At 38.8% G+C, this 138107-nt stretch overlaps 8 protein-coding genes across 10 annotated transcripts; 5 read left to right on the top strand and 3 right to left on the bottom strand.

Moving 5' to 3' along the window:
• Positions 1-53395: 53395 nt before the first annotated feature.
• On the bottom strand, positions 53396-59549 carry chst3b (carbohydrate (chondroitin 6) sulfotransferase 3b). Of its 2 annotated transcripts, none has more exons than XM_026178655.2 (3): positions 56894-59549; positions 55726-55942; positions 53396-55581 (listed from the first exon to the last, which is right to left on the bottom strand). In XM_026178655.2, exons 2-3 carry the CDS (start codon positions 55803-55805, stop codon positions 54366-54368), a joined length of 1296 nt encoding a protein of 431 aa, XP_026034440.2. In that variant the 5' UTR covers positions 55806-55942; positions 56894-59549; the 3' UTR covers positions 53396-54365. The 2 variants fall into 2 exon arrangements, with proteins under 2 accessions (XP_026034440.2, XP_026034439.2); XM_026178654.2 differs by having other exon boundaries at positions 59039-59549.
• A 1228-nt stretch (positions 59550-60777) lies between these two features.
• Positions 60778-66399, top strand: ghitm (growth hormone inducible transmembrane protein). Its single transcript, XM_026178478.2, has 9 exons — positions 60778-60934; positions 61220-61381; positions 62530-62632; positions 63232-63343; positions 63453-63594; positions 63792-63900; positions 64119-64307; positions 65455-65626; positions 65738-66399. Exons 2-9 carry the CDS (start codon positions 61250-61252, stop codon positions 65823-65825), a joined length of 1047 nt encoding a protein of 348 aa, XP_026034263.2. The 5' UTR covers positions 60778-60934; positions 61220-61249; the 3' UTR covers positions 65826-66399.
• Positions 66400-69796: 3397 nt separating this feature from the next.
• Positions 69797-84586, top strand: LOC113028307 (cadherin-related family member 1a). Of its 2 annotated transcripts, XM_080305439.1 has the most exons (18): positions 69797-70016; positions 70460-70555; positions 70912-71057; positions 71150-71200; positions 71468-71557; positions 71700-71786; positions 73007-73123; positions 74566-74709; positions 74797-74875; positions 75004-75104; positions 76152-76355; positions 76988-77140; positions 77790-77954; positions 78623-78690; positions 80006-80234; positions 80908-81162; positions 82525-82718; positions 83165-83350. In XM_080305439.1, the coding sequence occupies exons 1-18, from the start codon at positions 69956-69958 to the stop codon at positions 83196-83198; spliced, it is 2274 nt and encodes a 757-aa protein (XP_080161565.1). In that variant the 5' UTR covers positions 69797-69955; the 3' UTR covers positions 83199-83350. The 2 variants fall into 2 exon arrangements, with proteins under 2 accessions (XP_080161565.1, XP_026034260.1); XM_026178475.2 differs by lacking the exon at positions 82525-82718 and having other exon boundaries at positions 83165-84586.
• Positions 84587-91386: 6800 nt separating this feature from the next.
• Positions 91387-94323, bottom strand: LOC113027862 (leucine-rich repeat, immunoglobulin-like domain and transmembrane domain-containing protein 2). The gene is made up of 3 exons (XM_026177686.2): positions 94156-94323; positions 93157-93938; positions 91387-92951 (listed from the first exon to the last, which is right to left on the bottom strand). The coding sequence occupies exons 1-3, from the start codon at positions 94263-94265 to the stop codon at positions 92164-92166; spliced, it is 1680 nt and encodes a 559-aa protein (XP_026033471.2). The 5' UTR covers positions 94266-94323; the 3' UTR covers positions 91387-92163.
• Positions 94324-95257: 934 nt separating this feature from the next.
• Positions 95258-98657, bottom strand: lrit1b (leucine-rich repeat, immunoglobulin-like and transmembrane domains 1b). The gene is made up of 4 exons (XM_026178639.2): positions 98378-98657; positions 97599-98059; positions 97045-97350; positions 95258-96911 (listed from the first exon to the last, which is right to left on the bottom strand). The coding sequence occupies exons 1-4, from the start codon at positions 98497-98499 to the stop codon at positions 95833-95835; spliced, it is 1968 nt and encodes a 655-aa protein (XP_026034424.1). The 5' UTR covers positions 98500-98657; the 3' UTR covers positions 95258-95832.
• A 3976-nt stretch (positions 98658-102633) lies between these two features.
• On the top strand, positions 102634-108536 carry rgrb (retinal G protein coupled receptor b). The gene is made up of 7 exons (XM_026178473.2): positions 102634-103031; positions 103350-103506; positions 105003-105124; positions 105559-105712; positions 105848-105965; positions 107685-107798; positions 108043-108536. Exons 1-7 carry the CDS (start codon positions 102956-102958, stop codon positions 108181-108183), a joined length of 882 nt encoding a protein of 293 aa, XP_026034258.2. The 5' UTR covers positions 102634-102955; the 3' UTR covers positions 108184-108536.
• A 5032-nt stretch (positions 108537-113568) lies between these two features.
• Positions 113569-116463, top strand: slc18a3b (solute carrier family 18 member 3b). The gene has a single exon (XM_026177628.2). The coding sequence runs from the start codon at positions 114145-114147 to the stop codon at positions 115711-115713; it is 1569 nt and encodes a 522-aa protein (XP_026033413.1). The 5' UTR covers positions 113569-114144; the 3' UTR covers positions 115714-116463.
• Positions 116464-117004: 541 nt separating this feature from the next.
• On the top strand, positions 117005-128750 carry chatb (choline O-acetyltransferase b). Its single transcript, XM_026178472.2, has 15 exons — positions 117005-117232; positions 117751-117871; positions 118594-118785; positions 119275-119393; positions 120722-120775; positions 120886-121066; positions 124777-124954; positions 125055-125224; positions 125301-125401; positions 125511-125639; positions 125733-125855; positions 125952-126093; positions 126330-126392; positions 126789-126926; positions 128451-128750. Exons 2-15 carry the CDS (start codon positions 117827-117829, stop codon positions 128715-128717), a joined length of 1902 nt encoding a protein of 633 aa, XP_026034257.2. The 5' UTR covers positions 117005-117232; positions 117751-117826; the 3' UTR covers positions 128718-128750.
• The last annotated feature ends 9357 nt before the right edge of the window (positions 128751-138107 follow it).

The raw sequence follows: 138107 nt of genomic DNA, 5'->3' as shown, positions 1-138107 counted from the left end.
AGATCTGCTGCTTTCACCTGAAGAATGGCCACAAAGATAATTAATGTGTTCAGCTGCAACGCTAACCTGAGGGTTCTCCTCACGTTGTGCTGTGCCTCGTGCATTCGTTCAGTCTTTATGGTCTTGCTGTGACCTTGTAAACAGCTGTGGAACGAAGTAAGTGACAGGCGTACGCCGACTTGGTGCATGGATTTCTCTGCATGTTTGTCTTTGCCTGCTGTGTTTCCTAGTGCGTCTTGCACAGCATTTATTTTGTGAATAAAAATGCTCGCTAGCTATTAAAATACAGGACAGGGAGAGCTGTGAAGCCTGGTGATTCCTGGGAGGCAGCTCATGCCCTCTGGTTGGCTCTGTAGGCACAGCACATACCAGAATTAATGCATGCAAAAATGCAAATAACTCACTCCAGTAAAAGTTGACATTGACTCCTATGATAAATTTTTCTGCTGAGGTAAGAGACAATTTAATGCAGAATTAGAAGTCACTCTCTGCCACCATTTACATCCTTAATTAGCTGTAATTTCTCTGCCTCCATTAGAGAGAGAGCAAGAGAGAAGAGAGAGTGGGAGAGAAGATGAGGGGACACGGGAGAAATGAAGAGGTTAAGATGAAAGCAGTGTTGCTTTCCACGGCGCCAGGCTGCCGCGTCTCTGTTTGTCGAAGTTTGTGTTGTGAGTTTGTGTACCAGTGTGTCCTCCCCAGCGCGGCTGCCTTTGGTGATTGATACACGTCTTGCTCAGTCACCAGCCATTGGCACTGGGGTGGATGTAAACACTGATTAGAGGGAGGAAATGAGGCCCTCACTTTGTCCTCTGTGTCAGGGAGCACTGCAGTGGCTGTCTCTGTTTGTCTAGTCCTTTCCACCTGAGCACGTTTCAGAGGACACCGTTAGCTACACTTTATAGCCATTATTTAGATAGCAACACAACGGGATGCTCCTTTTGCTCTTTGACTGACATGCCCAGCCATGTGCTCAGCAATTCAACTCCCTGCATTGGACAAAGTGCAGAGAAGTGATGATGTGTCAGTTTGTATGAAGGAGAGTTTGGACAGGGTTACACGAAATACACAAGAAGCAAGCAGTAATATTATCTTCCCACAATTTGGTATAAAAGGTGAAGTTTTTACTGCAGTTGCTTAGATATTGTTTTCCAATATCATAAAATCCACACAAGCAGGATTTTCTGCTGTATGCTCGCATCACCGGTTATATTTCCGAACATTTATCATGCTGTTTACCTGTAATGTTATAATACATGCAAATATTAAAAGCGGATACTTTCCCGTTATGAAATTATGACAAACCATTCAATTTAGACAACAAATCAGCTTCAACTACATGGTGGCGCCTTATTGGGAAAAGAACAGCACAGAAAGAGTGCTGGACAGAAAACATTTTTCTTTCTTTGCCAGGAAAAATGAACTGTCAACATTTAATGATAGATATTTGCATTGTGATACAAATCGTGTCCTTGGCCCTAAACATAAGATATAGATCCATTTATAATGAATTCAGATAAAGTGTCCTTTTTGCATTCTCGCTCTAATGGATTTACCGAGCCAGTCAGTGACCCTGGTGCAATCGACGAAAACCTGTGCCAGTGGATGATCAAGACAGACATCTATCATTCCTCTCACACCTTCTTAGACGTTGCTGATACTTAGGTGCAAATGTATTTTTCTGAACTAAGTGTATGTGTAACTTCTGCAAGCTGGCTGACTTTTTTTCATGCTGTTGTGAGAATGTGAAGAAAAAAGGGAGCAAAAAGACATTAGATTTTTTTTCCATCATTAAGCTGTGTCTGGGAGATGATGTGCTAGCCGTATGTGGTCCAGGGGAAGTATTTATAGCCCTGCTGGAATCTTGCTGTGCTGCGTTGATAGCAGAGATAATGGGAGAGAATGGGACGCAGCGAACTGTTCTAATGACACCAACAAGACAAGAGAACAGCGAGGATAAATAAATGTTAGCCATTTTCTCTCGCACATCATTTGCATTTTTTCTTGTTAAGGTCACTTATAGACTCAGACAATAACAACGAGGGGTGGGGGGGGAGAAAAAAAACCCTTGCCGAATATAAAACCAGAAATAACAAAAACAGAACTACTTAGTATGCAAGTAATTGATTTTATTTCCTAATAGTGTGACATTCAGTTAAAGATAGTGCCGGTTTTTAATTTTTAGCTGCTTTAATTCCCGTGTAGCTGCTTGAGTGGGTTTCCTTGTGAAATAGGGGGAATACAAACAAGATTTCAGTTCATTACACAGGAACAAACTGTACAGAAATTGCACTTACTTATGGAAATGACTGTTAAACATGCACAGCATTATGTGCTCTGCCTGTGCCGAAAATGCTGGAAACATTAAAGTACACACAGTGAGCCAGTAAGGAGGACCAATTACAAAGGAATGAGTTTGAGGAGCCGTCTTCCCAGGGATGATCAAAACGGACATCTGATTAATGAAATACATTGACCTTAAACGGTCCTAATTTAATCAGCTACTGTTTCTGACAGTGGAAACGCACTCTTAATGGTATACTGACCTTCCTTCTTTAGAGCTCTACTGGACCACCCAGCTCAAATACCAGTAAAACTGCTGACAGATCTTTCAGAGCGACCAGACCTGAGCGTAGAAAATAACTTAATCGTTTCATTTCATACCTCCATCTGACAACAACAGAGTAGTTGCAGTAACTTTGTGAAAGAGCGGGTCATTAGTGTAACCTCTGGGCCCCGTTTTGCTGCCGGAAGGTAATGAGAGACAAACAGCGTGGTCAGCAGTAGGCATAAGTGCTGGAGTTTATGGGCAGTGTGTTGTGTCCCAGGTTAACACTGATGCCACCACTTAGGGCTCTGTGTTTTAGCACCAGCCTGCTAATTGAGATGACAAAGGCCATAACAATGACATTGTTGGCCAAACAGCCCTCTCTAGACCTGCGTCTGGCTCCAGTCAAGGACGTCCAGCAGTCTGTAAGTGCAACCTTGGAATTTAAGATGGTGCCTGAGTCCTTCTGTGCATCTCGGAATCAATTAGCACGACTCAGGTAGGCCGGCACACATTCTCAGACCCTTTTATGTGCCAGAACTCTCGCACTTGTTTTGTTTGTTTTACTTAAAGCCGCATAAAGCACGTCCTGCACTCACAAGGATAGCACATAAACGGTTTGGGGAAAAGCAGCTGTAATGGATATTGTGTTTAGCATTTCAAAAATCAAGTTAGAGTGCCTTCTTTGTCATTTGTGCATTTCATTACACATCGAGACATTCTTGTAAATACGCTGCCGCTGCGATATGAAACGGCATTAATTGACACACCATAAAGCATATATAACGTGTTAACAAGCGATATAAACAAAGCCAGCTGTTGAATTATCTTTGACTATCCTAAAAAGAGTGTTTGTGATCAATTAAGACTCAGTCTCACAATTTCACACTGAAAACAGGATGTCTTCTGTTACCAATCTAATAATAGTAATGCATATGGCAAGTGTTTTGATTAACATAATGGAAAAATAGCCCACATAATTTATCTTCTAAGTCCGAGGGAGAGAGAGCCAGATTGGAGCCTGAGGACTCAATCCACCTCAACATATGCTGCCATTGTAAGTCTGTGAATGTGGAGTATCTCCAGCCTCATTCCCATGATATTTATTGAAAAACATTTGACTTTATGAGCTGCATACGTAATGAATGCTTATCGATGCTGCGGCTCACCAGATGAGGCTATAATTCTACATGTAAGTATCACAACCACATGTGGGCCTGTAATGTTGTTTCTAATTGTGATCCATACTAATTCCTGTTTGTCAGCACTTGACTGCCACTGGCTCAAACACCGGTCTGCTTCACCACGTGCTCTGACCGGTTTCGTTTAGTGTTTATGTGATCTGTTTTCATTTATTTTCCTCCCAAGGTTAACAGCTTCCTTTTCTCTCTGTTCAGTTCCTTCCCATGCAGCAAAAAAGTCCAAAATCCTGATCTGCAGCGCTGACAGCTGGCCTTCTTAATAACATATCTTTTTCTCCTCTGATTTGGCCACCCACTTTCTGATTTAAGCGACTGAAATTTAGCTCCTTAATCTCAGTCGGCTGTGTCAATCCACCTGCCATGTGGCATGAACAGAAATTGCTTCTGTTGGATCGGAATACATTTTTCATAAACCTCTTACACATACAGCTCTACCCTGATGACTGGCCAAAAATACAGATGAAATGCTTGTTGCTACATCGCAATGTTCATATCGGGTCCACCCCTAGTTTTAAACCTAGCAGGACGAACATAAAGTATTTCAAATGCATTGCTAGCTTATCTTGTAAGATCAAAAACTAAACCCACAGGAGTTGATCTGATTCATATATTTGTCTGAAACCAGATCTGCACTTACTACTTAACACTAGTCCATTGGTTTTGTCTGAGTGATTCACCTATCGGAGGAAAGTTAGATGTATTCCACTGATTGTCTAGCTGCAAGGAAAAATCCATCTCAGAGCATCCTGCGGCTGCTGGGCCTTTATTGACATATCAGATGGGACATTGGAGGAGAAATTGGCCTCATTTGTTTCTCACGTCACCTTAATGGCAGATCTCTTTCAAGGGGCAAAGAATTGACAGGCCCCCGGTCTCGGTGAGCAAACAGCCAAACCTAGTTTATTGGTTTCCTCTTGCAAACACTCTGCCTATGTGGCTGCCTAGATCAGCCTCCAAAGTTGAAAAGATCCCCCAGAAAATATTAATCAAGTGCTCTGACTGATTGTCTTTCCATGATAAATTATCTGGACAGGGACAGTGTTACTTTAGCCCAGGGACATTTATCACACACATAGGCTGAGTCGGGAATGCTGACAAAGTGGAAGGGGTCAATGAGACATTTTCTGTGGGCATGTACTGTACATAGCATTTCAGTAACAGTGAGAAGGTATTTCTGAATATGTTCTGTTTGAGCTAGCTATGACAGACTTGATGTGTAACACTGAGGTTAAAAATATGGCTAACGCATACATTTTTAGATGTTGGCCAGCTAGCATTCAGGTAGGGCAGGTATCCCTTCTTCAGATGGTTATCCACTAACATTCATCTCTGTCAATACTTTTACCAATCATTTCCCTCGTCAGCAGCATTAGCGTCTTGTTTTCCACCCTGATTGAAGTTTCTGTATGTCACTTGGAAGTGAACAGGTGTCAAGCTAGCACAGGCACCTCGCAGATGGCAGCATAATTAGCATTGATTCTGGCAGGCTTTCACAGGCCAGGGTCTAGATGGCCGTGACGACCAACTAACCTCCCCACCTCTTGATGGGCTACCTCTGGGACAGATCGAAGCTCATTTTACTCCAAGAATGCAGCACGCTAAAGGACTCCTTAGTAACACACAGCATCTGAGGCACGCAAATCCTGTTATAGAGCTTGTTTGCTGTCCAAACTCCAAAGGTCTGTGGACTGGATAGTGTTATTCTTAATTTATGTGCGACATTTAATTAGAATTATTGCTATTAATATTTCTGCTGTTTAACAATAGATGACTTAATTAATTTTCTTTGTCTCTACTGGTTTTCAGGTAGATCATTATATAGATTAATCTTATCCAACTGCTGTCTATCCATCTGTCATCCTTTTGGATCACCATTCATAAACATATTGGCCACACTTCTACATTATTTTCTCTAGGATTGCAGACTGAGAATGAAAACCAGTGCCCTTGTAAAGATATGAATGCATTATTATTATTACTGGATGCCAATTTCCACTTGATAGAAGGATAAATATTCTTCAAAAAGAGCCAGCAGGATCATTCTGTAAGCATGTCACTGTTTATGCCTCCTCTTGCTTGGTGTTTGTATATTGCAGATTGTATGCTGGAATTGGCAAGCCACTGCACATCCTGCGCTTTCAAATGGATCTCATCTAATCTTATTTCACCGTGTCAAATGGCAGCATGACATGCTGTTTTACTCCGTAACATTTGGTTGTAGCGAACCAGTTGACTGAGTCTGATGCGAGGAGTCCCCCTTGTTATTATGAACCACTTGTAACGGTGTGTCTGTGGGGTTGTTGTCAGAGTGGGTGGGTCATGCAGACATGTTGGTCACTAATACAGCACACGGAAAATTGCTTCTGCGACAGACATTCGCTGTTTGTTTTCCTTCTTGTATTCCAGTGCGTTCAATCCATTACAGAAACACTTTGTGAATCGCTAGACAAATTTACACAAAGACCTTTTAATAACATCCAGTGTAGCTTGGATATGGAATCACAGCAATCTAAATGTCTTTATTATAGCAACCAAATGCAGAACACAGAAAACACAGCACAGATCAGTGACTCTTTATAGATGGTAGCAATAATATAATTGATGTTCTCCAGTGGATTTTTTTCCCTTCTCAATTTGATCTTTTCCTCCGAAAACTGTCAGCAGTCAGCCCCTAACAATGAGAGCCACCCATGCTGTATACTGCACCGGTCAGGTGTCAGGATTCATTATATTTGGCTGAGATTTGCATAATGCAAGAGGCATCAAATTAAATTTGCATAATTCCTTTGATTACACTTGTTATTAAATGTGAGTGACATTGATTTACAAAATGGCCTGATATAAGGTTAATGGCTGATGTCACCTTCTTGCGCCTCTGTCTTTTCTTAATTATCACAAAGCTTTGTTCATTGTGTCATTTATGCTTCTGTATCCTTAAATAACACGGCTTTATACTGTATCTCTGTCTTCTTCTCCTCCTTACATACATTACACCGCTCCTGTGCTTGAACTTCCCTCTTATATCGTGTTTCTGTAATTATGTAAGGCAGAAAGTAATTTGAATGGGATGAACAGTCATAACATTGGTGTGCCCTGGCCCATTTAAGCACATTTACGTGGGCCATTATTGACAGCCGGCTAAGTGTCATTTGTCAAGGAAGAAGGAATTGACAGGGATAAGAAACGGGGAGAAATAACGGTCAATCAAACCTACTTTACAGTCATAAGGGAAAAGAGCAGCCATCTCCGGTGTTTCTTTTTTTTTTCTCCCCCCCTGGTGAAAGCATAAGATCATAATACCTATTTTCATAATAATACAAACAGCCTGTAGGCTACAAAATAAGAAGACAGCCATACTCAGTGTATCTGTGCATTGCCTGACAGAGACAGAAAGGTTTCAATCTCTTTTTCATTTCATCCTGATAGCTCTACCTTTTATTACCGAGGGACAGGAACATTTCCTGAGGTAAAAAGGAGTGCACATTCCCAAGATAAAGTTGGAGGTTTACAGCTATTTCCAGCCGTAATGTATTATTCCGTTAAAGCAATGATCAGGTAGTGTTGGATGAATGGGAGATGTTCAGCACCATTACTGCCTGGCACATCAGTGAGGCATTATTACATTATCGCTGCTCTTTAGTAGGAGATTGGGTGTGTGACCGGGTTCTGAATACACTCATCCCGCTCTCCACGGCGTAAATTGCAGATTGGCTCATTGACTTCAATGATAAAATGTAAAAATTGCCAGTAAAGAGAACATAGACTCAGGTTACTCCTTAGCTGTTTGTCAACGGCAGATGTGACTCAGTTGGTGCAAAGCATGTTAAAGAGTTCCATCTCCCAGAAGTCAATGTCATTTATGCCTGAAACTGCTAAAGCAATAGCTCATCTTGTCTCTGGTGTGTCATACTACACTGCCTTTGTCTGAGATTAAAATTTGCTCTGGGGGTGTGTGCTAAAATCCTAAAATGTTACTTATAGGAAGAGGCGAAGATTTACTAACAGATACATCGAGAATATGTTGAAATGAAAAAACAAAAGTACAATATATATGAATTAGTATTAAAATACTGAATGACCAAAAATGCTGTTCCTTGTTATGGTTTAAAGAATGGTTTGATTTTCTTACACAAATAATTAGCAATAAAGCAAATCAATATATGGCACTAACAGCTTTAGGATAATTTGTGATTGATAATTGACAGCTTATTAATTAAATAATGCATTATCATTCCGCTCCACAGACCGTGTGTTCACTGTGCAGTTTAGTGCTGCATCAAAGAAAAACCTGGCAGCGTTATTATTCTGCTTATTAAGCCTGGGCAGGTTATTCTTGAAATGGATACTGCTAATGTTATTTCGTACGACACTTCAGAAAAGCATTAATCCATGATAATTACCTCGGAAGGAAGCAAATAAAGACAAACTAATGGCGGGGTTGATCATCAATTTCGAACATTCGACTCAAATGCCCTACATTTTTATGCAGGAAACGTCCAGTTGCTGTGCCTCTGCTTAGAATGCCTTTTTAAGTGTATATTATCCTGTCCTTGACTGGGGAAGTGCTAGGAGAAATCATTAAAGCAAATTAGACTATTAACATCCTAAAGAGCATTTATCTTGTGGATCAATAGGCTCTCATCTTCTTTAGAGGACCCTTTGGTGTCCTAAAGTCATTATGAGCCAGATTATGAGGATAGTCAATTCATTACATGCAGATAGGCCAATAACTATTGACACCATAGGTACAAATAATAATTTCAAGTGCATATATTTTTCAGCTTCTAAATTATTTTAAAAAGAGAATTGTTTTGCAAAAGTGATAAAGACTAAACACCTTCAGCTGAATTCATTAAAGCTTTTGCACAATCTCAGGAGAATCCAGCCGTTCACTGAAGAGGATATTTAAAGCATCCTCTCGAAGAAAAAAAAAGAGTCTCTTGGCATTGATGCACTTGTCGTAGATCAAGCAACACTTCACCATATGATTTTTCCTGCTTTGCTGACTGTGTGTGAAGATGCCATACACCGGGAATGGATTGGATCTTCAGTCTACCATCACAAGATCTGCGATGCTCCAATCAACACACAAGATGTTCAGACATTTATAATTGCATCATTTTGCAGCGCCCTGCATGTGACGTCACGGCCGCCTCGTTTGTGTTTGCCCACGCTCACGTTTGTGACTGCTGGATTTGCCAGCAAGATAAATTGGCACATGCATGTGTTTTGTTACTTGGATTATTATTTGAGGTCTCTCTTGGGGGGCAAATATGCATTTAAAGAAGCAAGGGGAAAAGGAATAATCACATCACGTGGCCTGGGAGTCAACATACGCAGATCAACAGAGCAGCCGCCTACGACATGATGTCGATTTGATGAACATGATGTGGTACCATTATCTCTCCCCGAGCCTTTGTCAGCATGTTGACCAAGAAGGGTATTGTTCAAATCCCATAAATCTCACACCCTTATGTGTGCCAATAATAGTACTAAATGGGAATAAAATTGCTTTCCCTTTCTCATCAGTTGTTATGCTAAAAACTGTAACCTTAAAGTGACCGTTGCCACACATAATATGGTGCACTGTTTGTGTGCTGAAAAGGCAAGCGGGAGATCCTTCTGTTCCCCATATGGCCCTATTGTGTTGATAATACCATACAATGCCCCCCTCCCTCCCCTTCAGAGCATGCTTCAGGCCCTGCTGGTAGAGGATAGACTGTTGGTTTCACAGAGGCAAGCAGGACACCCATGGACACAGAAGTGTGTAAGATGTGGGGCTCCTACGCGCGTGGCCCGGTCGATTCCCCTTTTGGCCAGCGCCGGGCCAGCTGAAGAAATGGAAACTATTCCTTTAGCATTAGAGAAGTAATTCTGTTTCCCAGCAGGATGTTTTGGAGAAAAAAAAGAAGGAAAAAAATCAAAAAATTGAAGGTATTTTCTCGCCTTGTAATAAGAAAGAACAACTGAGCATTCTGAAACCTATTGATGCTGGTTTGGATGGATTATAATGGTCATCCCATCTACTGTCACTTTGGGGTTTTTTTTCCTAAATCATTTGATGTCTCACTTTGAGGTGCATGAATTTAAAATCCAGTTTATAATTCCAGTATGTCAATCAATCATCGTGAATTTTGTATTGACAACGATGTTAAAAATGAAACAGAGCAACATGTCAAGTCTGCATCTATTTAGATTAATTTAAAACATCATTTTTGATTTGTGTGTTCAGACACACTCCATCAACAAATAATTACAGCAGCAACCTCCATCAACAAATAATTGTAAATATTTTAATTTATTGATTCATTAGCTATTGGCACAGCAGTACAGCATTACTCGGGCTGCGTCTTTTGTGTGGGCTGTGCGAATATTTCATCCATAGTTTCCATTGTCTGGCTCATGGTAGCACTGAGGTTCAAGAAGTTGCTGAGTAGACAACACAGACCTTTAAAACATACACCAGGTTTTATTTATATGGAATATTATTTTTAGTTCTTTTAGAATTTAAAAAAGTGAAACCTTCAGATCGCCTTTTGTGAATGGGTTTGAAATATTTTATTTTCAAAACTGAAGTTGTAGCCTATAAATATTCAGCAGTTTTACTTAAAAAATATGAAATATTAACTACAATTAAGAGTTATCAAAATAGTTGAATTGTTTGTGTTTGCTCAATCATTTAGTCAATGAATCATTCCGGAAAATGATGCATGTTGGAAAATACATGTGCCCAATGCAAATACATGTATTTGTGCATTTCATGATTTCTTGTTGTTTTTATTAAATTATTCTTTACTTTCTGCCCCTTTGTGTCTTAATAAAGAACTGGCCCGGACATTAATGAGAGCACAGAGGAGATATGGGCTAGAGAGTTTGTGTGGCTGGAGCTGGAGGCTTTGGGGAATGCAAGGGTCACCTGGTCAATGAATATGAAGGCCCCGCTTATTATAACTTTGTCAATGACAAATAACAAACTGTTGGTATATGAAATGCTTCGTTGTATCATTTTGTGGAGGACAAGGGATATTTTCAGCTTGGCTGCCTGCACACTAGCCTTTGAGCTGGCCCTGGAAAAGCTGTTTGTTTGACCCTAAGGAGTGAGAATTGACAAAGCAAGCCGGGAGCATTTGTTTCATCTGCTAAGCCATAGATTGAAAATGATTTCCCAATGCCCCGTTTGAGATCCCTGTGAAGGGGGTCATCAATTATTTCCTGATACGTGACACAATATTGTACCTATTTTACTGACCACTGCTTTCTGGTTGGTCAAATAGCATCTCTTTTATCAGCCCATTATTGATGGTGAACGGAAGCTCAGTAAACAGACCTGTAGGTTTATTTCCAGTTTCTCTCTGCCACAGTGCTGCAGCACTAAAAAGCAAGGAATGAGGTCAACAACACAGAGAAGAAGCTAGATAGCGAAAAAACATATAGCAACATATATTTAGCTTGATTTACCCAATTCTACAAATATCGTACCAATACTTTGTCCCTCAATATCTTAATTTTTTTGAGGAGAAAAAAATGACCCAGTTTAGTAATAACATAATAAATACCTGTTTGTTCAACCAATTCATACACCATACATCACACAGAAGAAGAAAAAAGACAACTAGAACAATTGCAAGATATTCATATACTACAAAACTCTTTTAGGCAATGCTGTTTAATCTTCATTTTGCTAGGAGAAGTGTGAGTCTGCTGAAAGCACACTGTTTTTTGAGCAAATGGAGTTCTAAATTGCTTTTTTTAAGTACCATGCGCCAGGGTAATGTCTAGAGGTACAGACACAGCATTCCGGTGGCAATGATTTATGGTGTGGGGCAGCCACAAATTGACTTGTATGCAAGAAATGTAAATGGAAGTGGGACATTTGATGGAGAAGCTCATTTCCAGCCTTAAATGTTTTAAATTAACCACACAAACTCACAAGGCAAAATGTTAATGGGCATTTTTTTCACCTCACTTTTTTTTCCTTCATTCTTCCCCCCTTTAACTTAATCTACATTACAGGTCAATTTATTAAACAAACAACGATATTGCACTAGATTTGCAAGGATCAATGGATTTGACAAAGGGGATTCATTTTGGGAAATAAACCTTTGAAATTAGCCAGCGAATGAGGTAACTATTTGAAGTGATATATGTTTGGCACAGGACAGTGTAAATTGCACGAAGGTGCAAACAGAACAAAGGAAACTGGAAAAATAGCAAAGCGGCAGTGCAAGGCTACTCCTATTTCTCAACCAAATGCACATTATGTAGTTTTCTTCTTATAATTGGAACTGTGTCATTGCTTTACTATATCTTGAATCATATTTTAGCTGAATTTTACACACAGTACAAAGGAACCTTTTCTCATAAAATGGAGTCTGTGTTTGTTTCTTAGTACGGTGAATCAAAAGTTTCGAACTTTTCAGCATCGTTTATTGCTCGCACAGGAGACTGTAGCGAGATAACAGGATGGAGGAGTGAAACGTGAGATCTGTGCCCTCAAGCTAAAGAAAAAGTGGCCTAGAGGGAGAAATTGTTTTCTAATAACAAGAGCTTCTCGTCCCCCGAGGGACAATTACGATGTTAGCTCCCTTGTCAGAGTAAAAGCCGCTTTCAAGCTGCTCCTTTCATAATGCTATCATGTTTGCCCCAGAGATATGCCCATGGTCTTCATGTCGCTCTCTTTTTATTTCTCTCTATCACTATTGATTGAGGGGCCATTTATATTCACAGTAGGGGGTCTTAATTATGAGTGTGAGTGAGGCCAGCCAAATAGGACTAAGTGGTAACAGGGGGCCAATGCTACTGCCACGGGGCTCTTTACCTATTTAACATTCAGTGCCTCACTCCTTGATCACTGGCAGTACACTTATGAAATCAGCATTGCTCAGTGGAATAATAACCGTATTTAGAGTGGATTCAGTTGAGCCTACAAGCACAACAAGAAGTGTATTTTTTTTATACAAGTAATCAACATTTATTTTGGTTGTAAAGCAAAAAAAAAAATAAAAATATATGTATACATATATGTTTTGCATTTTTAGTTTAAAAATGTCTGTTTCTTCTTAATGACAAGAAATGCTTTTCTCAAGAGTGGTCGGTGGTGGACTATCAACTGTAATACTCACATCTATTTGCTTTCTTTCTTTTTTCTTTTTTTCCTTTGAAGTTTCCGATGAGCGAAGCAGTGTTGAGATTTTGCCTCCTATTTAAAATTAAATCCCTTTATGCCATTTGACAAACTGAGACCATCCAGCCAGTAAATGTTCTGGGTGAGTGTTAAGTCTCTACATTTCAGTCAGTCGTGGAAATGAGCTCAAGCTTCTAGTGTTGTGGTAGCTTCAGTTTGCTGATTACACATATAAAATAAGCCCTTTATTTTACCCTTTCAGGCTTCTTTCTGTACAAATTCTTCCTTAAATGACAACTGGCAAGCAGAACGGCTGAATTACTTAGCAAGTGGGTGACATTCACTTCGGTCAGTTCATTCACTGGACTATTACATGTGTGGTAATGGCTTTGATTAACAAACATCTCTGTGTTGTAGTCACAGTTTGAAATAACCCAACCCCTCCTTCCTGACATCTGATTTTACAGAAGGTAGGTTCAAGGCCTCTCTCTGTGTGGTAGAGCTCAGTGGCATGGCCACCATGGTCGAGGTGCTGGTCGAAGGGTCACGTGATGCCTGGCTCATAGGGCTCTGTGTCTGCACTTGCTGACAGGAGGGCATTGCCCCCACCATTCTTTTTTTTTGTCTTTTTTTTTTTTTAGCTTTAACCAGTCAGCCATGGCTTACATGGTTTGTTGTGGCCCCAAGATCAGAAGGAGGAAGCTGAATAATGTCTTCCTATTCTTTAAGGGGAGGGCCACGGTTGGTTGATTATAGAATAGCTTTGACAGACCAGAGGGAACTATGGCTTTTGTCCAATTCCCCCTCACAAAGAAAGGTAAGTTCAGAAAGAGCTTGGGTTGGCTTTTTTAAGCACATGGTGACTGGCCTACTCCTCATCATCCCATCATAAACTTATAATACCTTCAGGGACTCCCACCTATGCAGGCTGTCAAAGGACAAGCAGCACCACTCACACTCTTAAAATAACGCATAATTTTAATCCAGTGCAAGCATAAATTGAGTCTCCCCTACTTTGTTCTGCAAGGGGCAAATAAATCTTTATTATTTAGGCTCTCAAATGTTGCTAGAGATGCACGTGTCATCTTAGAAAAGCTCAGATTTTAAATTCAAATTCCTTCCTCCTTCTGTACTTCTATTAATCTTACTCTTCCTTCAGCCTATGTGCAAAACGTGTGACCACCACCATGCACGCGCACAAAGAACCACAATCCAGACAGTCTGTGAGAATTAGCATTTCATTCATTGTAACAAGGCCAATATGTTTCCAGAAGTGCTGCCATACTGAAACAAGTCCTTAACAAAACAGAGCCTGAGGGCTTGAGACTGACTCCTGGGACCCCAGCAGCCTCCACGGCCTATTTGTTCAGCAGAATCTGTTATTCTGTCACAGCAGGCCTGTCACTAGTGAAATCATTTAAATGTCCAATCCTGTATTTAAGCAGACTGCCTCACCACGAACAGATGAGCGGCACTCAGAATTTATAGCCAGACGCATCAAAGGGTAAGCAGAGCAGTGTGCGACCTGGTGGAGCAGTTGTCCTGTGGGAGCTGATTTAGTGGCTCTTTCCCTTATGCAACAATAGCAAGCAGTCTCTCATAATGAACATCCTGGGTATTCCTCATTGTAAATTCAAATTCAGCACTTAGACTTTACTGTATGTGTGATGAAGGGTTCATAATACCACTCATTATCACTAACTGAATAAATATTTTTGAAAAGTTGCCTGCGCTTTCAATGCACTGCAGTTATTGTTTTTTGCAATTTAATACCTAAAACAAACATGGTCACAAAATTAAACTGCTCTGTTTGTTACAGGAAAAAAAATGTTTTCTGCAATCTTTCAAGTTGCTTGTAATACTTCAAGTGGGTCATAGTGGACAAAAAGGTTGAGACAACTCAAAGCAGCTTGATGTTGGTGTGTAATGGACCTGTCAGCTCTGATGGATTTTCAACTCTGCCTTATTTTTTGTCCTACTACAGACAATAGAAAGCTAAGGAGCTAAGGCCTTGCAGTTCTGTCTCTGTGTGTGCAACACCTCTTGATCAATAGTAAATTTTTATCTGCAATCGGACTAAAATGTACAATTACATGAAGCAGATAGGGGAAATACAATGCAGACTGCTCTTAGGGTGATCGCTCATAAACATAAAAGCTGTTTGGAAGATTATAATCAATGGTGCAACACGACCCACCACGTGGATGATAGACTATCATTACAGATTGTTCTCTTTGAGTAATGGGACTGAAGCAAAAACAGATAATGTGATTCAATAATATATTTGCTGAATTTGTGAAGAAAAAGAAACAGGAAAATCTATCCTAGAGGCTAAGGCCTTAATTAAAACTTGCCAGAAGATCACCTACGACTTAGTCATAGGCGATCATGTCTAGCTACTGTATGTGTAGCTGTGTCAGATCTGAAACAGTAGCGGCTCTCAGCCCCCTAATGTTTAGAGTGGGCTAGCATTAAGATCGATGATTTGTTTATTAGATTTCCAATCAGAATATAATGGGTTTGAGGCATTAGCAGCTGTAGGGTAGATGTGGTTGAGTGTGTCTGCTGAAGAACCCCTGCCTTTTTGATTTCTTAGCGCTTCCTCTGAGTGTAAACAGACCAGAAAGAGAATTAAAAAAGATCATATCATTTTGTGCCATGCCACTGTGCAATTCCCGAGAGATAAACATTAAGCAAAAGGCAGAATAGCTGTGACTTTGTTTTTTTTCTTACAGCCATAAAAGACCCCACCCTCTGAGACTGTTATTAGCCAAGCTCACAGGGAATGTCATATTAACAATGAATGTCTGGTAGTGACGGAGATTGTCCTAAGTATGAGCCCAGCAGGGAGCTCTCTTTAACTCTAATTCACACTGAAATCAGATCACCCTGCTAAGATCTCATCAGCATTATTACTCCTGTGCTTTACCACCTCCTTCCCCACTGTCCATGTGCGTTCTTCGGTGCAAGCCCGGCCTGGGCTAACACATCCTATCATTGCCGTCTGTTTTTTTGTTTTGCGTGATCATATTTTTACACGATTGGCTTAAATTTGTGGGAATTTTTTGGTGGGAAGTGTCATCCCTTCTTTTACCTTTTTTTTTTATTATTATTTTTGACTCCCCCCCCCCCCCCCCCTCATATTTCTCTTTTTTGTTACTGTTTTGCTGCAGGAGGTCATGTGTTTAATACTTCTGGCAATTTTTTTTAGAGTAAATACTCATAATGGCAGACACAGAGTGCTTGATGTTCACACGCCACAGGACAAGATTCTGTGAACTCTTAAGTGAGTCATGTAGTTACTGAAAAAATTCCCCACAATTTTTTGACACTGTGGCTCATAGTTATTGAAAGCATAATAGCTTATAATAGATGGTGAAAGTAAGAAGTATTTTAAGCAAGAAGCCCAAATGTTTGCTTTTTCTAAGCATTTCAAGTAGCGGTGTCAAATTCATTTTAGTTCATGTAGCAAATCCATTGTAAATTACATACTTTATTACATTAATGAATGTTTTCAACTAACTTATTCACCAAACCAGTGATGTACATCCTGAGATATTTTAAGAAAATAGGTGCAGACATAACAATATGTCTCAGTTTTTTGTTCTCAGTCATTCCGCCATGACAAGGAAATGTTAGTGTGACAAATCAAAGAGATGCTCTGACATCTGATGCGGTATAACCAGTGTTGGGCAAGTTACTTTGAAAAAGTAATTAATTATAGTTACTAGTTACTTCTTCAAAAAAGTAACTGAGTTAGTAACTGAGTTGCAAGTTTCTAAAAGTAATTAATTACTTGAAAAGTAACTATTGCGTTACTTTAAAAAAAATGTTTTAACCCTCTGGGGTCCAGGGTATAATTGGCCATTTTTCACTACTTTTGATTTTCCCTCTACATTTCACCGTTAAAAACTATTTACTTTGCCTTGTTTGGTATCATTCTTTTCAGCACAACCTCACGTGTCTGAATTTATAGTTATGTTTTCATTTTGACATACTGTATTAACACAATTGATCTAAAATCAGACAAAAAACATAAAATCTGTGTAGAAAAAGTTATATGTTATACTGTAACAACCACAAACATGTTTACTGAATCATATTTCATGACTTTAAATGCAAATATAAATTGCCAATTTTATGTACAGGTTTTGCAAACAAAGTTATTCGCAGCCATTTACCTTTTACCCTTTTTTAAATAACCATTTCAAACTATTTACAGAACAATCAGGTGTTCTGCATTCAATAAGATGCCACACAAATTATTTGTACCACTCCAAAAAAAATTATTTCTGTCCACTATGAAGGAGAACATCACAAGCCTGACACCTGCAGAAAACTATCCACAACACTACACACTAACTACACAAGACAACACATTAACTACACACTCCGAAGATGCTAAACGTCACAAATCTCTCACATCTCAAAACTCGCTCTCTCTCTTTTTCTGCTCTCTCGCCATCACTCCTAAAACTTCTCCCTCTTTCTAAACAACCAAATGTCATGTTGCCATATCATTTTTTGATTGGTCGGCATGGTGCATTTTTCCACCAACACCAAAGGGGTGGGGTTTTTTTTGTTTTGTTTTGTTTTTTTGGTCATAAGCAGAGAGTGCTTGCTAGCGCTGTCCTTAGACAGTAAACGTGATTGTTTATCATGACTCTGGTTTTTACGTGCCCTATCAACACAATTTAAAAACTGGTATACATCACCTTGTTGCTTTGTCATCTTGAAGTGGTCATGTGATTGGCTTACCACGACTACTTTATTCTTCCTCAGTCAAACAGCAGCACTCATGCCATTGTTTTGCCCCCCTAGCGCCAGGTGTTGTGCTAGAAAGTGATCGTCTGGTAGAAAAGTGATTGCCGTCCGCAGAGCGCGCGCAGCTACTTAAAGCTGTAGCGCCCAGATTACTTACAGCTACTTCCGTGCAACTGATATAAGGTGCAGTAAGCTGAACACAGCTTCAACCGTCTCAGAAAATACGTAGCTGAACTTGTAATGAAAATGGTCATTAGTTGCACCTGATCCATCAAAAAAAATACTCTTGCAGAATACCGCTATAATACGGTGTGAATATCTAAGGTTGACTCTAGCGACTATACATCTCAAATGCTGTTCTTCCAAAACATTCGGTAAGCTCCTAAAACTCACTACCTAATTTATTTATTTATTTTTTAAACTGGAGATACTGTAGAAAGACTTTACTGTAGAAACCAAGACCAAGACCTGGGTGTAATGTGGGTGTTATCGGCTGTGACACCGAAGGGGTCGGAGACTTCACTTGTTTTACTCAGATGAATTGGACAGGCTACTAGAAGCTCAGAGGCTTCAGCATCTTGATAGAAAACTTGATAGAGCAATGGGCCGTGGTGGCACTGAACATAGGCTTACATCGATAAAATGCAGCGTACTGTGTATACAGTATATATCCAACGAGATGTGTATTCAGTTGAAACCATTAAAATGCTGAGAGAACCCTATAGCATAAATGAAATTGTTGTACATACTCACTGGGCCCTGACCGACAAAATGGAGTGCAAATGTTAAGTACTGCAAGATGTAAAGTACAAACACATTATGGGCAGGTATTAGCTTATAAAACACAGCAAACCAGAGAATGGGAACAGTCCTTGCAGTGGTGTAGCTTACCTACGGTTTTTAATAGCAAGGTGTTTATTATTGCATCCCCCTACCCGCAACTCCCACCCCACCCATAGGGGAGGAAAAAAAATTATATCATGTTATGAGATTTAAAAGTCACCAGAGGATTGTACCGTACTTGGCACCTTAAGATTTTTGTTCAGCATTTTAAATTTTCAGGAGTACATTTGCGCGCATTATGTATGATGAACACATAGAAACAAAACCAAACAACATAATAAAATTCAGTATCTACTCCTCATCTTTTGCCAAAAACATGTTTTTTCTTGTCATTCACTGATGCAGTTAGTTATGCAGGATCCCGGAAAAAAACACTTTAATGCGGTGTTTGTGCTTTAACAAATTAAATTATGGCCCATTTGACAGCCATGTTTGACAACTGCAGTGGCATTTAAATTCAGCCCCATGATGTCATTTAAAAATACACCTCAAACTTTGCCACACTCTTTGCTCTTTAGTCTTGAAGGGGAAATGATCACTGATTTGTCACCACTCAGCAGTACTTTTCTTCTTAATGAATTTTTAATATCCTTAATGACAGCAGAAGAATGATGTCATTAGGAGTGGATGTTTGGAAAACGCTGACTTGAACTCTTTTGGGCGACCATTTTTATAATAATTTAATATAGATTAACGCCCCATAGTAATGAGCAGTTTGACTATGAGGGGGGCAGCCATTTAAAGTAAGACCCTACTATTCATTTAGCAGTACACATTAAAAACTTTAGGTTGTTTATGGTCAAGTCTTTTATTCTCTGAAGTTTTTTTTTAGTGTGTGTGTGTAATGCTAAAACTACTGACAGGATATTATAGTATAACCAAGTCTTCCCAAACATTATGAGACAAATAAGAGATGTCATGACACATTTCCTGAATAACTGTGCAAAGTAGCTACAAGTATCTACATCCACTAATGCTGTGATCATCTACGGACACAGCAGCAATGCCATGGAGGCAAGAGAATTAAGATTGTGTCCTCCTGGTAATTTACCTACTGGACCTTGTGCGCTGGTGAAGTGTGAATCAATTTGTAAAGGATAGTTAAATTTCTATAACAACCTCCCCCTTCTTCACACTTGACTATCCCACATCAGCTATTAAAAATGGAAAGAAAAAAAAAATCACGTGGTGTCTTATGAAGATGATCAAGGGGAAGGCCACTCACTGGGAATGATAAAACGACTGGCTGCACTTTCACCTTTTTTTTTCTTTCTTTGCTGAATGGGCTGACCTCTCCTTCTGTGTACCGTATGCGTGTATGACAAGCACAGGCCGACAGATAAATAAACAAGCCTGGAAAGCCTAAAATGAATAAAACAAGAAGCAGGAAGCTGGCTGGCTAGGACACTGATATCCCTTGGCAAAATGTTTTATCATATTCAGCAAAAGAAGAGCCTTTATTTTATTGATTTAAAAAAAATCCCAGAGGCACTAAAAGGAACAGGCAATGATTAATGTCCCTCTCAGAAAAAGAAATTATATGGAATAAATTAAACTACTGCGGCAGCAAATTGAAAAATAAGGATGTAAATGAGGTTTGAATACTTAATATCTTATAAAGAAAAATAGTCAATGAGGCCCAAAAATGATGAGGGATTGCCAAAGAAACATAATATTAACTTTAATGGCTGAGGCTAGATTTTCTGTACTGTCAGAATTTACCTGTCACAACTGATTTTCTCCAGCAGACATGAAAAATGAGCAACACCATTTGAAGCAATTGAAGGCAGTCATTCTCTTCTCAACGTGAAAAATAAGAAGAGAAACAGATAAAAGTGGCATTAAGGAGCTAGAATGTCTTTTGCTTTAGATGATTATTGGCTTGTGTTATTTTATACATGACTTAAATCCTGAGTTCTGCATCTGTTTGCTTGAAAATGCCTTCTTTTAATCACACGATTGCCTTATTGCTATAGCACGCAGGTTTGTAGGTGCATCATTGGAGAGCATTATGTTCGTATAAGGAGCTCATGTTTATCACAGACTTCATCTCCAGGCTCCATCAAACCTAAGAGCCTGTCCTTATGTTAATGCAATGATCTGCGCTTGATTTATCCCGCATTATGACATTTATTTTTCTTTCACTATCATCGGAAAAGGTCAATCTGCTGAAAGTCAGCCCTGACGATATTTGTCATTTGGGCTCTTTTAGATCATCCTCATCACATTCACGTTCCCTCAATTAAGACACGACGCAATCTGGAATCAGTCACTCTTCCAGCCATCGTTTACACCGTGGTACACGTCGCACAATGCCAGCTAAATGAGAAGAAAGCCAAAAGCAAGAGCGAGATGTGCGGCACATTATCAGTCGAAGTCGTTGTAGAGTTGGCCCCCGGTCCTCCCCATCCATCAGAGTTGGGGTAAAGATGAGAGTGTGAGACGGGGCCTGGGGAGTGGCAGTCGGGTGCTTGCATTGCACCCCATTACTTCAGATGGATAGCAGAGGGGTGCTCCACATTAAACACTGTTCCCTCAGTCGGAACCTTTAATTATAATTCCTCAGTATCACTTACAGCAGCCCAGCACAGATGTTAAAAACCTTTCGTGGCTTGGTTACCCCACCTTAGTTAATCTCGAGGAGGGGTGAAGATACAGATGGCATATCAAGAGGCGGAGGATATGCTTGATCTCTGACAACATAAGCTCTTTTTCTGTAGGGGAGGATTAAAAAATGTATTTGCATGTTTGTGGAAAAACAAAATTGTCTGAATCCAAAGCTGCAAGAAAAAAATATTAAGAGTTCACACTACCACTAAAGTGTAGGAGCAGTTCAGCTTTGAGCTAGGCTTGTAGGTAAGGGAGGGAGGACTGTAAATCAGTATGCCTATGAGCAGCTTTGTTTACATATTACAGTCTTTACTTTAGTCTGAAGGGCTCAGCAGCCCTTACATCACCCTGCCTCTGTGTATGGCTCATAAAACTACAGAAGGAATATAACGCTGCTGTGGTTTGCTGCTTTAACAGTGAGCTGGGGCATCGTTGTAAGACTAGTACACATAGAAACATCAAAGAATATGTCAACATTCAAGCAACAGAAAAAGAAAGACAAGTTCTGAAAAACTATACATCTATATATATATAGATAGATAGATATAGATAAAGATATACATATATATACATATAAAAAGAGGAAAGTGTGTTGCTATAAACAGATTCAAATGTGATAAAAAGTTGTTGTTCCTCTTTAAAAGCAAGTTTTACCCTTAGTGACCCAGAAAAGAAAAACTCTTAACAATACACAGGGTTACTTTTTATTGAACTCTTGGGTGTGCTGCTGTACACTCATTAAAAAAAGGTACAACAAGAATTACTCACACTCACCTGTATTCAACCAAACAGGTAAACAACAGAGAGCAGGAGTACATCCTGCCTTTACACTCAGTTTAATGCACTTGAATTGTATTGTAGCTGAAAATACTACTAACCCTAATTTAACTGCTTCTGCTGTGGTGCAATTTAAAGCAGTGCCTTGGCAATTTACTACACTTATCCCTGATTTAGACTTCGGCAGGGAGACTTTGTAGAGACCTACGAAAATGGCCAACAACATTGCCTACATTTGTTTGTGTGGGTACATGTGAATTATTGTGCGGTCGTGTCCTAATGTTGTTTATGCTGTACCGGCAGATATTAAAAAACTGTGTTGGGACTTGTTCATTTTGGCAGTTTCAGCAGTCTCCTTCTAGGACCTCAATGACATTTGTGAGTCCTTATATTTACACTGTGATTGTTATTCTTTATACTTATCCTGTCACTGAAAAATGAAAAAACTGTGGGGAAGAATTAGCCGAAATGCACAGGAGGAACAGGACCGTCACAGAAGTTGTGGGCTCGTTGACCCATCGTGTAGTTACATTTCTCAGGAGGTGAATGTTAGGTTATAGGGTTAAGGGTATTTCTGGTTACGTTGTAAGATTTCCCACTAAAATATAATTTAGAAATTAGCTGTGATAAAACGGTGAAAAATAAATAAATAAATATGTCTTTGTTGTTTTACCACTCTGTCTGCTCATCAAGAGGTCACCGCACAACTGCCTCTTGCATTCATAATAGCCTCTGTATTTCAATACACTATAAATTACATCTCTGTAATCTTGTAAAACGTTACTTATTGCTGTCACCTTCAAGTTTGTAATCACACAAACTTTTCAGTATATTCCCACTCTTTTCACAACAGTTAAATCAAAACACTCGTAAAGGTTTTACTTAATTGCACATCCACACTTAATAGTATTTACACTACCAATGTGTAGTTATATTGGATCAGTATTGAGGTCATAAAACTTGGTTATTAACTTAGCTTCCAGACATGTTGCTCGTGGCTCTTTCGTTCAGCAGATTTTATTACTCGGGATCTAATTAATTGACCTCTCTTATACTCTTTTGTTGTAGCGGGTCATCTGTAAAGCGTTGACTGTGGAGGTGATTTTATATGGGCCAGGGAGTATTTGTGTCAACATCAAATCAGGACTGGATACAAGGTGCCACACTCTAAAGGTTTGGTAAGTGTGATATCCTGACATGGAATCCATTCCCCTGAATCTATAAGCTTTGCCTGAGTGACTATGTATTGTGTGAACAGATAAGTCCCTCACCCTCTCTCTCTCTCCCTCCCTCTCTTTCCTCTATACAAACATTCATTGCTGATGGTGCATGCATGATACCGGAACAAACACACCAACAATGTGTTACAATAACTACATTTCAGTTTTGCCACGTTGCTGCTGTGATGCAGATGAACTGTCAAAATGTTTCATGATTTGTTCTTTTACATTAAAGAACTCGTGAATATTTTCACTCAGGCAAACCCGTAGGTGCTTGTGTTAAATAGCCTGCGATTTCTGTTTAGACTTTTTTATTTGGAATAAAGAAAGACAGTACATGTAAAAAAAAAAAATTAGGTAGATGTTACAGTTTCAAAGTTTTCAAACAAAGCAGGTGACAATCATCCTACCAGTCCTTTCAATCAGTGACTGTTATAATAAAAAAATGCTCTTGCAAATTAAACTAAATTTAGTTTAACTCAAAGTTTAACATTAGCTTTGTATCGTAACAATATGCTAAATGGAGTTTTACATGCATCTATAAAAGTTAACATTGAGGACATGCCAGCAAACATAATGAAATAAAAAATAAATAAAAAAATAAGATGTACTTTTATTTGTTAATGTAGAAATTTACATGTTTTATTTAAAGTATCAGAAGTTAGTTACAAAGATGTTTTGCGAGAAATAGGATTGCAAGTAGCAACCAAATTACTCCTCTCTTTATTTCACTTTACTTCAAAATGATGCTTTCTTAGTCTAGGTTAAAGGTCAACATATCTGGAATAACCTCCAATAAAAATATATATATATTTTAGAAAATGTTTCAGAGCATTTATATTAATGAAAAAATTTCAAACATACAATTTTCTATTGTTTTCCCTGTTTAATCCTGATTGTCAGTAGTGGGAGCTTAACTATGTTTCTTTATTGTTTGTATTGTCACTATTTTGGTTTAAGTGTTGAGCTTAGTGTTCTCCAGTACTTAGTTCCAGCCAAGGCCAAAGAATGCAAATTAACTGTATCAAGAAGTCCTATATGCATTGCACTGATTGTATTTTACTCAAATTTAACAATTTGATTCTTTCCTTGTAAAATTAACTAAATAAAATAAAACTAAAATACTTAAAGTGAAAAAGACATTATAAGATTGTAAGCAAACTACTTCAAATATCAAAACTGAACATGACAAAATGATTTGACAAGCTGCAAGCAATGTACGTTGTCTGCAAGTCAAGGTAGGTGATTCAGTTTGTTTATTTGTTTATTTTTTGTGTACTTTCACTTGTCCTACAAAGGTGAGGTAGCTGCAGTATGGAAGTGTTTGCAACATCATAGATTTTACTATTTTCCAAAATTGCAAAGTATATTTTAGTCTACAGGATATTTTTTAGTAATTTACAATCATTTTTTAGTTCTAATTTATCTGTTGATAGAAAAATCAGAGTCATCTAGTTTCTTTTTTCTGTCAGTCAGCTAATCAGCTAATCCCAGTCTCATTGCAGCTATAATGAAGTACAAATTACAAATTATAGGCTTGTTGATAAGTGATAGTAAAATGGTTTGGTATATAGTGATATTGTTTCTTTTGCCATTTCTGGTATCTGTATATAGTAATGCCAGCTATCAAACAGCTACAGATTTATTTGCATAGATTGTTTTAACAGTGTATCTTTCAAACCTACCATGAGCCATCAAATACATAATCTACAAGAAAACATGCATGCAGATATTGACTGATATATTCATGTTGTGGCTCTGGTAATGTTACGTGGTATCTGGTAAACTATAGAGGTGACTCCATTGCGCTGCACTGGAATAGAAAACTTAACAGGCCTATGCATTAAACATATTGTAGAATACAGTGTAACATTCATCACTGTCAAGGAGAGAGTTTGTATAAATTTAAATGCACTGAAGCGTTCAGAGGATTTTTTTTTTCTCCTCTTCCTTTGTCTATGAGTGGGAGTATATTTATATCACTATCAAGCTGCCTTATGTTTTGTAACACTGCAGGGTTAAAAATGAAGACTTCAACGGCACAGTTGTTGTATTTAGCACGGGTCAAATTCAAATTATTTTAAATACCTTTAACTATTAGGCTTTCGGTACTTTGTCTTAATGTGACCTGAAGTCAATTCAATAAAAAGCCAAGCAAAAAGAATTGCACTGAGATTTGTGGGAATAGCTTGTTCAAAGATGTAGCCTACTTTAAAACCAATCATGGCCCCAAGTGCTGAATGTATTGGGAACCAAGACATGGCTGTGCAAGAGCCTGACAGTTTTAACATTAAAATAAATTGCCTAACCTTTCCAACATCCAGTGACAAAAACAGGAAAAATGAAAGATAATGGGTTATTATTCACTGAGGGATCCTATACATAATAATGATCTCATCAATAATGTTACACTGGGACTCATATACTAGGGCTTGTGGCTTAAAAAAATAAAATAATGGAATTATTTATTTTGAATCATCGGTGCTAGTTGATCTTTAGCTGTTTAAATGAGAAAATAGAAAGGGGTACATAAAAAGAGAGTGAGAATATTTACTGGTATAAAAGAAAGACGAGCGGGACAAAGACCAGGAAAATGTAACGCGTTATAATTCTCTTCAGCTCTGTTTCCAACCGTCAGCCATAAGTTACTTTGCCAAATAGCACAGGCCGAACCACACAAAAGAGGCACATCAGTGCCGGCTTAAAGTACATGGCAGTAAGTGGGCAATAGACTTACAAAGTATTGCTGTGTTCGCCTGACAAATGCAATAAACAGCATTATCCTTCAGAGGCAATGCTGGTCGTGGCGGCTGTGCTCCACAGCCCTGTGCCCACCTCCTCCTCACTGTGGAGGCCAGGGACAACAGAACACTTGGGGGTAGCGGGTGGTGGTGGTGGTGATGGGGGGTTGGGGGTTTGTCTCATGGGGGGAGGAATAGGAGTTGTTGGTAGACCGAGACTGGCACCGACATGTGGGGAGGTGTGTGTGAGGCAATCTACAGAACAAATGAGGGCACCATCGCCCGTCATATTTCACATTTTCTTCGTTCTAAATAAGACAAAGACCATGTGAGCAGAAAGCTCTTAGGAGGCATAAACAGCTGGAGAATGCTGCACCTCCACTGCACTGTGACCCACGCTGCAATAAATCTGTATAAAAGTGATTATGATGAGGCAAAGTGATCAAGCAAATGAAATATCTGGGCTTTAGCATATAACTCAGTGAGGTGAGGTGAGCTTTATAGCCCTTGCGCTGAGGAAGCCTTACCTTGCATGTCCTGGGCAATTTGCTTCTCTTATTGCATGTTCTATCTTTACTCTGAAAGGGTTTGTCCATGTGAGCAATTGCATGTTTGAGAAGTTGCTCATGTTGTTTGGATACTTAAAGACGGCAAAAAATTAAAAAAAATTTATAATGAATTTTGTTTTTAAAAATGTAATAATATCTTTAGCTCCTGGAGATGGATTGATTCTTTTTTTTTCCCTGTGTTTCAACTTTTTGTGTTGAGTGAGTGCAAAGTTAATTGAGCAAACTCCAGGTATTACACTCATAAGAAACCACTTATGAATAAAAAAATCCAACCAACCCAGGTAGTATTCTAGATTTCCATGCGTGACAACTCGGTTTTGTCAGAGCAATATAATATGCTGTGACTTTATTGAGTTAAATGTATCGAATATAAGAAACATTTAACTAAAATGCGAAAAAGCAAAGAAATAAAACATTTCGACTTCAAGAAATTAGAAATTATGTATCAATTTCAATGAACAAATATGTTACAATACGTTGTTCCCATTTTTTTCTTTTAAACTTTTAAAATTAGGGGTATGTTTGGACATTAGACTAATGGGTTGGGTGGAGAATTCAGATGCCACTTCTAGCCCCTAAAAAGATTTGAGCTAGCCCTGACCTAGAAGCTTTTTCTTCTTCTTCTTCTTCTTCTTCTTCTTTTTCTTCATCCACACCCCACAGCGCAGCATCTTGGCTTTTTCCCCTCCAGGCAAACAGTCAGTGAGCCTCCCATCAGCTCAGTCAGTGTCCCAGCTTTCTGTGCTGCTGAGTCTATATAGTGATGATCTAGCAATGATAACTGGATCAATACCTCCAGCCATGTGGACAGCCGGCTGGGAGCTGCATCACTACTCTCACAGGCGACCGAGTTGCAAACACCTCACCACTTGCAGCCCCCCTCCCCACTTTTCTGCCGAGCTTCACAAGCTCCACGTAAGCTTCACAAGTCCTCTGGCACACTTCATCTTATAATTTGATCAAGTGTCACATTCAACTGATCTTATGGTCATAAATGAGAAATATGTGAATTTTATGAACTGTAAATGAGTGTCCCTTCATGGGTGGTTATTTTAGTGTCAAAATATATTAAATACATAGGAAGGGAAGGGTGTAGCTAATCACTGATCCTACACAGTCAGCATTGCACTTTGCATTAGATGCCATTTCATTTGTTGTGAAAAATAATATCAAAGCCTATTCTTCCTCAGAATACTGTAGAGTAAGAGGTCAGTGATAATCCAAAAATATAGGTAAAATAACTCATAAAAGGTTTAAAAAGTGACTAACTTTAAAAGAATGCATAAAAATATAGTGTTACTTGTGTGCCGGGAATAAATGTGAGCCAGCAGCATAGGTAAAACCAATGAGATGTTACTTGTAGAGGAATGAAATTGGTTAATACAAAGGCATGTCGGTAATAACAATGTCCTTTCTCCGGTGACAAAGACAAAGTGCCTGCGTTTGGAGCGTACAAGCGCAAGAGACAAGTGATGGCTGAAGGTAGACTTTGGGAGAGCATTTGAATTTCATGTCCAAGAAGAGGCAGCCCATCATTAAAAAACCCTAATTTCTGTGTCAGGTGGAGTTACAGGTAATCGATCATCTTGTCACACCGATTTATTTTTTTCTGCCCGTTCAAAGTGAATTCTACTTCTTTCCAATTAAACTTGTTGCTGAAAAAGAAAATGTCTCTGGCTATTAAAGGCACATTTTGCCATGTTAGGTCTTTTTCCACCAAAGGTAATTTCTGAACATTTGGAAGAAAGATCCCAGGGGAGGTTGTGGCTTCCGGGCAATTCTTCATGTAGAGCTGATCTGAACAAAGCAGCCCTTTTGAGATTCGTATTGGCTGTTTATTAATGAATTTGCCCAGTCTCAGATAGTTTATTTCGATCTTTTCTACTGGAATTTTAGCCACAAAGAAAAAGGCCTGCTGGTTAATATGAATGTCACAGTTTGCCATAGTTATAGTTTTAATAATAATAATAATAAAATATATTTTCTTTGTTCATTTAGTTACACATTTATAAGAGCAGGAATCAAAGGAAATTTGGTGGCCCACACAATTAATGTGGTTTTGCCACTTAGGTATCTCTCTTAGGTCTTAGTTTGGAGAGGATTTTCCTGCACTGACAGCTTCAGTCAGCCTGACACTTGGGAACAATGGCTTTGGCTCTGACAGTATGTGCCACCAAAGCATTGGAATATGTCTGCATAAAAGCGATTTACAGGTAGACTTCTAAATGTTAAGGGTTGTCAGCTTCAATTTCTTAAAAGTCTCTTGGCCAATCCAGTTGATAAAAGGCTTGTGCCTTTCTGGGGAAATACTCCTCAGCTCCTGACAGACAGTGACAGAAAATGCCACTGCTTATGGCCATCCACCAGTAGCAGTGAGGTTTCGCATGGCAGCAAGAGCTCCTTTGTCCTGGGTCTAATTTATCTACGAGGCTAATCTTCAAAGCAGGAAGGAGGGGGGCAGCCATGCTCAGAGGTGTGTCATTTTACAGGAAAGACCTACCAGAAGGATTTGTGACTTATTTGGATTATGAAGGGGGCCCTTCTTCTCCCGAAAAAAGTCCCAAAAAGTTCATGCTGCTTTACTTTAGGTATTACACCGAGCCACTTAAATCTTCTCCTTTCCATCATTTACAGTCTCAGTTAGGAAGTTAATCATATGGCTTGCGGTACTTAATGAAAGCGAGAGATGTAATTTGTTAATTTCTTCCAGTCTCGTTTAACATGGCTTGAGAGCCGCATGGCAGGAATTTTGTAAGATTCGGTGTCAGAGCCAAGACTGCATTCATCCTTAGCTAACAGCATTTATTTGGACAGAGGTGCAATGGCAGCAGAAAAGGAGTGGATGAGATGGAGCCTTGATTAGCAGCCAGCTTCCCAGCATGCTCTGCTATGACAAATGACTGACTTCGAACAATATCTAAGGCGATCAGGATAAAGTACCAACCATTTCAAGCCTCAGCAAAATTCTAATTCTAATTAGACTTTGCACCACACACCAAATAAAAATTGTTCCCAGGGCATTTTGGCCTATCAACTGTTTCTCCATTCGCTGAAACAAAACGAATAAAGAAAATGATTAAAGTGATAACAAAGGCATAAAATTTGAATTATTGAGGCACCACATCTGGGATCTGTATGTCACTGCGCTGCCATTTTTACCCTCTCAATCAGCACTCCATTCTTTCTGCTTGAGAGAAACTGCAAAACAGGGGGAAGCAAGGAAAAGAGGAGAGAAAGAACAGGAATAAATTGTAGCATTAAAAGGTAGAAAGTGAGAACGCAAATAGGCCTTCAGCTTTAGCGTTATTAATGACTCTTCAAAAATCTCAGACTTTTCCAATCTCTCAGAGAAGCGCATGAAGGAGTCTGCAGATGAAGCTGACCTTCAAAATGTTCTTTGGTCTTTAGTTAAGAAATTCACTTGCCATTATGGCATCATTAAGGAAACAAGGATAAAATTACTCCATGGTTAATGGCCTATAGGATCCCCCACCAAAATTTGTTTCAGATCTAATAAAACTGTACTTAACACACTCGAATGAATTATGAGGACTGTTATGCAGGGTATTAAAATGTGGAAAATAGATTTTCTAGAGCTTGGAGGACTGGACTTTTCAAATCAGATAGTAGAATGGGATTTTCTGGGCAATAAATTCCACCATGTCTCAATTTAATTTCTTTCGGCTCTAAAATCTGAATGTATGATTTATCATATAGTTTTGGTCATATTTAATAAAAGAAATGCTGGGGCCAACTTTGCTGCCCCATGAAGAACAAACACAAGTATACGTTCACATGTTATGCTCTAAAATCCAAAACAGGCTTTATCTTTGTTTACTTTCAGAACTGCACCTGAATGATGTCCCATCTTTCATTAAATCGAGGTTTGTCTATTAATTTGTTTAATATTGGATTAGGAGAAATGATCCTAATTTAGGTATTTGCAAAGTGCATCAGCATTTAAAAGACGCAAGCAGCAAGCTGTTATGGAGAAAAATAAAGCTGCAGGCTGTTGAGCCTCTCCCCCACTCACTGCAGACCTGCAGAACTGTCCCATTTCTACCACTTATTACCTGCTATTGTAATCCAGACCCTGATGCCATTGTGAAATACAGACTTATTATGAAGAGGGGAAAAAGTTAGCCCAAGATGGTGCCACAGAGAGGTGGTTTCTGTGGTAATGGCATTTGCTCTCTTTAAACTTTAATCTTTCCTATTAATTCTCTGCAACTGGAGAATGTACGAGAGTTAATGTTCCATGAACGTGTTTCTCACTCCGCAATCTCTTCAAGCTAATTACCTTCAGGTGCTAAATGGTGGGAAATTGCCATCCATTTGGATGAGAAAAATTTCACCTCCTGCTCCCTAGTGAAACATTTTTTTTCTGGGCACATTAAGAAAAAAAAAAAGAAGAAGAAGAAAAGAGGCAGGCCTCCATGAAGGTAAACAGTGGTCATAAAACTACCTTCTAGTCTTTTCTGTTCTCCTGCCTGAAACTGGAAACCATAGTCCCACTCTCCCACTACTGCTTGCCTGTAGAGGTCAGGTAGAGGTCAACAGGTGCTCTTCTTGACAAGGGGAATGCGGACCAGATGTTTGATTGGCATGAATCATCTAAACTGCCCATTAGAAACTTATGATGTGAAAGGATAGGACTCTTGGTGCTAGGGCATTTTTTAATTTGATGTCTAAACAGAAAGGAGATCTTGAAGTTGCTACATTTTTTAATTAAGCCCCTTTCAGACATGCTCTCCTTACCATTAACCTGATGGCTTCTGACTGTGTCGGTTTCACATCCTAATGACCACCCTGGTCACTTTTCCATAAAAGTCACAGCAGCAATTAAGGGTCAAACCTAGTGACTCTCTTCATAACTGAGCTATGTGTTGTTGCGCCGGCAGAAAGGTCAGTGCAACAGTATTAAAACTGTGCATGTCTGACTCAGTTTTTAATTTACAATAAGATTAAATCATTTATCTATGATGCATTTTTGCGACTCCCAATCAAGAAGAGATATCACTCTGCCAGAGCTTGGGTGTGAGGGTTGAGGACAGCTGCTGCTGCAACATGCAATATATACACAAGGCTATATTGGTTTTCCAGGACAATGGAGGATATAGATGAATTTTCTATAGCATAAATACACATCCCTAGGGTACAGTCCACTCATTGCAAGTGCATTACGTCTTTTACACATACTGTATGGGAAATGTTGTGAGTTGTGAGCATAGCACAGCTCTCTGTACAGTTGTTGTGGGTTTGTCTAAATAAACCCTGATGAAATATGACAAAAAATCACCTGTGTCTAAATGTCAATTCACTTAATTCACTTTAATAGACTGATAATGCCTAAAATATTAGATACCTCATGTCTGAAAAGGAATTTCATCGTTAAACCAGTTATTACTCTTTGCCATGTTTAGTAGTTTTACTATGGAGAGACACATATAGAACTCGTGGCAAGTTTTAAAAGTGTATATGATAACGAACGTGACAGAACCTAGAATCTCAGGTCTACTGTAAATGTCTATAGAGTTTTGGACCTTTGAGCCTGCATAAATATAGTAAGGAAACAATAATCTTATTATAATACACAGCATCTGTCTGCCTGTGTATTTGCTTGTTTGTCCACTAACTCCTCCCAGACCATTAGGAGCTGAGTAACCAAACTTGGCACAGAAGCACATCATGGCCCCCTTGAAGTTCTCATCTTTATCAGACAATATGATACCATCATGCTAGCTAGCAACCACCTATTAACATGCAAAAATGGCAAATTTTCTACATTTGTGCAATAATAAGACCAAATAATTTTATAATAATAATGGATTGCATTTATGTAGCGCTTTTCGAGAACCTCAAAGTGCTGTACAATTCCACTATTCATTCACTCTCACACTGGTGGAGGCAAGCTACAGTTGTAGCCACAGCTGCCCTGGGGCAGACTGACAGAAGCGAGGCTGCCATATCGCGCAGTCGGCCCCTCTGGCCATCACCAGTAGGCAGTAGGTGAAGTGTCTTGCCCAAGGACACAACGACCGAGACTGTCCAAACTGGGGCTTGAACCGGCAACCTTCCAATTACAAGATGAACTGCCAACTCTTGAGCCACGATCGCCCATTTTATTTAATAATAAAATCTTTAATTTCACAATCCCATTGAAAAATAACATCTAATTCAGATCCAAAAAGCAAAACTATGCAATATAGCCTATATTATGACACATACAGCAAGCACCTGGCAAAATGACATTTTTAACCTTTATGCATCTACCGTCCATATAAAAGCATCTTAGGATTTTAATTTTAAAAGAATAAGATCTACTATACATCCGTAAAAGTTCCATTAAGCATCCCTGAATGCCTTGATGCTTTTACTTTGAAACAGCAGCTGTCATAATTACAATAGTAACTTTCTCTTCTAGTTTGTTAAATTTAAAAAACAACAACACCTTTATTCAGATAGATTTTATTACAGAAATCATATGTAAGTATAGTGAGCTATTGTCTTAAAAATTGTCATTAAGTCTTCATCCTGCACATAGTGAATCAAACCGTTTAGGAAGTCTTAAACACTGAATCCGTCCAACTGTACTCAGTCCCCTGTGAGCCACATATGAAACCCTTGTGGTGCAGTTCAGTGGGTTCTCAAAAAGAGTCAGGAAGATGCATCATATGAGGGGAGTAAAAAGGCCAGCTGGGATGGGTGGGCCACATTGTGATCACTCACCTTCATCCCTGATTTGTAGTCATTATCCCTACCAGCGTTTGAAGATCAAAAACAAGGACAGGGAGAGTGATGGGGGACAGAGAGAGGCAGCCAGAGAAAGAGAATAGGGGAAAATGACTGAAGGAGGGAGGGACAAAGAGACGGCTGGATGTGTGTTTGCACGTCTGTCCCAGTGACTGCCATTTGCCCCTGTTTGGATGTAGTAGTGTAGATGGCAGCGATGTTGGGAGTGGGTGGGGTTGGGAGGAGGGTGGATAAGGGTGATAGCACCTTAAAACCAACCAAGCTGCAAAAGCAATGAATATTAAATTCACGCCTAAATAGCTGGGTCTATGTGAAGCATTACTGTATTATAATTTTAGATTTGTCAGTGATGGGACGCGGGTTTGAGTTGGAACAACAAGGCACGTCAGAGCAGTCTTTACTCCTCTGATAACGGCGGGGCTTCAAATTGATAATCTTAAATTATGAGTTTCGTTTTTTGTCCTCTTGGACAAATGCAAATGAAGTGTACTTCATTTGTGCTGGGAAGTGTGATAAGGTAAGACAGTAAAAATAGGAACATATAACAATTATAGGCAAGTGTAATATTCTCTTTACCCATCCATGTTACAGTGTGTGTTACAGAGTGTAAATGTTGAAGGACTCCCATCAGGCCATTGTATAAATTAGCCAAACCCTTACTGTGCCGAAATCTATCCCCAACTGTTAGAGTGAGAAAGCAGAGATTTTTCCCTCCGTTTTTAGATTTAATTATCTTTTGTTGTTCTTTTTATCTACCTTCAAGGATTGTCCTCAGTGGGGGGTTAAAAGAATGGGAAGTGAAAAAGACGAGGGGGGTGTCTGATAGCAAGAATTGGGTGTGTAGGGCTAGTTTGTCCTCCGTTTGATCTGATTCCTTACAATGACACAGCGGGAAATTAAATATGAAACTGAATTTAAACCACTGCTTAATGAACAACGGGAAAACAAAGTTGGCTCGATTCCAACCGAAGTGAAAGTCTTTAACTTCTCCTCAGAGCATTATCGCTTTAGTTCGGCTTAATCTGGAGTCATTTTTGCTTCATTTAATCACAACATTCAGGGAAGTGTTTGATGATCTGTAATAAAATCCCAATTTCAAAATCATTTGTCTTGCATCTATATTTTAAAAAAAGAAAAAGTAAAGAAAAAAGATGAGAAGTAAACAGACTTTGTAGTGTAAAACAATAGTGTAAAATCTTCCTTTTTGTTTGACATATAAGAGCTGCGCAGTGGCAAGTCTTCCCAAATATTGATTTAGTAGACCTTCAGGAAAAGCTTACTCATTCCCCTCTGAGAGAAACAACATGTGTAGAACATTACCTGAATTGATGTTGGTAAATAATTTAGTATCAACCTTTACTGTATGTGCAGTCATTCAAGGGAAGGTGCACATACTGTACAGAAAAGTGTTATTGGTTGTTCCGCTTGTTTTTCTTTGGTTTATGCTCTGTATTTCTACTGCTCTCGACTATAGTTTCTTGGTATTTACAAAAGATTGCAAATGCTTAAAAAGTATCTTGAGATTTTTTTAATTGATCGAACAATAACATTCTAAGACGCAATAAATAACACAATTACTGAAAAACTTATACTAAAGTTAATATTGTTCATACTGAGTTTCCTAACCTTGCTATTACCAACAGTATTATTATACCTGTAAACAAATCAGCAAATCCCTTTGTTTTTTACTGGTAGATTTAAGGGGGAATCATTTCAAAGAATACCGAGTGCAACAAAAACAGTGTGGAATGATGCCTTTGGCAGGTGAAACTGCTCCCCTGCCAAACTGTCACCATTTAGGCCCTGATAACGCAGGTAATTGCATTTCCAGAAGAGCAGGAGCAGATGAAACATGCTGTGGACAGATACTGCTGGCACACTGGCCCCTTCTGTTGGAAAATTTCATTTTTCCACAAGGAAGCCATGAATGCTAAGGCTGAATCCAAATCCGTTTTTCCGCACTTTATCAGTGTGTGGCCCACCAAGTGGGGAGATGGAGGTAATTCATTCAGCTGAGACTCACCACCCTAATCCAATTTCCAGCCTCCCCCAGCAAGAGATAATTACAAGTATTAAAGCTGTTAGGACAGGGGAGAAAGGGCCCTCTCTCTGAAACTCTGCTGCAGGCCCTGGAAATATCGACTGAGCGGGGGATTTCTGCTGGGAGAACTCAAGCTAAGGTATTGTTCAAAACTAAGAAAGTGTGTTAACTAATGAGGCAAAGGGAATCTCAAGGTATAAAAGGACACCCATAGCCACATGTCATAACAGACCCCAGGACTTTTTTTTTCTTTTTTTCTCTTTTTTCCTCGTGCATCACTTAAGCCTGCATGAACAATTGGTCATTTCATCTGTAAAGACAAGTAGGGTTTTCTGCACAATCAGTATGCATTTAATAGTCCTTGGGATGCCCCATGACTCTTACCTCCATATAAACTTCACAGTCAGATGCACAGGACTTTACTGTCATGTCAGTTTTTTAAAAAAGTTAAAATCTATATGGCTTTTAAAACTTCCAAACTAGTATCCACCACCCCATATAATATACACTTTTTCATTGTTTTCCTAGCTGTGGCCACTCCAGCATCGCATCCACCTACACATAAAACACTGGTAAACTATACCTTTCATGTCTTTGAAGCCACAATAGAGGACTGGGGTTGGAGCAACACAGAGGGTTTCTTTTTTCCACTGCTTAAACTTTGACTCTTCAAGACGCCGAAGCTGCATAGAGCTCTAATTAACGGAAGCAGAGACGCTTCTGCGCTCTCCCATTCAGTGCTCCACAATAGACAAACCTATGAAGCAGAACCGGGAATGGAATATTGAAGGAATGAATGGAAATGCACCCAAATAAGAGACCCAGTATCACCCCTGTCCACTCTTAGCTCCTGCTCTTTATTGTGTATCTTTGTTGAAGAGGGTCTGCCACAGGAGTCCCATTCTCTTTTAATTACTGGAGATCAAAGAGGCATGAAGAAAATGCATGCTTAACTAAAGAAAGGACTTTTTTTGTTTTTAGATTATTTGAAAAAATATTTGGACAAAAAGTTTTTAGACCTGGATGAACATTTTTTGAAGGCTATTGCCAACACTGCCGAGTCCTATAAACAGTTTTCGACTTTGCATACGGCTTTTTATTGCTATTAAAGTACATGCAAATATGTTAATAAATAGATAAGCTATGTATGCAAGATTTTATTAATAAAAGTAGATGTTTTGAATAGTTAAAAGCATTACATTGTGTAATCTTAACAATTCTGTATCAAACTACACTAATGAATCATTCGGCCCCACCTTACACCTTAAACCCAATCCTAAATTTCTTGAGATATCTCAGTAACAGAGAGGGGCTAAGAATAACTAGGCCTACAAGGGACAGCCATTGAATTCATCACTTTAATGTCCGTCTCTGTTTTATACATAGCAGTGACTATTAAGCTCATTCCTGTTACTTGAAGCTGAAGAAAATTATCGTTTTCCGTACCTCTCATTTTAGAGATGTCCCACTGCTCCATGCATATTTATACCAGCCATTTTAGAGAAGTGCTAATGCAGTTAATGAGACAAAAACTGCTCTTAACCCATTACTATTTAGGTGTATTTCGATACCAAGATGAGCCACTTATCCCTGTTTGAATGCTGTGGTAATTCAAGAAATAGCTTAAAATGTTTCTATTACGGGTTCCATCGAAAGAGAAGGAAAAGGGAATGATCTAATTCAGTTTTGATCCAGTTTTAATGGACAAAATTAAGTTTGGGGCCTTTTTAAGTCTTCCCCAGGCAGGTATAAAGTATACAAATTAAAAACCAGAAACACACTTGACTTCAAATTATATGAAACAGAAAGACACAATATAAAGGAAAGAAAACATAACTTATACAATAGCTGCAGTTAAATGCGAGATACCAATTGATACTTAAACATGCAGCATACTGAAATCCAGTAGCAGACAAGAAAATGTTAAGCTTCACCTCAAGTAAGTAAAAAAGTTTCAATATGCTGTACTTGCAATAACTGATTGTATATTACATCCAGTGGTGATTTAGTTGAATAATGATCTTTCAGTATAAAGTCCGCTCAGTTTAAATAAAGTGGGTGTTGCTAATCGCCCCTTTCTTTTAAAGCAAGTATCAAGAATGGTGTACTGTTGCTTAATGGGCAAAAATAGCCTAGCTGCTGATATCATTTTAAACAGTGACATTCCTATTTCTTACCAAGTATGTCTACTATTGTTTGCAGGCTTTATAGCCTTGAAATATTACTAGCCTTGGTGCAGGCGGAAACTGCATAGGGTCTTGTGTGAAGTTTTTAATATGTCACAGGCATAGTGCTGTTTGGAAATGCAGTGTATTTTACTCAGCCCCCAATAATCTATTCTGTTCAGCCAGGCGCATACATTGACAAATGTTTCCAGCATTAGGTATTTACCTAGTGGAATGTAATGGATGTAAAGAGTTTGAAAATGCCTGGCGCACTAACAGCATGGGCAGTAGCAAGACTATCTAGACTGAAGGAAAAAAATATACTATTCAAAACGGGATCAATGGTTCTGAAGGATGGTGTATTTGTGTGTGTGTGTGTGTGTGTGTGTGTGTGTGTGTGTGTGTGTGTGTGTGTGTGTGTGTGTGTGTGTGTGTGTGTGTGTGTGTCCATGGTCATTTTGTGCGCATGCACGTGTTTTTGTTTAGCTCTGTCTAAATATATGTGTGTATATCTGTTTGTGCTCTGAACCGCTGACTGTAAACTTACCATAAGTCACCCTAGACACAGTAATAGTTTCAGCACAATCCATGCAGTGGAAATGTAAATATGTTTCCTTATGCAAAGACGGTGTAGAGGCATTAATTGTCACAAAGTGTTCCTGTCTGAAAGAATAAATGTGCATCACCCAAAGAGTTGAGCGAGGAGAACTTACGGAAGGACTAGCAAACTGCAGGGTTTCTAGAAAACGATGGCTTGGCCAGGCATCTCACAAAGACCCTCAAGGAAAGTAGATTTTTTTAAACACACCAAAAGCTGCCTACTTACGTTACTTACATCATTTATTTATTTTCCCACAAGAAAGTAATTAATCTTCAGTTGTGTATTCTAAAGTTTGAATCCAATAATTTTTTACATGCTAGACTTACTGATTGAGATGTTGTAAAATCTGTTTCCAGCACCAAAAACTTTTTTGTTTTCTTTCTTTTCAATATGATATAAATAATATATAGTATAGTGTAGTTAGTTAATATACAGCAACTGCATAACTTCCACTTGTAAAATGTAAATCACCTCAAATCACCAAAGCTCGCACATACCAAGGAAGAAAATCCAGGGACAAAAACAAAAGTGTTCAGTATGTCATGAATTTCTAACATAATTACCATGCAATAATGCAATAAGAACATTTTAGCAGCTGTATAAAAAAGAATTTAAGAATCTAACTCTCTATCTCTTTTTCTTTTTAGTTTAATTTAGTTTTCACGTTTAGTTTTGATGCCATGTGCTGCAAAAGTATTGAGGTTTCATATTATCTCTGCAGCCCTGGCAGGCTGAGAAATCTAAGTTTCTGGTGGGACAGAGATCTTTTTGGGACAGTTTGAAGGGGTTGATCCCCGGTTCAGCTTGAATTCTCTTCTCTTCATCTGTTAACTGATCCCTTTCTCTCTCCCTCTCTCTCTTTCTTTTACTCTCCCTGAAACTTCTTTTTCAGTCCTATAGAAGCTTACATCAACCGACTGATTCATTACATGTAACATGCATTTTGTCAGATTTACAGTGCAGGCGGCAGGACACTTTCAGGCAAAAAAAAGGGGTAAGCTCATTTTGATTTTATACGTTTTTATACTTTTCTAAATTATTGCTGTACAAGTGATTAGATTACTTAAAGGTCTGTTAACCTTTAAATAGATTTAGGAATACTTGGGTTCTAAATAGGAAGAAGAAAATCCAAGTATGGTACAGCTAAAAAAGAGGCAGGTCTTTCCCATCAAAAGTCTCATATATCTTTTAGAAATGTGATTTAAAATCCAGCCTACAACATGAGGGCTGCTATGATGTGCAGTCAATATATGGGTGGCACTCCCCATAAAGGCCTTGGCCTTCTTTCTGTGTTTTGATTTATTGTCACTGTAACTCAGCTCAGACGGACTCGTGAAACAGTCAGTCAGTCCACTGTTGACACTGTTTTTCTTATTTGTAGCACAAATTTTTTAGTCTTTTTGTTTCTTTTGTCTATTTATCATCCATTGTTTTCTGTACAACCCTGCCGCCTCTACTGCTAAATATTACAGTCCAATATCTTGAAACATAAGCCAGTAGAGAAGAGTCATAAAAGCTGTATTAATACCTTTGTTATGGATCTATTAGTTTATTATAATTCATATTACTAATGCAGTAATTCTTGGTTCTATGATTGAAAAGGAATTACCAAATAATTACTTACTAGTTTTTTATGATAGTGAACATTATAAAGATCAGTTTTAGTTGTAGTCGGGCTTTGATATATACTACTAGAAATAATTTAGTACTTAATAATAGAGAGGTGGACATGAAGTTCTTTTTATTTTAGATGTTTAATATCCTTATTTACAGTCTTTTTATAAACACTTATAGCAGATTTGTGTTCCACTTGTCAAATTTTTTAAGATTTAAGCATAGCACAGGTAACAATTGAAATTACATTTTGTTGGGAATTACCTCTGTTCAGTGTTTAGTTAACCTTGTGTTTTTTAAATTATTAGCATTTTTAATGACGGAGAAGACTGACCTTTACCAAAATCCCCCTTGTAATTTGAGCTCAGTGTTGCTCAGGATGAATTAAGTGCAAGTTAATGATTAAGCTATGAATCTATCAGATATTCAGCATGGGAAAGTTTTAGGGAGGAATGGCTTGGCTTGGCTCAACAATCATTAAAACGTGCTGACAGCGATGAGAGAACAAGTTCCCACTTTGATCCGATGACAGACCCGAGCTTAGCCTAACGTCATCCTTCTACTCTGGCTCTGCTCTCTCACTCTGAGTTTCACCTAGAAAAGCAGTCCACTTGAAAAGTGAAAACACTTCAAATATTCATGTGAAAAGAAATATGAGAAATAAGGACCGTAATCCACAAAGAGTGAAGTATCTGCATGGAAGGTGGTGTCATTTGAGTTTTCTTCTGCAAACTAGCAAAACAGAAATTACAGACAAAGAGACAGGTTTTGGTTGTATCATCAAAAAATATTCGTTTTTACATCTTATTAGGATGTTTATTGATTTTTTATTCAACTGAGACAAGCTAATTTTAACTTTTACATTTATTGAATGCATGAGGTTTGATTGATTAATTGATTTTTTTGTATAAACGCATAATACTAAATATATTGCCAGTAAATAATCCATTACTGATAATTATGACAAAGTAATATTCAAAGCTAGCTTAGCTATATGTGAACTCAAAGACAAACACCATTGATCTAAATTTGCGGCTTTTGTGTTTGCGAGAGTAAACTTTTTTTCGTTTCTTTTGAGAAGATTTATCAGCAGCCTGAATCATGTCCTTACTTGAGCCTCAGCAGTAGGTGACAGCAGTGTAAGTCAGTGCTAAGCAGCTGAACTGCTGTGGAAACCAAGGTCTTCTGCTGCCCCCCAGGGGCTTGTACAAGAGATCACAGACAGCTCTATGTTTCATAAAACACTCATTTGATGTGGTACAGCTTTAACATATGTGTCCAATCATGCCGATAGCACAGCTCTCATAAAGTGTTGTGGATATTGTGTGCTTGTAGAAATTTTGCTCAAAACGATGTAAAATGTTAATACATAAAATATAAATAAGGCATTAATTAATGCTTTCTGTTTCTATAATTTACTTTTTATTTTTTAGTTAAATAGCAGATATTTTGTTACTGGGTAATCTTATCTTCTTGAATCTTGAAAAACATTCGTAAAAGCAACCTACTGGATTGCTATATGGAACGTGCCTGAAAAAAAAATGAAATAGTGAAATGCATTAAGACACAGAAATGCTCATAACATCTGTTTCCTCTGTGTTACAAAGGATATTGCTTTGTAGCAAGCAATATGTGCCATCAGTGACTGGTGGAATAATATTTGTGTTCCACCCTCAAACAGACACACTGTCAGAGAAGCACTTGTCTACATTTTGTAGTTTCTTGAGGAAAATAATTGCCTTATCTGCAACTGTCAAAATGATGAATGCCCTGGAGAGCACAGAGAATTGACTGATGGAATTGGGGGAAAATCTAATCCCTGATCTGAACACTTTGTATAATACATTAACCCCTCTGGTACAATAGGCTGCACAAAAACAGATTTGTATAGACTTGTAGAAATAAATTCAACAGAGGCTGAAGGATCGATAAACATCAGGAGTTATGGCATTGTCGGTACTGAGTCAAAGGGAGCGTTGCGAAAACATGAAGTGAGATGTATGCAGGAGTTGCAAAAAATATAAAACCATGCCAAACATATTGGCATTATCTAAATCATATAACATTTCAAATGATATAAAGCATAGCTGTGGTGTTACAGCATCCATGTAGCATACTAGTAATACATTAGAAAGATAATATATGATACCCAAAATTAAATTAATTAAACATAGCAGGTAATATGTAGGTAAAATAAAAAGTAAGTTAATGATTAAAAATTGGGCTCTTCCCCAATATATATTAAATATACAAACAATGTATTCTAATCATTGTTACTAAATTTTAACATTTAGTTTTACACATTTTTAACTGCATTAATCTGCAATCAATATATTTTGCAGTTCTGTGCTTGCAGCATGCAGAGCACATGTGCACAATTTTATTATTTTATTGAGAACAAGACATAAAACGAAAAGCCCAATAAGATGCAATGAATGTAAGCATCACGTAAACATAGTTTAATGTTCAGTGCAATGAGTTGCGGTCCGACATAATGTATAGCAGCTGACAAATCTCCTTTTAGTTGTTTATGTTTTAATTACCATATGGTTGGAGTCAATGCAGTTTGGTAAAACAATATGTTCAAATTATTGTGATACAGTTATCACTTAGCCATTGTGTCCTGCACAATAAATACCATTTTCATTAATAAGCAATAAAAAAGCAAAATGTTCTGCTCCAAAGCAAAGAAGAGCAGATGGATTGTCATTCTATTATCGTATATTTTTATCATATATTTATTTATTTTTTAACCAAGTTGTTTGAATGCAATCTTATCAAAGTTGAATATTTAGGCTCGGCTGCAAAGAACATATTAAGTATAAGAATTCAGTGTTATAAATGAGCACACGTTGATATGCACAGGAGGATAATGAAATTATCCTGTGCTCTTCCTCTATCGGTCCACAAGCAGCAGAGTGTAAAATCTCACCCAGATATGAAGGGATTTGTCTCCTAATTAAAAACGATATTAACTTTTCATAACCTAATGTTCTGAAATGAAGTTTTCTAAAAAAACGAATGCTCAGAACCTACCTGTGAACGAGCTTTCCCTCTTTTTTGTCACACTTGGGTGGAATACATTATCCCCAATATTAGGAGAGAACATACCTGTAACAGGTTAATGACCTCACACTTTCCACACCATTTCACTTAGCGGGCCATAGCCAGGAAAAGCTAAATGCTTCACTCCCAGTTCACTGAATTATGAATCACCTAAAAGGTGAAGTGATTAAAGATTCAGCATTTTGTGGATTGGCCAATAGATGGTCTCTTTGCTGAGCTCTGGTGGGTTCCCTTCTAACATTAGCTGAAAAGTGTCTTGATATCCATTAGGGAGGACATAAATATTGGAAGAGGAGTACAAATAATCCAGAAATAACCAATCAAACTGTCAGAGAGAAATTACGATGTGAGTAATACTTAAAATCAACATCACAATCTCATCTGTAGCCATTAATAAATAAATAACACATTGGAAAACATTGAATCATGGGGATATTAGATTACCTTTTAATGAAATTATTTCCTTTTCACATTATTCAATCTGATCTTATTATTATTATAATACATTTAAAGATTATTTTCACAGAAAGAATCCTGAATTTATCAAACGTAGTCTAAAACATAGGCATTTTCAAACCAGCCGGTGCATACAGTGGCCTAGACGTGTCAGATTTCTTCAGCCTTATCCGTCCTGTAACGAGCACTGACAGGTCACATGGCACAAACTGAGATGTCTGAATAATTTGAACAAATGCTAAATCATTGCAAAGCAGCCAGAGAGATCAGCGATGTGAGAGTGAAGTGTTTGCACTTCCCCAAGGCTCAGTGGCATCTGTTCTACATGTGTGCAGTAAAAACATCCATGTTTCACTATATTAATCCCAATTAACTGCGCTAGTATTAGAGTAAATATTCAAATTTGAAGTGCTAAACTATTAATTGGCGTTGTTCTTTGCAAGAAATTAGCATTGCAGTGTAATGGGGGGATATTTAATGAGAATTCCTTTTGTTGGTGTCATCAAAACTTTCTAACATTTCAAAAACTCAGTCATTGTGTTTTGGAAAGCTCAGATTCAGTGTCTATATTGCTCAACGTGTTTGCCATGAGCAAACAAAATGAGCAAACAAATGAGCAAAATAAAGACTGGCTGAAGTCCGTTCTTAGTTGTGTAAACCGGAGAGGTTTGAGTCTAATTACTGTCCTTTGGTTCAGCTTGAGGCCACCAGGGAGAGCTGTGCCTCAGCGTCACTGGAACAAGCCACTCCAGCAGCCTCAGCCTTACTGTAACAGTAATGATCACCCACTCCTTCAGATTTTTCTTTGCACTATCCCTCCACATGTGACCCTGAACTTTAGCACTTTAGCAGGAGAGGATAGAGATTTTGGCATTGAAATTGTCCCCTAAAACAATTTTGCATGACCCTAATGTGCTTTCATAAGGTGGGACTCAGGTTGGTTTTTTTTAAACCTGGCAGGGGAATTAAGTGCAAAAAACCTCTGCAGGCTGTGAGGTTGTCGGGGTCTGTTGCCTCTACTGGCCATTAACTGGGGATTAGTGCTGGTGGGTCACACATCTCTTTGAAGAGGTAATTCCTCACACTTCCTTGCTATAGAAAATCAGGAAGCAATCATAGAAAAAAAAACATGCAGATGGTCCAGACAGGGAAGCCCGGGACCATTTTTATTCAATCACAATTAAGACTTGGAGTAGCTGCTGCCTTTGTGCAAACTTAGCACATCAGAAAATTACAGCGGACATCAGGATAAGCAGGAAATCCTCAGAGTCCAGTTAAAAACTGAAGGGGGGGAAAGGGTAGCAGTAAGATCAAATGTTTCTCTTTTTTCTTTGTTTATGGGCTTGTGGAGTCAACCTAACTCAGCATAGTTGCTTCACAGTTTCTCATATATCTGTCAACACAATATATTTGAGGGCATATAAGGCTGTAAATTGAACTATAAAAGTAGTCAGAGAGGGGATCATCATGATGTCACATTGAGAGGCTTAGAGAACTGAAAAATATGTTAGTGGGCATGAATTGGTCTTCTGCTGCCGGAAAACAGTTTTAGTTATTGTGGAATATATTTGAACATGCTGACCTCTGCAGGGACAGAAGGTTAATTTTCTCACAGGAAATAAAGGCTTTCTTTTATTATGTTTAATCCTTGTAAATTTAAAATACTTAACATGTTTTGTCTGTGGCGACCACATAAAAAAAGCAGATTTCTCTCTCTGGTTTGCTCTGGTGGTCTCTCTGGTAAACTGTTAGCATGTCGTCCAAGCCAACCTTACGGTGTTGTATATAGCACTGAGGCTTTGTTCACCTTCTCTGAGCTGTTTTCAGTATTTTTGTTTTTAAATCACTGACTTTGTAAAAACCAGGGGCAGCCTAAATTGAAGGTTGAAGATTTCACTTGTATTTAAAGTTTGCACATAAACTGAGAGTCTTGAGGCATTTTTAAGGGCTGCAGTTGTGCTGTGGTGCTTGCAACGGGTGTTTACTCATTTTAGGTTTACGTGCAGCCGAAACACAAACATATGAATTATCTCTTTTATGAGGTGCAGCCATGCCCTTGCAGCCCAGTAAGGAGTCTGTAAAGAGATTCAGTTGGGCTGTGTTATGTTTTATCTTTGTTTTGATTACTCACTTTTAAAAATTCTGCTTTATATCACATCATGTGTAAAACAGTATCATCAATACTTCAGCAGTATATCCAGCTTCTGGTGCTTTTGCAGCTGCGGGCTGGGAAAAGAAAAACTAGGAGCCAATAAACTAACTTTAAAAGAGATGTTGCTAAGGAAACGGCTGCAAAGCAAACAATAAAATAAATGTTTAAATGCTAAAGCAAAAAAGCAGATTCACACTTTTAGTGTCTATTTATTTTTATTGATGTTAGCCCATGGACCATATATTATATTATATTATATTATATTATATTATATTATATTATATTATATTATATTATATTATATTATATTATATTATATTATATTATATTATATTATATTATATTATATTATATTATATATGAACTATATTTGTAGCGTGAAGACATGTAAATTGTTATTTATAATATTTAGAAGTTTATTTTTTTATGTACATATTTATTTTATTTTTTATGTCTATTGTCTACCTTTAATGGTTTCATGAGTTAGTTCAACTTCACTGATATTGTGAGTTGTTGTATATTTGTACAACTGTATTTGTAACATCAGTGAATATAATTTAGTGTATACACTTAAATATCCTGTTAGTTTGAGTACATAAACTATGAGGTATGTTAAACTGCAAACTGACAAAACAGATTTGTTTCCTTTAGCCAGACACTAACTATGTGACTCCACTGGAGAGACCTCGTTGCCACAGTTACAGCTTCTACTGTTTAAACCTATTTCTGTCGGATTATCAGCCGTAGGGTAACATGTCAGTCTGCCAGAGATTAGCAGCATCTGTGAAAGACGAAAGTCAGGGGTGAGCATGGGTGCTGACTTATCTGCCTGTGAGAAACTGGTCATTTTCAAGCCATCTGGGAGGTCAGTGTGTCCAGAGTTAGAGCTTTGTTTAGTTTTCTTATGATGTAATTTAACCACACATCTCCTAAATTACTGTATGAGATATATTCATTATTGCCACTGCAAAAACCCAAAAAACCCCAAAACAAAAACACATTAAAATACAGTTTGTTTATAATTTATTATCGATCAGAGTCTCCTTTGTACATTTAGAAAGATTTTGTAAACCTTGGATCTAAACTAAATTGGTGTTTTACTATCAAGATCAACTGTGACAAATTACTTAGAAAGAGGAACAAGGGGTTCCATCATCTTAAGCTCAGCTTCTGCCATTGGAAAAGTAAAGAGAGATGTGTGTTTTCCCTCAGAGAGGCCTCTTTCCTGCACAAACGTACCAAGTAAATAGGGAAAAGCAACTCTTGAACTTTCTGTGGCCAAAGGACCACAGATATGAAGGTAGGAATGGCTGTTGGTCAGGTAGAAAAGAGAGTGAATTAGTGACTTGATTCCTAATCTCTAATTTAGGAACCGAGAATCAGGTTCCTAAATTGTTAAAGTGTACACAATAAATCACTTCCGAAGAGTGCTTGTTTAAAATTCCCATTTATCAATGCTCTGGTAGCTCATGAATTTAGAACCTTTAAAGTGAGCATTTTTTTTAATGGTTTACATAATGTAACAAAAAACCCTGCACTGTCTGTCATCTCAAGAGGCTAATCACACTGGTGCTTATCTGTCATCAGGCATTAATGAAGGGTCCTAGCCTTACCACCTGTTCTGCTTATTCTATTGCTGCGCAGATGTTTTTGTATTTCAAGGGGCATTGCTTTGCCCAGTATGTGTAGCACTTGTCCAGTTTGCTAATAATCAATGTAACTATAAGAGACTTATGTGTTTAAAAGTGTGCACACCTGAATCTGTCCTCGCAGGGACATTTATGTGCACCACAGCAAACACCTGCCTTTTATACTTCTCTACAACAGAGGTAGAGAGGTGCTTCCAAGTGGACTGGCAAACTGCATGTCATATAGTTTATGATGTTCAGTGCTTTTATTTTCATGACTTTGTGGGTTTATTATTTTATCCCCAAGAGAATTAACAGCATAGGACCCACGTACATATTGCATATAAAATTCTGATAATTCAGACAATGACAAATGCACTTTCTAAATTTTCTTTCAGCTCTCTATTTTACATATTATAATATAGTGTTAAACATACAGTAGTATAATCCATTACACTTTGCTATGGTATCATAACTTAAAATTATGAAATTCATTTTTAAAGAGTTTTAAGACAAAAATGAATCGAACATGTTTTAAATTACTTCAGAAAAATACATTTCAAATATGAAATGTCAGTCAAACTCAGACGATTTGAACACCAGAGGCCAATTTGGCAGCAATCGACTGCTTTAGTTAAGAGTTCTTTAGCTTGGAAAAAACTTCATGATTCAAAGTAGCAACAACCTTTTTAAGCTGCAGAATAATTAACTGAACCAAGTATGTAATTTTATCAAAAACAATGTTTTCATTAATAAATAACAGCCAAGGAATGGTCACTAACTAAATTTAGTTTTAGCTGTTGCAAGTGCTAAGTGCCTATATATAGTTAAGAAAGGGTCTTTGTTATTTTATGAGTGGTGCCACCTTACTGACTGAGAACAACCATGCAGCACTAGCAATGGTGTCACATTATTTAAAGTTAGCATAGAGTATAGCTGCTGTTGACTGGCACTGTATGAAAACATATCTTTTGTCAATTTTTTACTAACTCTTGCCCTTTGTAAAGGATACAGTGTAGCGTATACATGCAGCGCAGCAGTTCTGCTGCACTATTGTTACTGTAAACCACTTTGGCTTATGTAAGGCAAGCTTACTTCTTGCGGTGGGAATAATGTCAGTAAATCTTTCCAATGTCCTGTTCACAGAGCACTTCAATTTTTTGATAAGAATCTTTCAATAAAAGAAGGTAAATGTTGGCTCACTCAAAGCACTGGCTCTCCCTATATATAGCATGTTTTTCTCAAGTGGGTATTTTACCCAGCTTTATCGTCACCGACATACCATATAAGACCACAGTCCTTTGCACTAGAAATAGGGTGGCTTTGTGTGTGAAAAGTGGCAGAGGGAAAGGTATGAAAATGTTCTTTTCCTGCTCCTGCAATCAGTGAGTAACCACTTTGTATAAGGCTGGCTTGTTTTCTCCCGTGTTGAGTCCTCAAACAGTTTAAGAGAGGGTATATTTAGAGGGGCAGAGATAGAACAGGACAAAAGACGGCTGTCTGTCTGCAATAAAGCTTCCTTTGCAATTTTATTGTTTGGATTTTATTTGATTGGATGTCCTGAAATTACCTGTCGTGATTGCAGGTGGTTTGCTTTCTTGCCATAAATACACAAAATTTTGAATATAAAACCTTTTAGACTTCATTCTTATTCCAAAGTTTCACATTTTCTAGTAGTGAGAATGTATAGTCCCTGTCTGGCCCTTGTGGTTATTTTGGTCTGTTGGGCAAACTTCTAAGGAAACCATGCAGTAGAATCACATGGGTCTTGCACACATGACGTGTGGTTTGTCAAAACATACCTGTCTTTGCACTGCTGAAGCTGGAGATTAATCTGTACGTGGTAAATGCATCAGCACCACTTCTTATAGGAAATGAGGAGATTCGGGGATGCATAATGTTTCTCATTAGCCACCCCTGCTCCTTATAAAACCTCAACTGTAATGCCTGTTTTATTGTGACTAGTAGTGGCAGTAGAAAGGCGCTTTGTGTTTGGAGCAAAGCCAGCAGAGTGGGACAAATGGAGTGACCCATTCAGTAGCTCTAAATTCTTTTTAAAGACCTCCTCGTTCTAGCTTGGTGCAGGCACAAAAGGAGGTATTGATGTAAGGAAAGACTGAAGCTTTGTGGCATAGGAAGCCATTCTTTCGCAAACATGAATTCAAAATGCAAATGGTAGCACTTACAGTGGGTGCATTTTACTTTAGCTCTGCTGCGTTTCAAGAACAAAAAGTAGACTTGTAAGAAATGACAGTGTTTTTTGTGATTTTTGATGTTGATTGATCTAGTGAATGATTAAATTCTGCTCCTGTTGGCAGTTCTCATAATTTAACTATTATGTTATGTTAATGTCCCCCACACAGTCCTGTTCTCCAACAGTGTTTATGGCGTAAACTTATCCTCTGTGAAGCCTAAAGAAACAAAGTATATTGAAGGAAGGAAAAGTGAACACTCGGTGTTTTCCACATGTTTTCCACAAGTTAGTTTTGTGGTTTTAAATTATATTTAAAAGCCATGTTTCATAGTAAGTGCAACAAAAAAAGAATGCACAAGTATTAGCATGATACTTACTCACAGAAAAACCAAAGCATAGCTTTGTCAGCTTCTTTTCTTTGCACCACCTGCAGACCTCACCCCAAGTATTTGCTTTAAATCTCCCCTCACCCACAAACCCATTGTTTGTGTTGCAGGGGCCCAACTGAAAGTAAATGCCACACTAGTTTGACATATCCATGAAATGTTTAAGCTATTCTAAACTAGAATGGATATCTAAATTTGAAATGAGAGCCATGTTTTATGTTTTCCTATGGGAACGGGTAAGGGTTGGCAGTACGGTGCATAAATACTGAGGTCACAATTAAATGATAAAGGGTGTTCCAGTGAAAACAAATGCAAAGAAAAGAAAACTAAATGAGGGAGTCAAAGATTGTACTGTATTTGGAAAGAAAACCCCTGGTGTTCATCACCTGTCACATTGCCTATAACAAATGTAACCAAATGTTTTGGCAGCCAAGGGGTCATTCAACCAAAAAAAAAAAAACCCAACCAAGCATAAAAAAATGTATTAGTCAAAACACCAAAACACAACCCAAAATTGTCTTCTGCTTTGATTTTTTTATGAATTCATTTGTTGTCAGAGTATTTTTACATTTATGAAAACACATCAGAGAAAGAAACTAGACACTTTACTGTTTTGAAAACTGGGTACTGCATTTTTTAAGCTGCCACAATTCATCACAATTATTGTAATTTTCTGCCTTTATACATTCTGTTGACCATAATGGTCAGACAGTGCGAGCTCATGCCCACATCTCTCAGTCACTTTTCACATGTTTTGTAGAGTCTAAATCCAGAGAAAATGGGCATTAATTTCCGTTCTGTCAAAGGCTTTTATGTTGTGGTCAGCCACAATGGAGTTCCTGAAAAACAAACTAAAAAAAAAAAAGCTGAAAAATGTTATGTCACGCAGAAATTTGAAAATGTTGCTCAGTAGTTCAGTACATTGTGATTTCACAAGTCTTCCATGACACGGCTTGATAAAGCATTTCCTACCATCTTACTGGAAGATCAATGGACACGTACATAGATGCAAGTGAAAAAAATGTGTAATGTATGTATGTAAGTGAGAGAAAAAGGTCTTTCTTTTCATTTTGACATTGCTTTTAGAAACATTGCTAACAGCAGACACACCAGTGCAGCTGTGGTGCAACCACAGATCTCTGTTGTCTGTCCCTGGCCGTATGTTGTGGGAAAAAAAGAAATGAAAGCAGTTAGCGCCCAGGTTAGCGCACAAAAAAGGAAAATGTCTGGCTTTGGAGTGTCAATAAATGACAGATAAACCTTCCAGCTTTGCTCTTAACAGCTAGCAAGTTGTGTACTGGATGAGTTCTTGAGTGAAATTCTGCTCTCACTTCACGTAGTCACTCATTATCACATGCAACAACCTGAGTTTTATGAATTGCATTCCTCAGTGTGAGATAATTTGCTGTGTATTTAGATTTATGTCTCCTGCTAAACCATCATTATCGCCTACAGCAGTTTTATATGTCGCTCTGAGACATGTCTGAATTACCTCAATTTTGTGTCTGTTTGTCGCAGATCGTACAACACACTATCATTCGGATCAACGGCGCAGGGTTGTTTTGCATATTTCAAACCCCTCATGGTTGATGTGGCAAAGCACCATATAACAGAGTGCGAGGGTGTGGTTACCTAAATGCCCTTATTTAACTGCTGAGGAGGGGGGCTGAGAAGGCTTTAATTCACTGGAAAGTGGTTATTCTATATTTGCCCCAACCATACAGTGACTCCACCCTCCACACATCCCACATAAAGTCACTCCACTAAAAGAGTTTATGAATACTGAACCCATTAGGTTTGGACTCAGATGCTGCAGACCTGGCAGCTCTTTATTACTCAAATAGAACGCCCAAAATAACCAGATAATGACCTGTTAATATGAGTGAATGCACTTGCATTGAGGTGGCTTAGCTCAACAGTAGAGGAGGAATGGATAATGAATGATCCTTTTTTATAAAATCTCTCTATTTAATATAAAAAAGATAGAGAGTCTTTATAAACTGTCTCTCTGCATTTCTGTAAGAGGGTGTGGTCAGGTGGACAAAAATGACTTGGACCACATTATATGTAAAGTTCGGGTAATTACTAGGTTGAAAGACTTAAATAGCTGGGCCCACAGTGGTAAACACACTGGAAGTCAAGGCAGCTGTCACTGCAGTATCCTTCCTCCTTGCCTCCTTAAAGACAAACATAATGTACCAAAAGCTTAAATATTTAGATATGACAACAAAGCAATGGTCACTTTAGATAACCACTCAGACGGGAAATAAGTGAGTGGTCATGTTTCACAACTAAAACAATGAAATTAACTGTGAATGTTTACTGACTGTTTTTTTTTCTCTGTGGATTACTTTCATGTACAGATTTCTAATTTTTTAAAAAAGCTTTCCAAACTCAAAAGAAAAGGAGCATTGGAAGGCAATTGCTAGAAGTGCTGTGAGGAATTCAAGCAACACTCTGCCAAAGTACCACTGGAAGAAATAAAAGGTGAAAGAATGAAGCCAAATTAACTTGAATCTGCTCACTGAGATATAGCGCAGTATCATTTATAAGTCACTCTTGCTTGGTTCTTATTTATATCTCAAGTGCTGATTGTTTCAGAGATAAAAGGGCCAGACATAAACAACAACAATAAAAACTGAGTTGAGACTGAAATGAGACAAAGGCATTTTCAACTAGAAAAACTTGCATTTCCTGCGAAAATGCAGTGTGAATGCTGTGTAGTGGAATCTGCTGAAAACAGCTGAAGAACTATCTGCTGAAAAGAGGTGAAGAAGCTGAAATCTGTGCTGACAAGAGGTGAAAAAGCTGAATTTTCTGCTGAAAAGAGGTGAAGAAGCTGAAATTTTTGGTTGAAAAGAGTTTAAAAAATTAACCTGTCTACTGAAAAAAATGTTGCCATGAGTGGGATTCGAACACAGCTCACCCTGGCAAGCTAAATCAGCGAACACACTTCTAATGTGGTCCTATTCATCTACTGTAAATGGGTCAAACATGGCATAAAAAGCTTACTATTTATAGTGTTGTATAGTATAAAAGTTACTAGCACCAACAAATATAGGAGGCATTAGCAGAAAGAGCAGAACAGTTTAAAATTTGAATGGTGAAAATCGGATGAAAACTGGGGGAGTAGTTAACCAGCAAAGAACTGAGCAACTAGAATAATAAGGTAGAAGGTAGAAGATAGAATAAAGAGAAACAGGATCTCAATAGTGTGAATGCTTCATGGTTAAAAAAGGATACATTTTTATTTCATTTTCATATTTTTATCTATTGGTATGACTTGTTCTGTCCCTTATATCCACAGATATCTGTACCATATATGCACTTGACATTGAACCTGACATTGGGTGGCACCATCGTGATAAATGCTTTGATTTTTCATTTAGCCCCAACATCTGGTCAAAGTTTCAATCAGTCCAACTGTGCCCACTGTACCCACGCAAAGTCTCTTCAGATGTTAGAGTATTGTCGGAAACCATCTGGAAAACACCGATTTCACTGTGATCTTTTTCTAAAGACTGCAAAGAATCTTTCAGTGTCCACTTGTGTCCATCCTTCATCACTCTTTGCTAAATTAATGTTGCTACATAAGCAAATACAGGATGTAGCTACAAGCAAACCCCCGCTAACACTGATTGAAGTGGGATTCTACAGGAGAGCTGTTTACTGTGTTTGTTTTATTTTACGCCATCTGTGTTGTTTTATTTTACACCATCTGTGTATGTATGGCTGTGATGTGCCATATTTGCTTCCTGTTACACTGTCATTGTTTAGCCTCTTTTTAAAAAATATCTGACAAAGATGACAAAATGGGATGTGCTCATGCTCAATATGCTCCTGTCAGCAGAATGTAAAATTTTTTCAGACAATTTATTGAATTTGAACACTCCTGGATGGAGTGCTTTCATGTGAAAAATATGTCCTCTTCAGAAATAAAGCGTTTTTCAACTGTAAAGATTTATTGCAACAAGCTTTTTCTTTTCAAAAATAAAAAAAAGAACAGGTTCTGTGTCAACAAATCGCCTGACAGGCCAGAGCGTCAAGGCCTGTTACCAAAAGCCAAGAGGCTTGTTTCAAAAGACAGAGACCTCCTGACAAACTTTGCACGATTCTGCAAACCAGCTGCAGTTGGAATGTTAACATAAAGTAGCACTGTTACAGTCTGTTTTACAGGATGGGTGCTTATATTCCTGAACACATTTTCATGTACAAAAAACTACAGCATACATGTGCAAAAACACCCCTGCATAGTGGGGGTAGAACCTGTGGGGCACATTCAGACACTTTGTCATAATGACTGTTTAGCAAATGGAAAAAATAAATAAATCATCATGGGACATTACCTATAAATGACGAAAGTGAAGTTGCCTGGCAAGACACTGGTATTTCCTCTCAAGTATATGAGCATTGCTATACAAAGCGGTTTCTGCAAGGTTCTTTGGCATAAGAGCAGCATATGTTGCTAAGGAGTGACTTTACAAAAATAACTAATTGAGGTTCCTGGAAATGTTTGAAACAGCTCATTGTTGCTCAAAAGCTCTTCCTAATAACTTTCTATATTTGCTAAGGAACAAATATGGGAGTGGTTTGCAGGACGAGCTGAAAGCACCATTTGTGTAAGACAGGAAAAGAAATTGTGCAGAGTGCAAAAACAAAGATGTGCTCTATGTGAAGATTTTATCAAAACTCCAGACTGTTGCTTTCATAGTTAAACGTTTCATGTGTATTTTCTGCTCAACAGTCTATTCTTTGTCAAATTGTTTTAAATAGTAAAAAAAACTTTAAATAGGACATTATCAGAAAATATATCACTCTGTATCAGGATCTTCATAAAAATAATTTATCACAGAGGCTTTAGAAAGGTTGAAATTTTCTGCATCAAGTGTTGGAGTTAACATTTTTTAAAATCTATAAAAAGCTGAACACTTTGTCCTCAATGAGACTGATAGATTTATCTGTTAGCATTTCCTCACTGCTCACAAATTTGTACCCAAAAAGCTTCATTGTTGGTCCACAAACTCTCTGTACCACTTGGGCTATCTTGAATGGAAGCTTGAACCTCCATTTCTCCACTTGTTCAGATGAGTTTTTCTGTGTAGAGTAAACTCCGCTTGTCTCCTTCGAGGCCTGGGTGTTCTTCAGAATCCAGGATTTCACTTGTGGAGTGAATGGGATTCCAGTAAACTTGTACATCTCGGTTGCTTTCTTCATGGGGAACCGAGCAATGTCCTCATACCGCACCAGCATGTATCGCCTGCGCAGCCAAAATGGCTGTCTGAGGCCAAACTCGGCAGACATTTTGATATTGTCGCAATTTCCTTTTAACTTCCTCACCTCGTCATCGTCAATAGGAACATTTCCACCCATGGCCCACTCCTTCCAGTTCTTGTATTTGGCTGCAAAGGCCACCATACGTGATGCCAAGATAGCCCGGGGATCGCGAACCAGCTGGATGAATTTTACATCAAGACGTGTGTCCTCAGCCAAAGGACGCAGAGTCTCGAGCTGGCGCACTCGTACCGACTTGATGGCAATGTGCTCTTTCTTAAGGCAGGATTCAGACGCCATTGTCAGGTTCAGGGGACCACAGCGTCTGGTTTTACAGTGATATCGTTCAAAAACCCCTTTGACAACAGGGCTGCAGACAGACTTCTCACACAGAGAGCTGCTGGACTCCCTGCGAAACAGGGCTGGGGTGATGTGGTCCACGGGAAGGGGGTCGATGAAGGTTTCTAGCAAAGAAAAGTCACACAGTAAGAGTTTTTGGAGCACATCACGGTATGCTTTGGCTGCCGCTGTAGCATTGGTGCCTCCAGTGTCCAAAGTCAACATCTTTTCCACGTGCCACAGAGGCTCAAACAGGTAAAACATGTTTTCTCCCTGCTGGTTGAAAAACTCGCCCACAAATGAAGAGCCTGTCCTAGTCGTGGTTAGCAGGAGAATGTGTTTTCTACCCCTTCTCAATGCCCCTCGGTGCTCGCTGTAGTCCTCCACCCGCGGCTTCATCAGCGTGACATTCCTCTTGCTGATTGACAGACGGAAACTACTGTGCTTCAGCAGTACGTTGGACAAACTGCTGGGTTGTTGAGAGGTTTGAGGGGTCTGCTTTAGCTTATCTGACACCCTGAAAGCATGAGAGAAACCAAACGCATGTTACATTTCAGGTTAACATAGAGTCAGAGCCTTGACGTCTAAAGCATTTTTTTAATATCTAATATCTCGCTCAGAAAAGAATTCAATCCTCCTTTCGTGATTGAAATTGACTTACCTTGAGATAATGTTGTTTTCTTTCTCAATGATAACAAGTGCCATAAAAAAGACAATGGGTAGAGTGTATTTGATCTTCATTCTTGGATGTGGCTGAGCCTGGATATGCTTTTACAGACTGCTTCTTAATAGCTTCTGCCAATCTCGCCAAGTCACCAGTTGCGTTCTTAAAGAGCCATCCAGTTATTTGTGTTCCCTGTTGTAGAAAATGTTTTATCCTGCAAATGAAATGAACATCAAACTGTCAGCTACAAATTTTACACATTTGAGCAAGGCTGTGGTAGAACACTATTTTTGTAAATGGGGAACCTAACAATGCACTGTGATGCTGAGTCACAGAGGTTCCACTCTTCTTTTATTTCTGAATTTGTTAGTTGCATACAGCACCACTGTGTTCTGCAAAACTATGATGAGAGTCACTTACTAAAGAAAAAAACCCACCTATAAGAAGATGCTAAAAATACAAAAAGGTATAACACATTGTTTCCCATTGGAATTTAAGCTAGTCCTTGCCATGAGGAAGTACTTGTTATCTTTAAGTGCAGCAGTGCGTTTCAGGTACATGCCCACCCACCACTGCAAGTCTGAGGGATGGTGCAAACTGTATTTATGAGTTAGTCTTTGTAGAAGTTGCTTTCAAAAATGAGTGGATAAACAACTATTAGGGCACAAAGAAATGTGGGTACAGACTGCAATCAAGGACAATTTTGTCAATTAAACTGCAATCCCACAGCTGTCAAGCTGCTTGCCAAAAAAACTCCAGAGTTGTCTGGCTTGGAGTGAGATCCTTTACCTCCCACTGATGTAGATAACAGAACAGTCCAAATTGCCAGCTACTCCTCCTCAACACCAGGAGGATATCTTACACAAGGACTAATAGAAGTCCAAATGCTAACAGGACTGCAGAGTCGTGGAATTGAAAGGGGAAATCCTGCTTGTCACTGAACCATAAATTGCCATGCTCTGAGCCTGGAGGCCATTCAGTTGTTTTATAAGTCTGCAGAGGGCAAGTGGTGGGTAATCAAATGAAGATAAGGGTGGATTTAATGGGGACTATTTGTGAATGTCTTGCACATTCTTGAAAGATTAATATTGGTTCACTTTTAAGATAATGGCAGCTTGACTCAGATCCCTGACTAATCTTGAGAATTAAGCATAATCCTGCTTACCTTGTCTGCTAGTGTTGGGTCAATACCACAGCAAGAGCAAATGAGGCAGCCTCCACCTGGAGGATATTTGCAAAGCATCATCAAACTGCTGTTTTTTGGGAGGTTGTGGGGTGGAGGTGGGGGTTAAGATCCATAAGTAACAGGCCAACCTTTTCATTTAACTGCATCAGGCTACGATAAGATGCCAAATCCTGTTGGAAACCCAGTTGGATGACCACTGTTTTCTCAATTCTTTAATGTCTTTGCCTTTCTGTGTTTCACACCTGGAGGTCCGCTTCTCACATCCTGTTACAACTTCTGTCCAGGGCCATGTTTGAGAACAGAAGCCAGTTCAGATGACTGCAGTCTAAACACGGGGAATGGTTAGACACTCCCTGTGAAATTCTCTGAGTGGGAATGGGAAGTTTACAGCTCCAATAGAGCACTGTTGACGTGGAACGGCACGTAATGAAAAGGTGAACAGCCTGTATACTGAGACACGTTTTCACTGGAAGGAAAACTCAGCGCTGTCTTGCACCACCTTGCCGCATGCCACAACCACAAAGGCCTCTTTACACATGGAGTGAGTTTAAACCTTCCTTTGGGTAGAGATTGCAGAACATAAACTTTCAGGTCATTCAGACGTCACAGGGTCAGTGACTAAGCTCGTGGATGTTCCAAGTCATCTAGAACTGGTCAGATAAGACAACTGCACCAAATTAAATGAGTGAGTCTTCAAACCCATGGGAGTTTTTAAAGTGAGCAAATGAATTTCCAATGTCTGACCAAGCCAACAGATATTTAGCACATGGAAAGATAGAGTACAGCTGTTGTGCACTCTGTGTAATACTGTTGTGCATTAACAAATTACGACATATAGCAAAAATGATTTAGCTTAATAAATAAGACACAAGAGGATGATTAGCAGCAAAAATGTCTCTTTCTGTAACACTTACAGTTCTATGGGATTGAGTGTGTAGTTCTCCTCATATATGATTCAAAATAAACAAAAATATTCAACATCAACCATTCATCAAGAAAATAAGTAGTCTGATGTTTTGTCATTTATATGGTAAATTAGATGTACACCAATTATCTCAGCCTATTGCATCTGCTGGGTAAAGCAGAAAAAAAGAAGCTGACATTCTTGAATATTCACAAACCACTGAGGCATATGACACGTTTGATCATCTGCTCATAACAAAACTGCCACTGCACCATTTATCATCTTGTTACAAATGCTTTTAATAGCTGCCTCTTATTTAATGTAAATCTTATGTGGAGACAAATTAAACACCAGCCAACCAAACCCATCTTGCTCGAGATTGCATTGCAAATGTGCACTGCGGTGTCCAACACATTTTTCTGATAGATAAAAAAAGATAAAGGGATTACAGTGGGGAATTTTTTGTATATATTTAGTTGCATTAAGTCATTATGGGAAGATTTTTATAATCATCGGAGGAAATATTGTACTCTAAGTTATTTACTCAGTCACTAAAAACTTTTCCAATAGTTTATTGAATTAATAGTGAATGAGTTTGGGCTACAAACCTGTAGAAACTGCTAAAATCATTCGAGTTGTATGGACGCAGCCCTAACTGGTTTTAGTTTAAGGGTAAAGGTCTGAGTAAAATAGACATAGAATAGACAAGAATGAAACAACCCATTTTCCCCACGATATGACCTATACCCCATTAATTAAGATTATGCTGGGGGATATGCATGTGTGTTTAGTCATTGTGGTTATTTCAGAGCAGCTGTGGGGGTCATGCAACACATCTGTTCGCCATAAACATATGCATGCAGTTGTTTATGCAGAGGGCAGGTTTTTACTGTAAATAAATTGTGCTAATTTTCCGGCAACTTTATCTGTTAGTTTATAAAGATGCCACACTAAAAGACAGAAGGGCAAAGGGGGGAGGAAGTCAGACTGAAGCAGCAGTCTCTCTGGAGATCATGTGCCGCATTAAAGGGTCACAAGGACAAACCGAAATCATGCTTTCTTAATAAAAAAAAGAAAAAAAACTGAATGAAAAGTCACGAGTCACTTGGAGTGATGTCGTTGTAGCCAAGTGTTATTAATGACGTGTTAGTTTTTCTTTATTCATTTCTAAAATATCATGCGAATATGTAAAGAACAGCTTGTCCGCTCTCTGTACCCACCATTATAAATGAACTGCGGTCTCTGAAGGCGTCCCGCTTTTCATCCACTTGATCAGCCTTCCCTCAAAGAGCGACTCCGGAGAGAAATTAATTCCATTACTTTGCCAAGACTGCTTCACTTGTATGACAGAAAACAATCGAATTCAAAAGGAGAGGCTGGCCTAGTTTCAGTGAGCAAAACTCGTAGATGAGATGAAATCATGTTTGAGGGGGCTGCAGGTCAGGCTGCTCGCTGATCTGAATGACAAATCTATCCAACAGTTGCGAGTCACTGAATCACACGGGAAACTTTGGTCCAAAGGAGCGGAGCTTCAGGGAGCACTGGCGCACTGCCACGGCCCCTCACGGACCATTTCTTTAAAGTAAAAAGCTGACTTTGCACACATAAACGACATGGTAAACAATATAGGTTAAATATAGCGGTGCTACCTAAATAATAGCCTATGTGTTCCTTTTGGGGGTCAGTTTTAGGTTTTACTTTTTAGTTTTTAATGTCGTCGCAAAAAAAAGGGCGAGCACTCCACCTAGTGGAGAAAAGTATAACATAGAGGTTACAGAGAGAACAAGGTGGTCTGCAAATAAACATGGTTTTCTTTTACATGATATGATATCATAATAGCGTCGTTAAAGATAGGCTGGGTCAATCTTACTTTACATTTTTACTTTAGTGTAACCTAAAGAGCAATTTTGTATGGCTTCTTTGCAGGATGATATTGTTTTTGCATACATGGATAACGTAATAATTCAACATATGACCTTTTAAAAGGGGTTTGAGTACACAACAGTATGGAAGTGTCAATTTAATGTCAGTTTTATTTATATGACACATTTCATTACATTTAAACTTAACATGGTTAATATCAAGATAAAAAAAACTTAAAATGTACAGTAACATTAAAGTAAAAACAAAAAACCCCAGAGGAATATAAGTTTACAAAAAATAAACGTAAACACGCACACACAGTTATGTGTATCATCCGCATTGGATATTTTATTCTTCTTTATTTATTATTCTTTATGATAGGGCCAAGAGAGAGCAGGAAGATTCGAGAGTAATGGACCAAGAACAGACATTTGAGGAACCACTGATTGAATTTTTAAATTTGTGCTGATCTCAAACTATTAATCGAAATGTAGAAACCTCTACCCTTTAGACATGATGACATATCTAAATCAACAAAATCATAAAGACTTTGAATTAAGAAGTCAAGAGTCAGTGTCGATCATGAGTCTTCTAATTACTGGTGATCTTTAGGTCTTTAGGTTGTTGATGGGTTTAATTGGTGATGAAATCTGATTGGTACTCATCATAATGAGTTGTTAGGTATGCATTCAGTTGTTTATAAAGGTTTTTAAAAAAATATTTTTCTGAGAAAAGATGATAAACAGTTTTTTGGTAGCAGTGTGATTAGAGCACATCAGAGATAAACACTGAAAATGCCACCCTCTAAAGAACTGTTGACAATAATTACTAAACAAAATGCATTGTTTTAATTAACTGTTCTTTGATCGGTTAAAAACAACATAACACATTTTTGCTATTACTCTCTCAGTAGTAAACTTTAAAAAACAATGATGTAATAATGCAAATTATATAACACTGTCATGCCATGGAGACTTAACCTCTGATAGGTTGTTGAATAAACTCTTGCAGCCGCAGGTTGTTTACGGGAAATTTTACATGTACTTTATTCGCATTAAGATCATTTTCTCTTTATCAGCCGAATGCTTTAAAAGGTATAACGTCTTTAACGCAATATTGAGGATCACTGCGTTAGAACTACAATTCCCATCAAATCTGTCGCTTAGTGATGACGCATAAGTAAAGAATTTTCAGGAAGGTTACAAAACCGTGGCGTCTTGTTTCTGGAAAGGTGATAGACGACATTTCTCTCGGTATGTAACATTTACTTTCTATTTAGTATTTTGAACGTTGTAATCATATAACAGATAAGACATATTTAGTCTGTAGTTAAATATGTGTTTGTTCAGCGGTCGTTAGGCTAAGGGTTAGGCTAAGGGTTAGTCGCATGATATTACGGCATTAGCTAGCTCAATTTTTGTGGCGTTTTTTAGTGCAAGAGCACATTTTACACTGTTTTTGTGACTCTTAGCTCAAAGTTCAGCTTTCTGTCACACGAATTCCTCTCAAAAAAATTCTTCTCCGTGTTTGTGTTTTAGAGTGACACGGGACAGTAATATATCGTGACAATGTTGGTGGCGAGGCTAACGTGCCTGAAGGCTCTCCCGCTTGCTGGGCTCCGACCACTGCTCACTCAGGGCTCCCCAGCCCTGCGGTCACCCATCCTGAAGACCTGTTCACCCTTGCTCAGGCCCCAGCAGGTACTGTAAACTTTGTCGCCAGGCACTCACTCACACACACACACACACACACACACACACACACACACACACACACACACACACACACAGCTTTTTTGGCATTTCTATGCTTTGTGGCATTTCTATGCTTCATTAGCCAGACTTTTTAGCAGTGTTTCCCAAATATAGTGCCTCCTGGCAAGTATTTGGGCTTTCGTCTCAGCTATACACCAATTAATACATAGTGAAGTAAAATAAAGGAAAAATGTCAGTAGAAAATATACCATCACATTTGGGCCTAATCTTTGTTGTGTGGTCCAAATGTCATGAGTCAGGCTTTTTACACGGGTTATTACATGTGCTGGTTTTGACAGCTGTGATAAACTGTATGTTTAGGCACACCTGCCATCTGGACCACATATATGGCTGAGTTGTAGCAGTAATGCTGACACCTGAGTCAGTGCTTTTAATATCAATTGTGGGTTGCACTTGGGCCACATTTTCATCGTTTTGCATGTTATGGCTTCAGCTGCTTCACAGATGTCAGCGTTGTTTATTGGGAGGTGTTTACGATTGTTGCCAATCAAGCCAAAGAAAAACCTAGAAAGTAAACATATGTGCTTTAAGAAAATTATGGCCTTCAAAATAGTATTGGAACCGAGTTTTATGGACTTCTACCGACTTTATGAAGCTGTCTGATAAGGTGGTAGAGGCAAGCTATAATCAAGTTGAGTGGACGGCAAAGCAACACGCAATCGGTTCAGATGGTCAATAATGCCTTTCTTAACCAATACAATAAAAAAAAAAAAAAATTAGGATGCTTTTTTGTACAGGTCAATGCACGTATGGGCAAAACATGCCTAAAAACCATTGCTTTGTAAAGTACTAAAAATGCAGCTATGCTTAATTTTTCATCTTGGATAATATTGGTAGAACACCTTAGAAATTTTAGTCATAAGTTTGTAATGATCACAGGGGGTGCAACTTGCAGCTGGACTAGAAACAGTGCAAATGTCAGATTGCCACTGCTCTAATTTGTTATGTAAACATGGTATTTTTTTGAAACTGGGTATTTGCTGCTTCCCTACTTTTGATTGATGGTGGGTGTGAAACCCTAACTCATGTTCAACATTTGAAGAGTCATGTAAAGCTGCTGCTTCTTCTTTCAGGGTTATTCCTCAAAGGCCAGGTTTGGGTTTCGCCGTGCAAAGACAACCAGAGACCAGCTAAAGGAAGCAGCTTTTGAACCAGCCACTGATACAGCCATCAAAAGTAAATGCTTTGATACATACTTCATTTGGCACCGTTACATATTTTCTACTCGTATATAGCCTGAATTCTATGCTGTCTACTGACTTAAGGGTGACCTGTTAAGCTTTCACATTTTTTTTGTTATTCATGTCTATGGATAGATAAGTAAAATTTTATTTGTATAGCACCTTTCAAGACAAAGATGACTTAATTTATTAATGTTTCTTAAGTAATAAAAGCAAGACTGAACCTGAGATTTGACATGAACATCCAAAGTGAGAGTGGAATCAAAAGTTAGCCCAAGGTTTCTGATAGATGATTTAACAAGTGTTGAAAGGGGACCAAGAGATTTCATTATCACATACTGTTTACACCATATGTCATACATTCAGGTGAGAAAAAAAACTGTCTTACCTGTGATTAATTGGCTGGGGGTGGGACTCAAAACCCAGTATTAGATAAATAACAAGTATTTTAAAATGTAAATCCTGCAATGCAACTTCATTTTTAGAAATATGTGAGATTTCATGGTTTGAAATGGTTTTGTTATAGTAAATCTTTTTTCCTCTGAGGCAAAAATGTAAACTGTGTCTCAAATGATTTTTGTGTTGTGTCTGAAGTCGATAGCATGGGGAGAATGATACTGGCTGGAGGTGCAGCAGTTGGCCTTGGAGCTCTGTGCTATTATGGACTTGGCATGGCTAATGATATCGGTGCCATAGAGAAAGCAATGTGAGTAACAGATTTATTTTACCAACAGCACTTGAATTTTATTTTGAAATGCAGACCAGTAGAAAAGTGATGGTATCATACAAACTAAAGGCTTCTTTTCATCTTACAGGATCTGGCCTCAGTATGTGAAGGACAGGATCCACTCTACCTACATGTACTTTGCAGGCAGTGTTGGGCTGACGGCTCTGTCAGCTGTAGCTGTGAGTAGGACCCCAGCTTTAATGGGTCTGATGATGAGAGGATCCTGGCTGGTAAGCTTTACAATACTTGCTTGCTTTTTTGTTTTTTAATGGTCTTCACTCCACTGCACCATTATTATTTTAACCTTAGAATTACATATTACAGAGCTTGTTTAGTCAAATACCAATTTTTAAACCGTAGTTTATCTGATGTGCTTGAATTTTTCCGTTGAACTTATTAATATGATGATTTGTTTGTTCCCACCTAGGCAATTGGAGCAACTTTTGCTGCTGTGATTGGTGCGGGCATGCTGGTCAGGTCAATTTCATATGAGCACAGCCCAGTGCCAAAACATCTTGCTTGGATGCTCCACGCAGGTTTGTGTTTTTAAATATCTTTTAAGAAATTTCTCAGCCCTGTTGTCTCTGGTATGTAGTTGCCTTGGGTGAACACTAGAAGGCAGGCTTAGAACAGGTTAGAGGAAAAAGCTGCTTCAACGATACACTAGTTGATGGCACTAATATCATTTGTTTTTTAAAAGAAATCGTTTTGTTTTGTTTTTAACTGGTTTTTTTTTTTTTCAATAATTGATAAGGCGTGATGGGTGCTGTGATTGCCCCCCTCACTCTCCTGGGAGGGCCTCTGATGGTGAGGGCTGCCTGGTACACCGCGGGCATCGTGGGAGGTCTGTCTACTGTTGCAATGTGTGCCCCAAGTGAGAAGTTCCTCAATATGGGAGGGCCATTGGCTGTTGGACTTGGAGTGGTGTTTGCCTCCTCTCTTGGTTAGTATAAAGCACTTTTATTTCATCAATCTTGTTTATAGATAGCCATGAGTATTACAAGCTAGTGAACATTCAGGCTGAAAATGTTCCTGATAATATCATCTTTGTATTTCACTCTGTGGTTTCATTGAAAAGTATAAGGGAGCGGCTGCTTTTTTGTTGTTGTTGTGTTTTTTGTCATTGTTGAAAGTCTGATCTCCAACCTAATGCAATGCACTCTATTTATAGGGTGTCACATATTTAAACAGCAGTGTCCTTTTTGCATCAAAGTGGTTCTGTGCTGAAGTACTTATATTATGATAAACAATTTCTAAATGCATATCATTCCACTAAATGCTTTAAGACTAAAGCAAAGTATTGAATGCAGGATTTTGACTGTATTTATTGTGTTTTTGTTCCTGTAGAACCACACAAAGCTTGACATTTTCATAATGACAATATAAATACAGCTTAAAAACCTAATCTGATAAGTAAATTAGTTTTTCTTTCTTCATCCAAATGATTTTTGATTCCCATGAGATTACAGTAGATATCATTTTTGTGTAGAAATGCATTTTAATACTATACAGTAATTAAATGCTAAAAAGTAATACATAGCACAGTGTTTGTGTGTTGTCAGGGGTAACGCATATGTTCAAATTAAACCGTAGTGGAGTCGGTGAAGTGAAATGTATATTGGGAAATGTACCTGTAAAAGGGCTTTCTCAGTCTTCTCCGTATCTTCTTATTGGATACTTTGTAAGAGAAGGTGTACACCTACGGTGTAGTTTGGGTATAAGAAGTAAATAGAAAATGGGGTGGATAGTGTGCGTCTCTGTCCAGAAAAGCAAAACAGAAGTTATTTCAAAATTCAGTTCACTTTGCAGTTGAGACATATTTATGAATTAATATAAATGTATAAATAACTGCAAGGTGGTTAACAATTGAATCTCCCAAGTTAACGTCTGTGACAGCCAGCTACAAGTTTCAAATGTTTTTACAGAAGCTACAGCCAAACATCAGATTCATACTCGCATATGTGTGTTGTGCAGTATTAGAGCTGTATCATTACCTACTTATTAGTTTTCTATATTGTAACTTTTAGTTGACAGCTGCACAGAAATTGTACTTGTCAGACTCAATTTGAACTTTCTTTTGTCTTCTTCAGGATCAATGTTCCTGCCACCCACCTCAGCATTTGGAGCAGGGCTCTACTCCATTGCTATCTATGGAGGCCTGGTCCTGTTCAGTATGTTCCTCCTCTATGATACACAGAAGGTTATCAAGAAGGCAGAGACACACCCACTCTATGGCGTACAGAAATATGACCCTATCAATGCGTAAGTCACTTCAGGAATTAAAGTACACTAAAAATAACTGGTTTTGAAGATTATTGTTGGTAATCTACTTGTACCGATATGTGGATCTGATACATTTATTTAATCTTACAGGTGTATGGGGATTTACATGGACACACTGAATATTTTCATCAGGCTGGTGATGATTCTAGCTAACGGCGGTAGCGGCAGGAGGAAGTAAACACCATCATGACTCGAGCTTCACTTTTATCTTCCACGGAGCCTGAGACAGCATGTTTACTGCTAGCAGCATAAACCAGATGTTATCTTATAGAGACAAATCCTATCTAACTGCTAGATCAACATGAATGCTTTGAAAGCATGTAAAGATGTGGATTGCACTGTGTGGTACAAGATACCTGTCAAAGTAAAGAAGATAACACAGAGATCTTACTTTGATTTTTGAAAGTATCTGGTTTATCCTGGGCCGCTTTAACAGATGAGTTAAATCTGTCAGTTTAATTTTGCATCCCTCAGAAGTCATTTGTATTATTCTCTGGTTTCTATTTATTTCCACTTGGTGGTGTTTCAGGTTTTATTCGGAGTGAAAATACAGAAAAATGTCACAAAATAACCAAAAGGCCACATATGTCAACCATAGATTGGTCCACATTCACAGTACAATAAACAGACTGTGCTGGATGTAATTGCTGAAGAAATTCTCTGGTATAGCACTTATGTAATGGGTTAAAGAGGTTCGTAATGTGTTTTTTTTTTTTTTTTTGGGGGGGGGGAATAAAAGTAATTTAAACAAAGTAAATATGTCCATGTGATGTTTTTGGCACATGTTGCTGATGGAGATTTTTTGGAATTTTGTCTGCACTGGATAACGTATTGGGAATGATAACTTAGTTAAGTGACATGAAATACTGCCCACAGTCAAATAACTATACTTGTGCTGTATATGCATTATAATAATGCATATTAATAAACTGTTTTGATCAAGTAATTACGAGTTAATTATGATCGATTAATGGATATGTGGTTTATATTTCAGGGTATGATACTGAAAAAGGACATTCTACAGGAGTGCTTCTACTTCCGTTGCTGTACACACTGTCATGGCAGTTTGTAAAATTGTCATGACCTCTAATCTGTTGATTGCTCATTCAGAATATGAATTTCATGGCATGTTCCATATTTCAAACATTCATTGTATTTTATATTTATTTATTCCAAATATGTTAGTTGGGGCACTGAAAACAACTTGGTTCAGTTTAAACATTAACAAAGAACTTGGTTAGTGTTGGGAAATGGCTTTGTGGAGTTTTGGAATTAAAAGCTACTCATTTAGGTTTAGAAAAAGATCAGTTTGGGTTAAAATACAACAGTTTTTCTACAGCTGTGGTTTCTTGGTTGTCACAGTGACATGTCCCTCCTTTGGACAGCATGCAAATTCATGCGGCTATGAAAAATATGGGGGGAGAGAGTCATGAACATGCACAGATAGATCTTTTGCTGTGTGACTGTTTCAAATTTTGCAGCCCTTAAGATTAGACCATTCTAAAACTTGCTCTTCTTAAGTAGGATTATAGTTTCTATTTAAGGTTCCAAAATACATGTTCTGTCACTTGACTAAAGTTATTAGATAGCAAAGCAAATTTTGGGATCCAGTGCAATGAAAATCAGATATTCAGTTTTACATTTTACAGAAACACTGGGATAAATAGTAGAACCGTGGTTGAATTCTTTCTAGAAGTTTCTGTTACTGTTACAGCCCACAGGTGCACTCGTACACAATGAAATGCTGCTATTCTTAGTAACACCTGTGCTCACGTGCCGTGTCGACGGTGCAGTAAAAATATCTGCTCTGGCCAGTAAGTCAGAGCGATAAAGTTCAGTGACCTGTAAAACAAGCTTAGGGCACCTTGTAAATTTATTTGGTGTAAACTGTGGTCTAAAAAAATTGCAACTAAATAACCTCAAACTTAAATATTTTTATGTTTATTTAGCTCTCCCCACTTCAGACCAGACTGAGACCAGCGGGAGTCCACCTTGTATTTCCCTATAAACAGTCAGCGTGTTGCAGCAGATGACAAAGGCTTAGTGTAGTAATCCTCTTGTGTACCATCTGGCTGTTCATCTAAAATTAAACCTTCAAACCAGGGCACTTGCAACAGATGCTAACATCTGTAAATATGCAGGTGTTTCATTAAAGCACATGCACGTGGCGCACGCAGCTGTCAGGCATGGTTTTAAATCTCACATAATGTTCACGTTTAGGACACGTATGATTCATATATACTGTGTATTGAAAAATCCCACAGATGGGAGGGATAAAGAGGGCAATAATGGATGAGCCTGCACAAAGCTCCAGTTTGCAGAAACCTGCCATTACTGGGGATATGTGACTGCCAGTCATTTTCAGATTGATGACCAATATTTGGTAGAGTTCCAAGGCTGTTGCTGCATAAAATAGGCATGAAGCAGTTTGTGATTAAAAGTTCAGATGACAGTAATCTGTGCTGGACGTTTTGTCACTTCAACCCGTGACACGGTAGAAACTGATGCGTCATCAGTGCTATTTTTATTCTGTTGTCAGTGTTTTGTTTTTAAAAAACATGATTGTTCAAGCAAGCAGCATGACTCTAAGGATGGCATCTGTTAGGTCTATTGCTCTCTAAGCAGGGGCTATGTCCAGGGGTGTGGCATGGGGTGGTATAGCCCCTCCCCAGTTATCTCCTCTGCAAAAGCCACTGGACAAGACTACTGTGAATTGTTCAATACTCAGCACCACCGGATAAGATAGATAACTTACTTAACAGAAGTTACAGCTTTAACAGAAGTTACCGAAGTTACTGACATTTTTAAGTGCTTTTATTTAATGTTAGTTGTTTGAATGTTTGATTCACATTTTTAACTCCATCGAATTTATTTTAAAGCTTTATTTACTAATTATTCTACCATTTATTTAATAAAAGGCCTCTATGCTGTATTATTAGTATTATTATAAGCTATGCACAAAATGAGTAAATAAAATCATATTCAGCTACATTAGAATGACAAACTAATTCATTATAAATAATAATGATCCAGTAATATAATGCAGTATAGGGCATATGCATATTGATCTTTTCTTTCATATTATATTATTTTGGTATTTGACAGTGGTACTTATCAGAATAATTTTTTTATGTTTTTCTACTGGTTAATCCACCTCAAGCTCTTTAATCAAAATGTTAAAATAGAAAAATATAATTAAAAAAATTATATAATGCTACTGTACATCTATTATTGTGAATGTAGGAGATCTAATTAATAATGCTGAGTTTCTATGCTTGTGCTCTAACATTTTTCTGCCTTAAATGAAAATGTTCAGCCAGGGACTATTTTTATACCTGTGAATACAGGAAGTGCACACTCTACACCTTGGAATACAGTTAACACGGTAGCTCAAATGACAGGCAAACGTGCAGTCACATGACATGAAATGGTGCAAAACTCTCTCTTTAACTGTTGTCAAGGTTGCAAGCTCAAAACGTCATACTTGATTTTTCCACTCTGCTCTTCAGAGTGTCAATTTTTTTTTCTTTCATAAAATCAGCTCTTCTTAATCGAGCATTATGCTTTGTCTTTCGCCTGATTTGTCTGCTGGTAATTCATACCGGAAGGACATATTACAGTTTAAATTTTGTATTATTTATTTTATTTTTTATTTGTTCTTGTTTTTGTTTTTTGTTCGCCCACATGGTGTGATTGGCTTCTCTCCTTTTTATTTATAGGGTTTTAACAAGCCCATTAGTCACATATAGCCAAGGTGGCCTTAACTGCCCGCTGTTGCCAACCTTGCCTGCTCATTTACCAACACTAGCCTTAGCTGCACTCATGCACTTACAGCCAATAAGCTTTCTTTAGATCTTGCAGTCTACTTTCCCCAGGAAACCTAGTGACCTGCCAGGTGGCCCGTCTCAGCACAAAAAAACATGACAAAACAAACCGCTGATAATAACAACCAAACAAAAATCTGAGCTGCAAACATTTCCTATCAATGTTTCCAGACTAAACATGGATTCTGTGCCTCATGTGTGCGCCTGTCATATGTGTGGCGAGGTGCGATGATCACACCATATTGTGTGAAACTTGAACTCTCGTCTCTCAATGATCCAGGAGAATTTGGAGTGAGAGCAATGTGGTAGAAGATGTGTGCAGAGAGAAGGGATGCGTCACTGGATTAGTGCCTGAGACGCTGTCCCAGCCTCTTCCTACTTCTGAGCCTGCTGAGACGCTTCAAGAAGGGCACGACACTCACTGCTCGCTTTCCCTCCACCAAGCCTTCCACATGAGCCAGCCAAGCCTTACCTCCCCACCAGGATGAAGAAAGAAAAGAAAACGCATGCTTTACTGTTTCTCCTTATGCTTCACTTCACCTCGGGTAAGGCTCTGCTTTTCTTTTACTGTCTTTGTTGTGTGTGGTTAAGACTTCTTGCCTCGCACTTATCTGGTTAATCCTCTAACACAGAGAGGGCATGTCTGTCTTAGTGTGGACTTTCATGTTGCTTGTACTTCATAAATTTCAACATGCAATGCCGTTTTTGTCTGGGTCTTAATACTACAGCCTTATTATTTCTAATTTAACTCTTTTCTCCTCCCTGCTTTCAATTCCTGCCCTTGTTAGCAAGTGAGTGCAACTCTTCTCACTGTAAAATAATAATTAAGGAGAAAAATAATTTGATGTGGTGAGAGACATTTGTGGGGTTTGTACAGTGTGTGGAGCAGCTTCCTTTTAGATTAGGTCATTGTTTTTCTTTTATATCTCTCTTCTGCTCAAATAATGTGAATCGTCTTTTTCTTTCTTATTTTTTTTTTATCACAAAGGGCAATCAGACTATGCTCCATATTTTTACGATAATGGTCCCAGCAGTACAAATGGAAATATGGCCTTGTTCAGCATCTCTGAGGATACACCCGTTGGTAAGGCTCCCGTAAAATTACATTTTTTTTAAAAATTATTATTGTTATAATTTAATATTTTTAAGTTTGGTATAATTTGAGCATGTTTTTACATTTAGTGTAGTTTGAGATGTGTGTTTTAAGTGCCTAAGTGTTGTATGAAATGATCTCACATGGTGCTAAGGCTCCAGCTAATCGCTATAAGATCTTTTGGATTGTGACGTACATCACAGTCTTACGGGAAGAAAACATTATGGGTAGAGGCTCATCTGACCTAACCTGTCAAACGTGCCTTTTACACTAGTGCTGCATATAGACATGTCACGTTTCTGCCCCATTTCAAAGGTTTTGTCCCTGTATGTGTTCTTTTCTCATAGGAACACAGATATATGTCTTGAATGGCACAGATCCGGAGGAAGATCCAGTACGATATGGTCTTGCTTTTGAAAAGGGCTCTACAGAATATTTTAGAGTGGACCCAAAGTCAGGAAATGTGACTCTAATTCAGGAGCTCGACAGAGAGGTAAGCATTTTAATAAAGACTCCTGGTTTGGAAACACACAAAAAAAACCCCCACTTTGGCTCAAAGTGATGTGACATCTTTATTTTTCATAGAAACAAGATGAAATCTCAGTGCACGTGAGCATAACGGATGGCCGTAATAAAGTAAGCTCTATAAGCTACAGTGCAATTCAGTTTACAGTCACATTTTAATACTGCAATTTAACTGGAAACTCTATCATAAATATTAGGATTAAATAGTACTTCAAAAAAGTGCCATGACAGCCTGTAAAATCTATTTAACTGTGCATCATGACATTTTCTCTGATCGCTATTTAGATTATTTCTCTGCAAACAATGTCATTTTTTTAATAAGCTGTAGCAAAAGCAGCTGTTTTGGAAATTTGTAATTGCTTTTCACATGTGTTTCAGGTTGTTGAGACAGTGAGAGTCTTTGTCACGGATACCAATGACGAGCCACCTGAATTTCTAAATTTGCCTTTTATTATTGATATTCCAGAGGTATATTATATAAAATAACTATACAGTTACATGCATGCATTCTAGAGTGTTTTTTCCTGAATGTAATAAAAGTGTTAAACTAATTAAATAATCAAAATTCAATAATGTTTGAAAATTATTGAACTTTTTGCTCCTTTCCCAGGACACTGCTCCAGGAAGTAGCATCTACAGAGTCCAAGCAGTGGATAAAGATATGGGCTCAGGAGGAAGTGTTTCCTATTATCTACAGGTAACTTCACAGCCTCACTGTAATGTGCTTTTGTTACCATGGCAACTTCAAAACAACTTGAGTAGTAACTCCCAAATTGCAAATATTTTTGAAGTTGAATTGAAGTAAAGATGCACAAAGTCACCAGTAAAATTCAGGCACGTTAAAGAAGCTGTTGTGAATTTTAAGAAGTTTTGTTTAAACTCAGGTGAAAAATGCCAGCCACATATCACAAATTAGAAACTATATAATGCACAAAGATCCAAATATCATACTTGATTAATTCTGGCTACTGCATCTATGTTTACTGAGCCATCAGTCAGAAAAAAGCACTCTCCAAAATATAGCAGCTAGGCTTCTACGGCAGCACGTGCGCTGAAAAGTGACCCAGTGTAACCTAGGCTAAAGTTAAAGCTTTTTTTAGCCGCGTTGCACATGGCGTCCAGATGAATACTGAGTTGATTGTAAGAGAGTACTAATCACAGAGAGGGCTCTTTATAGCTTTACACCTCTTTACATCTTCAGCTCTCTTAACTCTCACATCCTGGAATACTCCCTGAAGTCTGCCAACACCTTTATCCTCTTAGAGCCCAAAATGTATTTAAAACTGTTAACAAGTTGGGTTTTTTTCATAATTTTAGCATTTCATTTTTTTCATATCTTAATTTTTCTGTTTGTTCTAGGTTTTTTTTTTAAGCTCTTCTATGGTTTGATTCAATTTCTGCTTTGCAATCCATTTAAAAATCAATTACATTTTTTATTACCAAGACTGCAATGCAAAATAAGCAAATAGCAACACTTTTAACTAGCGTTGTATGACCCTAACACTCAGGGATAACCAGAGGTCGACCTGACATCACGAGCATTGCGCGTGATGGAGGGAGGAAAAGGGCATATGAGTGATGGGACAGTGATGCAGGGAAAGATTAATCTCATACCATAGAGCAGTCTGGAAATCGTGTTACTTTAGTGGATTAAATTTCAATTACATTTGAGCATGGCATTGAAAGCTTAATAGGGGCTTAGGTTTGGTCTGGGCCAACAGCTGACAGCACAGTGGTTGTTAGTCTCCATGTGTCAATTGTGAGACAAAGCTACCCTGAAATGCCAAGGTTAAAATGAGCCAGGCTAAAATTGATCGGTACCATATCAGAATTAGCTTTATTGGTTTTCATTGCTAAATTTAAGTCGAAATAAAGCACTCCTACTATCTTTATTAACTGTGACTGTTATATTACCAGACCTCCCCATTCACCAAGTTCACCATTGATGGACACAGTGGGATCCTCAGAGTTAAACCTGGTGAGACTTTGGACTTTGAGACCACACCAACGCATTTTGTGACAGTAGTTGCAAAGGTGAGAGGTCACTGTGACACTTTTACATTTGGGTTGTGCCTTTATTTGCTTAATCAAATGGTCTTAATACATGTAAACACAGTAAGTAGCTTAGTTTGCAGGTATTTCTGTCCTCAAATGTAAAGGATTTTCAACTTTAAAGTCATGTATTTTTGACATGCAATTGCATCAATCATGGGGTTTAAAAAAGATAAATGAAATTGCAGTTTAAAATTATTTAATTCTAAGTAGAAAATTACATAAAATCTAAAAATTAGTTATTGGAGTTTATCAATAACATTCCTTCTGATACAATTTGTTCATATAGAACCAAATCCTGCATATTGTAAAAAAAAAAAACAACAACAACAACAACAACAACAACAAAAACAAAAACAACATTATACTAAATACACACATAACATAATTATGTTCTATGAGCAACCCATTGCAGTGACTGAGAGGAAAAGTTCCTTTTAATATGAAAAAAAAAACCTGCTGCAGAACTAGATTCAGAGTAAAAGTTGTTTTACCTTCACTGATTTGGGTGAGAGAAAAGCAAAGAGTGAAAAAGGGGAACAGGGAGCTAAAAAAAAAATCTGTTGGGAAGTGGTGAGATTTTAAGTTGCTGGTCTGCTGACGCACTGAAAGTCCTGCTCCCAAAAATAAGTATAATTTATCACTGTGAATAATAGTTGGTGGTGAAAGTTAGTTTATTTTTTGTAGCCTCGGCTCTGGCTACTTAAATACCTGGCTGTGTAACATTTAGTAGATAATCCAGTTATTAAAAAGGTAAAGCTATGATGTATAAAAAATATTATATTATAGTGTTCCCAATTAAAAATGAATTTCATTGCCTAACTTTTGATTTTTATTAAGGTGCAAGTTTTTCCTAGGTTTTTTTGGCCTTTTTCAACTTTAGTCGATAGACACAGTGAAGATAGGACAGGAGAACAGAGGCAGAGAAAGAGGGGAAGACATGCAGCAAAGGACCTTGGGTTGAACTCGAACCCGGGCCAGCAGATCTCAGTTGTATGGCACGTGGTCACAAGCTCAATGCACTGAACTAAAGTGGCAAATCAGACAATAATTGCTTCTAAAATTATACTAAACCATGAACATGTATCTAAAATCTTATGCATGTTCTTTCTGCAGTTTGTGATTTTTAGCAAGTTAAGAAAAAACAAACTCTTAACTTTTTCAAGCAAGACATCTCTTTAAAGTGCAAGTAACATAGCATTTAGGTTAGAATACTAAAAAAATGTATATTTTTGGTTAAACTAAATTTTTAGTGTTTTTTGTGAGCTGGCTTCAAGCTGTTGTGACAGATAACATGTAGCAGAGATCCCATAATCCCAACATGGCCGAATGTAAAATAAACTTAACCATGTCTTTGATTAAATATAAAGGGTTAGCTAATTATGCCATGTGGTAACTTTGCTTTTACCTTGTTGTTGTCACAGGATGGAGGTGGAAAGTACAAGGGGAAGCATCAGGTGTTGACTTCCACAGCCACAGTAACAATTAATGTTATTGATTCCCAAGACATGCCTCCATACTTTGTAGGAACACCATATTTTGGATACATCTATGAGGTCTCTGTTCCTGTAAGTTCTTGTCGCATTCACTGAATTAAATTTGATTTCAGTTATTGCTTTTGTCTCCATTGTGTTGATGTACTTTTTTACTTCTAGGGCTCTGAAATATACACAGTGTACGCTAAAGATGGTGACCAAGGCAATCCTAACCCGATACATTATTCCATTATTAATGGTAAGAACAATAGCAAAAAGAGAAAAGTGCAAGATTTAGTTGCTTGTTTGTAAGGCAAAAGTGTGTTACTGTGTCTTCTTTTAGATTATGATCAGATTTCAAACAAAACTTCTATCAACACCTTTCAGGTAGTGATGGTGTGTTCGACATAAATAGCACAAGTGGTTGCATCACCCTGACAACTTTTCCATCTTTGCTGAAAAATGAGCTGTATGAAATCAAAGTCAAGGTAACAAGTTATTTTCTACTTATCTTCATTTTTAAAAGAAACTTTTCACCGCAGTAGCTTTTGAAACCACCTTCAGCAGCCATAAGTTGAACGGATAGATTTTTTTCTTTGTACGACTTTATTAGTCTCTCACATGGTTGTGGATAAAGTTTGGTCCACTCTTTACAATATTGCTTCAGTTCATTGAGGTTTGCAGGTATTTGTTTATGCACAGCTCTCTTAAGTGCCAATCAAAGTATCTTAATCAGTTTTAGGTCTGGCCTTTGAGTGGGCCATTACAGCACCTTGATTCTTTACCTTTTCAGCCATTCTGTTGTAGATTTATTGCTGTGCTTAGAATCATCATCGTGGTCCATGACCCAAGTTTGGCCAAGCTTTGTCTGTCAGGCAGCTGGGCTCACATTTGACTCTAGAAAGTATAGAAAGGAGTTCATGGTTGACTCAATAATTGCAAGGTGTCCCAGTCCTGTGGCTGCAAAACAAGTCCAAATCATGACCCCTCCACCACCGTGTTTCACAGTATGAGGTGTTTGTGATGATATGCTGTGTTTGATTTTCACCAGATGTAGTGCTGTGGATTAAGGCCAAACATTCACTTTGATCTTGTCTAGCCAAGGGACATTGTTCCAGAAGTCTTGGAGTTTCTTCAGACACAACTTTGCGAACCTAAGCTGTTCTGCTATATTCTTTTTAGACAGAAGAGACTTTCCTCTGGCAAACCTTCTAAAACATGTTTGTCAGGTTTTGCCCGGCCTTGGGGCGTATTTTCTGGGATGTCCACTCCTAGGAAAGTTGCTACATTGTGTTAACATACACCTGAATGCTCCAGACCAGCAAAATTCCAAAACTTGTTATCGTACAGAGGTGGTCTCGCTGATGATCGGTTAAATAAATGCATTTGATTAGAATCATCTTGCTGCTTCTTCTTCTGCTTCTGGAATAGTTTTTAACAGGACTGCATAGAGTCCCATGAAAACCTTTTTTCACCGGTGCTTCTTACTCTCATTGACTATAATTTTATTTACTTGTGTATTTTTTAAACTGAAGGCATCTGAGATAGGCCCAAACAATGAGCTCCAGGACTATGATGTTACCACAGTGACTGTCCGTGTGGTTGATCTCAACAACCATCCCCCAACCTTTTATGGAGAAAATGGGCCACAGAACAAATTTGAAGTCACCATGTATGAGCATCCACCTGCAGGGGAGATCCTCCGTGGCTTCAAGATCACAGTCAACGACTCTGATCAGGTACATGAATTCCCAAATTGCAAATATCTGATTCATTCCTTGGACATGCAGCAGTGTGCTATTACTAATCAATAACTGTGATCAAAGGTGGTGCAATAATATTAAAATTTAAAGAATATTAGCCAGTTGACAGATCCATTTAAAGAAATTACGTACAAAGTTAACTAAATATGTGAAAACAAACGTGTTGTGCAATAATGCCGCCCCAAAGTTGCAAATATCCAGCAAAAGTATTGAAAGTAAAAATGTCACTCACTATGCCACCATGGTTAGTCTCCTCTACCTGTTTATAATAGCTCATGTAGCATTACATGACACTCTTATACTCTTATTTATGTGGTGGCAACAGCTCAGGAGGTAGCACAAGTTATGTTATAATGTTAATAATAAGTTGGTGGTTGCTCCAGTCTGCAATCCTTGGGCTAACTGCTAACCCCAAGTTGCATCTAATGGCGTGTGAGTGTGTATGAATGTATGTCAGAAAGCACTTAAGCATAAAAAAGTGTTTGTGTGAATGGGTGAATAAGACATGTTGTATAAAGCGCTTTTAGTGCTTAGGTAGAGTAGAAAAGCGTTCTAAAAGAACCAGTGAGTTTATGTAATGGATTTCTGTATTGTGCTGACATTTTTAGGGAGCAAATGCCAAATTTAAACTGAGGCTAGTTGGGCCGAGCCGAGTGCTTCGTGTGGTTCCCCAGACAGTCCTGAATGAAGCACAGGTGACCATCATTGTGGAAGACACATCCGGCATCGACTATGAAAAGGGGCCAACTCTCTCTTTTAAGGTGAGGCGCCGTATGGGCAATATTACAACATTACAATACGTTATTATTAACAAGTGTCGAAGAAATAATCCTGTTAGTTATTTTACTGGGTGGGTAATCTCTTTGGTTACTAGGAAATATGATTTTGATTAATGGCTTTAGCCCATGAATTAACTGCATTTTCATTAACTTAAGCTTTGCCTGTATACTAATACTTTGTGAATGTTGCAACATAAATACATAGCTCACCTTTTGTAAACTGCCACAAAGATAATTTACTCCAATCATTTGTGCTTTGTAAAGGACCCAGGCTAGAAATCCATCTATCAATATGACTGTAGATAAGCAATAACAACATGAGCGCCCTAGCAAGTCTCTGATTTATTTCACTGACTGCAGTGACATTAATTTTAAAAATCATAAATCAAATCTGAAAATATTTTCTTTGCTTGGTTTACAGTTTCACAGAGTAGCCAGTGTGGCTTTAGATATCTGTATATCCATGAACTCATTGATTATTCATTCATTTATTTGTTCATTTTCAGGCACAACAAATACCTATATTGAACATAAAATGCACAAAACAAAAAACAAAAATTGCCTGAAAAAATTATGAGTTGACTAAAGCTTTCAGCACTAATTTAATCACTCTGCGTGTGTCTTCCTGCAGCTCCTGGCAGTGGAGATTGACACTCCCGAACGGTTCAGCGCAACAGCGGACATAGTGATCAACCTGCTGGACACAAATGACAACATCCCTAAATTCACATCTGAGTATTACATCGCCAGGGTCCCTGAGAACTCTCCTGGAGGCTCCAGTGTTTCATCTGTAACAGTGAGTCAATCACAGTTAAACTCAGCTTTAACCTGATCAAAGTGATTATATAATCCATCTTTCCTCTATTAAATGCATATTGCTCAGCACAGTTCATTAGATAAAAGCAGATTGGTGCCAGACAAAAACAGGCTTAGCGCTCTCTTGCTTCAGTTTGCTACTCCTGGTTATGAAATTTGTTATCTCCATGTCACAATCTGGCATATGTCCTATGTTACTCCTCATCGAGGGAGATTATTAAAAAATATATTGGCACATTTGTCCCTTGCTTGTCATCATACTGTAGAAACCCTGCAACCAGGCAATGTGTCCAAGTTAAGCAGTGAGAAGTAAAAAGCTTAATTTTGCTTCAAGGTTAATCATGTTGACCGATGCTTGCTGAACATCCCCTCGCAACACACTGTATATGAGCTTAAGACTCTATCTAGTTGTCCACAGGGGGTTTTAGTAAAAATAAATGACACAATAAATTATTTTCAGTCACCTTAAAGTAATCATATTTATTTAAGTTACATATCTATACACTATTATGATGTAATTTTCCAAATAAGTAATTAAAAATTTTTAAAGTGTAATTTTTTTAATATTTTGTTGTGTAAGCATGAGTATGTATGTGTGGTATGTAGGAGTATGTAGGTGTATAATCGCCTTCCTTTTTTTCTCTGTAGGCAAACGATCCAGATTCCGGGTCTTGGGGTGAAGTCAAATATACGATTTATGGATCAGGATCTGATTTGTGAGTATAAACCTTTCATTGCTGCCAATTTAGGTTCATTCTGATCAGATCTTTAATTCTGGCATTTCCACAAAATGCATTTCACAGCCTAAAGTTATTTTGAAAGTATGAGTCAAAAATGCTCAGAGGCTCAGGGTGTTTAGTGCCAGCAGGACACTAGTCTTGAGTCATCTTTGTGTCTTTGATGAAAGAGGTAAGCGGGAAACTGGTTTGATCGGCCCCTCTGCTGCACAAACAGCTCGCTCTAAAATGGCTGTAAGATGCTGGCTAATCTCCTAATTGGATTGGTAGGTTAAAAATAGAGAGCCTGGCCCATCTCACATAGGCAGAGCCAATTAATATGCAATGTGACAGCTGGAGCCACAGAAACGGCAGCTTTGAGAAGCAAGGCAACATACAGCGAAGGGAAAGTGAGAATTTATGCCTGTCTGCAGGCTGCAACCTGAGTTAATTGTGTGAAAGTTATCAGTTCCAAGAAAACTTGTGAAATTTCACAGCGAAAAACAAGACAGAAAGGTCTGCTGAATAAAATGGCTGCATGCCCAATGTTGAACTAGAAGGCACTCAGAAAGCTCCTGGCAAGCTTTAAAATGAGTAAACCTGCTGTGTGTACGAGCAAGTATTTATTCCTTATTGTATCCCTGAAATTGTTATGAATGTGTTTTTAGGTTAGAGAAATATAACAGGTGGTAAAAAAAATTAAGCCCTACAGGGTATAGTCAAGCTCTCCTGATTAGTGATCACTTTAAAACAACCTCTGGAAAGTCTGAAAATCTCAAATATACATTCACAATGTTTGAAATGACAAAATAGTTAGAAGCTTTGTGGTTCCAGATCCTCAGAAAACACAAACAGTGTATAACAATAAGAACAAAATTGAAAAAAAAAACTTGGCAATTATTGTGTAAATCAATATTTCTCTACAGATGTACATATGCATTTCATATGCTGGAGATCTGTCTTTAAGGAAGCAACTCATTAAACATATTCTCCCTGCAAATCAGGGTTCAGGATTTTTCACCCAAACAAATAAGCATAAGCAGCAAAAATGTACAAGTTTGTTTTTCCTACACGTTTTTTAAATCAACTGGATTAACATCTGAAGCCTTACAGTACAACACGTCTGTCCAACGATGGCTGTAAAGTTGTTTTTTATAGCAAAGTGTGAGTCATGTAGAGATTCACAGGGAGCAATGAAAATCTGTCACTTGAGCTGTGAATTACGATGCCTGTATTAGAAACGCCTGGTTAGTTGAGATGAAGCTAAATGGACATCTGTGGTTGTGACTCATGCACTGTGTGATCTGAACTGCAGGTTTTCCATTAACGCTTCATCAGGCCTCATCACCACACAGCCCTGGACCAGCCTGGATGCAGAGGTCAGGTCAAAGTACAACTTTTATGTCAAGGCTGAAGATTCAGAGGGGAAGTACAGCTTGGCTGAAGTCTTTGTCACAGTCACTGACATGAACGACCACGCGCCAGAATTTGATGAAGTGCTCGTGGAGAAGACGATGATTATTGGCACGCCTGTCAAAATAGAGGTACATTTTGCTTTGAAATTGATCTATCTCGTCTCTTTTAGCTTAATCTGTGATTCTACTTTCACCAAGTTTCAGCTTTTTTGTTGTAAACTGAATGTTTTGGGAGCTTAGATAACAGTAAACATTCAATGTATTGAGCTTTGGTTCTAGAAAAGTTATGATTGCATAATTTGGCATCAAAAGACTAAGATTTTGGTGTGTAGAGCTTTCTAAATTTGTTAATATTCCATGGCTATAAATACAAAAAACACTATTTGCGCCTTTCTGATAAAGACTACAAAAAACAGCTGTTTAAAATGTATTCAGTTGTGTGGATTAACTAGAAACGTGTAACTAAATTAAATAAAATTTGATTTCAAATCTAAGGAAAATCTGAAGCCTGCAGTGGATATTCTGCATTAATACCTGGTTTAAAACACTTCTTATAAAGTAATCAGTGTGACTAATTAAAATTATTAATAGGGAAACAACAATTCCATAGCCAAGTATACGGATGATAAATTGACTCATCTTAAAATGTATGCATATATGTGCCAAAGCTAGGTTAAAGAACGACATATTGCATGCAATATGTCAAATCTAATGCATTTTACAGAAACATCACAGCCTAAGAATAAAGATTTATTCGTTTACATTTTAACTAAACGCTATTGATGCATGATGCTTTTTACAGGCCGTGGATGAAGATGCGGAGTCTCCAAACAACGTCATTGAATACTCCATCATGACCGCAGATCCTGACAATGCATTTGACATCAATGCTGACACTGGCGAGATCAAGCTGAAGCCTTATATTAAGTCTATGGAGATTGTACAGAACATCACCAAGCAGAAGGACTGCAAGTGGTCTGTGGTGGTCGAAGCCAGGGACCGAGGCTCTCCGTCCTTCAGCACAACAGCTGTGGTCAACATCGATATCACAGAGGCGGTAAGACTTGTTCCGACTCGGAGCATGCTTGCAGTGCTTCCTGTCCCAGAGCTGAGCTGTAGACGTGCATTTTAACATGAGTCAATAGGGACTGTTGCCATGCTACTATATGCTTCTGCTAAATCAGCGTCCTTGTTTCAGCTAGTCACATTTCACTAAGTTCATCTACTTTAAAGGATAACACTGGTAATTTCTTATAGTTTATTTAAAGATCAGAACTAACAATAAAGTTTCCTACTAAGAAGTGAAAAAAAATCCATTAATACTAACTGGACTATCAGGTTCTGAATGCAATCTAATTTGTGGCTTTAAATATGAATTATTACAGAGTTTTAAAACCAATTAACTCTAAATTTGTAGCTTTCCCTTTCAGAACAAAGTTTTATCATAAAAAATTATTTGGACAAAAAAACAGTTTTAACCATTCTGGGATTGATCCACTGAACAGTCAAAGGCCACTTCATTAGTTACACTTTTTCATTTACTGGTTAACACAAATATTTAATCAGCCAATCATTTGGGCTCACCAAATAAGACAAGAGGAGACTCAAAAATGTTGCCTAAACTGATGAGTCACAATTGTTGCTGCAGCATCCAGATGGTGGGTCAGAATTTGGCATGCGCAACATGAATGCATCAATCCATCCTGCCTTGTCAGCAGTTCAGGCTGGTGGTGGTGATGGTGGTGTAATCATGTGGGGAAATTTTTTGGCATACTTTGGGTCCCTCAGTACCAAGTGAGCATTGTTTAAACACCACAGCCTATCCGAGTAATGTTACTGCGCATGTCCATCCCTTTATGGCCAATATGTACCCATCTTCTGATGGCTGTTTCCAGCAGGATAATGTGCCATGTCACAAACCTCAAATCATCTCAAACTGGTTTCTTGGTCATGACCTCCACAGTCATTCAATAGAGAACCTTTGGGATATAGTGGAGCAGAAGATTTGCATCTTGGATTTGACACCAACAAATCAGCAGTAACTGTGTGACGCTATCAAATCAATACTTAGCTCTGAGGAATGTTTCCAGCACCTTTTTGAATGTATGCTTTGGATTATTACAACAATTATGAAGGCAAAAGAGCCAAAGCCAACCTAGTGCTGGCAAGGTGTGACTAATGATGTGGCCAGTGAGTATATATGGTCATGGCTACACATTTTACTTGTTGATGGAAAAATTCACACTCATTTTGATCTTTGAAATATTGATATAAACATTAGCATTATCCTTTGAAGTTTTTGCTCATTTGCATTGATCCATATTTTTCTAATACTTTTTGTGTTTTCATCCTGAATCCATTATTTCACTCTCCATGATGTTTTTGGTTCTGTTTGTGTGTTGTGTATCGTGCTTTTCAGATAAAAGGTCGAGTTGTTTCATACTTCATGGGCCTCAGCAAGCGTCCGCTGACTGTTTTTGGAATTTTTTTGAGCATTCTCACGTCCCTTGTTTTACTAACAATCTGCATATCCACCATCCTGTACTGTAATGCAGTGAAAAAGTCCCGAATCAACCCTGAGAGTAACTACATTAAAGTGGTCCGCAGAGTCAAGTGAGAAATAACCAATGCCTCTCCTTCATTTTCATTCATGAACATTAAAATAATGTTTACTGGCTGGGTTAGGTCTGTAAAAGAGTACCGGTGTACATTGAAAGAAAAGTCTTTTTTATTATTTACTATTTTTACTTCCACAAACTTTTTTGGTCCCATGAACTGGTCATTATTATTGTTTAGCCCTCGTCAGTCAAAGAGAAATCCTAATGCATCGCACTGCCAGACGCATTCCTAAACATTAGAGACATATGTAGTTGCTAGCTTTCCTGTATTGTAGGGCAGAAGATGGATGTCTGGGTGCGAGTGTGAAAGTGCTAGAGTGTTCATAGACATGTTGTTTGGGCCTCCTCTGTCAGTGCTTTGGCATCCAATTTCATGTTTGCATGCTTTTGACAAATACTTGGAATTCAGGTTCAAACTGTTTTATTTTTGCTCTTTTACAGACTCCTCTCAAGGGGCCTATGGCAGCCTTTTTAATGAAAAGTAGGGACAATCCTTTAAAAGCTCTAGGCATGGTCACTTTTATCATTAGTGTTTTGGTAGGAGGGACTGTCTTGATCTCTACGGCTATGTACATGCGCAACTCAAAGTCCAACAGGATCATGCCAGCACGCCGCATCATTAAGAGGCGACCCAGGGACCAGCAGCCTTGGACCTTCAAGATACCTGTTATCAAATTCACCAACCCTGGAGAAAAGTTCCTCATAACCAACCCGGAGAGCAGCCTCCAGCAGGAGACAGGTAGCCCCCGGCTGAAGCCTCCACCTCCCATTGCTCCCTGTCTTCCGCCTCCACCTCCCTCTAACGTGCGGCCCAATGAAAGGCTGCGTGCAGTCCCAACAATATCTGGCGCACTGGCATCCAAAGGCTCCAAGAAGGCTAAGTCCAGCCGCCGTAAGGAGGGAAACATCAGCTCTGCTTTAGTGTCGGAGCTTAAAATGAAGCTTGAGCAGAAAATACACGAGAACAACCAAGGTTATTATTAACTTTAATGCACAAATATCTTCTTTGATGGCTCTTAACTCACTTCATCCGAGTTCTGTGTGATGATGAGGTTACGTGAGCCTACCTTTATGTTATTTACAAGCAAACAAAAGAAGAGAGTGGTTTACATAATTATGTCTTAAGACAAGATAGAAGTGGGCTGCAGTGTATTCTCAGTTGACCTGCTTTAGATAAAAACAGGAGACAGCTTGAGTCAGCAGTACAGTACTAGATAATTCACCACACTGCCATCTTGAGGAGGATTATCATTTTAACATTAAGAAGCATTACAAGAAATTGAAAGCTGAGAAGTTGCTCTTTTGTATGATGAAAATGTGCCACTGTAGGTTTTCACAGTAAGAGCATCTTGCTTTTATTTTGTTGAGTGAGTAACTGTAGAAAATGCTTTTATAAAAGTGGATGTGGATCTATTTTAATTGTACAGCACTGTAAACATGGCAAAACCGCAGCTGTATCATGATGCAGTAAATACAGCAAAGTCAAAATTAGACCGTCTAACTCCTCTTGAAGGATGTTGTTGATAAAAATCAGTCATATGCTTGAAATTTTTAAGCTCAGATTACTATTTATATAAGCTGCTTGGACACTTAATTCATATGGGTATTTAAATGTAGTGTCAAAAATGTAGGGTCTTTGCACTGCTACTTTCCAGGTTACTTTTAAATGCCTTCAAATGTAGGCAAATACAGTGTCATCACTGCAAGAAATATGATGTTCTTGATTCTATCTTAGCTTACTATTGTAAATAAGTTTAGAAAAACTATATATGTTACATATAAATAACACTTGCCTGGTATTTCAAAGTAACATATTTGTACTGTCTTTGTACTGTCTTGATTTTGAATAAATATTCAAAAATATCTTGGTCTGTGCTCAATTTTGTCCTGGTGGTTTGATGTAGTTTTTTTAGTTTTTTGGGGTTGTGGTAAAGACACAAAAACTAAGACACTGATTAAAATAAAGAAAACAATACATACATTATTTTTACACAGCAACACTGTCCCCATAGTTGAAAAGTTCACTGCAAATAATGCATTGGCTTAAGTGGACTGGCTTAAGTACAGCGCTTAATTTTGATGTTTTGGTACTTAGAGTTTTTATGGTTAATCTTGCCTTATGAAGATCATAGCAATGCAAGGGGAGGGATCACTAGTGCAAACAAGCGTGGGACTAATGTCAGTCTGTTATGTAATGTAAATCACAATGTTATAGCAGCTGTGCTTTGTTAGTCTCTTGTTGTTGTTGTGAATTTCTAATGTAAATGTCACTGTTTTCATGGCTGAGGGTGGAACTCAACCTGGCTATCGATGAACCACCATGACTAATACTACAGCAGTAAGTGGTAACATGTGGCCACCCTTTCCATGTCCAAATTCCAGTACAGTTGTAGCCATGGGTTTGACCAGTGCATAGAAGTCTTTACCTTCTTTTAACCCTTGTATGGTGTTCGGGTCTGTGAGACCCGTTTTCAGTTTTTCTCAAAAGAAAAATTAAACAATTAATTATTTTTTCAACCTGAAATTCATTGGCTTTGGCTTATTTTCTGTGAAGAACATGAATCCGAACTAATTTTCAATGACCTCATACTGTACCTCCCCCCACGCATTTACATTACATACAAGGTGTTCGGGTCCACTGGACCCAGGCCTAATAAAAGTGTTGAAAGTGCAGGTCCTGTGTTCCCACACTCTGTCTTCCTCCTTTCTGGTGCTGCTGATAGTGTTTTCTTCCCCTCCTGCTCCGCACAAAGTTGCAACATTGTTGAAAATTCAACTATCAACACCGTCTGCTCTTACATTTCCACACATTTTACCCTCTTTCTTGAGGGATCCAAATTTTCTCATCCCCTGTCCCACCTGCAAATTAGGGGCATAATACTATAAATAAGACTTTGCCAGTGTGGTTCTTTATCACAACTGATCAAGATGGCAAAAGATTATCTGCTGCGAGGGCCATCCAATTGATTTTGGAAGAGAGAGTGGCTTCGGATGATGATGTTGACAAAGAGGTTTCAGAATATTTCACATTTCTGAAAATTTAGAGTCTGACAGTGACTTTGAAGAAGAGGATGAGGTTGAGCACCATTTAGTAACAAAACGAAGACGAGCACCCCATCTGCAGCCAGCTCCAGGACCAGAACAAGCCCACCAGACAGCAAGTGAAGAAATATGGATGTCAATAACTGGTGAAATTGAATGGTCTTCTTGCCCAAGAAATGAGCCACCCTGCAGAGCTGTTACTGTGATAAGGCAGGGCCAACACGGCTGACAGTTACTCATGTGCAGGACATCAAGTCTTCATTTGAGCTTTTCATCCCAGATTACATCCAGAAAATTATTCTGGATTGCAGTAATCTAGAAGGAAGGTGTGTTTTTGGAGAGAGGTGGAAGGAGATGGACCAAATTGATCTGCAGGCCTACTTTGGGGTTCTTATCCTTGCAGGAGTTTTCAGGTCCAAAGGGGAATCCACAGAATCCTGTGGGATGCAGAAACCGGCAAGAACCTTTCCGTGCATCAATGTCTCTGGAAAACTTCCACAAAATTTCCAGGATTATCCGTTTTGATAGCCGAGACGACAGACCAGCTCGACGGCAGAGAGACAAGCTAGCTGCCATCAGGACAGTGTGGGATAAGTGTGTGCACCACCTACCCCTGTTTTACAACCCTGGGCCTAATGTCACCATTGATGAGCAGCTGATCCCATTTAGTTGTGAAACATATTGCTTCACGTGTAAATGTGTTGTCTTTCCACTCACTCCACTTGATTATAACTGATTTATGTTTTTATAACATTTTATAAAAAAAAAAAAAAAAAAAAAAACGAGAAGCACATTAATTCATAAATGTGATCTAACAAAGGTAAAGGGAAAAAATTAACCATGTTTACTGTTCATATGGCTTGTAATTGGGATGAAGTAAACATCTGTTGAGTAATTTAACATAAAATTGTTTGATAGTGTTAATTTGGAAAGCCAAAACTCTAGCGGGTCCACCAGACCCATGAACACTGGCTGAGTAACAAAAATATGAACACCACACAAGGGTTAATTGTTGAGCTTATTGGGGTTATGATGGTAGGTTGTCTACCTCCATCCTATCCCTAGCACTCTCTGACATGCCAATCATGAGTATGTTCTCCTCCACTCTATGGTCTTCTTCTGTTCCTTCTGTCTAACCTTTGCTCAATATCTCCAGTATCCCTCCTCTGCACATGTCCAAATCATCTCAGCCTTGCCTCTCTAACTTTGTCTCCAAACTGCTCAACTTGAGCTGTCCCTCTGATGGACTTGTTTCTAATCTTGTCCGTTCTAGTCACTCTCAACTAAAGTCTAAGCATCTTCAGCCTCACCACCTGTCTTCTTGTCAGGGTCACTGTCTCCAAACCAAACATCATAGCAGGTCTCACACCCCTCTTGTAAACATTCCCTTTCATTCTTGCTGCTATCACAATTCACCCCTGACACTCATCTCCACCGGCTTCATGGTGCCTACACTGTCTTCTTTATCTCTCGTGTGCACTGTCCATTGCTTTGAATAGCCGATCCCAGGTATTTAAACTCATCCAACTTCACTATCTCGATTCCTTGCGTCTTTACCTTTCTACCAGCCTAACAGGTTTCAACGTAACTTTATTCTTTCATGAGTTATTTACAAGTTTCTGACCACTTATAAAATGTGTTCAATGTGCTGCCCATTGTGTTGGATTGTCAATGCAACCCTCTTCTCCCACTGATAGCAACACCGCAGGAGAAATGCCAGCACAGGCATCCAGTATCCGTAGTTTCAGGTGCTGCACATCTCGTATCTTCACACCATAGACAATCGCCTTCAGATGACCCCAAAGATAAAAGTCTAAGGGGGTCAGATCAGGAGACCTTGGGGGCCATCCAACTGGCCCACGACGAACAATCCACTTTCCAGGAAACTGTTCATCTAGGAATGCTCGGACCTGGCACCCATAATGTGGTGGTGCACCATCTTGCTGGAAAAACTCAGGGAACGTGCCAGCTTCAGTGCATAAAGAGGGAAACACATCATCATGTAGCAATTTCAAATATCCAGTGGCCTTAAGGTTTCCATTGATGAAGAATGGACCCACTATTGTTGTACCCTATATACCACACCAAACCACTCTCCAGTGACGTGCAGCGAGTGCTACGCTGTGGGCTCTTGCTGAATGAAGCTAGGACAGCCACTGATGTTTCTTCATTAGTGACAGTTTTCTTGCGTCCACATTTTGGCAAATCCAACACTGAACCAGTTTCACGAAACTTAGCAAGCAGTTTGCTAACTGTGGTGGTCTCGTCGGGTGTCTTGCATTGAAATCTGCTGCAATGACCCGGTTATTGCATTCACCAGATATCAACACAATTTTGATCCGCTCCTCACGTGTTAACCTCTTCGACATGTCAATGGCTGTGAACAAAGAGAAACTTGTAAATAACTCATGAAAGAATAAAGTTACGTTGAAACCAAGCACACCATTGTTTTTCTTGTGACATTACCAATAAGTTTGATGTGTCACATGGCCCTCTTCCTATTGAAAAAACAAAAGTTGTATCCAAGATGGCCGACTTCTAAATGGCCACCATGGTCACCACCCATCTTGAGGAGTTTGCCCCCTCACATATACTAATGTGCCACAAACAGGACTTTAATATCACCAAACATTCCCATGTTATTACGGTGTATCCATATAAATGGCCCACCCTGTACTTCTCCAGGCTTTCTTGCACCTGCTCCCTACTCTCACTACAGATCATAGTCTCATCTGTGAACATCACAGTCCACAGAAACTCCTGCCTGATCTCATCGGTCAACCTGTCCATCACCACTGCAAACAAGGTGCTCAGGGATGATCCCTGATGTAATCCTACCTCCATCTGTTACTCCAATAGCACCTTTCCTCACAGTCTTGCTACCCTCATGTATGTTCTAAAAACCATGTCTTCACTCACTAGTATATTTGCATCTCTAACCTTATTCACTTAATCTACTGCACATCCTTTCCAGCTCGATTTCTGCCTCTAGCCAACTAGTACAAGTCCTTTTCAAGACTTTCTTGGCTTGGTTTTTTCTCAATCTTTCCAGAATGTCTGGAATGTGAACAATTTCTAAAATACTTTACTGATAAAATTCTATCTCTCAAATCCTCACTCCCCCCAGTGGTGAGCCTTGCTTTCACTGGAGAATGTGCTTCTACTTTTCATCAGTTTGAGCCAGTGTCACTCTGTACACTTAAGCAAATTGTCAAGCAACTGAAAATTACTAGTTCTGCATATGAACCTCTTCCGTCTCGCATTGTGAAGGACGGCTTTGATGTAATTGGGCCCAGTATTCTATTTTTAATGAACTCATCATTGTCTTCTGGCTATGTTCCCTCTGTTTTTAAACATGCTATAGTGCAACCTGCTCTCAAAAAAAGGTGTCTTGACCATTGTGATTTTGTTAATTATAGGCCGATATCCAAACTTCCATTCCTCTCCAAAATCCTAGAGAAGATAGTTCTCTCGCAACTCCAGGCTTACCTGGATGCGCATGACATCTGTGATAAATTTCAGTCTGGTTTTAAACCACGCCACAGCACCGAAACAGCTTTGCTGAGAGTCCTTAATGATCTTCTCTTAATTACTGATTCAGGGCATTCTGTTGTATTAGTCTTATTGGATTTGTCCTCAGCTTTTGATATGGTTGACCATAATATCTTATTAACGAGGTTAGAACGCACTGTGGGCATTCGGTGTGAAGCCCTTAACTGGTTCAAATCATACCTTTTGAACAGGTCTTTCTCCGTTACCTTGGGTACTTATTCTTCCTCAACTGCATCCTTATGCTGTGGTGTGCCCCAAGGCTCTGTACTTGGCCCAGTGTTATTCTCATTATATATGCTCCCCCTAGGCTTAATCTTTCTCGAGTGCATGAGAGAAGTCAGAGAATGGCTTTCAGGCAATTCCCTTATCCTGAATGATAAGAAAACGGAAATTGTGGTGTTTGGCAACCATATCCCTTGGGGCCTATTAGCTGATACCTTTGGTTCCTTTGCCACTTCTTTCTCTGACTCAGTTAGTGACCTAGGTGTCCTGCTGGATAGCTCTTTCAAATTTAACAAACAAGTGTCCTCAGTAATCAAATCTAGCTTTTACCAACTGCGCCTTATTGCTAAGGCTAAGCACTATGTTCCTCATAAAGATCTTGAAAGGCTCATTCATGCTTTTGTGACTTCTAGATTGGATTACTGTAATTCTCTCTCCTTTGGTCTTCACTCCGCTCTCCTTCACAGACTCCAGCTTGTCCAAAATGCGGCGGCTCGCCTCCTGACTGGCACTAGAAAGCATCACCCCTGTTGTTATTGATTTGCATTGGCTACCCATAAAATATTGCATTGAATTTAAAATATTGTTGCTCACCTTTAAAATTATAAATAATTTAGCCCCTCGTTATCTTGTCGATCTTCTTAGTCTATATGTCCCTGGGCGAGCCCTCAGGTCTTCAGCCCAATTACTCTTGACTCAGCTTAGATCTAGACTTAAATCTAGGGGTGACCGTGCTTTTGCCCTGGTTGCACCTAATCTGTGGAATAACCTTCATCGCTATCTGTGCGTCAGACTCCATTTTATCTTTTAAATCCCGTTTAAAAACTCACTTATTCAACATAGCTTTTCCATCTAGTTAGTGTACTTATTTTATATTTGGTTTAATTTTTATTTATGTACTTTACCTTTTAGCTTTATCTGTTCTTAGTAACTTTGTTCTTATATTCCCTTTTATTGCTGTATAATTAGTGCCCTCAACCTGATGACATATGTGGTACTTTGTAAATAGTCTTTTATTTAATCATGTCTTAATTTACCTGTTTTTATTGTAAAGCACTTTGGTGTACCGCTGGTTTTTTAAACGTGCTATACAAATAAAGTTGTATTGTATTGTATTGTATTGTATCTTTCCATAATACACAAAATCAGTCTTTTTCTTTGTTTTTTTTAGCCAACTCCTACAACAGGATCAAGAGTTGGCATCTTAGGCTCCTGCAGGTACTTATGAAGATCCAATATTATAATGTTATTTTGACACCTAACAACCACCAAAAAAATACAAATCACAAAGTTTCTATAGCTTGGACAAGTACTAGCTGCTATAATGAACGTACATTAGGGTTCCCATTGTTCTTCTAAAATAAGCAAAACCTTCACTAAAATTGATCAAAGCTGAATTAACCTTGTTTTTTTTTTATTTAGAAATACATTTATTTGGAATAATTTGCTATACTGAAAGAAACAGGTAACAAAAAAGAAGAAGAAAAAGAAAAGTCAGCATTACATAACTTTTCCAGTCTTTTACTACTACTGTCCCTACTTTTCATATAACATCACTTTCTTTTTAACTGGGCTGTACATATTATATTAAATCAATTTATTAATCAATTAATCACCTTTCGGTGATTAACTTCTTGAAACAACTATGTCTGGAAAAAGTACTATATATTAATATATTATCTAAATAATAGCCTTTTTCAATTGTTTTATTTATCTATTAAAACATAAAATTATTATAACATGCAGTAACTGATGCACATGTAAAAATCATGTGAAAATACAGTCACCGTGTGGACACAATCAGCTCAGAGGCATTAAATGGAAATATCATGTTCTGCTGACTAGGATTCAGATAGAAAATCACTTTAATCTGCTTAGCAGTGTATGTATAAATTCATGGGAAAATACAGCTTACGTAACAAATCCTCTGAGTGATTGTGATAAAAAAAATCTGAGTATGTCTCAGCATTTGTCTTTGACTTCTTTTTAATCCACATCAAACGCATTTCATTCAGTCATAATAAATCTGCAGTCCTTAAGAGAAAACACAAAAAGATTAAAAACATTTTCAAGACAAAGTAAATCAAAGCAGGCCAGAAACACACGTACAATCCACAACATCATATTGCAGTACTGCATGATAACTTAATTACACACGATTAATTTTTTTATTTCACAAAGTGACACTAAAATAGAAAATAAACCCTCCATTTAACAAGGAAGAAAGGCATCTCCATTTTCAGGTGACAGCTTGCAATATACATACATTCAAAGTGGATGTGTGCGTCTGAGTTTATATAAGCAGCAAAGTCAAAAAGAGGAATTATAACAAAAGTCCAACACTGAAAGGGAAAACATGTTTACCCCATGAACAAATGTGTTACTTTACCACATAATATATGTACAATTCAATTGTTTTTTTAAGTTTTATTTTAATGTTTTTACTTACATGGTCACAAGAGTCTTCAAAGTGTGAACCAGAAAAATAATGGTGCATGTATTTTAGAAAATAGTATACTTAGCTTTGTAATTCAACTGTAACACATACATTTAGAGGCACAAACTTAAACTACAAATAAACTTCATGTAGAAATGTATTATGAATGCAGTTCTTGACTTTGATGCTAGTACAGGTAAGCTGCACTTCCTCCTTTGGACTTATCCTCAGACCTCCGTCTCTTTGTTGGCTTTTCCATCGAACTTTTGCACAAAGCTTCATCGCTGGTTGCCTGCAGGCTGTCAAAAGTGCCCTGCCTCGCCCCCTCCTGCAGGTTTTCATCATGCATTCTGTGCATCCTCCACAGATCCACAAACCGGTCCACACAGCTGAACCTGGCCTCTGTGGTGCAGGCATACATGCCAACCGGCACAGCCAGCACCATTGCGCACACAATAACTATAATGTGGATTAACCTTTCTTTCTGCTCCATCTCACTAATGTCACTTCCTGTTACAAACACAATGCACTGACCTTCCCTTGGTGGGTGGTTCTTCAGGGTCACACACACCTCGTATTTGGTGACAGGAAGCAGATTACTGACCGAGTAACTGTTGATGCCCGGGCCAATGTAGATCATTTCCTTCTTTGGTGAATCATATTTGCCAAAGTGGATGGTGAACCAAGTTTCTGCAGGATTTTCAGTTGCTGCGTGCCACTCTAAGGTAATTCCATAAACTGTCTGTTTGGCTATGTGTATTTCAATGTAGGCATTCTCCTCAGATGACAGCATAGGGACAGGCGGGAGGAGAGGAAGGGAGGAATCAGAAGAGGCGATGTTAACTGTAATGTTGACAGAGGAGTTGCCAATGAAATTGTTGGCCGTGCAGGTGTAGAGTCCTCGGTCTGCCAGATGAAGAGAGGGGATCAGGAGCTGGGAAGAGAAGGTCTCCTCATCGATGTTTGTCTGTGATGCTGCAAGGTGAAAACAGCATCAGAGCAAATCACAGGATTTTTTTCATCTGGTAATGACATGCTCAGGTATTCTGATATTATGCAGTAAGTATTGTCTCTTTCAAAACACTGCAGCCTGGGAGTTCACTATATATACTTCGCTAAGTGCTCCAACAGCAGGTTCACAACAATTTAATGGATGGTAGTGATTAAAAAAAAATCTTACCAACAAATCCTCTTATAATCTTCAGACTGTACATCCACTGAATGGTCGGCTCTGGCCTGCCCTTCACTAAGCATGTTAGGGTTGCATTTGCTCCCAGAGGTAAAGTGATGTTGGTTTCTGGGGCAGAGGTCACTGGCCTCATGCATGATTTTAACTGAATCTCGTGGAAAAACTTGTGAGCTTTGAGAGCTGGACCTGAACACATCAGATAAGAGTTCATCAGGATGATGGGAGGGCTGACTGCCCTGGTGAACTCCACAAAGCCTTTGAGGCGGCAGTCACACAACCAGGGATTATCATGCAGCCCCAAAACCACATTTGACACCATCCCTTCTTTTGCCCAGGCTTTCTCAGCTATTTGAAAAAGGGGCCAATTAATGAAGACTTCTTTTGCTATGACACTAAGCTGATTGAAGGATAAATCTAAGTAGGTCAGTGCAGGTAAATATCTCAGAGCATGTTCGGGTAGCACATCCAGGTGATTGTGTTTTAGGTCCAAAATCTTGAGTTTTGGTGTATCCTGAAATGCTGTCCATGGTACTGAAGTCAGCTTGTTCCCTTGTAGCCTTAGCTCAGTCAAGTTAGCGAGCCTCTCTAGGCTTTTCATGTTCATCAGAGCGATCTCATTAAAATTTAGCCAGAGGAACTCCAAGGCAGGCACTTTTGAGAAGGATCCTCGAGGTAACTCAGTCAGATGGGATTTTTCAATTCGGATTTTAATGAAATCATGTGGGATGTCCACTGGGATTTCTCCCATGGAGGATTCCATACATAGTAAAGACCTAAAATGACAGACAAGAAAATTTGTGCTATACAAAGATAATGGTGTAGTACACTTAGCTTAAACGCAAATTTTGGATAGTGTTTATTTGGGCATTTCACACTAGTCATGCTATAAGTAATGTTTATTGTAGCACGTAACTTATTCAAAAGAGGACAGACTCATAGCAAATATACAACCGAGCTTTACAATGTAGCATATTTTTAGTGGCCACTTACCTTCCTAAGATATCATCTGTGCAGGAGCAACCGAACAAACAAGTTGACGATCCAAAAGAGATGAACTGGAATACCAAAGTGATATGCAATGTGACATAAAAGGCGTCCATGATCCTAGACACGCATATGAAATAGGCCTGTCAGGGCAGGACATGCTCATGGGCTGCGTGAAAGAAAGCCCATTACCTTAATCTCCCTTGACGTAACCCTTAAGAGGCCAAATGACATGTGAGACACAGGTGTATTTATAGCAATGGTCCACTTTTTCTAAACACAATGTTAGATCTTTTCAAAAGGACATAAAGAGTTAACATTCACAAGTGTTTTTCAGTCGAGAGCTATGAGTTCGGCTTGATAGTAGTTCTTGTCTCAGATATGACCCCAAAATGCTTCGCATCAGATTAATTTAATTTATTTGTTCCCCACTAAAGCAGCAGCATTGACATGACAGGAGGCCCATCTGTGTTAAGTGGGCCGGAGCCCGTCAGGCTTAGCAACACTGAGAGGGAGGGCTGCACAGAGACAGAGACAGATGTCTGGAGAGGACTGACCTCAATAATCTAAACACTGTTTGTCTCTCAGGTTGATAAAGGCCAAATCAGCATATACCAAAGCGAGTGCGAAAACAAACATCTACACTATAGCTCTGCAGTTTCACATCCTTTAATACCCACGCTTTTTATACATGCGCATTATAATTTAACAGATAAACAGATTAGCCACATGTTCAGCATTTCAGGAAATGTCTTTTACATAAGGCATATCATAATCGTCGTTTATTGCTACAGTTTGCTTGAATGCTGAGTTAATCATACAGAGACTGTACTAGTAGGTAATTTAGATGCTGGAGCACCCATAATCAAAATGATAAAGACTGATCCAATGGAAAATATGAATATTAGTCCAAATTTATGCCATTATATGTATCAACTGTAGTGATTCATATATTAATGCTACAAAAACTGCCTCGGATTTGCCTACAGCTGTATTAATTGATTGTATTTACTTAGTTTAAGCATGTTTTGTAGCAGTTTATAGATACAGGGGATACGTGTGGGTGTTTTTAAGGAAAGTAAAGATGTAGGAAAAAAGTAAGCATAAATCAATATAAAAATATTTATTTTTATACAGTACATTCATACATACACATATATTTTAGGTTACAAATATTTACACATTACAAAATGTACTGTATTTCAGGTTTTTCACCCAACAGTAAACCTGGCACATTCACATCATACTGACATATAAAACAGGCTAAATAAACTATTGTTTCCCTAAATACGTGTAGAATAAAGATTTTCACACAAAGCATAAGTTACATCTTAGGAAAAAACAAAGAAAAGTGAATGTATTGGGTTTAAGAGAGTTTAGGGCATCGAGAGAGTTTTCTCTTATTCTTAAAAGTGCACGATGAATTAAAAAAAGTTATTTCTACACCACTTGTAAATTTACAACTGCGTTACTGTGTATATTTTCCCTTTTTGTTGTTTCCCACCAAATGAATGGTAGCTTTTACTCCCACAAGGCTGTAATTTATTTGAATAGATCCAGTCCTAAAAGAGCTACAAGTGTCCTCTGGATACCCCTTTAAAAAGAGGATCATTTGAATCTTTCTAACAGTGGAGCACGGCGGTGCAAAGTGCATCCTTTGGGAACTGAGGCATATGTTTGGTTTTAACAGAAGTACTCATTAGGTAGCCCTTCAGTCCTGGCTGTGGCCTCTGAGTCAACACTAGATCTCGCTGAGAGCAGCCTGTTGGATTCGTCAGGATTTAGCCTCGTTAGATACTCGCCTTCCATCCCCTTAGCTTTGGTCCCAGGGCCGAGGGTCTCAAACGTGACATACGAGTCCTGTATTTCTTTGGATTGCTTCCCCAGCAGCTTTTGGCAACGTTTCTTTATTGCCCCACAGCACACAATCAGTGTAAGAGGAACAGCAATCACGCATGCCACCGTTATCACCACCACATTAATGAGCTTCTGAGTGCCACTGGCACTGGCTGCTTCATCGGTTGAGAAGATTACACACTGCTCCTTTTTTGGGATCAGGCCTTTGACGCAAACACAGGCAATGTACTTTGTCTTTGGCACAAGGCCGTCAATTGTGATTCTGTTTCTTCCAGAGCCCACATTGATTCGACGCATGTCTCTCTCACCAAATATAGCATATAGGACGCTAAACTCGGTGGTATTTGTGGCTGTAGGGGCTCGCCAGTTCAGAGAGACAGTATGGTCAGTGTCACCAATCACCTTTACAGAACGCACTATCCTTTTCTCAGGAGCTTGCTGTAACGATGAGGCATTGGCCGATAGGTTACTTAAAGCATCCTGTTGCACGTCCAGTGGCTTCTGTGCATCCGAACCTTTGCCTCGTCCCTGAGAAACACCATCAGAGATGCTGTAGCTCTCAATCTCATACTTCCCAGTCACCCCCTTGCCATTAAGAGGTTCAATGATGGGCTGTGCAGCTGTAGATGTAGGTGGAGGAACGTATCTGGCAATAAGCTTTTCCTGGTATGCCGCTCTGCCAATGCCACCATTTTTCTTCCCCCTTGATCTCTTAGAAGTACCACCACCGCCACCTCCTGCTTCTTCTGACCGAAAGGAATCTGTGATCACCAAGGAGATGACAGCGTCTGCCGTGCCCACAAAGTTGGTCGCCTTGCAAACATATTTCCCAGAATCCCGGTAAGAGACAGCAGGCACGCTCAGAATCGACCAAATGATGCCTTCCTTTGAGATCTCTTGCTGAACTGAAAAAACAAAAAGGTAGAGATCCACAGAGATAAGCAGATTGATAAAAAAAGAATAACTTTAATGTAATTGACACGTGTGCAGAAATAAATCAAATCTAAGCACATCTGGAACAAATGCAACAAAACTCACTGGTGCCGTTCATTTTCTTGCCATCAGCACGGCTCCAGAACAGCTCTGGGATGGGGACTCCAACTGTGCCGCAACGCAGCAGCACGTTGTTGCCCAGTGAGCTCCGAACACGAGCCACAGCCGTATGCACTCGAGGGCCTTGGCACCTCTGCAGCTCTGCTTCAGTGAAAAGAACCCCTGATAGGCTCTCAGGATCAGCGCATCTTAGTCGAGTGTCAATGAGAGCCACGGAGGACGAGGGGGACTTCTGAAACTGAACCAGATCATAGAGTCGACAGTCACACAGCCACGGGTTATCATGAAGACCTGCAGAGGAATGTATGGAAAGACTTTATTAGTGAAAACAATAAATTAAGTTGTTTTACCCAACACTGAGTCATTTTAAGACCAGACCATTACCTGGGATTGAGTATAAATAAACATAATTAGCCTAACAAGTTGACACACTGCACACACAGTATATTTAGACTAATCCCTAACTGAGCTTTAAAGAAGTAGCTCTCATACAAGGCAGATTACAAAGAAATCTTAATACATTAACATTCAATCCTCACCAAGTATTAGTTTAGAAGAATCAGCGTCCTGGGGTGGCTTCACACTTAGCCACATTGTGAGAATTTCACCAGGAACGGTTGTGAGACTGTTGCTAGACAAGTCCAGGTAGGTTATGTTCTGTATATACATGATGGCTTCTGCAGGCATGCTGGAGATCTTGTTGTTGTGTAAGTCGAGGAGCCTCAGGTTTGGCATGTCTGTCAGAGACTCCCAGGGGAAGGAGGTAAGGGAGTTGCCATCCAGCCTGAGCTCATTAAGGTTGTAAAGACCCCGGAAACTGTCAGGAGTCAGGGAGTTCAGGGAATTGAAAGACATCCAGAGAAACTCCAGACTGTTGAGGTAGTGGAAGGTGCTGCTAGAAATCCGTGTGATTGCCGTCTTCTCAACGCGGAGCTTTGCCGTGTCAGTTGGGAAATTTTGAGGAACCACAGTGATTTCCGGATCATTGCAAAGAACACTCCTGCAAGAAAATAACAATAAAAAAATATGACTACCTCTACAGAACATGTAGCAGTAACAATATTAAAGATACTTTTAAATTCAAGATGAAAGCATATTTTATACGTTAGTTTTAAATAAAAAAATAAGTTTAAAAAGTTCAGTTTATTAAAGAAAAAACTTAGCAGACTATTTTTGAGTTATACGCAAATGGGATTAAGGAACAAATCCAAGTTAATTCCAGCACACGGAGTCACTGAATATAGCAAAGCTATATTCTCACTTTTATGGCAAAGCATAATAATACAATTGTGCTCTGAATTCAGTTCACAGAGCTTACCTCGCTTTTGATCCGTCGCTTAGTTTGTGAAAGAAGCAGCTGCACTGGGCAGGACACGGACTGCTCATCAGAGGAAGAAAAACTAAAGCCAAACAAAAAGCTGCAGGAAAATGTCGACTCATTTTGCAAGCTACTGAACACTATGCAACTAAACTACAGTTACAAAGCATGCGCCGCTACTCGGTCTAACGGGACGCGGGATGCATCGTGGTGCTTTGCACGCTCACAGATCCACTCTGCTCCGACTGGTCTGAATCCTGAGATAAAAAGGATAGGCAGGGATTAGAGAAGGACTTGGGTTATTTTCATTCACACGATTAGGCTATTGCTTCCTGGAAGCTGATAGGTTACCGCGTTTTTACTTTCATTCTTAGACATACTTTCCAAGCAATGATTGGATGGACAGTTATGACACAACTACCTGCAATTATAGGACATAAAGAAGTAGCAGGTGGACGAACTACAATCGCTAAATCTACCATACCTGAGTGAGCATTTGCTTCTTTTTTTTTCTTCGAGTAAAAGGGGAAATATCTGAACACATTTAAAACGTTATTCTTATCTTATCATTTTTATCCGTCTCTAGGCTTTCTGCTCCACGTAAATTGACCAAGTTTCACCAAAAACAAACAAACTGAATAAATTCTGATATGAAACACAAGACGATAAAAACTCCTCTCGATTAGGTTTAAATGTCCTCAAACCGTCGTTTTTGTTAGAAACTTCATTTACAGACTGTAGTTAAATAGTAGCAGTGAGCGACCACTAGATGGCAGTGGGAAGTCACTGAGTGTAAACAATTGTTAAACACTTACACTGCTTGTCTCCGTCCAGGTAATCAGTGGGTTTGAATACAATTTTAAAACAGTTTTTCTTATGGAGAGAATTTCTAATCTCTGCAAGACTGCATGAATCTACTTCCCCCCAAAAAGAACATTAATAAAAACTTGGATTTCATCATGCTTTGTGATTTTTTTTCTGTGCTATTAACACATGTACATTCATACATCATCATATGCAGGCTATCTGAGTATGACATACTTTGTGGATGACAGATGTATTGTCACAGTCTGAGGGGTTTTTTTTCACAGGTAAAGAGGTTTAAAGACATGGCTGCTCGGCAGGGTTTTCAAATCCTTTAATCCAGTCATCTCTCAGTCTCTTGATAATACAACTTTGTTCCATTTCTTTCAAGAGGGCTGTCCCAGACAGGAAAACCTCCAACCCCGCATCTGTCCCTATAACATTTCCCCATATGACCCCACATCTTGAATTGGGGTGTAAGGCGCATCTTTTAATAATGCCTTTATAGCAATTAAGATTTATTTACAAGAATAAATGATCTATCAACGGGAAAGTGTTATAATAATGAAAGAAACTGATGCAAAATGACATTTTTCATTTTTAATTACCAAAAATATACATTTTAAATAAATACAATTATTAATTTAAAAAATATTAAGTCAAAATAGAAGCAATTCTCTACATTATGGAAAAAAAAACATGTATCGCTTTCACAGGACTCTATGCATAGATTTTTTTTGAAAACAAAAGAATTAAGAAGGCAAGTAGCAGCAAGGGGCTGACAGTCAAACACGGCAGCCTGCACACTAAAGAAATAATAAGACTTCTAAAACAATATCCTTTGGACAGGGAAGGAAAGATATTTGCCAAAATGCACAGTTCATGAAATCCTGTCCTTGACCAGTTCATGAACTCCTCTGTCTACCAAGCAATACAAAGTATTCTACAGTCAAATTTGGGGCCATCTGTCCGACAGCTGAAGCTTGGCTGAAATTGGGTCATGCAGTAGGACAATGATCCCAAGCACACGAGCAAATCTACAACAGAAGGAGCGAAAAAGAAAAGAATCAAGATGCTGCAATAGCCCAGTCAAAGTGAAATGCTGTGTTAGGACCTCAAGAAAGCTGTGAAGAAATTAATGTCTGCAGGCCTCAGTGAGCTGAAGCATTGTTTTGAAGAGGGGTGGGATAAAATTCCTCCACAATAACATGAGAGATTCATAAAATCACACAGAAAACTATTACTATTATTGTTTATAACGGTGGTTCTACAAGCTCTTGCTCACTGGGTGTTCTTAGTTTTTCACAGGAGTCCTGTGAAAACTTTTCTTTTCACATGCCTGAAAGTACAATACCTAAAGTAGGTGCTGTATGTAAACACAGTATATTGGCGCCTGTATGTGCACTGGGGTGGGGGCATTTCCATCTGAGCTGTTTATGAGAAAAAGGTAGAAAAAGACCAGTGTCTAGAAAATGGGAGTTATCCCATTTAACTGCTTCTAGTTTTAAATTAGGAAATATATTTTTAAAAATGCTTTCAGTTCCTGGTCATTTGTTCAAATGGAGTTTCAACAATAAAGCCTTTGTTTCATTGCAAAACCAACAGATTATGCTGCAGTAATTAACTATTTGTCAACGGATCAATGTTTAGCCTTTGTAGGGAGTTGTAGCCTTGTGTTTTATGCCACAGTTTCATTTGTGTGTGGCTAAACACGACGAATTCTCTCTGACTGAGATGATGTTAATTAAACAGTTAAATTAAAGAAAGCTACAGTCCTGATCTCTGGCATTATGTTAAGTCTGTCAGTGCAGGTCATAGTGCAGCTGTTGGACTAAAACTTATTCAACCTCAAAACGCTCTTTAGTTACTTCAATGCTCATATTTTAATCCTATTTTCTTCACACTCAGCCCCAGCAGATTAACAGATTGTGCTATTAAATATTTTGAAATTGAGAAACTGGCATTGCTTTATGTTCCTGAATGGCATCACACTGCTCCACCAGCTTCTAACAAACACCTCGCTAGGCCTTTTGTTGGGATTGAGGGCACCACACAAATATTCTGCGATGTGATTCAGATGCTCCAACTTGTCAATTTATCTGTGAAATATTGGCATTTTTACCGCCCCAAATGTTCCAGAGCAGCAGATGCCAGCAGATGACAAGTACACATGTCATAGCTTTTTTGTGTGTGTGGATTGAACACAGAGCTTACAGAAAAGACAATATGGACAGTTTAGAAAAGGGTATTATAAGTCCATTGGGACAATTCATTACTTCATAGTTAATGAGGTTGTGGTAATCTGTGGCAAGCTTAGTGGTGCAATCAGACTCTACCCAAATGTTACATTTTAAAAGGTTTAAGCAGCCACAATAGCCAAAGGTAACTTAGGACAGCTGTGACATGGGATGACAACATGCCATGTCACAGATCCTCAAATCCTCGCAAAATGCCTTCTTGAACATGACAGCAAGTACGTAACAGCAAGTATCCAAATGGCCTCCACACTCACCAGATCTCAATACAATCACAGACCTTTGGGATGTGGTGGAACAGGATGTAATCCCACACGTGCAACCAATAAATCTGCAACAACTATGATGCTATCTTGTCAATATGGACCACAATCTCTTAGGATTTTTTCCAGTACCGTGCTGAATCTATGCCAAAAGGAAATAAAACAGTTCTGAAGGTAAAAGAGGTCTACTTCCTGAAAGTGATGTGTAGGCTGGTCTGGAAAACATTTCGTTCTTACAGCAGAAAGAAAAGAGATAGCCTGATGTAGTCATGAAAGTGAGTACTGGCTCTTGACATTAAGTAACTTACGGTTGTTCCCAAAGTTGCCTGAAAAGCCTCCAATTAATCCAAAACTCAACAGTGACTCCCTGTTAAACCCAGAATTGAATTTAAGATCCTTCTTCTCAGATACAAGGTCTTGAACACCTCCCTTGTTATCGTAACAGAGCACTTGTGATTTTTGAAAAGAGCTAAAAGTAGAATTGGAGGAAAGCCTTCAGCTTTTAGGCTCCTGTGGAGCCAGCTCCCAGTTTTAACTCAGGAGAAAGACACCTTCTCTACTAGTTTTTTGGAAACCTGGAATGTAAAGGTCTCTTTTTCTAAAGCACTTTGGGTCAACGTCTGTAATTTGAATATGCTATTTACTATAAATAAAATAGACAGGACGGTCAACACAAAAAGTGCATGTTCGAGGTATATTTTTTTTTCATTTGCAAAAATTTCATAGATCCGCCCACCTCTATTCTCCATTCCCCATGTGTTTATACACCATTATTACATTAGTCTGTGCTTCATCTTGTCTTCTTATGCCCACCCCAATCGGTGGGGTGAGCCCTAAAGTGCATTTAAGAGTTGTAACTGTCCAGACTGCCGGTCAAAGTCTGCTTAAGAGTCCAACACTCTTTTAAGTTAAAAGACAACATTTCCCATGTTTCCTTTCTCTTATCGCTTACAAAGCTGTAGGTTGGTTTCGCCACAGAATGTTCGGCAATAAACTTTCAGAGCCTTTAGATGACAGAATTGCGCAGAATACTCGCAAAGTGTTTGCAACCACTCACTTGCAGAATGTGTGCAGGAAGTCTGCTTGTTAGGACATTCTTCGGGGGATTGTAAAGAGGGCTTTGCTAAGATTAGCGCGTTCGTGCTTTTTCACGTGAAAGCACCTTTATAAGGCCTTATTGTGGCACAGACTGTGGGTGGCTACGCTGCAGGAAAACGACTCGTCTTCTTTGCAAAGTCTAATTTGTGTGCTTCATCATGGCAACATATACGTTACCGGAGGGATTCACAGAGTTTGACATGTTTACATTCGGTTCAGCACTCCTTGTTGGCGGTAAGTGAAGCGCGCTGTATGGTTATACAAGAAGGAAGGACCCAGATAACCATGAATAAATTTGGAAGAGCTGTATTTTTAGCGGGATTCCTTGTTTTTGTTTGTTTGGGGGGGGGGGGGGGGGGGGGGGGGGTAATGCTTGGAGATGAGTTAGATGTTAAAAGTTCCAAACCAAAACTACTTAAATTGCATTTTGTTTGTTTGCACACTTTGTGGGCCAAAAAACCAATAAGATCGGCCATGCAGACAAATACAGCTAGAGGTTAAATGTGAAACCAAATAATAGAAACGTAATTTATTCTTTGTTTTCACTTTTAGGGATGCTGGGATTCTTCCTCAATGCCATCAGCATCCTTTCTTTCCTCAGGGTGAGGGAGATGCGCAATCCCAGCAACTTCCTGGTGTTCAACCTTGCTGTAGCTGACCTCAGTTTGAATATTAATGGACTCACTGCAGCCTATGCAAGCTATCTCAGGTAACAAACAGGGCATGCTCTGTTAGAAATGTATTTTCTGGCCTTCTACAGTCACTTTATATCTGAATCTTTCAGCAGAAGTTTTCATATTAAGCTGTCCAGCACAAGCTGACTAAGTCTCGGGGTTTCATAATAAAATCCACAATCTACTTTGTTCACATTTGGCAAGAAAATATGTTGAAAGTGACCAAACAGCCCAAAGTTTATAAAACTTAATGTGCACTGATGTTGTGAGACATTTCCAGCTTGACCTATTAAGAAAGCTGATTTTTCCTTAAAATTATTATGTAAAGTGTTACGCAAGACAGTTGTTTTTGTACAAACTACAGTGGGGGTTTTTAATTAATACATTTATTTAAGTAAAATCAACTTGGTTTTTGCATTTCTCTTCTCATTTTTTGCTTATTGTAAAAATGTCCACGTGTTTAATTGGAATCCAGTTATCAAGCTAACCACTTTTTCAAATTTTAGACTCAATTGTTTAAGTTTAAGTGGGATCATTTGTAAGTACACCTTCATGAACCCAGCAGCCCACTGCACTCGTAGTGTCACAGCTATCATAAAATGAAGTTAAACTTTATTTAGTTTGTGCAGTTGAACATAATGAAACACAAAAACAACAACTTATTATGATACAGATGTGTATACTGACCCATCATATGATATTTCATATGCTTGTTGTCTGCTGCTTTTAATATGTGGCAAAGCATCCATCCATTCACAATTCAAAGACTTCTCCTTCTAGAGAATCGATCCTATTTTAGTGACACGTGCATACAACGATAACCTATTGATGCTTCACCCAAATTCTGCTCAAGGTCAGAGACACATTTGGTGTTACATTGGGACTTTTCCCTTTTCACAACATAAGCTTTATGGATTTTATTTACAGTTTGAATTTAGTGTGCACAAAATGATAAAGAAAACTGCATGAAATACCAAATGAGGTGATAGCTTGACTTTTTGCTTTGCCTCACATGTGCCCTACATGGTGATAATGACGTTATTGTTCATAATTATGGAGGGAGTGATCCTACTGGTTGACTCCCAGTTAGGGCCTTTCTGTCACCACTGTCTTAACATCAGTGATATGGTCACATATATTTATGCCGTTTACTGAATGGCGATGGTTACTGCTGACCATGTAGTCATAACACTCCTCAACTTAAACACTTTTATTTTGTGTTGATCTACATTAATATGTCCTGTATATGACTATTTGTGAAACATTTTGACTTCTTTCAATTTAAATTCTCATTAGAGAACTCAATGACGAAAAAACTTTTTGTGCTTCACAAATTACAACAACCTATGAATTATGATGGGTTGTGATCAGAATAGCCTCCACATCAATGAGTTTCTGGTTATTTTATTTTATTTTATTGAGCTGTATACCTTTATACCTAAGCACTTTGTTTTTATATATAAGTTTGTGTAACTTTAGGTGCATTTTTCTGCAAGTTGTAGTATGACACATGTTTCTTTGTCTTCTTCAGATACTGGCCATTTGGTCAAGATGGTTGTGCCTATCATGGTTTCCAGGGGATGATATCCATACTGGCATCCATCAGTTTCTTAGCTGCAATCGCTTGGGACAGATATCACCAGTACTGCACCAGTGAGTAAAGGCACTACAAATAGGTGTTCAAAATGTTAGTTAATGCAGTTTTATACACAATTGAAATGAGATATTCAGAGAAAGTCAGTCTTAAAAAAAACTGAAACATGCATATTTTATCTGCCCCTGGGAAATGGTATAACTTTTTATTTATTCATTTTTTGTTTCATGTTGGGCAGGGGATAAGCCGCTTTATAAGCCGCTTTGTAAACCATGTGGAGCAACTCTTAAACGTTTACATTTTATATTTCTTCATGTTTTTGTCAACTGAATCGACTTTATATTTTGTCGGCGATAACCTTGTGATATTTAGTCAACTTAAAATAAAAGCATTTCGATTCCCAAAATAAGACTAAAACTAAGTTGTGCTCACGTCAAAAGTTTGTGACTAAAACTAAATCAGATTTTTCTGTTAAAAAATGAACACTGTGTAGGACAGAAGCTTTTCTGGACCACATCTATCACGATCAGCAGCATCATCTGGATTCTCTCCATCTTCTGGTCTGCTGTTCCTCTACTGGGATGGGGCGTCTATGACTTTGAGCCCATGAGGACGTGCTGCACGCTGGACTACACCAAAGGGGACAGGTAAATGTGTAAATATTAAAAGATAATCTTACCATGAACAATAGTTTTCTGTTTTCATACCTGCCAGTTCACATGGAAAACGGGTACATAGACTTTTACAGCTGTTGTTGTTGTTCATGGTTATTTTTCTAACAGGGACTACATCACCTACATGCTAAGTCTGGTGGTGCTCTACCTGATGCTCCCAGCTTTTAACATGTACTCGTGTTATGATTTGATCTACAAGCATTTCAAGAAGATCCATCACCACCGGGTAATACATGCTGCAGTCTTACTAAAAATCATTGTGTATTAGCACATCCAATTGTGCCTTCAAAATATTTTGTTTTGTTAAGTATTGGACAGTCGTACAAAAGAGTCTGATCACTGGCTGTGTAGAAGAAAGCAGCTTAAATGTTATTCTGCTCTAATCAAAGGGGCTCTAATCAAACCACGAGTTTAAGAAGATTAATTTTACGCATAATGAAACACAACCTTTAAACCTGCTGGTGAGTGCTTTTCTTTTTCTTCTTTATTTTATTTAATCTTTAACAGGCTTATTATTTCTCCATTCTTCTATTTGCATGCCACTCTTTATTGTAGTTTTTTCATGCTGAGCATAGAAGTGAGACCGGTTGCAATATTAGGGCCATTGTAGGTAAAAATAGTCATTATTATTATTAAAGCACTCAGGTACAAAAGGATAATAAACTCAGGCAAAAAAGTAATTTCCAAGAATAAGGTTATGAATAAAATAAAATAAAAACAGGGCAATTTACAGAGGAAAAGTCAAGAAAAACATTCTCTGAAAAAATATTCTGTATTTATTTATTTTTTCTGTTAATTTCCAAAATTGTATTATTTTGCTTAAAGTCCACAGACAATGAACTGAAGCAAAGTTGTAAAGAAGAAAATCCTCCAAAAATGTGAGATAATGATTCATTTGTATAGAAAATGAAAATTATGGCTTGATAAAGGCACGGCACTTATCTTAGACAGCAGTCTAAGCAAATAAGCCCAGATTTCCCTCACCCTAGCCACTTCCTCCTGCCCATCTAGGGGTATTAAGCCCAGAAAACCTCACCTAGGAGGTGTCCGGGAGGCATCCTAGTCTGCCCAAACCACCTCAACCGGCTCCCTTTGATGTGGAGGTGCTGCGGCTCTATTCCAAATCCCTGTTGAATGATCAAGCTCCTCACCAACCCTGAGAGAAAGCTCAGATGGCAGCCCTGGCATTGTCCAACACTAATCAGAATTAAGTCCGACTTACACTTGGTCAGCATTCTGGTGGAGTGCTGGAGAGGGTTTCACCAAGGGACTCTAAGAAGGCTGGGCCCTCTGAACTGTCATTTGGCATATAGGCACAAACAACGGTCTGGATCTAATCTAAACCCCAAAACACAGGCAGCAAAAAACAGGGATACAAGTATAAAAAACAACATTAAGCCTGACCATAGCTTCTCACCGAAACTCCAGAATGGAACAGAGTCAAACCCCTCAGTGAGAAGGAAACTGGTTCCATACCCCAAGTTGTACGTTGAGTGAGTCAGACTATATCTATATCAGCTTGGACTCGTCCCTCATAAGTGAGGTGATATTGAATCTACCACAAACCAGTTTTGGAAGCCAGGGATCAGAGTACCAGGACCTCTGCTCTGACTGCCAGTCAATCCACTAAGCACTGAACACCTCCTGTGGGCCCCTCCTGTGGGTGGTCAACAGGAGGATGGACCTATGTTGCTTTTTCAAGCTGACACCAGCTGGGCCCCATTGTCTTAAGGCCTGGCCATCAGACAATTGTCCTCGAGACTGTACCCCAGGCCTGGCTCCAGGGTAAGACCCCTGGAAGTGCATCTCTACTTCATCTCTTGTTTCAGCAACTACACACAAGCTTGATAAGATCATTATCACTATCATTATTAGACTAATTGTGACACACTCTTTCTGTTTTTGAAGCCTTGTTGTATGTAACACAATGGATTTTATTTTACAGTTTAACACCAGTTTGCCTGTGAGGGTACTGCTGATGTGCTGGGGCCCATATGTCATCATGTGTGTCTATGCCTGCTTTGACAATGTGAAGCTCATCTCTCCAAAGCTAAGAATGGTATGTATTTATTTTGTTTTTTGCAACCTAACACTATGTGAAAATGAAACAGTTAAACACCTCTTTCTTCTTCTTATTGTTGACTTTTAGTTTAACAGTTTCTTAGTTGCAGTTTCAGTCATCATTCTTGTGACTTATTCCACAAGCAAGACAATGAAAGGAGTCAATCATTTTAATGTCACACTTGCCATAGTATGTGAGACAACTTAAACCTTTGCTTTTTTGTGTGCCTTTTCCCTTGTAGATGCTTCCAGTTATTGCAAAGACAAATCCTATATTTAACGCTCTCCTCTACTCATTTGGAAATGAGTTCTACCGAGGGGGAGTTTGGAATTTCCTCACTGGACAGAAGATTGTTGAACCAGATATTAAGAAGTCAAAGTAAAAGAAAACCCAGTAAAATCGGGCAAAAATCCAAGATCATCAACTGCTTTCATGATAGGTTCCTCATTCAAACGTAGTAGGATGTTTTGAAATAAACATTGCCAGGTCAGAGATGTACAGTTGTGTTATTTTCATATTTCATATTTGTACAGTACATGACATTACAGGACGGTCTGTTTGCTTGGAGCCACCATACCTCATGTTGGACTTAGCTCAATCAACAAAAAAACATGCTGCAGGTAATCTGACCATTTTAAATGTTCATGCATTCTTTCTTTCAGCAGCTTGACTTTAACCTGCACTGCTCAAGCATCCACATGAATCCAGTGACAATAAACACAGATGTTGCTCCTCTTCTGCTGTTTGCGCTTTCTATTTTAATCCGATTAATGGAGATGCTTGTAAGCAAGAAGCCTAATTGCTGCAAGCAGAAATGTGCCTTTTATCACATGTCAGTGTCAAATCTAAAGTATTTTAATAAGCAGATTATTTAATAGTGGTTTTGTTTTGTAGACAGCTAAATAATACAGCCCCTCTGTACAGTGAGGAAATATTTACTGTGTTAAGCCCGTTGTGCAATTAAGCTCCTTCTTAGGCGACGTGGACTTAATCTCATTTCAGGTACTTGTCTAAATTAGGAAATGCATACACTAAACTACACAGAGTTTGGTAGCGTTTTGTCTTCATTTCATATTAACTTACACTGAGCTAAATTTGATGACATATTCAGTTATATTTAAACATATTTAACAATTTTGTTTTTACTTTTCAGTGCGCCGAATAGTTCTAAAACAAATGCTGTAGTTTTTTTAGTAAATAGGCAAACGTTTGCATTTTCTGTCTGCATGCACATGAATAGATGCTTCAGAGCAGGAACACAGTTACCCTTAAGCTATATTGGCTTAGTAATTTCATAATACCAGCAATGAAATGTCTTTGTGGGTTGAGTTACTAAGCCACGTATATTCCAAAGATCACCACAGAAGGGGCACATACTGTAGAGCAGGGCTGTCAAACATAAGGCCTGGGGGCCAGATTTGGCTCATGGAGGACTCTATTCCGGCCCACTTGATGACTTTGGAAAATGTGAAGGAGGGCATAGATTTTGGATTTTTAACTGTTTTACAGTTTTTCCTACTAATAAGGAACCTCCTTTACTGTCATTCATACTACATCAAAGTAATTAAGTAATAGATAAACAATAACAAAACACAAAAAAACGGTTTTATCGCAATCTACTAAAGAAATTTATGTTAAGCTTTAGAGTAAATTTAGATTTAGCTTTTTCTGTCATTTTAGACATGCTCACAGATGTCAGCATTTCTTTATTGTGTAGAAAAACTTGAGTTGTACTGCTGAAATTGCACTTCTTTTTCTTGGATTAAATTGGATTAAATGTCTATATAAACTTCTTTACACTGACAAATAGAGGGGTTTCCCTGCTTCGGCCCACTTCAATTCAATTCAATTTTATTTATATAACGCCAAATCACAACAAAAGTCGCCTCAAGGCGCTTCAGATCAAAGTGGGCTATATGTGGCCCACGATGTAAAAAGAGTTTGCCATTTCTGCTGTAGAAGAAACAACTCCAGCTCTGATGCTAAATGTATCCACAGCAGACATAATCCACTGTGAGACGATCCTTGTCACACTAACCTCCGAGGTGTGACGTTGTTGCCCGCAGGCTGGTCGTAAGGGGATTAAATTCTCTCACCATCAATGGCAGCCTTCTTTAAGGGAGAAGGACTCAGCCTAATGAGCAACAGTGAAGCAGTCCTGAAATTAGACTGTTGGCTGCTTAAATTAGAATGATGAACCCCTGCATTTAAATGTTGAATTGCATGAAGTCATAGCCCTGATCATTTTTACCCCAGTAAGGCATCTCTTAAAGTTGCTATTTGAACGCTTTTGTTTTTAATAGTGCAGACAGACAGAAGACTCGAGTCAACTCAGAACTAATGTACAGTATGAACAGTGACAATACCTGCAAATTAAATGATATTCCCATTTGCTTCAGCTGCACTTTCAGTAGCATGCCTAACCAAAATAAAAGGCTGAACATTGTGCTAAGTTAGCAATGTCTTTGTGAGTTTGTATTTTTTTCTGTATCTTTTCTTGAATGTAAAAATGTGACAAGTGGGGATAAAAGTAAGTTGAAAAGCTTGAGCAGGGGGAAAAAAAATGCATCGCCTAATCAGAAGCTGCCTCGGGAATGCTGTTATGCAGCCTGCTCATTAGCATCGGATTTCCTTCCAGTATATGAGCAAGCTCTGCTCATTAGGAGGAGTTAAATATTTGGCACAATCATGTCCTTCCTCCAACGTCTCCTGCTGCGATCAGGACTTTTCTTGAGAAAGATTAAAGAACTAAAAGATCAGCATCAAGTTCTTAGAAACAGTTGGCTGATTGTGTGTGTGTGGTCTAGTGATCTAATTTGGTCAGAGCTGTAGATAGACACTGTGGTAATAGCAGAAAGTTCACAGGAAGAAAGTAGAACCTGTCACAGACAGATAAAGCCTGACTGAGCCTTCCCCCAAAACAAATAAGCGATTACAACCCTTTTCATCCAATAGAAACGTTAAGATTTGGGATCCACCCACCAGGCAAGCTGAAGGTTAATAGAAAATAGAGGCGTGCTAAATTTATTACTCTTCACAGACAATGTTAGAAAACAGAATGATGCCTGTCCTTATTTGGCAGCTTTCTCTAATATAAGGATGAGGATAATAATAACTTCAATTAAAAAAAAAAAATAAATAAATAAATACATCCCTAGAAAATAAAAGTCCAAGATGTTTAAAGAAGAGCCTTAAAAATCTACTGTGTGCCATTTATATTTGGCTGGAAAAATAAATTAGGTCACTAAAATACAGAGGATATCACTGATTTAACATTATCTTCAGTTCTAAAAAACACTTATTGACCTACCACGTCAACACCAATCAATTGTAGGCTTGTTTAAGGAAAAAGCGTCATAACTTCCAGTGTTGTAATCACTTGTGAAGATTGTTCTTTTGCATGCTTCAAAAGAACCTCAGTTTGTTACATGCCCTCCCCTACTCTTCTATCCTAGTTTAAATTGGCACAATAGTGTTTAATTCCGAAACAGCAAGCCGATATAATGGAAGTGTATCATTCCAAAAGCATTTATTTGTGCAGCTGAATTAAATTGGTGAAAACATTTTGAAGAATTTTGGTCGAAGAACACTCGCTTTGCTAAACGGCCCTAAAATATCTAAAAACAGGAAAAGTGAGTGATGCAAAAATCATCTTTGAAGTTTAGCCACAAGGGGCGGCTGAGTGAAAACACTATTTGTAAAACCTCCAGAGACACTATATGGACCTAGCTGGTGAAGTCCTGCATGTTTACAGCATTAATACTGAGCATGTGTTTACTCATGTAAGAGACAAAGGTGAAAGCTGCCTATCAAAGAAGAAAGCCAAAGGGCAACTAAACCCTCCATTAAATATTACACACTACAGTCCAGAGGTCAGATCATATCAGTGGAAGGAAGCACGTTAGATGGTAAAACCCAAGCTCTGATGCTTGGCTTAGTGTTACATAATACTATCTGTTCATAATAGTTTCTCGGTCACAAGTGTTATCATAAATTTTGATGCCATTAGACCACGAACTGTGTCAAAGATGTGACATATCTGAAGTGGATTTTTCATGCAATGATTTTTAAAGAATTAGATCACGCCTGTGTCACTAGGCATCTAGAAAACCTTGCCCCTAGTCTCATCCATTAAGCCTCTCTGTTGTACTGTCTTCACGTCAGAGGCCGAGTCATCATCCATAATTCAGCTCTGAGGATTAGGCTGAAACTCTTGACTCTGCCAAGTTATGCATGAATGATGTATAAGGCAATAATATTATACATTTTTTTAAGTGTTTATGTAATATGTATGTTTATCTCTCTCTCTCTCTCTCTGTGTGTGTGTGTGTGTGTGTGTGTGTGTGTGTGTGTGTGTGTGTGTGTGTGTGTGTGTGTGTGTGTGTGTGTGTGTACCTACACATATACATATATGTATATAAATCACTTAGGCACCGTCACTTACATAAAGCACATGCTGCTTAATCTTTATATCTTTTTTTTATCTTTTTATCTTCAATATTTAATATTTAATCAAACTCATGTGCATACATATATATTCATACACTTTCCTGTGCAAAACTCCTGAGCCACCTCTCCCATCTCCTTATTCCGTGTTTCCAAGGGATAGAGCAGAATTATTTTTAAAGGAATGACCAAGAACTATTTGAGCCTAATTATTATTCTTATTATTACTACTATTGTTGTTGTTGTATTAGCAAATTTTAATTTAATAAATTTAAATGTTATTCTTTTTTTTTACCCAGATTGCTGTACTTCAATTAATATTAGTTTTCTAGTACCAACGAAGAGGTGCCAGTCTTGTAGTCTGTCCTTGAGCATGCGCTACCCTGTGATTTTAATCATTTGTAGGTCGTTATCGCCCTCTACTGACAAACAGAAAGAAGTCTTGTTAAAATGCATATATTAGAATCACACACTGACAGAAAGTAAGAATAACAACTATAAAAAAAATATTTTGCAGTTTCTTTTGTAGCGTCATAACAACAGACTTAAATAGCAATAGTACTGCGCAAGACAAATATTTGAAAGAAACCGAAACTAAAGCACTTAATTGAAATTCTTTTAATGGGTCCTTTGGGTAGTAATAGCCTGTAAATAATTCTACAACTGTATAAAATGTCAGGACTGTAGTACTTAGTAAAGGTAATGCAGTGATTTCCACTCCTGTTGTTTGTACCAATGAATTTTCTCCACGAGGTGTCGCCGATGTTAAACTTGTACCCTGCACAGTGTCTGCGCTGATAGCTGAATGCGACATTATTCCGTGTAAATGCAAACGCTAACAAGAGCCATGACTTTTGGGAGTTTAGGCAACATTTTTAAGAAGGCCATGAAAAGTATCTTTGCTTCAAAAAATGAGTGAGAGACTCAAACCTGGCCGTTTAAAGAGCCCGTGGGGGCTGAATCTGTCCACGGTACTGGAGTCTTTTGGGTGCAGAAAAGGGCAGTGTGACAAAGTAACTTTAAACAATAAGGTCAATGACGTTACTGGCAAGTCTAAGAAATGTCGTAAATGTTGTGTTTTGTGCGATTGATATGGATAGACTTTTATTCTGAAAACATGTACCGTCTCTTGTGCGTATATACTGGTGATGACAAAGCGCAATATATTTTTCTATATCTCCAAAGTCTAGAGTCACACACTGAGAGTACGAAACGATTTTTCTTCTGCGCCTTTGTAATAGTGTTCACCAGCTCTTATTGGTTGAAGTGATTGCTGCCAATGGTTGGAGATTAACATAAAAGAGACAAGTGGAGAAGGGATCCACTTGGGGGCAAGCTGGTGATGCGTCATAGCACTTGCTGAAAAGAGGAGACAAAAAAAGGGACTAAAATAGCGCCGAACCTGCGGGTTAATGTGCACCAATGGCCACGGAGTCACTCGTGGTCTCGGAGCAGAGCGCAAAAGTGCCACAGGTGATAGGAGGTATGACAACAGAGATAAGCGAGATTGAGTGTTCTCTGTTGTGCAAATAATTATCAAAATCGCTCCAAACAAAAACTTTGATATGTAAGAATAGAAGCTGAAACCTCTGCAAGGTGCAGAAAATCTACGATTTCACCACGTCACTTCTCGGGAGATCATGAAACATCATCGGACGTGGCTGAGCCGAGGACAAGAGGAGAAAGCTGAAGAAAACCATCTTCACAGATGAGGCAACCAAGTTCATCTGCGCCTCTCCCTTTACGCACAGGCGAGGTGAGGACGGAGAGCGTTACTTCAGTGTAAAGAAAGCACCAATGAGTCATCCGAGGTGTTAAAAAGATCGGCATCAGACGGAAGAAGCACAAATACAGTTTTGAATCGAAAATCCTTTTTTTTTTTAAAGAAAAGCACACCATGGATGGAGAAGGAGGCTCTTCGGGGCTGGCCAAATCAGCCGCTGTAAAACTGTCCGAGATGGGTGAAAGAACCAAGCAGTTAGGCACCGCGATGCGGGATCCTCACCAGCAAAGACGGATCATACTGGTGATTGTTTGCGTGGCTCTCCTGTTGGACAATATGCTCTACATGGTAATCGTGCCAATTATTCCAGACTATCTTGCTGATCTGGAGCTTGAGCAGTCAGAACACGTCCACGTTGTGATGCACTCCAACACTTCGGCAAACAGCACAAGCCAGGACAAAAGCAACAAGGACAATTTAGATATCCAGATAGGAATACTTTTTGCATCAAAAGCCATCCTCCAGCTCTTAGTTAACCCCCTGTCGGGAACTTTCATAGACCGGGTGGGCTATGACATTCCACTTTTAATTGGACTGACTGTCATGTTTATCTCTACCTGCATCTTCGCTTTCGGGGAGAATTACGCGACTCTCTTTATGGCCAGAAGTTTGCAGGGTCTCGGTTCTGCTTTCGCAGACACCTCTGGAATCGCAATGATAGCTGACAAATACACGGAGGAGGGAGAGAGAAGCAGGGCGCTCGGCATTGCTCTGGCGTTCATCTCTTTCGGGAGTCTGGTGGCGCCTCCCTTCGGGGGCGTCCTGTACGAGTTTGTCGGCAAACGAGTGCCGTTCATCGTGCTCGCCTGCATTTGCCTGGCGGATGGCTTAATGCTACTGACCGTGATCAAGCCATTCTCTAACAGGACTAGAGAGAACATGCCAGTCGGCACCCCCATATACAGACTCATGATTGATCCCTACATAGCTGTGGTGGCCGGGGCACTGACAGTGTGTAACATCCCCCTTGCCTTTCTAGAGCCAACTATAGCCAACTGGATGGAAACCACCATGCACTCATCTCAGTGGGAAATGGGGCTCACCTGGCTCCCAGCCTTCTTCCCTCACGTTCTCGGTGTTTACATAACGGTTAAATTGGCAGCACAACATCCAAATTTGCAGTGGTTTTACGGAGCTGTGGGCATGGTTATCATAGGGGCGAGCTCCTGCACAGTTCCCGCATGCAAAACTTTTGGGCAGCTTATCGCCCCGCTGTGCGGCATCTGTTTTGGCATAGCGCTGGTAGACACTGCCCTGCTGCCCACACTTGCATTTTTAGTTGATGTGCGTCATGTTTCTGTGTATGGTAGTGTTTATGCTATTGCAGATATTTCCTACTCTGTCGCTTATGCTATGGGTCCCATAGTAGCCGGGCAGATAGTGCACAGTCTCGGTTTTGTACAACTTAATCTTGGTATGGGTCTTGTCAATGTGCTTTACGCACCAGCCCTGCTGCTGCTGCGCAACGTGTGCCAAATGAAACCGTCCTACTCAGAGAGAGATAACCTGCTAGACGAAGCTCCGCAGGGGCTGTACGACACAATCAAGATGGAGGAGAGGAGAGCGAAGAAGAAGGGCTACAGTTCGGCAGGGAATTGCCTGTCGGTAGATGAGAATGGGTTTGACCCTTTCAGAGGACAGCGGTCCTTGTCAGAAGAGTCCTCCGGCCCGGAGTGCACTTAGACCGGTTACAATCCGACCGACAAATCAAAACATTTGTGAGATTTGTGAGGCAGACAAATTACAATGTAGTGATTTAAAATTTTATGTAAGTACCGATGTGCAATATAAACACCTAGTCACCAACGTCACAACTGTGTGACTCGTTTTTCAAAGTTTTCTTTCATCTTTTTTCTGACTGTGGTTTCATTGTGTCAACAAACAAGTCTATGTAGCGTTTGTCAAGGATGTATAACTCGAGTTTTGTGAGAGATCTTTCAGCTGCCGTTGAATTTGTGTGTACTATTCAGTATTATATATACAAACTATATAAATAGATATAATGTGCGTACAAAATTATATGGGACCAACTGTAAGCAGCACATTTCTCCCCTTCTCAAAATAGCCTATATTTTTAGTCTCGGAGGAAACTTTTTTCACTTGCACATCAAAGGCCTCTTTCTGTTTTGTTGTTAAAATTGTGGATTTTAATAAGTAGGCCTCTTTGTTTTATTTATTTATTTTGTTTGAAATTAAATGTATCATAATAAATGGATTTTGTACATATGTGGATACACGCACAATGTAAATTGTTCAAATAAAAAAAATATATATATCCGTGGATCTCTACAAAGTGTGTATGCCGTTGAGCGCGGGTGTGTGTGTACGAAACATTTTGTCAAGACGTAGCTAATGATGTCAGTCCCCTTAAGATGAACTAATGTGTATTAATTGAATAATTGTGGTTTTAATAAATCTCTGTTTGGATCAGTGTGACGGTGGTGATTTCATTTTCATAATTTTAATTTCAAATGAATAAAACAACATAAATGCCGGATTTGTTTCGATATTAATATAGGAACTGTAGACGATAAAAGTGGCTAAAAGTCCGCATCAGCCCTCCTGCAAACATAAAAACACAAGAGAAGTGTTATTTGATTTCATTACTTTTTTTTTTTAAACGATCAGGAAAAAATCTTTATTTTTGAATTTTTGCTTGCTGACACAGGAGGCGCACATTAGTCACAGTGCGTAAACAAAAATCGAACAAATTCAAGTGTAACACGCATAAACTGATTTAGTTCTCGGTTATAACCTCACCACGTTGTCAAACCCGAGACCATGAGACAAGCTTAGCATTTAAATCTAAAAAACAAAAAAACAAAACTGTGGACCCCGCAGGGTGATCACAGGACACCTGAATGACAACCAGACGCTCGGTCAGTTTTTGATATATATTAAAAATTTTATAGGGTGTGGGCGGGAGGGGGGAAGCAAGCTGTCAGATAATATGTTCCGCGAATAGATTTCGATGGGAGGAGTTTCTTGCCTCAAGGGGGTAGGTAAACGCAAACACCTTCAGCATCTTTTCCAAGGCGTGCTTTAATGTGGAGCCACAGCCGTATGGCGACGCGTGGGGACAGGGGAGCAGTCCAGCGTCTAAACGGAGTTTTCCTCTAACATGGGCTTTCACCGCTTGGACGTGGGAGGTGATGCCAACTTTCACACACTTCTCTGACCTTTTGATCGCTTCGCTGATCGGGTAAGGCTCTGATAAACTGTAACAAACGGAGACTTGGTGTTCATTTCAAAAGTTACCATCATCATCATATTTCTGAGCCTGTTTGGCGCACAGCGGGGGGAGATTTCTTTACTTTACAGTTTTGCTCAAGTTAAGTTTTAGTTAATCAGTCCACTTGTTTTCCACTAAAAGGACTTGCATCTAATGATGCTCCTCTTCATTGTGTCTCTTTAGGATTTTAGCACTTTTAATATTAAAATTGATGTAAAAGAAAAACCTCTTTATTTTGTTTTGGATTTTTTGAAGGGAAGGAAATAGGAAAGGGCTTTTTAAAATGTTTATCTGTCTGCAGTGAGTCAGGAGGCGCAGCTGGAATGCAAGCACAAGAAGTAAATTGCGTTAGGCTGTAACTTGATCAAAAATGGAAGCCTGCTGGCTCACTTTCAGACAGCACACAAATGTGTAGTTACATTTTATCAACAGGCCTAATTTTTATTTATTTTTTGCTTCTTTTCTCTCCTTGAACACGCTTCATGCAGGAACGGCTGAAGCCAGACCCTATTAAGGGTGGGGGGAGATTCCGAGTTATATTCACTGGTCGAGACTGGACTAATCATGCCAATCTTGGAGAGAGGGACGGCGAGAGACCGAGACAGCCAAGTATGAACACACACCGCTGCTTCTTTAAGTCAGCTTTACTTTTTTTGTGCCGAGCGCCGCCCGTGGTGCCTAAGTTGGCAAAGTAAGGGTACTGGCTTTCAGCACCACGGAAAGCGCCAGCTTCATTTGCCTAACTGGCCGCTAGGGGCAAAAAAAACCCCTCATTCGTGAACATAGAAAGTATGTTCAAGACACTATAGCACACATTAATTTTGTGCAGAAATTTGATCAAAATGATGCAGCAGACTATAATATAACAGAGACAATGCTGCGTTTACAGGGTCAAACCAGTGCTTAATTAAATTTATTTATTTATTTATTTATTTATTTATTTATTTATTTATTTATTTATTTATTTATTTTCTAAATACCAATTAAGGACCTTCTGAAAATATCTAAAGATTTCCAAGAATTTGCAGATACATTGTTCTGCATTTGCACTGCACGTCTCCATATTATAATCTTGGCTTACCAACAGCATGCAAATGACCAAACATCACACAGATAATATTATCAATTTGAACTTACCTCATGGGTAATTTGCAATGCACAGGAGACTGTGTAGTTTATTCTCAAATTGGCCTTGAAGCAGTTAAAATGCATTATTAACTTAGGTTCTAATAATAAACGACTGCTTTAGCTAATGAACACTGAATCCCATTAAAATGCTGACAGTTGCTTTCCTTCCATTACTCTTCGTGTGATGTTTTTTGTGATATCAGGTGCTGCCAAAGGTCCCCGTTCCCCTGCTGAAACAAACCCTTGACACTTACTTGAAGTGCGTTCAACACCTGGCGAAGGAGGAGCAGTTTAAGAAAACAAGGGCCATCGTGGAGAAGTTTGGGGCTCCTGGGGGCGTGGGAGAGACTCTCCAGAAGAATCTTTTAGAGAGGAGGGACAAGATGGCAAACTGGGTAAACACAGACCTAACAGATGAAAAGTTGTTTATGTGCATGAACAGGAAAAATTACAGTGTGCATCCTACTTCTATCAATAAGGAGCTTCTGTATTGTTTTGACTTTATGACTATATAAATACCTGCATGTATTTTTGCACTGTTTGTTAGATAGTTGAATTGCTGAAATCAGCTGTAAATTATTTTATTTAGGATAAAAAATTAGTTAAAAAAGTCTTAAACTCCGTGATAAACATTTATCCCTGTCTCCGCTTGTGCTTTGTCTGGGTGATCGGTCAGTCCACTAGACATCCAGCTCAGTGAAATCTATCACACTCCCACTCTCACACTAGCACCACTCTCCCACTCTCCTTTTCATCTGGCAGTGATACACTGTAATGGCTTTTTACTTCACTGCACAGGTCTCAACTCTGAAAGTAATAACTTGAGTCCAAACACATTTAACAAAGCAACATTTCTCAAAAACTGTCCCTGTGTTCACATTTAGGTCTATGACTACTGGCTGGAGGACATGTACCTGAACAACAGGTTGGCCCTGCCAGTCAACTCCAGTCCTGCCATGGTGTTTCCTAAGCAGATGTTTAAAGATCATAAAGACGCCCTCAGGTATGTTCTGGACTTCTGCTATGATGACTTTTTTTTATTCACCCTTCCTTTGGAGGTTGTAAAACCAAAGTTTTTTTTAGAATAAAAGGTCAAACTAATCAAAATCGAAGATGCAGATGTTTCCATTTCGGTATTTAAATTCTTTAGCAGGTGATATTTGAGTCAGATAAACATCCAAATTTAGTTTGATTCTCTGTAAGTTGTCTTTCTAGGTGTCTATCAAGGGAATGAATGACAAAGAAGCATATTTATCCAGAGGGGAAAAGTCACAATAAGTCAGAACAAAAATAAATATAGCTTTCTTTTATTAACAGTGAATCTACCTTTCAATTACTGTCTTAAATAACAGATTTTTTTAAAATTTGAAAACCATCCGAAATCATGAGTTTATTTTTCTATATGATCCAGAAAACACAAGCTGGAACCTTTAAATAGTTGTTTTAAATGTATGTAAATGTGCTGAAAATATTCTTTTACTTATTATTACTGTTATTCTCTGATCATCTATCCTTAAAACCAATATTCTCTGTCAAGCTGCAAGCAAATGTGGGAGAACTACAAAGTAACTCACTTAATATGTCACACAATGACTGAGCATAAAGTGAGTGTGCGCTGTAAGTTCTGTACCAAAGGAAAAAAAGGCCACATGCTGAATGTTGCACACAATACTGCGCAAACACATAATCAGCTCTTTAGCTGCTGACAGATTTTTATGTTCTTTTGTATAGATGCAGACTCAGATTATTATCTGAATTTTACAGTCATGGAAAGAATCTTTGACCGTTATTAAATGAGCTGTGGTCTGCCAGAAATTACACCAGTCCATCCAGCCCTGTAGCTCAACATTAGCTTTTGTCAGCTTGCACAGCCACTAAGTGAATATTTCCAGAGCACCCCAAGCAGCTGGTAATCTACTGACACGGCCACTTATTAGATTGGGAGTGACAGGGCCAAGCTCTCCACGGAGACTCTTAGTCAGGCCTCATTTAGGGGTGTGGTGCACTGAGGCTGCCTCCTTTGTATTGATCTGGCTTTGAACGTAATAACACCAAGACAAATGATATACAACATGAGACCTGACAAGCCGCTGCGTTTTCCCTCTTTGCCCACTCACCCACTCACACATACAGACCGGCTCTCTCCCTCTCGCAGATGAACACACGCAACTCTCACACTGTATCCCAGTAATTCACCATAATGTGATTACTGTTAGTTCTTTGAGAGATGGGAGTATATGTAATTACAATCACAAGCCATTCTGCTGTATAACTTTGGTGTTTCACAACAATACCACTTTCAAATGTCACCCTCCTTCTTGCTCTTTTAAGATTTGCCGCCCGTCTCATCAGTGGAGTTTTGGAATACAAGGCTCTCATCGATACGTAAGTTCAACCTGCAAGCTATGTGGATTGAAGATTAAAACCAAAATTATATAATAATGAATCACAAGTCTTTTCATAGGTGATCTGGTGTGTGTAAAAATGTCTCTCAGGCGATCGCTGCCAGTGGATTTCACTCGAGGCCAGCTAGCTGTCATGCCTATGTGCATGGAGCAGTACTATCGCCTCTTCACCTCCTACCGCTATCCGGGGTTAAAGACAGACACGCTGAAGGTCCAGATGAAGGCAGCATCCTCAGCACTGGAGCACATGATTGTGGCATGCAAGAATCAGGTCAGGACACTGGCCGTTGAGGAGACTTCTCACACTCAGTAATACTGCTGATTAAAGAGTGTTTTCTGTCCATTTGAGAGAATACATATAGAGTGACATACAAGTCAGTTTCTATGTAGCAGAGATGCTCAAGTCAGATTTTAAAGTAAGGACTAGTCTAAGCACCTTTACTTGAGTGAATATAATTATACCTTTTTTTCCCTGTGGTAACAGTAAATAAAGAAACCTTTTCTACACCCCTCTCAAATACAGAAAAAAAGCTAAGAAAAATAATAATTGTAAGTAAAGTCATTATTGAAAGGAATCTGAGAAACTTACCCAATGTACCCACTACTGCACCTCCTGAGGATCATCTTATAGCAGAGGTGTGGACTCGAGTCACATGACTTGGACTCGAGTCAGACTCGAGTCATTAATTTTATGACTTTAGACTTGACTTGAAAAAATGTTGTAAGACTTGTGACTTGACTTGGACTTTTACACCAATAACTTGGGACTTGAATTGGACTTGAACCGGTTTACTTGAAAAGACTTGATATTTTACCCAAAATATAAAATTTAACATGCATATTATATAGAGATTGAAAATGTGACGTCATTCACGGGTAGAACCGCAAAGGATTCTGGGAACTCGTGGCAAGCGGTAGTAGCGCACGCAGGCTTTCAATTGAAATCAGTCACACAGCGATAAAAAGAAACACAAAAATGTCAAGTCAAGAAGCTGTTGTATTATTAACTGCAATAGCCGGTCGCATGACAGCCACGGGAAGCCGACGGGTAAAGAGATCGGTTGTTATCGGATTACGTCGTTGAAGAGAAATTGTTCGAGCCATGTTTCCGAAGTAACAAAGACGCGACTGGATTGCAGCCATTCAAAGATCAAATATAACGTCCCAGAACACTCCAGCTCACAGGTTAGTCTGCTCCAAGCATTTACACGAAGGTCAGTATTTTTTAGTAGTTAATACGTCATTTTTCTTAACGTAATTGGTGATATAGGTTACAAGCAAGTCTGGCGCTGAACAGAAATTGTCGCGCTATGCTCCTTTGTTTATTGTGCATAAATAGTGAATTATCCTGACACAATATTGTGTTTCGCTTCTGTTATTATGGTACATTAACAAAAACATATACTTTTATTCACAGGATAAAACAGGTTTTTTGTATCACTAATTGCCCAGTACGATTACAGCATACAGTATTGTTGTCACTGCTACATTTCTGTGATGCTACCAGAAATTATTTCCACTGCTAATTAATTACCGTTGAGCTCAAAGGTTATATTAATAAACGGTTAAGGAATGTGTATTTATGACGACGATTTGTGAGACTGGTAAACTTATGATACGTACGATGGTCTTTACTTTCTACACGGTGCATTTCAAGGTCCTGCACCCATCCGTCGGTAAACTGTACCTGGGCTTGTTGCAGTGACCGGAAGTTACTAAACTTCATGAGTGTGTGCACTCACTCCAAGAACCGTATGATTATAAATATGCATATAAATATGCTAAGATGAGATAGCTGACTTCATCTAACTAGCAAATGTTGTCCAGGCTACGTTGGTGATGCAGTTCTTTTTAATGTGTATGATATTTTTGTCATGCAATTTTAAAGCTGGTCCTACAACCGCATCCAAGAATAACATGCAGCTTATCTCAGAACTGTCGGTGAAAATTATTCTTGGAGCTAGGTTTAATTGAGCTGCATTTTAAAGAGGTGCAATTTCACAATTTGTGTATATTTTCTAAGTTCACTATTTTGTCATGTGTTGAGAAAAACACAGATTTTAAAATTACATGGTCTAATATTTACATTTAGCATAACTGCAACATTCTTTTTTCGTTTTTTTTTTTAAAGACTCGAAAGGACTTGAAATTCAAAATTTCAGACTTGTGACTTGACTCGGACTTTTACACCAGTGACTTGAGACTCGACTCTGACTTGCCTGACATTACTTGAGACTTGACTTGAGACTTGAGGATAAAGACTTGAGACTTACTTGAGACTTGCAAAACAATGACTTGGTCCCACCTCTGTCTTATAGACCTTTTGCATGAAGGACAGATAGAACAGAATTAGACCTGTTAGTTATTTGACTAATTTTAATTCTGCTGTAACAGGGGAGTCAGTTCTTTCTCAAAAAGCAGCACCTGCTATGAAAGTGTGACTATCTGTGGCTGACTGTGTCTATTTGAATATTTAAACTGGCCAAAATTTCATACTGGGACAAGACGGACCAGGAAGTACTAAAAAGGAATTGTCATAATAGACAGCATGTAGCTGTAAGGTAAGCTATAGTTTCACAGGAGGAGCCAGGTGACAGAAGTCATTTAAATCCCCAATAAGGCTCTCCTACTTGACTTTTATAGTTTAACTGCTTTATTTTAAACCCAGCTTTTAACCCAGCTTTAAAATAAAGCAGGTAAGAATTATGTGTGTGTGTGTGTGTGTGTGTGTGTGTGTGTGTGTGTGTGTGTGTGTGTGTGTGTGTGTGTGTGTGCGTGCGCGCGCGTGTTTAGATATTTTCGTGAGGACCAAAAACTATAGTTGCTACTATACTTGTGCTACTATACTTGTGGGGACCAACAGTCTCTTAAGGGGACAAAATAGCCGTCCCCACGAGTTTAAAGGCATTTTTGAGACTCAAGATGTGGTTTTAGTGTCAGGGTTACAATTAGGTTATAGTTAGGTTTAGGCATTCAATTTTGATGGTGAGGTTTAGGATAAGCGGCTAGGGAAAACATTATGTTAATTAGATGTCCTCACTAAGATATTAAAACAAGTGTGTGTGTGTGTGTGTGTGTGTGTGTGTGTGTGTGTGTGTGTTCCTGTCTAGCTATCTTTGTGAGGACCGAAATCTGCATTCTACTATGCTTGTGAGAACCAACAGTCACTTGTGAGGACACACTCACCGGTCCTCACAAGTTTGAAGGCCTTTTTGAGGCTCAAAATGTGGTGTTAGTTTCAGGGTTACAATTAGGTTATGGTTAGGTTTAGGGTAAGGGTAAGGGTTAGGAATTCATTTTTAATGGTTATGGTTAGGGTAAGGGGCTAGGGAAACCATTATGTCAATGAAGGTCTTCACCAAGATAGCTGAACGGGCTTCTATGTGTGTGTGTGGTCTTTTCCTTACCTATCATCTAACACAATCCCCTGTACAAAACAGCCTGTACTCATTATCATCTCATCTCAGAGTCACATCAAAGTCACCGATCCACATTCAAACACATGCCACCAACATCTGCAGCATCTATAGCCCATGGCTAATATATTGATTTTTATGAAGGTTAAGAATGAGACTGCAAATTAACATGGAAAAACTCAGGAACTCTCCCCTGGAAATGATTCTGGGAGCCATCAATCTGTAGCCTCTAAGGGCCCGTCCCTATGGAGATACAGCGAGTTAACTTAATTACTGCAGATTAAATCGGCCACTTTGTCTGAGAGCTTCCTTGAGTCGCATGTTAAACTGATCGTGGAAGAGAAGCAGGTAATTGGCCCTTCTCAGTCCCTGTCATTATTACTAATGTCGTTATTATCTCAGCTGTTCAAACAGTAGCCGTAAGGTTAGCTATAAAGCGCAATTAGCATGCAAGGAAATATTTTAACTTAAATATTCTCTTGTCGAGTTGAATCACCCTGGTGAAGCTGTACTTGATGGAACAGTTGAGAGACTTGTGATTGCTGTAATTTATTTTTCTCACTAGTTTTTCGTGTTGGATGTAGTCGCAAACAGCAAGCAGCTCAGTGAGGAGGAGATCTTATCCCAGCTGGAGAAGATTGTGAAAATGTCTGAAAACGCTGAGGAGAAGCTCCCCCCTTTTGGCATCTTGACATCTGATGGAAGGACAGAATGGGCGCAAGCTAGAGAGGCACTAATAAAAGGTCTTACCACAACTTCATTCTTACTCAATTTAACATTTTAATCAAATTTTTTTAGAAAAAGCAAATCCAGGACATGGGTTTCCTTCTTTCATCTGTCCAGATCAGATCAACAGGGACTCTCTGGCACTGATTGAGAGCTGCATCTGTGTGGTGTGTCTGGATGAGCCCAGCGGCCTGCAACCCAGTGACACCAACAGGGCCCTGTTGATGCTACATGGTGGAGGACATGAAAAGAACGGTGCAAACCGCTGGTATGACAAGTCAATGCAGGTAAGACGATATTGCAGGTGCTTAAGTTTTCCATGACTGTAAAATTTGGATAATCATTTAATCCCCATTTTCTCAGTTTGTTGTAGGCATGGATGGGATATGTGGAGTGGTGTGTGAGCATTCACCATTTGAAGGGATCGTTCTGGTGCAGTGCTGTGAATACATAATGAAATATATGTAAGTTAGCCCACTGTAGCAAGACAGGCTGCACACTGAATATGGTCATCTAAATGAATGCTGATGAGGCCAGAAGTGTCTGAAAGAAACGTGTTGTTGTTCTGAACAGAATGGAAAGTCCTTCCAAGATGGTCAAGTCCTCCAGCTATAGAGAGCTTCCTCCTCCAAGGAGGCTACGCTGGAAATGTAACCCACATATCCAAGGACTCTTAGCAGCATCTGCAGAGAGATTGCAGAGGCAAGACTAGCACAAACACACAACTACAATTATAAATAAGTACAGATTTTTTTGAGACTGGAAGTCACAAAAATCTACTGTTTTCTTCTTCAGGCTGGTGAATAATCTTGACATGAATGTTTTCAAATTCAAAGATTATGGGAAAGAATTTATCAAGCAGCAGAAGATGAGTCCAGATGCCTTCATACAAGTTGCCTTGCAGCTTGCATTTTTCAAGTAACAAATATTCAATGTGTGATATCATAAGCATATCTCTAATTGAACTGTTTGCCATCAAGGTGCAATTTCAAATCATGTCTGCCCTGCACTTAGATGCACTGGAAGGCTCGTGTCCACTTACGAGAGTGCATCAATTCGGCGTTTCCAAGAAGGTCGCGTAGATAACATTCGCTCAGCGACCGCCGAGGCCCTGGCCTTTGTAAAGTCTATGGCAGATGAGAGGGGAGCGTTCTCTGTGAGTCATTTTTCTTACTTCCGCTTTAATTACTAACTCCCACTTTACTGCTCATCGCGCCTCACTTATGAAACAGGTGCGACTGGCAACCTTGGCAAGGAAAAGTCAGTCAACCAGATGATCCCCCTGAAGATTTAGCGGATCTATGAAAAATGGCTGGCTTTGCTGCTGTCTCGATGCAACAAATGTCCTGTGTCTAATTTTTTTTTCATTGAATGACTTTTCTTCTCTGACAGGACTCAGAAAAGATGAAGCGACTGGGGGATGCAATTAAAGCCCAGACAAGTTATACAATTGCAGTGAGTATTAATCCAAAGTTCTCACCACACCAGCCAAGAAATGGTCGACATGTGCAATAAAGCATGCTATGTAATTAGCTTTAAAAGTACTGGTAGATTCTAGATTCGATATCTATAATGCACAGATGGAAATTCTACATTAATCTCCTCATCTAATTTTTGGTAAAACAAAATTTAGAACAAGTTTTACTTCCAAAATTCTTTTTTTTTTTGGTTTTGCCCCAAAAATGACAGTAAGAGGCTGGTGAAAGCTTTGATGAGGCTCTGGTTGTGGCTCAGCTGTATTTCAAAGAACAGTGAGCCACATTTCTGGGATAAAGAAGTCCGTTTTAGTGAATGGATGTGGAAAAGTAACTATTCATAAAACCCTTAAATTGTCAAAAATATGTCTTTCAGGCGATTACAGGAATGGCGATAGACAATCACCTCCTTGGACTTCTGAGGATCGCAAAGGAGCTCAACATGGAAAAGCCAGAAATCTTTTGTGATGAGACATATCTGGCCAGTAACCACTTCATCCTCTCTACCAGTCAGGTACTACATAATCATATGCTATTAAAATATATATATAATTGATACCAGAAATACAAATCCTCTGCAGAACCTACACTCTTCAAGTTATACGTTTCCCTTTATCGGGACAGATGAAACACCAGATGTTCCATGGAGACAAAAAGAGAAATACAGATGTTTCTCTGCTTTTCCACAAACTAAGAATGAAAAAGAAAAAAATGATGTGTTAATATACCTGTAAAGCACAAATAAATCTGCTATTGTGTTTTCTGCAATTTGAGGATACTCGTGTGCATTTAATTCAAGTTAAGCCGCTGTGGAGTTTTTTAAGGGCAAATTTTCATTCAGTACCACACTCTATAACCAACAAAGACAATCAAGAACAATGAAGAGACCTCTTAAAGAGAATCACTAAACCATAAAGTAATTATTTTAAAGCAGTAATGGAGTCTGCAAATGTGCACGTGCCAATTTCCAAACTGCAGAAGCCTAATTAAAGATATTAGGTTTAAGGAGATGCGGAGGAGAGAGGGCAGTGGACTTTTTCACCACATCGTTTGTCACAACCTTAGAGACTGAGATGACGTCTGATGAATGGAGAACAAGTGTACTGGTAGTAGTTTTCAAAAACAAGCATTATGTGGACATCTATAATAACTACAGAGGGATAAAGCTGATGAACAACACCATAAATAAATGGGCAAGAGTTGTTGAAGCTAGGTTAATAAGAGAGAGCCCCTTCTTGTTTGCAGTGGTGATGGACAGGTTGACAGATGAGGTCAGGCAGGAGTGTCCATGGACTATAATATTCGCAGACAACATTGTGATGTGTAGTGTGAGCAGGGAGCAGGTGGAAGAGAGCCTGGAGAGGTGAAGGTATGCGCTTGAGAATAGGAATGAAAAGGAAAAGAAGCAGATGTTTGTGAATGAGACGGAGACAGGTGTATCAGTGAGGCTGCAAGGAGACATAGTTAAGGTAGACGAGTTTAAATACCTATATGGTCAACCCTCCAAACCAATGGACAGCCCACAAAAGAGATAGAGAAGGGATGTATGCAAGATGGGTGGGTGCAGATAGCAGCAACAGTGAAAGGGAAGGTTTACAAGACGGTAATAAGGCCTGCTATGGTGTTTTTAGTGAGATGGTAGATGATCCACTAACAGCTTAAAGAAGAAGAAAAGGAAGATGACGATGATGATGTTGTTTATCCAACCAAAACATTTTTTTTTTGTTTTTGTTTCTTTGCTAGACTTCACCTGAATCTGACGTCCCCTGATAGTGAGTTTATTCTGTTAGACCATCTTTAGATTTAGCTTTTGCTTCCCTCAGAACATTTTCACCCCACAGTAGCAAATTAATCAGGTCTATTCCCGTCCTTTGGCAGCTTCACTGGCTTCCTGTAAAATATCACATTAATTTTAGGAATCTGCTTCTTACCTTTCTATGATGTCTTCAACTGTGTCCTTTAGTGTTTTAAAAGGCACCTATAAATAAAATGTAGTATTATTATGATGATGATTATAATTATGTGGTCTTGACTCCAGGTTCCTACCACTGTGGAAATGTTCTGCTGCTATGGCCCAGTAGTGCCCAACGGTTATGGCGCCTGTTACAACCCACAGTCAGACTACATCATCTTCTGCATTTCTAGTTTCTGGGACAACACAGAGACTAGCTCGGTCGTTTTCGTTAAAGCCTTGAACGAGGGCCTGCTGGAAATCAGGGACTTGTGCAATAGAAGCAATGCTACAGCTAGCAAACTTGCTGTCTCCAGCCAGGGAGCCAGCCAGCCTCATAAATCAGGGAAGTAAGCCATACTGAGGGAGTACGCCCACTCAGCTGCTCCACTCTATGTGTCTGTGCAATAGTGTTACTTTCATAACAAAATTTAAAGCCTTAAAGTTCACATGTAACTGTATATAAAACATGTACATTTAAAAAAAATTATATATATATATATATATATATATATATATATATATATATATATATATATATATATATATATATATATATATATATATATATGTATGAAAACTAAAAGAAGAAACAAAAAGTTTTCTCTTGGATCTGTGTGGACAACAGAACGATTTTGGTCCAGCACTGATCCTGCTTGACTTGGTAGACTGACATTAACTGGTCTGCTGCCTTTAGGAAACTAAAGCCATGTCCGCTTTGTAGCACTGATCTGAGGGTCAATTCCTCAGTCAGTGAGAGATTCAGCCGAATGATCCTAGTGTATATTTTAGACTAGTAACATACTTTACATGGCAAAAAAAAATACCAACACTAAAAAAAAGTCACTTATAACAATCATAACATCCTGTAAATGTGATTCTGCAAACCTCACTTGTTGTGTGCTGTAAGATTTAAATGTTCTAAAGTTAGTTTTTTTATTCTTCTGATGCCATCAGGTTGCCAAAGAGGCTGTGCAAATGTGAAGTCTGTGTGATGATGAACTTTAAGATGTTTATGTCAACGTGTGTGTGAATACCTTCAAACATAGAAAAGTGGCTGTAAGTGAGTTATGTGATATGGTTTCAGTGGCACATTCAAAGTTGTCTAGCTATAATGTATGTACTGTATTTAATAGCAATAGTTATATTATGTGTAAAGTGTTATAAACAGTGCCGCATTATAAGCAAGATACAGTCCACTAATGACTGAGGCATACCACTGTGTTCACTTATGTAAGTGCTTTTTATTTGCACTTGGAGGTAGAAGGAAGTTGATGTTAGCTACACTGTAGGTTCTCTGTGCAATAACACAAAATCAAGGGTATATGTGCAATTTGCCAAAACAGCTCATTAAATGCATGGAGCTTGTGTAATTTTAAATTAACTACAGTGACCATTTTTAATATTCAGAATAAAACAGAGTACGATTTCAGTTAATTCCGGTGATCTACATCATGCATGATGTTATAGCATTTAAATGTTCACTAAAACTGGGATGTAGATTTGTCTACACATATAAATTGTGAGTGGTTTTTTTTAATCTCGTGTGGTGGCTTGTGTTACAACGAAGCAAATCCATGGTTAATTAGTGGTGCGGTGTGTGAGAATATTAGTTGTGTGCAAATGACACATAGGATATGTATCTGTGTATCATCAGCCAAAGTGAATGTCACAATTTCCAAAACTATGACCAGAAAAATTACTAGGTGACACATCCATGTTTATTCTTAGAATAATAGCTGTATTTTTATATGTCTGTGTGGAAAGTCTTATAATATAGTGAAATATTGTTAAAGAGAATTTAAAAAATGCCTTAAAACTAAAGTCATGCAAGCTGTTTTCAATAATTTCAATAAATTGTTATAATCTATTGATGTTCAAAGCTTTGATGTTAATTTGATGTGTTTCCTCTTGGTGTTTGCTGTCTAATCTGGGTGATACATGTAAAATAATATATTTGTAGCAAAGCAGCCTGTTTAATTAATGTTACACTCATCCATGATAACATTTTTATAAAAGTAATTAATGTGTAACATGTCTCTGGCAGATCAGACATGGTGTTTTATGAAGTGCAGTGAAAAGTCCAGTCTTCTTTATTTTGACAAGGAAAACAAAATGCTAATTTATTTTGAAAGGCAGTAGCAATATTTTGTTCACAGAAGAAAATACACGTAAAAGCTGTAATAAAACTGTCATGTAGTAAAACTGGAAACTATTCCATAAATAAAAATAACTTAAAACTAAAATCGCGTCAGTGTTTTATTTTTTTTTTTTCTTAGAAATTTGATGCCGTGTCTTGCTAATTAATCAGGTTTTATGGCGGTTTTGATTTTTGTGAAGGAGACGCTCATGACTCATCGAGTGTCACCACTCACTGGCTAATCAGTGCATGCAGTCTGTTATTTTCTGCATGACTTTTTCAGTCTCTCACATCACTGTGGAGGAATTTTGACCTACACTAGTTCACAACGTTGCTTGAGTTCATTAAGGTTTGCGGGCATTTGTTTATGCAAAGCTACCACAGCATTTCAATGAGCTTGAGGTCTGGACTTTGAGTGGGCCATTACAACACCTTGATTCTTTTCATTTTCAAGCATTCTGTTATAGATTAGCTGCTATGGTGGGATCATTTCCCAGTTTGCCAAAGTTTTAGCTGACAGATGGTCTCACATTTGTATAATTTGTGAACAGTGGAGCTCATGGTCAATGACTGCAAGGTGCTCAGCTCCTGTGGCTGTAAACAAACCCAAAATCCTCACCCTTCCACCACCGTGTTGACAGTTGGTATGAGGTGTTTGTGCTAAAGTTCTGTGTTTGTGTTTCTTCATTTTGGTCTGATTTGTCCAAAGGACATTGCTCCAGAAGTCTTATGGCTTGTTGCATGCAGCTTTGCAAACCGAAGCCATGCTGCCTTTTTAGATAGAAGAGTCATTATCCTGGCATTGTTTTTTTTTTGTTTTTTTATTGTACTGTCACCCAATTTAAAATGTAAGGACTGTAGAGTATGATATGTAGCTCTTGGGTTTTTTGCAGTTTCACTGAGAAATGCATGGTTTGACTTTAAGTTGAATTTGCTGTCATTGGGTTAAAATACAGCTGAATGCCCCAGATTTGCAAAATGTCAACTTCGACTTTTTTGCTTTTAGAGGTGGTCACTCCTTCCAATGATCTATTAAACAACTGCATTTGATTAGCAATGCCTGGCTGCTACTTACCTTCTTAACTCCTATGGATGCAGTAATACAGTAAATTTCCTTTTTCACATGACTGGAGAACCTCAATTAAAAGAGAAAAGCCTTGAAATTCACAGAATTGTTTAAATGGGGTATCGTTTAACATATTCTTGAACTGCTAATTTAAACATTTACTTTGCACAGTTAATATGTTGCTATGCTGCTGTAACTGGGAATGGATACTGTCATCCATACCTGCCCTCCCCCTCATTTCTTTTCTGTTAATGTGACCACACTGCAAACTCGGAAACTGAGCCCTAAAATCCAATAAGTATGTCACGAATTGCTATAACATTAATTGATCATCTCGATTACTGATGCAGCTGTAGCTTTTTCAATCTTCCAAACATGCAATAAAATCTGTTTAATCAACAACCAAAATGCCTGGCACTAGACAGTCTAATAATTAAATATCAGATAACTAACTATTACTGTTCAGATGCTGTGAATGGTTTCAGGTCCAGTAGTCTTAACAGTTGAGCAAAACAGCCTCATCTTGAAGTAGAATGTCAGACAGACAAATACAAATGAGCTTACTTTAATTTCTGTTAGTGCAAAGCTAACATAGCTTTAAAGAAAACCCTAACAATGATGATTAGTCTCAATTACAGCTGTATGTAACTGGACTCATTTGCATGGGGTTTTCTGTTTGCAGCATTGCCACTTGAGTCACACGTTCTCAACAGATGGCCTAATTTCATTGGCATCAGATGAGGTCTTTAGGGAGAGAGACACATTTAATTCTCCATTGGTTAAACCACTGAACCAGGTCGACCAAGTGCCCATTTAGCAAAGCTTCCATGAACTGGTCCAATTAAATCTGGACTAAAAATTAGGCTAAAGAAAAATGTGGACTCATGTGGATGAAACAGCTCAATGTGTCAGTGGTAGCACACTCATAGCTGTCCAGTTCCACAATAATGCAAATCATCATCTCTGTATTCAGTGAAACAGTGAAAAATGTTTAATTGAATCAAAGCACCCAGGAATACAGGATACACTCTTGTGCCTCAAATGCCTCCAGGTTAATGTGGGATTTTCTGATGCTGCCTTTACTTTAGTCAAGCAAATATTCTATATCATGGATCAGCTGAAGAAATAAATTAGTTGCAAGCAACTTCTATCTTGAAGTATTTACATCTAGCAAATACTACTATTGGTAGTAACACTATAGAACTAATCGGTCCGTGTCTTCTATCTTGCTAAGGGAAGGAGAAGTGTTTTCTGGTTTATTTTATTTATTTATTTATTTTAATGACAGCCAGTATCTGAGTTTCCATTTGACTGACCTCCTGCAGCCTGAGATGATGATCATCTGCAGTACAAACTGTGCCAAACCACTGAGGGGCTTTTAGTCTAAGTGGCACCCACCAGAGAAACGGGCAGAGCTGAGCTCCCATGTCTTTTTGGGTCTGCTTCTTCCACAGATAGGAGTTTCAATTTGGTCTCAGGAGTTCTTAACAAGTCTTCTTCAACAATCCACCCAACTTATCATTTTTATAATGGATTGCATTTATATTTATATATCAAAACACTTTACAATTCCACTATTCATTCACTGGTGGAGTAGCCACAGCTGACAGAACTGACTGACAGAAGCGAGGCTGCCATATCGCGCCATCGGTCCCTCTGGCCATCACCAGTAGGTGAAGTGTCTTGCCCAAGGACACAACGACCAAGACAGACAGAGCTGGGGATCGAACTGGCAACCTTCCGGTTAGAAGATTAGCTTCCCAACCCCCTGAACCACGGTCGCCCTATTTTATGGTCAAGGGGGAAACTGGACCCTATCCCAGCTGTCACAGGGTGAGAGGCAGGATACACCAAGGAAAGGTTGTCAGTCCAATTCAGGGTTAACACAAAGCGACAGCAAACCATTCCCGCTCACATTCCCAGAGAGAACCAGAGACAGGGATACAGGAAATTCTCTCTTGCTGTGAGAGAGCAACCTTTTCACACATATTGTATTTACACTGATCAAAATAATTAAAGGAAGACTTTTTTAATCAGAGTATAACATCAAGTCAATTCATTTTCTGGGATATTGATCTGGCCAGTTAAGTAGCAGAGGGGGTTGTTAATACGTTTCACCTGCTTTGGTGTTAATGACTTCATGGGGGCCTGAGAGCCTGAGCCCAGTGTCTAGTGGGCCCTGTGCTCACTGCCTGTTACCATTAAGCCTGGCCTTGGCATTTGCTATAGAATACCCAAATTAGCAAGTCCATCGGCACCCTGTGTTTTTCAAAAATGTTACAGACGTGACAGAGACTGGAGAACGTAATGTTGCCTGTAACGTCGTTCAGCATGACCAGAATGGTGGTGAGTTTGTGATGGTGTGGGGATATGATGCATGGAGGGAATGCATACAAGCACATGTATACAAACTACTGAGCACTATTTTGAGTTGCTGGAATTAAATTTTACCAAAATGAACTAGCTTGCCACGTCTTTAAATTCAGCCCTCTGTATTTTGATAATTTTCATTTCAAACAAACAATCTTTCATTCCGAATGCATTTTAGTATAGACATCTATTATCTTTTTTTCTTTTTTACATTGAAATCTGATGTGTTTCTTTAATTTTTTTGAGCAGTGTATAAAATATGGATACAGATGGATGTAACCCTCATGATGGTCTAAAAAGTGATGCACACTAAAATGCCACTGACCAGCACAAGGCTTAAAAACAGTCCGCTATCTGACATCACCCAGTTCCTACTAATGGTAAATGGACTTGTAATTTGGCAGTGCGTTTCTACTCTGAATCTCAAAGAGATTCATGCAAGCACTTGTTGTGTCTAACATTCACACGCGCACTCCCAGTCTGATGAATGCACCACTTACAATAATCCTACAAATGTACTGTTTACACAGAGTGATTAAACAGGAATTTGTACTTGCATCTGACAGGCCAAAGCAGTGGCTTGACAAATAAAGTGCTTAAAGAATAAGCATTGTTTGTAAAGAGCTCAGGACGCCAACTAATGCAATAACTTTTTTTCCCGTTATGTTTGTTGACATGACGTCATGAATTAACTGAGTGAGAATGCAGGTGTAAATTCTTCAACCTAAACGCTATATGGCATTATGCCTATATGCTTGCTTTCAATAAACTCTGAGCTGTTTATTGGCTGAATTTAGCTCCACAATAAGGGACAAACAGCTCAAAGGTCCAATATTGGCTGTCCAGCTCAAAGGTCTATTGACAGAACACTACGATTGGTTGTGAAAAGTGAGTGCTGATGGCAACCAGCGCTTTCACTTCATGAGGAGCAGCCTGTGACAAGACTTGGCGGTGAGATCAATGGCGGAAGCCCACCTGGAGATGGATGATGGGAGAACATTACCACTAATAAGCCTCTGCCACACTGCCGACAGAGTCAGGACCTTGCTTGCTAGCTGCTATCGACTAGAGAGGGAGAGTAGAGCAGAGCTGTCCATTCACATATCCTCTTTCCTGCTCGTGTGCTTGGCAGAGTACAAGAGAAATGAAAAGCAACTCTCTGTAACAGAGAAACACGAAGGCAAAGTAGGAGAAGAGTTCTTGAAAACTGAGAAAGTATTTTCAAATATTACTTCTTTAAGAGTGCAGAAGCACTGAGGATCACAAATCATGCAACTGTTATAATCACTAATCCCGGTGTACTGTGCTCATAATGAGGATCAGTAATTGGACATATGCAACATGTATATTTTTTAAAAAAAGCTACAAGATTACATGACTCCATTCAGCAGCTAATTAGTTACTCTGAACCTGTCCTTTCACTGTTAATATTATCATCAGGTAATTCAGAAACCCAAGTACTCATGCAGCCTGCTTTGAAAATGAAAATGAGCTTGACATTTTCCCTCCAAAATGGGACAGGAAAGAAATGTCCTATTGTCTTGTGTCTCAAATATTGACATTTATGAGGGAATTCAAAGACATTACCACTGCCATTCTTACAATATTTCAATTAAGGCTGGGTTTATAGTTAGCTGTCTGTTTTCCCTCACAAAGGTATACTGATAATGGCCATACTGGCATTTATGGGGAAGCTGATCCCAGGGCAGGAGCTACATTTAGACATGTTCTTGAAGCCTAATTGGGTGAGAAGTGAGGTCCCATTAAATAATATGTCACAGAACAGTATGTGCCAAGAGCTGAAATGAACTACTTCCACAGTACCGGTCCCATTTAATGTAGATGTGAGAGGATCATTCACAGTAATTTCCAAACCTGGTGCATTTCAGCTTAGATTAAGCAGCTTTTTCAGAGAAGGAAAGACAACATTAAAAGCTAGGCGAAGGATTTGTTTCCATCAAATAAAGAACTAACTATTCATATTTTCTGACAGACTGCAGAATAACAGCAATAATTATTACTGAATGAAAATGTTGAAATGACTCCAGTCTTTATCACACACTTGAATTTCACTGTAGTAGAGCGGCTAACTTCAAGCTCTTCACTTCAGCAACTGTCAACAGTTTCTTCAGCTGTTGTGATAATGTTATAATGAGGCTCTGTTGGATGACAGCATGACACCCATTCATCTCAAAGCACACTGCCTCTAACTTATTTTCCTATTTACTCTGTTCAGCCCAGGTACTTGTTTTCTCATGGTTTCTAAACTATAATCCATCCCCAGACTGCACATTATCCAAGCCAGGCTACTGTAAACGTAGCACCTAAACAGTGTTGGCAACGTATGATTCATTTTGTGATTGGAAGATCAATAACCAATTTGAAGATGACCTGGTGGAGAGGATCAAGATTGCGAAGCTATGCTCCGATGTGCAGTGTAAATCTCGGCTGGTGGATGTGTGTCCAGGCCTGCCACAGGCTCCTGCTCCGGGGGAATGATTTATGCCTCGGCCCTGCGATGAGTCCAGCAGTGGTTGTGCTTTCATCGAACAGGCGTGGCTAATTTGAGTGGCCTTGATAAAGGAGGTTTCTGTGTGAATAGTGGGGACGGTAAGTGTAAGGGTTTTACAGTTAGAAAAAGTGAAGAAAGTTGTGTGTCGGGGAGGAGGAAAAAACCTTAAGAGTCATTGAGCATTGCAGTCATCAGCATAATCATTACTATAAGCACCTCACAGCAATAAAGATGTCTCTATGTCTTTGAAACACTTGCATGCGCTTATTATATTTAAGGAGACAAACAAAAAGAAACAGAAAGTCTTAGTCCATGACTTGAGCAAGTTAAGAAGGTAAATGGTTGTGCCAGGCCATCATCTTAAGACCAGAGTCAATCATACACTAAAGCGCTGCGAAGAGACAAACGCTTAAATGCTCTCCTCACATCGAAGTAACAACCGCTCGTCTGACTGCACGACCTCCCAGTTCAGCATGAGAGCTGGTTGCATAAGTGCAAAATATGAATGGATCCAAGGCGACAGGAGGGAGAAAAGTTAGATGGAAGGAAGTCATTAGGAGAGCTGCACTCTCCTCACAAACCCTATCTCAGTAATGCAGAGAAATTTGCAAACTGGCCATGAGTTCTGAAGGATATCTCATAACACTTGACAAGTGAAAATCGCCACCAGGCAGCTAATGGCTATGCTGTCAAGAGGGCAAATAAAAAGGCATGAGTTCGCATGCATGTAGGCTTTGTGGCTCTGGTCATGTGAGACATGTTTTCCAAAAAGGCAATTCTCTCATTCCCTAAATTCCCCCAACAGATCTACTTAGCTGCCAGGCCAGATGTGAGGTGCGGGGATCGTTGGCCTTAGGAAAAAGAGGTTGACTGAGGAGAAGAGCGGCGAAAAAAGGTGTGCTTCATTAAGTGCTCAAATCCCAGGTGGCCATTTGTCCCAGTAGCACTGTCCCTGTGGAGCAGAACTGTGTAGGGTGAAGAGGAGATGAACAGAGGCCCCCGTCAGCAGAAGCAGCATCCTCGAGCCCACAGCTGCCAATGCCTCCATCGGTCTCAAGACGTCAGTAACTAAACCACACACCACGAAGCAGGGCTCGCTCCCTGACCGCTGCCAATTACAGTGACCCATTAAGAAAAACAACTGCTGCTTCAGCAGATGGAAGAAAATAAATGTTTATTTGCCTGTTCTGTGAAAGAGGAGTGTAAACTTATTTTGAACCTCTCATCTAACTGAACTTTACTTTCTTATTTTCACGTAACATTTCAGTTCTTAACATGCCAGAGGGTGTTTTAAAGGGACATTTTACCAACCTGACTTAACAGCATTGTCCAGGAATGTACATCTGAAAAAGCAGTTTCATTGATGTTTTTTTTTTTTTTCAGAAATTATGGTACAGTTATTGAAAAGAAATCCACACACCTTGTTGTGTGCAATTTGAAGCAGGAAGTATTTTCTTTTGCAGAAGCATGAAGTTAACTGACATAAGGGGGACACCGGTCATGCACTACCATGAGCCTCTCATCATGGGTAGGTGCATACTTTCTTCTGTCATTCTGTAGAAATAAAAAAGTCCTATATGAAGGGGCTCAAGGCTTGTGGACTTTTCTGATTATCCAGGTCCAGATCCAGGTTTTCCGGAAAGGCAGAGCAAGTAT

Source organism: Astatotilapia calliptera, chromosome 8 (genome assembly GCF_964374335.1).
Source record: "Astatotilapia calliptera chromosome 8, fAstCal68.1, whole genome shotgun sequence".
Taxonomy (NCBI): domain Eukaryota; kingdom Metazoa; phylum Chordata; class Actinopteri; order Cichliformes; family Cichlidae; genus Astatotilapia; species Astatotilapia calliptera.
The sequence above is the reverse complement of the archived record's forward strand: the minus strand, read 5'-3'. Positions and strand labels throughout refer to the sequence as shown.

Bases quoted from the DNA above. Each gene is read 5' to 3' on its own strand.
- ghitm (XM_026178478.2), top strand. From the start codon at position 61,250: ATGTTGGTGGCGAGGCTAACGTGCCTGAAGGCTCTCCCGCTTGCTGGG. The intron at 63,595-63,791 runs GTAAGCTTTACA...GTTCCCACCTAG, and splicing joins TGATGAGAGGATCCTGGCTG to GCAATTGGAGCAACTTTTGC. The intron at 65,627-65,737 runs GTAAGTCACTTC...TTAATCTTACAG, and splicing joins AAATATGACCCTATCAATGC to GTGTATGGGGATTTACATGG.
- slc18a3b (XM_026177628.2), top strand. From the start codon at position 114,145: ATGGATGGAGAAGGAGGCTCTTCGGGGCTGGCCAAATCAGCCGCTGTA.
- rgrb (XM_026178473.2), top strand. From the start codon at position 102,956: ATGGCAACATATACGTTACCGGAGGGATTCACAGAGTTTGACATGTTT. The intron at 103,032-103,349 runs GTAAGTGAAGCG...TTTCACTTTTAG, and splicing joins TTCAGCACTCCTTGTTGGCG to GGATGCTGGGATTCTTCCTC. The intron at 105,125-105,558 runs GTGAGTAAAGGC...AACACTGTGTAG, and splicing joins ATATCACCAGTACTGCACCA to GACAGAAGCTTTTCTGGACC.
- LOC113027862 (XM_026177686.2), bottom strand. From the start codon at position 94,265: ATGGACGCCTTTTATGTCACATTGCATATCACTTTGGTATTCCAGTTC. The intron at 93,939-94,155 runs GTAAGTGGCCAC...CTGTCATTTTAG, and splicing joins ACAGATGATATCTTAGGAAG to GTCTTTACTATGTATGGAAT. The intron at 92,952-93,156 runs GTAAGATTTTTT...TTCACCTTGCAG, and splicing joins GATTATAAGAGGATTTGTTG to CATCACAGACAAACATCGAT.
- LOC113028307 (XM_026178475.2), top strand. From the start codon at position 69,956: ATGAAGAAAGAAAAGAAAACGCATGCTTTACTGTTTCTCCTTATGCTT. The intron at 71,201-71,467 runs GTAAGCTCTATA...CATGTGTTTCAG, and splicing joins TAACGGATGGCCGTAATAAA to GTTGTTGAGACAGTGAGAGT. The intron at 78,691-80,005 runs GTGAGTATAAAC...TCTGAACTGCAG, and splicing joins TATGGATCAGGATCTGATTT to GTTTTCCATTAACGCTTCAT.
- chatb (XM_026178472.2), top strand. From the start codon at position 117,827: ATGCCAATCTTGGAGAGAGGGACGGCGAGAGACCGAGACAGCCAA. The intron at 121,067-124,776 runs GTCAGGACACTG...TTTTCTCACTAG, and splicing joins TTGTGGCATGCAAGAATCAG to TTTTTCGTGTTGGATGTAGT. The intron at 126,393-126,788 runs GTGAGTATTAAT...TATGTCTTTCAG, and splicing joins AGACAAGTTATACAATTGCA to GCGATTACAGGAATGGCGAT.
- lrit1b (XM_026178639.2), bottom strand. From the start codon at position 98,499: ATGAGTCGACATTTTCCTGCAGCTTTTTGTTTGGCTTTAGTTTTTCTT. The intron at 98,060-98,377 runs GTAAGCTCTGTG...ATTTTCTTGCAG, and splicing joins AGCGACGGATCAAAAGCGAG to GAGTGTTCTTTGCAATGATC. The intron at 97,351-97,598 runs GTGAGGATTGAA...ATTCCTCTGCAG, and splicing joins TTCTTCTAAACTAATACTTG to GTCTTCATGATAACCCGTGG.
- chst3b (XM_026178655.2), bottom strand. From the start codon at position 55,805: ATGAAGATCAAATACACTCTACCCATTGTCTTTTTTATGGCACTTGTT. The intron at 55,582-55,725 runs GTAAGTCAATTT...TCATGCTTTCAG, and splicing joins GAAAACAACATTATCTCAAG to GGTGTCAGATAAGCTAAAGC.